Source organism: Astyanax mexicanus, chromosome 7 (assembly GCF_023375975.1).
Source record: "Astyanax mexicanus isolate ESR-SI-001 chromosome 7, AstMex3_surface, whole genome shotgun sequence".
Lineage (NCBI taxonomy): Eukaryota > Metazoa > Chordata > Actinopteri > Characiformes > Acestrorhamphidae > Astyanax > Astyanax mexicanus.
The window spans coordinates 32,267,667-32,397,318 of record NC_064414.1 but is presented as its reverse complement, the minus strand read 5'-3'; the positions used below and the strand labels follow the sequence as shown (position 1 = coordinate 32,397,318).

The window sequence follows — 129,652 nt, the reverse complement described above, 5'->3', positions numbered from 1 at the left end:
TCTTTTTATTTAAATGATGTAAGATCACCACCATCTGCGGTCACTTTTAAAATGGTAAACATAGAAAACATCTGTTTTGAGTTGACACGGTCTGTTCTGTATTGTAGTGAATGGAAGGGTGCGTTTTGTCACCTTGCACTTATAAAACCCTGCAGGATCGGGGTATTTCACAGTACAAGCAGGGTGATTTTGGGGTGATTTAAGTATGTTCCAAAATGGAATCTCTCTCATTCTCTTCTTGACATTAAGCACCATTGTTGGCAAGAGGGGGAAGCAATATATTCTTATTTGAGAGGAAATGATATTGTCCTTGATCTGACAGTAAAGTATCCCATGCCAGGGCTGGAGGAGTTATGACTTTGGCAAGTCCAGGCTGCTTTCTGTTCTGTAGAATAATGGAGCATTAGCACTGGATCTGTTCTTCCTCCAGAATATTAGTTCAGAAGAACAGATTCACCTGCTGCTGGTCTAATGAAAAAACTTTCATCCTTCAGATGTTAGAATGGAAAACTCATTTGGCATTTCCATTGGCTAAAATGCACATATTCAGTGTATAGAAATGGTTATTAGTAATCCCAGCTTTGAAAACAGCTTTGATGTGATGGGAGCAGAGCAAAACAAGTCTGTTTTACACATATATCAATATAGTGTGCCTTTTGTGACCGCAGTATAGTTACAATTCATACAAACACTGTGTAACAATACATTTTTTAAAATATTTTCAGGGAATAAACACATCAGAACAAATGTCACTCTTCACTTTAAAGTACTTTTGAATATTTTATACCATTTTCTTTGATTTGGGTATGTGTTTTTAATGTGCCATAATTATTTTTAATGGTTAAATAACAATTTTCACAACAAGTTAATGATTTATCCATTTCCTTAAAGCTCTCATCAATTTATTTAATCATGTCCAAGATTCTCTGTCCACACGGTTATCTGGGACAATTTCACCCCTTTAAGAAAGTAACCTTGGTGATGTGTATCTTTATCTGTGTTCTTATATCCCTAAGCATATGCTCTACAGCAATATAATATTATATTATAATATAATAGCAAAATAATTCAGCTGTTTTATAGTTCTCTCTGTAAAAACTATATCTGCATATATAATTATGCATGAATATGCAAGATCTCATGGGTCCCGCTGTCTGGCAGTGCAGCCGCATACGTATCTGGTGGAATCCCGGGGTAAGAAAACTGGAGTTTGGGTAGTTTTGGCTTGTTACGATAGCCAGTCCCCGGCCCCTATAAGTAGAGTCAGAAGGTAAGATAAAAGTGTTAAAATTCAGAAGATTTGGCTTTGGAGGGTTCAGAAAATTCATCATAATATAGAATTGAAGTGCAGGGTTTTTTATAGGATGTTAGATTGGAAGAGGGAGGTGCTTTAGTAATGTTCCTCCTCCCAAAGCTTAATTATAAAATAACAAATTCAGTTTGTTCAGTTTAGTACTTTGTATCTGTTTGTTTTTGCTCTGTTTAGTTGCTGTTTATTATTAAACTTTACTTGCATTTATGTCCACCCTCTTATCTCTCTACAAATATGGCACTTTAACATCAGTGACATCACGGACCTTCAGTGTTTTATTTTCTAAATGACTGGAGACACTTGCTGCATGTTCAGCAAAAAATAATCTTAATTTCACTAGATATTGCTCTTATTCTCTCAATACTTAGCTGTGGTAAAGCTTAAGTTCTCCACCCAGTCGAGCCGGTTGAATATCAAAGTAATTAAAAATCATGTTTGAAAATTAAAATGTATCTTTGCAACAATATTGCAGGTTATCATAACTGGATGGGTGCATGAATGATGGGGAATATAAAAAAGGTGAACAAAAGTGATAAAGCGGGGAAAATATGAGTTGTGTCTAGTCGTATAGTCATATAAATATAATTAGTTTGAATTGTCTTTTTTTAAGTTAAACATGATAAGTTTTTTTATACATGAAAATGCACAGTATTCTGATAGATGGACTGTAAATAAAGCTAAGACAGAGTTCTGTTGTCCTTTGCTATTGTCAGACTGGAAGAAAGTGAAAATGCAAAGCAACACATCAGTCAGAGCCCTCTCATAAAGGCTGTGCAGATAAGCCTGGGCCAGGTTCTTAGGCTCCTGGGTTTGTGTAGCCCTAAAGAAACAGAGCTGAGTAACTGTCTGTTAAGAACAGCACACCTGTAAGGAAAGGTCAGCGGTGGATCTTAGGACATCTGACAAGAGCTTCCAGTCTCTTTACTCTGGTGACACACAACGCCGGGTCTGTTCAGAAGATGAAAGGCTTCTCTTCTCTACCTGTCCAGGCCTGTTTCTCTCTGATGTCTAAATAAACCTGAAATGTAGTGAATCTTCTGGAACAGATATGCATGTATATCATTCAATTGTAAATGAAATGCCCAATCACATGCTGTAGAAAGCAGCAAATGTACCAAAACAAGTTCCTGCTTTTTGATCACTGAGTTTTTGGCTGAGAACTTTATCAGCTTTTGTGGCATAAAATTAAGGCATTATATAAAAATATTTAGTGTAAAAAAAACTCCTAGATTACACTGAAGACCACCCACAGCACACACCCGAGAGCCATGTGAGTATATGGGCATATTCACTTAAAGGAACAATCAGTGATAAATGCAAGCGAGTGTGTGAAATGGCTCTAGAAGTCCAATTTTTAAACAGTGGATAGAGTTTTCTGCCTCTCCTGCTGCTCCTCCCTAGATGCAAAGCTCAGCTGTTTGCCAGAATGACACACAATGGCAAAAGAAAACGAGTCTTACTCTAGCTGATCAGTGAGTGAGTGTTAAAACCCTCTGGAATATAATCAAGAAGAAGATGGATGATCACAAACGGTCAAACCAAGCTGAACTGCTTGTATTTTTGCACCAGGAGTGGCATATAGTTATCCAAAAGCAGTGTGTAAGACTGGTGGAGGAGAACATGCCAAGATGCATGAAAACTGTGATTAAAAACCAGGGTTATTCCACCAAATATTGATTTCTGAATTTTATGAATATGTACTTGTTTTCTTTGCAATATTTGAGGTCTGAAAGCTCTGCATCTTTTTTGCTATTTTAGCTATTTCACATTTTTTTGCAAATGGTGTTCATAATTTATAGAATAAAACAACAATGTTCATTTTACTCAAACATACATCTATAAATATCAAAATCAGAGAAACTGATTCAGAAACTAAAGTGGTCTCAATTTTTTCCAGAGCTATATATATATATACTATATATATACAGGTTTATATATATATATATATTACTGAAACTCAGTGATTATCTGTTCAGCAGAAAAATAGCCAGCTCGCCCATATCCAATGTTTGCATGCTGTTGTCTACACCTCGCAACCCTGAGTGATATAATGGGACTGGGGTAACGTCGGTGGGCAGATTTCTGTGACGTACCTCACAGTTCAAATAAGAAAATACTGTCTAAAGCTCTGCTGACACCAGTTTATGTCTAATTCATGGTCTAGTTCATGGTGACCCTGATCTGTTCTAAAAGATACATTTTGATATGCTAATATTATTTTAATATTTTAATTATCTTGATATTTTACAATGACTGAGTAGTTTGGGAGGGGTACTGGGTCATGTATGAGTGAGGCACAGGGGAGAGCTGCCTCTGATAGCGCCATCCTTGCCTATAGCACAGATGAACCTGCAAAAAAATAAATGCAGTATTGGTATATTTTATTACTTCAAGGGAACACATTTTAGCTATTAATGAAAAAAATATGGTTTAGTTTTAAGCTTTACCTCGGCTAAGTTCAGAGACAATATCAGAACAATTATTAGTATTATTATAATTATTATTTATGTTATTAATTGCTAAGCATGTGGCAAGAGGCTTTAGTACTTTGAAAATAAAACAGAATAAAGGTTGTGAAATAATTAGTGTCATAACCTCTAGTTAAAAAATCCCAATCCCAGAATACACTGAGTTTTACAGTTTAATTCCCTTTCCCTTAACGTTTCCTCACTAGCCTCAGAAAATCCAGGGTTAATCACCTTGAATAAAAAAATCATTATAACAATAAAAATATGCTTTTCTTCAGTAACCACTGTGTATTTATTACAGGACTAGGCTGTTTTCGCATTTGGCATCGGTAGGAGTGATAATTGTAGCACTCCTTAGTGCTGTAAGGCCTGTACAGGAGAGAATTTTATTAGTATTGAGTTTCTTGGTGTTTCTTGGTGTTCTGCTCTTAGCTCTGTGCCAGTGTCTGCTCTCTATCTCTATGCAAACCACCCAGCGGCACAACGCTCACACTAATGAATGTCTATAATTCCGTCCAGCTCGTGTCAGACTAGCTGTAATAATTCAGTTAGGAGCATCAAGACTGGCTGGAGAATGCTTGAAATTCTGAAATATTTAAATTGGCCACCAGACAATGGACCAGTAAATATGCACTGACTGCAGCTTAAGAAAGGACGCCAAAACCCTGAAAAAGCTGATGGAGTGTGGAACAAATGAAAGGAATAAGGTGAAATCATGTGGCTACAAGGCAAAAATGGCTGCATGTACTACAATAAATATGTCAAATAATGTTAACATTAAAGACACTGAGACATACAACTTTATCAGAATCAGAAAACTGTGCCTTTTGGCCCTAAAAACTTTAATTCCTTTGACAATCATATTTTTATAATGAATGAATAAAGTTACACATAGATATTGCCTTTCTAGACACCAAAGGATGCTTTACAATCAGGTTTAACACAACCATTTACACTCAGCATTAATCCACAGACAGGTGAAAAGCGCCAGCCAATCACACACACCATACTCTCAACCGGAAACAACTGTCCACCTAGAGACTTGCATCAGGCGGTTAGGATTTGACCCAGCAAAGATTGTGGATGCATATATGGGCATATACACACATACATACTGTGCTAATACTTAAACACACCAGGACAATTTAGAGAGTTTAAGTTTTCTGGGAAATGTAGAGTATCCAATTAACATCATCTCCATAGTTTTGCAGGGTGGAAACAGAGTCCTTAGAACACAAACAAGAGTAGGGCATGAAAACTAAGCCACTAAGCCACCATGCCGGCCCATAATCAAACTGCCCAATTTATATTAAAGTGCCCAATTATTTTAGACTTCACAGAAATAATATTTTACCAGCTTAATCACTTTAAATTTTTACTTTTTTTATTTCCTGTGATGCATTCGTTTATCCTATCAGGGCAAGCCGCACAACAAAGTGAACAATTGGCATATAATAAAAACATGAATGACCTATAATAGCAGACTTTTTTGACGAGGGCTTTGATCTGTTTTAAAGATACAGTTTGATTTTTTAGAACTATTTTAGTTACTTTTATTTTATCATGCTTTACCTCAGCTAAATATGGATAAAATATGAGGGAATGTGAAGTGAAATTAACATTAATGCCTAACATTCAGCAAGTGTCTTCAGTTCTTTGAAACAGGATGAAGGTTACTGATGTTAAAGGTTCCTTTCTTAAAGTATCGGTTATTCCAAGACGACAAAACGGACATAACTTAACCTAGCAGAAACCTCCTCCCTACATAAAAAAACTATATAAAAATGTACAAACTACTATAAAAACTAGATTCCAACTACATTCCTCTATATTTGCAATGTGTTCATTCACAGTAAATCTTGAAAAATGTATGTTATTGTTAAACAACTATGCTATGGGCATTATAAGGCATATAAAGGCATATAAAAATGGCTTTTCCTACGAATAACCTTCCTTTTTACACATTTACTCTGATGACTCAGTCAAGTACACTCTGGATCTGTGAAACTAGATCATCTCTGCTTATTGTGAAACATCAAGTCCTCTCTATTTAACCATTACTGAAACAGAACAGATCGATTTAATGGTCATAACAGAACAGTGTAGTGCACTCGGCCATAAACACAGGCCTTTAACATCCACAAACTTTCAGACACTCTTAGAAAGAGGAGCCTCTATTCATACATTTCTGGTTGCACACTTCATTGAGATCAAGTGGGCACTCACCAAACTCATCAGTTAGAAAAGTATCTCATTCATAATTTCAACAAGCAGTGCTTATCCATTATTTAAACACTCTAATTTGGGTTTATGGCCACAGAGCACACTTTTGCAGACACTGAGATGAATACAATCTCCCTGCCTTCCTCCACAGAGTCCGGCTACATTCAGAACCCATCATTTATTATGGTTTGCCTGCTCTTGGAAACGCCTCCAAATTCACTTTTCCCCCAGAAGGCCTGCCATGTTAGCTTTGGCTAAGGCTGTTTAACCTCAAATACTGACACAGGTTCTGTTGCGTCTTTTACTGAACATCCAGCATACACAAAAGCCCCTAAATATACAAGATGGCAGTGCGCTTTGTTGTCAGATATGTTTAGTGCAGCTCAGTGTTATGGCATGCTGATGGGAGATCCAGGGAAAAGACTGATCCTTTCATAACCTGCATCATATTCTTCCATATCCAAAAATAATCAGTGGACCACACACTGAGGGAACAAACTACCACTCAGACCCGATTCTTTGAGTTGCTGCTAAAACATTCCTTTAGTTAATTTCAATGACAAGCTGGACTGCTGTAATTGAAAACGTAGGAATTATTAGTTCCTGTTAAACGAGCATATATTCCACATTAGTCTTTACCTTTTACTGACCACTAATTATTCAAGCAGCTACAGACGGAGCTGCAAAAGGATTGCTTTAATGCAAGATTGGTAACAAATCCAGGTCCAGAAAGTTCAAATCTACCCCAAGATTTTGTTCCAACTGCCTGGATTGCTCTGCTGCTTCCAAGCTATTAACAAACCTGGATCAAAATCTCCTGGACCTGGATTTTCCACCTTTGGATACCAGCACTTGTGTATTGTTACTAGTAACAAAGACACATACCAACTTCTGTTATCTGATTAGTTCCATTATTGCCATTTATTGTAATTCTTAAGATGAAATGGAACTTGGAAAAATTTATTTGTTTGTTTATTGACATTCTGCTAGACAAATTATTCCATTCCATCAGTCAACCTTCTGGTAAAACATTAGACTCTGCCCTTTAGTTTTAATAGTAGAGGAACGGACATCGAGCAGTCCAGCGGTCTAAAGCGCTGCCATTATAATCAAATCCCAATCATACAGCTTTTCTTGAGCTGCCAGAGCCCTGGATGATGCTCTTTCCCTTCATCATTGCTAGAGTGATGTCGATCAGCACAAGGCATCTGTGAGCTGATATATCGGAACCAAGTCACTGTGCTTTCCTCTGAGCGTGCTGGCAATGCTGCATCAGCAGCAGTTCAAAAAGAGACTGTGGCTGACGTTACTTGTGTCGGAAGAGGCACGTGCTAGTCTTTACTCTTCTTGTGTTGTGGCATCACTAGTAATGGGGTATATACTGCTGAGGAGCAGCTAAATTGGGGGAAACCAGGGGAAAAAACTAAAATAAAGTTAATTTCCCGCTCATCAGGGCTACAAGCATTGACCAAAACATTAGGCAATGTTAGATTTAATCATTCCCATGGCTGCACAGTGACAAAGCTGGTAAAATACAACCTACAGCTTTATTTAACTGCATTTTGAATTTAAATACTCTATTCTGCCTTAAATAGTACAGTAGATCATGCTTTATCTAAATGGTTGACATAATCCTGTCTCAAACCAGTATACCCTACATACACATTTACAGTGCTGTAAAAGTACTTGGCCCTAACAGAATTTTTTTGACTTTGCTTTTTTCCTACTTACATTTTTCATATCAAATTTATATACAATTTTCATATCCTGTTACAATATCACTTTTTATCTAGGGGCTGTGGGATGAGCAACATGGCATTTTGTACATAAAATCAAAGTAAACAAGGCAAAGGTAAAAGCTTTATTTTACGACAGTTACTAAAACACTTTGGAATATCACATTATAAAATGTGGGTAGGGGTGTCGAACAGTGATTTGAGAATCACTGGTAAGATGGCGGAGCCAGCGACCAAAAAAAAAACAAACAAAAAAAAACACAAATGCAAGGATGTTTCTTGCTAAAAGTTACAATTTGCACTTTATTACCATAGTTTAAAGTGTAGTTTCAATGTTTTATGGCTGAATTCTTGATAAGCATTAAAAAAAAGATTGCTAGTAATTTGTCTCAGTGGGTAGCTAGCTAGCCAACTTTACTGTTCCACCTAAAATGGTGCAGCAGACAGCAGGGGCTGCAGCAGTTAAGGGTTACACTGAAAAAGAAGGGGTAGGGGTAAGGGGTAAGGGGTAAAATTGCGATTGGGCCCAAACTGGAAAGCAAAAAAAGAATCAGAACAAATCATAACCACAATTCCATACTCTTAGTTACGAAAGAGCTAGCTAGAACATGAACCAAACACAAGCTAACTACACTATATTTCCCTGGCTAATAACCAGAATACATTGTAGTGCTACTGCCCTCCAACCCAGCCTAGAGAGACTAAACAAAGTTGAGACTAAAAAAAATACATTTCTTACCTGCCAGAAACACCAGTTGGCACAAATAAACAATCTCTTATAAAACAAAATGAGAAACTATGGGTTAATACATTAAACCAAAACATCCCTGAAAACAAAGAGCAGAAACCTTACAGAACTGCTGGTAACATAAGCAATTTAAACCCACAGCACATGGTGTAACAACAGTCAAAACTCTCTGGCAGCCATCTTGGACTTAAAAGTTTGTCTCCTCCCCCCAATACCCCAGCCAGGTCTCCCATTGGTCAGCAGTGTCACAGTCTCTCTCTGGTTATTGTTTCTCCAGCTGTAAACAGGAGCAAGTGGAACTTGTAGCTAGAGCTGACTACCCACATTTACTTACCTGGTTGAGTTCCCCAGTACTTATTTTATTTTTTAACTGTTATAAGCATTCAAAAATAAATGTAGCTATCATTGACAAAACAGAGAGGACCAAATAAAGCTGCATTTCTTAGGTGCTACACCAGACAAAGCTATTACAAAGCAGAGGCCCCTTCTTATACAAGAAATGCTACCTACTGTATGTTTGGAGCAGTTTCAAGAATGTCAATTTTAGATATGAGCTTCCTTGTGCACAAAGGAGGGAAAAAAACAATACTCTATCATGACAACTGGGTTAAAATGGTAGAACATGAAGGCTCCAGAGCAAGACAGTCTAAGACAGTCACATTATAAGGTTGAAACCAGAGACTGTAAAAAAAGATGGACACTGTGTCGTCGCTCCCATTCATTCAAAGAAAATGAAGCCAAAATCTTGCGCCATGTTGACGATCCTGAAACCCGAGTCTGCACAGTAGAGACCAGAGGAGTGAGAAAGACTGTGGGGCTGCCTCCACAGAGCTCACACAGTCATTGGTCCCACCCCAGTGTAACCCTGCCCTTTTACAATAACCACACCTTTTTGAATAGAACTGAATAACGTTAAAAAAAAATGAATTCTGTGGGGATAAAAAAATTGACAATATAAGCAGAGGTTACACTAGCTGTTGCATTTAAATAATGGAGGTGGAATTACAGTATATTTGTTAAAAAAAAACGTGATTGAAAGTTGTCTGTTTTGCCATTGAAACCTATGGGGATGGGTGGGGTTACACAGCTTTCTGCAACCAACCAGCTGGGGGCGCCCGACCTGTGGTGCCTTCACTTTTGAGAAACGATGCTCCGTCCAGCTATACACAGTATATGGTTGAAACTAACTGTGGTATAATAAATAATCGTAAAAAAAAGTTGAGTATGAAAAACATGATGTTAAAGAACAGTCCCTTCAAGCCAGTGATCATCCATGATTCTGCTGGAGATAATTTTCGGGGGTTTCACTTACGTCATGATCTCCAACACTTCATTCAGCTACTCATAGACAGTAAGGTGATAAGGTGTTGTCAGTACTAAAGTCTGCACAAACATACAGTAGATCTCCAAGAGCGTGTTTGGTAGGTAGCCACTGCTTTAAAGCATAACCCTTTTAAAATAATCAATTCTGAAGACCTTTAATCCAGACAATATGTTTGTATTTGTCTCAGAAATATGAGATTGAGCCGCAGTGGCTGAATGTTCTGTTGCGTTGAGTCCGCGTGTTTGTAAGGACTCCAGTGCTGAAGCTTGTGTGAAGAGCCTCTCTGGCTCAGGTCTGCTGTGCTGCAGGACGAATGCCAGAAGCAGTGAAAGGCAGTGAGCGCGAGAGTACAGCATGCCTCCCAGACTGAGGCTTATCCTTCAATCCAGCAGCAGTGATGCTATCAGCTACAACCGCTTCCCTGTAGATCTTTCTAGCGTGATCTTAGGCACGCTATCTTTGAGTGCATTTCATGCGCTTTCATCATGACAGACACCGATTCAATCATTTCCTTATCACGTCTGCAGCAATTGCATTATGCCATTCATGTAGCAGAAGGCTGTGTCCATTCTGAGTACTTTTGTATGGCTGAATATTCTAGCAAACGGTTGCCTTCTTTCTACACTAAAAACCCTAAAATCATTTGTGTTTCGTCCCAAATTGTATACTAAATACTAATACTATAAGGTATGTACCAGAGACTGTAAAAAAGATGGACGCCGTGTCGCCATTCCCATGAAAATGAAGCCAAAATCTTGCGCCATGTTGGCGATCCTGAAACCCGAGTCTTCGCAGTAATGACCAGAGAAGCGAGAAAGACTGTGGAGAGACAGCCTACTCATTTAAATAAACTCGCCCCTGAGGGCTGCCTCCACAGAGCTATACACAGTCTATGGTCCCACCCATACAGTCATTGGTCCCACTCCGGCTAGGTGTAACCCAGCCCTTTTACAATAACCCCACCTTTTTGAATAAACTGAATAACATTTTAAAATATGAATTCTGTGGGAATATAAAAATGTGACAGTATAAGCAGAGGTTACACTAGCTGTTGCATTTAAATAATGGAGGTAGGATTACACTATACCGGGAAAAAATGTGATGGAAAGTTTTCTGTTTTGCCATTGAAACCTATGGGGATGGATGGGGTTACACAGCTTTCTGTGGTGGATTCACTTTTGAGAGACGATGCTCCATCCAGCTATATGGTATGTACTTGTATGGTATAGTAATTATACTAACTATACTATACTAACAGCAAGTGATAAAGCATGAAACATTCTCTAGAAGTTTCTTTTTATTTATTCTCATATTATTTTTTTTCCACATCATTACTACACTCAAAAACTGACCAGGGAGTATTCTACAAAGCAAGTTAACTCAATAAACTGGGCTTTTTGAGACAGGTCTGGCTCATTTTGTTTTTTCTCAAACAAGGCTAAACTAAATCCTGGCTCAGTTACTACGGCAACATATGCATTTGAAGAAATCTGCTCTGTACCAGGATAGAGTTAAACCTGCTCCATACCAGAATAAAGTTACAGTAAATCTGCTGTGTACTAGAATAGAGTTAAACATGCTCTTTATCAGGCAAGAGTTACATCTGTTTTGTACCAGTACCATTTTCTCTTGGCAGTTAATCTGTACTAAAGTCAGACTTAAATGATGCACTGAGAGTACAAAGTACAAAAAATTATTTTACTTTTTTTTATTACTTTATTTGCATATTTATCCTGTGCACAAAATATTTGTTTTTGTATCATGAAATTATTGAATTTGTTTTTGTCTGCCTCTCTCTCTCTCTCTCTCTCTCTCTGAGATAGTCCTAATCACATGTCCTAATTAGCTGGAATCCAATGCCAATCATAGTTGGAGTAAATGGGGGAGGAGCCAAACCCTTTAAAATGCAGGATCCAAGATGGCTGCCAAAGAGAAGGGAGTGCTGTTACATGCTGTGGGTTTGATGTAGCGTGTTTTAATTGCTTATTTCAGAACTGTTGATTTTTTTTTTTAAAGCACACTTTCTTTTTATTTTGTTAGAGATGTGTTTTACCCATAGTTATATTTTGTATGTTTATGCCTCCTGGGGTTTTACACAGGTAAGAAAGAAGTGTTTCTATGGTTTTCCCTATAGGCCTCTGCTCTGATTAGTTTTCTTGGCTAGAGGTACTTAGGAGTACAATTTGGCAAACCCATGGTAAAGGTGGATTTTTAATATTTTTTTTCTTCTCTCTCCCCCTTTCTCTTCCTCTCAGTCATTGCAATCAAATAATTCATGTAGCTGAACATTGTGTGCTTTATGTAACTGTTGTATCAAACAATAGGCTTATATACCCTCTAAGCTACTAAATATTTGTTAAAAAAAAAGAGTAAAGCGAGTGTAAGCCATGGGCTGCAACAATGTGCCAAATATTACTGGTTGTCCTATGATGACTGGCTGATAATAATGAGCCCAAATTGTACCAAGAAAACTTCTCCATGCAGTTACACCACCTTAACCTGTCTGGAGTATTTAGAGTGTGGGGGTAGTTTTCTTGTGACTGTTGTTCACTGTCCTGGTGTTTGGTTAGAGGGTGAATAAGAGCTTCCACCAATAAAGCCATTATTTAATGTGAATCACTGCTCAGTTCATTGTTCATGCTTTCTCCTGTTCTAAATAAAGTTGCTCAATGGGACTACGGTCTGGCCTCATTACTCTGCCCCTGGTGATGCTACTATATTTTATTTGGGTTAAGGTTATTCTACACTGCTCTGTTGTGAATATGCATGCTATTTTTAAAATGTGTACATTTGCATGTGAAGGGGAACGCACACTTCCTATTGTGGTGTTTATTTATATATTATACATTTTGATTTACCATATAAGGCAGCACTTATTTTATCTAAATGCACACAGGACAATTATTTTCACATATGGTCATAAAATATAACTTTTATAGTAAATGTGGAAACAAAGTATAGGCTTCACGATATGCTCATGCCTCTAACTTTAGTGCTTGGGCACTGCACTTCTCCTTTAGCTTGCTGGGTAATTGCCCAGTAGTTGGCCAGAGGACAGCACCTGGGTAAACGGGTACGTCAGTGGTTTGAGCTGTGTTCCACTTGCTGTGAGCCATGGTCCAGTGAGTTCTCCCTGCTCCCCTAAAAGCAGCAGCCCTTTAAAGAGCTTAACCCTTCCTTAGGAATCTAATGTTGCATTTAAAGGACAAACTGACACTGACATCACATGTCCAGCCCTGTCTAGCTCTTCTAAGAGATGTAATCTTTCTCAATCCTACTCACATTCAAGTTACACACAGCATTAAACATGCATAGGAAAAGCTCACTTCACAATTTTCTCTGAATTTAATAAATCTAAAATGCTAGTCAGTGCTTATCTATGCTGGAAATATGGAAATATTCAGTCAGAAAGAGAGAGCGTGTTCAGTCAGAAACTTCACTTCTTTGTTTCTTTGGTTTTACTATGAGTGAATGAGCTACTGAGCTCTGAGTTTCCCCTTCTGAAGTCTCCAATGCTCCACCAGCCGCTTGCATTCAGTAAACCTGAGCCAGATCCTCTTTCAGAGGCTGTACATGTGAAATAAGTACGTAAAGATGCATGACGTGGCTAGAAGAACTCCTGCGAAAACTGACCCAACACCCCAGTTTTTAGAATACGTATATTAGGCTTAGCGGGGATGGTCGTTCCAGCACACTGATACCATTAAACACAATATTTTGTCTCTTTTCCACTCAAAAATGCTTCTGCTGTCAGTTTAGAAACTAAATAATAAGGACTGCCACTTTAACCACGAAGAATTATTCAACTTTTCAAAACCCACTTCCCCATGTCAAAGAGAACTGTATGAAGTGTGTAAAAACTATTCCTTAATATTTGTAATGTGTACATTTAGAGTAAATCTTGATGAAAAAATAATTGTTGCACAGTGTATCAAATTTAACCAACTATGCTGTGGACACAAAATACAATATGTTGATTTTGATAGGAAATAGAGTAAATATATTCTTAAAGAACTTCACATCAAGTCAATACAAGCAAGAAAAGATTTCAGATTTTATTTATACAGGGAAATCTTCATCAACATTTCATTCTGGAAAAAAAAAAAACAGACATTTGTCCAACACATCTGAAAGATATGAACGTAGCCTGGATCTGTTTACAGGTCAACGCACTCGACTGTTCTCTCCAGAACACAGGCTTGCCTGCTTTCTCCATTTACTTCCACTTTAGGAGCCTCACCATGGGGAGCTTCTCATTCCACAGGCCGACCTCAACATGTCATTCGGGACGATAATGACCCTTACTGTTCCGGCGAAGAATATCAGGGGAACATTTCCAGAACATATTTGCATATTCAATAAAAACATGTTTTTATCGATTTTGCGATTTGTTTTATTATATTATTTCATCACTATTTGCTTCTGGGAGACGAGGGGTGAAATCATCAGCTTTTTCATCAGCTAGGTCACCAGTACATTATTATTTCAATTGCTTGGTGTTTACGCCACATCTGTCAGCTATTGCTACACTAGATGCTTTTCTTGAAGGCTTATGCCCCATGTTTGGTTTAGAATGCTGAATATAGTGACAACCATTATATGCAGATTTCTAGAATGTGAAATAGAAAAGAAAAAAAAAACACATTGCCCTACTGTCAGTCAATTTTGTAAAAATACCAGGTTATAGCTGCCCAAACCTGTATGTCACTGAATGTGATAATAATAGGCATAACATGAAATAGGCATCATCATGAACAGATTAAAACGACTAGTCTGAATAATGGTTATATACAATGTGCAGTTAATGCAGACCTAATAAAGAAAAAGTTACTTATTCATGTGTATCTCTTTATTTTAAATAGACAAGTTAAAATACTATTTTGAACATTTTCGCTGTGGTTTCTTTGGAGCTGCTGTAGCAGAAAGATAAAGAAAACTGTATATATCTAACAAACAGGACGCCTTAATTTAAAGATAAAATCTAGTGCTAGACCCAGACACCCAAAATATCAGGAAATAAAATTTGATAGCTCTGTATAGTAATGTTTACAACTAGGAAATTATGTAGGATGTAATGAAAATGAATGTCATGGCAAAATTAGACACAAAATTAGTCACACTTTCAGGTTTCTCCTCTGTCACTGCTCACTCTTTGAACTCCATTTCCCATAATCCACCCCACCCCCCAATCACGTGACTTTGTACAATCCAGTTCACTTGTTCCCTTTTATAAGTCTTTGTATAAATATCTATCAGTTGGGTCACCGTGGTGTTTAGTATAAGTCTCAGTATGATTGTATTGGATTTTTTTTAGTTGCAAGGATCTGAGTGGGCAGGTTAAGCACTGTCACTATGAGCAGGAGATTGCTGCTTCGAATCCTGTTCAGGTAGCTTGCCATCAGCTACCGGAGCCCTGAGAGAGCACAATTGGCTTTGCTCCCTCCAGGTGGGTAGATGGCGCTCTTTTCCCACATAACTCCAAAGGGGGATGTCGTGCAGCACAAGGCATCTGTGAGCTAATCTGTGAGTAATACAACAAGAACTTGGTTTTATTACTTTATTTTTTTTTATTAAATATATAAAAAGGGGAAGCATAATATTTTGTGATGAATCAGAATTCTGGTTTGGAATCTGGTATAGTCCAATACATTTGTCCATCAATTCACAAACCAGAACTCTGGGGAGGTACTACCAAAGGTTTACTGTTGACCCACTTTATCCGTTCCACACTTAATCAAGTTTTGGTGACTTTTAAAACTAATTAAATACTTGTTTTAGCATTAAATATAGATGCTTTAAACGTATTCGGATCTGAAAACAGAACAGTTCAAAGAAAAACAGGAAAGACCAATATTGCCATGACATTCATGTGGAGTTTATATAAACTTCTGACCTCAGCTGTACATTTGTAACTCCTTTTGTATCTTCATTAAAAAAAAAAAAGAAAAAAGATCCGACACCATAGGGCCATGTGATGCTAATATATCATCTTATGATGACGTGCTTTATTTCTTTACTTAATGAAGAGGGATTTTAGCTTAAATGTATATTACTGTATCTGTGAAATGCATCACTGAATAAGGTCAGATTTAGGAAAACTGAAAAGCTGGAATCTGAGCGATATGTCGGCACAGTAATCGGTACAAAATTTCAGAAGCAAATTTCTTCACAGGTTTGACGGTCCTGTTTGTTGCTGCATGTATTTTGAGCTATATACTGTGTGTCCTCTGCACCGACGCACTGAATAAATGTTAAACTGATTTCTAAATGATTACATCAGAGCTAGTAACCTTTTTCCTGGAGCTGATGCCAGCCCATCTCTTTTGTGTACTGAGTTTGGGTCAGAGCAAGAATATGTAGTGATGACACTTGTGCATGTTTTATTCAGTGTTTACGGACTGTAACCTTGGATAAAGCAGATGGTTGGGCATATGTTCCCCATCTCCAACGGTTTCTCTACAAGTCTCACTCGGAGGCTTTAAAAGCTGCAGTCGCAGACTGAACACGGCCAATAGGAGCTAAATGCTTTTCAGCAACAAGCAGCAAGCAGAACTAAATCCATGACCACTTTCACTTTAAAGTAGGGCTGCAGTGTAAATGAAAATTCTTGGCTCAAATCAAAGCCTAACACTGATATCACTTTTTTACGATTGAATAAATAATATAGAATATTTTTTTTCTCCAAAATCAATTTTACAGTAGTGACTCAACACTGCTTCAGAATTTAATGAGCATTTCCAAATTCTATAGGGGACTTTTAAATTGAAACAAATTCAGACACAGCTGCCAGCTTCATTGGAAAGCTTTGGCCACAATGCTAACAGCTAGGTTGAAGCTGTGAAGCTAACACAGCAATCTGCCTCAGCTGGACTGGAGTAGTTTAGCCACAAAGCTAACTTTTTTTTTCAGAGCTTATTAAATCAACTGATAGCATCACTTGTTGGTAGTTGTGGCTATAAAGAGCCATCCTTTCTATTGATAGCTTTAAGCCAAAGCTTACATGCTAAAACAAATCAAAAAGAGCAAATACTGCAATATAAAAACTCTAAATAAATAAATATTTGGCTCATCCTTATTTCAAACATTATTTCAGTTGATTCCAAACCTTTCAGGACACTTTTTAATACAATTTCAGTCCCACTAGTGTTCGGTCCTGGATAAAACACTTTGGTTAACACAAAAAGCTGATTGGGATCTCATAAGGACATTTACAAAAATGTGGCAACAAAGGCTTCAAGCAAGTAAAAGATCATCCATAGAAACAGTGAACAGCATGATTCCAATTTCAGGTTCATTTTTTAACTTTGCAACATAGATACACACATGGTTTAGACTGAATCAACACCAGCAGCTTGGCCATTGACTGAATTATTATATTAAATATTAATCTGCAATTATCATTCAAGTTGATCCTGTGACTTTGCACATATTTTCATCTATTTTTTTTTTCATCTCATAAAAGAAAAAACAGCATGTAAAAAGGATACACCATGTGGCGTGGCAGGAACTGATGAACTGTCTGTTCCACATTTCGTCTGATTGATTCCTTTCCACATGCGATGGCTTTCTCACTTCACCAGCCTGACTGATGTGACTGTAATGTTTTTCTTTTTCTTTTTTTTTTACAAGTATCTCCTGTAGGTTCCTGTGGGCATGCTCAGTGTCTATTCTACAGGTCTGTGAGGCGCGAGAGCTGAAAATGAGATGCAGCAGGGGCCACAGTGGGAGTGAGTAAAGAGTTCCACAGAGAGTTTCAGTCTTAGTCGACTCCCAAAGCACAGAAGAGAGAATGCACAGGAGAGGGGGAGTAACAGTGAGAGGGTAGAGGAGAGGAATCAAGCCGTCAAGCCTCCAGGCAGGCGGAGAGAACAGCCAGCAGAGTTAGAGAGAGTGACCAGAGGTGAGGAGCCCACAGTCTGAAAGCAGAAGACCTGTTTCCACCAAAGTACGCTACCTGAGCTGCAGACAGAAGAGAGGGAGGATATCACTGATATAACTGGCTCCATGTTTGTGATGAAAACACAATCGCAAAGGCGAAAATAAGATGCAAGCTCACAGTGCTGGCATCTGTAGGTGTGGAAAACATATTCTTGGTTGTTTTATATCCAGTTCATATCTAAGTTTTTTGTTTAGTCTATTTTGGCCAAGCCGGCACATCAATCAATAAAATTAATCAAACAATTAATCAACCTTTATTTTTACTCAGAAATACATTAAGCATAACTCTTATTTTTAATGCAGCTGAGCTGATAAAAAAACAACTAAATAAAATAAAATTCAAGTGTTTAATCAGATTAAGATAAAATAAGAAACTTCATAAACAAATTAAATGACAAAAGCATTAGAAAAACAATCATGATTTAATTAAGAAGCGATAAAATAATAAGTGTTTAAAGCAGTCAATTAAAGAGATAAATAATTAAAATAATAAAAAAAATAATAGAAGAAGTAGCTAAAAATATCACTAAAATTAAATCTAAAAAATAAAATAAAAATAAATAAATGGACAAAATTAGTCAAATAGTTAAAAAGGTAAAAGGAAGAAACTCAACTTAAATTGTTACAGGCTGTCTGCAGGTGCTTAGAAATTAAAAGTTTAAAATGATTTAGTGACAAATTATATCCATGTTAGCTCGTTAGCTTTGTGAAATTTAATTAAACTACAGACTGTAGTCCTTCTGTCCTTTGGTATACCTGATTATCCTGCTTTCATCCCCTTTTTTAACGGCCAGGACCTCACAAGACCACCAGAGAGCAGATATTAGGTTGTGAGAGGTGGATCATTCCCAGCACTGTTAGTGGATCAGAGACAGCAGTGCTGCTGGAGGTTTTAAACATTGTGCTCAGACAGAAGTTCTGAATCAGTTGCTGCATAGTTGTGCTGTTTCTGTGTAGTTCATCCTCTAGTCCTCTATTTATCAGTGGTTACAGGATGCTTCTGGTTGGTTCATTCTATTCTCAGTCCAGCAGTGACACTAAGGGCAATTTTAACACTAGCCTTTTTTTTCAGGTCCGGGTGTGCTTTCCTACGGTGGCCGAGAAAGCCCAACGCAGTGCAAATTGGAAAGCGCTGCAAAAGCACAAAACACATCCATCAAAATTACAACACAGGCGCAGCAAATAGAAAAACGCGCTGCAACTAGACAAACGCGCTGCAAATAGAAAAACGCGCTGCAAATAGAACCACAACACAACGGAAGTGAGTCACAACACAACAGATTTTTCCCGGGGGACCTTAAAAGATACTGTACCAGCTAAGCTGCGTCTTCAGTAACGTCTCGGACTTCACTATGTGTACAAAGGACAATACGTGGCAAACAAGGCGTTTTGTGAAGCAGAACTTTTAATAAACATAACTTACTTTTCAGAAGCTTGTTTGCCACTTATTGTCCTTTGTATACAGCTGGTACAGCATCTTTTAAGGTCCCCCGGGAAAATTCCGTTGTGTTGTGACTCACTTCCGTTGTGTTGTGGTTCTATTTGCAGCGCGTTTTTCTTTTTGCAGCGCGTTTTTCTATTTGCTGCGCCTGTGTTGTAATTTTGATGGATGTGTTTTGTGCTTTTGCAGCGCTTTTCAATTTGCACTGCGCTGGGCTTTCTCGGCCATCGTACTTTCCCCAAAAGTTTGGTAGGTATGGTCGAGTGTGAAAGCTGCTTTTCACTTTCAACTTTCACATGATTTCCCTCTCCATCAATTTATAATACTCAATACCTAATAAATCCACACCCTAATAAGACAGGAGTGAGTAAACCAGTGATAATGAGTTTCACCCCCAAACCAGCCTAGAATCAGTCCTAAGCAGAGGTGGAAAGTAACTAATTACATTTACTCACATTACTGTAATTGAGTAGATTTTATGAGTAATTTGTAATTTTTAAAGTAGTTTTTAAATTAGTTAATTTTACTTTTACTCAAGTTAATTCTGACACAAGTAATTTACTTCTCTACTTTGGAAAACTCCCCGTTACTGAGTAAAAAAATGAAATGCTGGGAAAAAACTTGTTTGAAAAAAAAAAAATGCGGCTCTGGGGAACCGGTGTTCTGTCGAGTTATGCTACCGATCGATATGTGCTTTACGGCACTGCACATTCGCCGACAAACATTTTTTTGTATGATTTCATGTTTTTAATGATATTTCCTTAAGTTTTTACTGGGAACATTAAACAATCTGTTTGAATGTTAAAAAAACATGTAAAAAGCATAGCAATGGCAAGTTAAAAAAATAATAATGAATTGTAAAACTATAAAAATACGGTTATAGTCACCTATATGACCATAACTTTTTAACAGTAAAGAAAAATATGGATCATAGAAACCTATGCCACTTGTTCTTAAAAAATGTTTTATGGGGTGGTCTGAACAAATCTGCCTGAAAGGTGCAAATTATTGAATTTAATAATTATTTAATTTATGATTTGTACTTTTTTACATCAAATAATTAAAAGTAACTATGTAACTTTTACTTTTATTTTTTATATTAAATTGAGTACTTATTTAATTTTACTCAAGTAGATCTTTAGATGGGTACTTTTACTTTTACTTGAAAAGAATTTTAGCAAAATAAAGGTACTTTTACTTAATTAAAATTTTTCAGTACTTTTTCCACCTCTGGTCCTAAGTGGGACTTATTAATTCAGGACAAGCGTAAAAACCACTTAAAGTGTTTAAAAACTAATAAGATGGACAGTAAATGTGGAAACAAGGAGGAGGATATGATATTGTAACTTGACTGTGATTTAAATAATGCACCCTTTACATGGCTGCACTGTAAACATTTTTCCCATTATATTATTCTGACCTTGTGTCTCTGCTCAAGAGACAGTTATGCAACATAGTGACGCAATTATATACTCGATATACTCAGTATACCACTAAACCAGTGTATTTCTAATCTTAGATGTCCTGTTGCACTCTTTCACCCATGTCACCAACATAGCAACCAAGAATAAAAAATGAGAATAAATTGGTTTATGCTCAACCAAATTACCAATATGGCAGGAGTGCTTGCATCTGCACAAAAATAGAGCCCACTGTTTTCATTTCAGTGATTCAAGACCTCGAAATGTGGCAGAAACCACAGGTCCAAGAGAGGACAAGGAATACAGACAGTTATAAAGCATAAACAGCCTTGTGGGAATGCTGGGAAGTGATATAGGGCTGTAAATGAGGCATAAATGGTTTAAAAAGAGCAGTGAATTTACTTTAGTCAAATGTTTATATTTTCACATGAATCAAATGTTGCATTAAGCCAATTTTGCTTTTCTTCTGCTTACCTTTGGCATTAATTGAGCGCTTTCAACAAATAACTATATATCAACCATTTCTCCCTTTTGTGAGAAATCAGTTATTTGCTTTACTAGTAAAATTACTGTAAGTTATTTTATTTTAAGTGCCTTCATAAATGAAGAAATATGTATCTAAATAAAACATTTTTATTTTGTAAAATGTTGAGAAAAAGGGAGAAATTGGCGTATTTTTGTGTATATTGAATAGGTTTTATTTATGTGGAGATAATATGCACATTTAAATCATTTAAGTGAATTAATGTTATTTTATTTAAGTGCAAAACAATCCAGCCAAGCTAAAAGCAACCAGGCAGCTGGAAGACCTGGTTTCCAGCTCTTTACTCACCCACACAGGCGGTACCCTCATCATTGGGCTCATATCCCTGGTTACACCTCTTGTTGGCACGGCACTTGAAGCTACCGTAGGTATTGGTACAGACAGGACGCTCAGTGGGACAGACAGAGGGGAACTGCGTGCATTCATCCTGATCTGGGGGGGTACAGGGTAGTACATTGACACAGTTGGAAAAAAGGGATGAACATGGACATCAGAAGAACTGGACAAGGGTTAGGAACGTTTGACTGGTACAGGGGTGGGTACAGGGGTAGAAAGGTTACAGGGGTAGAGAAACCCTAAGGAATATATGAGCCTTACCTGTGCAACGACCATTTTCATTGACAATAAATCCATGTCCACACTATAAAAGAATAAGAACTTTCATTACATTTTATGCAGAAGGAAAATGCTTTTGTTAAAATGAACAGATTAAATAATTCAACAATGGTAATATTTAGGCATTAAATATAAGAGAAAGTTGCCAATCTTGAGAGCTGGTTAGATCATACTTTATGATCCATATTTTGAAATACAGTAGCTCTGAGCAAGATCACAAGATGCAACAGTTCCTTATTCAAACTCTAGATGAAAATATGGAACTCACCTATGGCTGCAAAACCCATAAACATTTTTGTTTTAACAATACATTACCCATACTTATACATGTATTCACCTAATGTGTTTCAGAGGGGTAGCAAAGAACAGTAAAAAAGTGGTAGCACCACTAAGTAAAGCATCACAAAATAAAAACACCACTAACCGGATACCCCTCTTAAGGGTACATTACTTCTTGTACAGTCCCGTACAAGAAGTGTATCAGCAGAGCACGCAAAACATCAATAATGTAATTGTGGGCTAAACAATGCAGTTCACAGACTCTCGCAGCCAGTGCTTGGAGTTCGACAACATTTTTAAACATGGTTATTTAATCTAAAAGCATGATACAAGAACATTGCAGAATCCCTGTATGATGAAGCATAACCAAGTTTGTCTGGAAATATTCATGTAGCATCTAGCTCCACCTTTAATCTGTAAAAGAACTGTATGGTTTATCTTGTTGTCTTTGAGCTTTACAGTACTGAAAGGCCTATATGACACCCAAACTAACCATACTGACATTATATCTGTAATATATAATTAACATCAGCAGATCCAATTAGGAATATGCGGCTAGGGTTTGTGCACACCTCAATCTCCACCGCTGGAGTTTCTTCCTCCTCAGCCACTGGATAGAGGATCTCCATGACAGTGTTCAGGTCACTGAGCTCCAATGGCCTGGCCACGGAGCGTCCATCTGGCCAGTACACCTCCACATTGGTGGCCACGTCTTTCCCTGTTGGTGAGGAACACAGTGAGGTTGGGGGGAGTGCTCTCAGCAGTTTGAGAACAGTCTGCCTTTGTAACATCCCCTCAGGGCTGGGAGACACAATGAATGATTTCTTCTCTTTATGCACAGCTCTCAATGGAAAAATTCCACTCAGGAGAAAAGGCCTCCCAAGAAGCTCTTCGGCAAGAGCCAGGTTGGAGCAGGCTGGGGTTTGGCACCAGAGTCGCAGGCTCTTAACAAATGCGCAAGAATGTGCTCAGCTGCAGCTGTGCAGAGCACCGTGAGCACTAAGGCCTGGACATGTCTCAGATGGTGCCTGAGTCTCATTTGATACAGTGGGAGCGGGTCTCTCATGGCTAACGGCGTATGAGAGAGGATCATGGGTTTGAGCCCACTGGCATAGCGGGGAACATTCCATGGAGTTGCTCAACTACTAGATTAGACTGGAGACTCCTGTGTTGCATGTTTCAGATGAATAAATGGACAGTAAGGCCCAATTCTATACTGTCCATTGTCTCTACCACTTAACCCTATTCCTCTGTTCTGCAAGATACCTCAGAGTAGGGTGTCCTGGTTCTTGTTGGAACAGAGGGGCAGGGTGAAATGTTAGGGCTACCATGGTCCTCCAAACAGAGGGATAAGAAAAATCACAGCAAGATAGTTGTGAAAACAGACAAAGAAACTCACAAATTTAGTATTTTCTTTGTTAACAATAACAACTACCATTGCATTACCTTATAGGTATATGGTTTATATACATTATAAGCATTTTCTTCATAATAAAAATAACTAATTGCTAGTAGTACATCAGGGCAGCTAGCTTTCCTCGATTTTCTATTCCACCATAAATCAACAAGATCTCTATAAAACTGTACACAAAGTTCCAGTCAAAAGTTTGAACACACCTTATTCAGTGTTTTTCATTTTTCTGCATTGTAGATTATTCTAAAGTCATCCAAATTATAAAGAAGGAAGCATATGGAAGGATTTAGTAAAGAAAAAGGGATAAACAGAATATGTTTAATATTTTAGACTCTTCACCTCTTGTTTAGATGCCAGCTGTGCACATCTTGGCTGGATTTTCTCAGTCAGCTTCATGAGGTAGAGTCACCTGAAATATCTTTCAGTTAAAAGCTGTGCTAAACTTGTTGAGAGTTACTTAAATTACTTCAATTTCTGGCCTGTGAGTTTGTTTGAGAGCATCAGTTGTGTAGTAAAGAGGTAGAGTTTTGTATACAGTGAACAGTCATATTTGAGTAATGTTCTAATACATATTATAGCAAGATTCTGAAACATATCAAAATCCTCAAATAGTAAGACTTTCACATTCTATTACAGATATATTACGTTTTATGTTTAGGTTTAGCCTACAGTTAAGATTAGGATTAGGTTTAGGGTGTGTTTTAGGTTGTGGTTAAGTTTGGGTTAGGTTTACATTATGGATATGGTTAGGATAAGGGTTATATTAAAGTTTAGTTTTAGATGTTTTAGATGTGTATTTTAGATTTTCGGGGTAGGTTCAGGTAATAAAATTACACTTGTCATTATCATTTGATTTTCTCTTGTGTGGGTAGCGTCAGTAATTTGTGTACTAAAAAAGCTTCAGTCATATGCACATTCATTATAATTATGTGAAGGTTATGAATTGGTAGCATGTGTAAGAATTTTTCTTGAGACAGACTGCATTCTACATTCTATCATCTGAGGGTTCTGCTTCTAAGATGGAAACTTAAGATAGAAATTTGATCAAGAAGGAAGTGAATAGCTAATTCAGCTCTATATCAGTGTAATTAGGGGTGATAATAATAAATAATAGTTGCATCAAGCCTCCAATTGAAGATATGATGTTACTGAAATTTACAGCTCCTCTGCTATAAGAACAGACAGGCTACAGAGCACCTCTAGAAATGTGCCTGGTTAGGAAACAGTACTTTATATTTATTTATTTCGAAGATATATCAGGTTCTTAAAGGTTTGTCCCATTTTGTAGAAAGAAGAATTCAACTACCTCCTCTTGTAAATTAGTTCCAAAGGTAATGATTTTAGATTTTTTTGTTTTTTTTTTAAGAAGTCTCAAACATTTACCAATACTCTTTTTGCAAATATCCACCAATGCATGTCCTCTACAATACAGTTGCTGCAGGCAATGCCACCAAGAAATGATGGCTAGCTGGTTCAGCAGCCGGCATGGGAACATCCAAGACTTTGGCAGTGTATTGTGATCACCACAGAGACAGTCCAGAAGAAACACAGCAGAAGAGGGATGCAGAACCGCGAAGGGCCAGAGATGAGAAGAAGGGGCGCAAGGAGCTCCACTTTCCTTCCATTCCACTATTTAGTCAAGCATGGAAAGACACTTTGAGGGCCTTCCCGATCTTTAATTAAAGCACCATTTCTTAGGTAAACAGATCCGCAGGCGCTCCCGCCAAAACTCCACAGGTGCCTTTGAGGAGAGGAGGGCTGACATTTCACCTGCAGTGGCTGGGAGAGGATTACTCTGCAGAATGCTGCGTTTCATACATTATTTAATATTACATATAAGGACTAACTAGTTTATTAGACGCACTTATATTGTACTAGTAATAGGTCATTTTTCAGATTCTGCTACAATGCATAGTGCCATGTACAGTACTGAGCCCCCTCACCTTCATAACATTCATCTGATTATTAATGACTAGGTTTAAGATTTCCATGGTTTTATAACCATACAGTATACAGTATTTACAATTACCATAATGCATAAACAGAATAATAGTATTAAATAGAATTAGAAATATGATGGATCACAAACTAATACACATGCATACTGGATTTAAACTGGGATTTAACCCGTTCTGAGCTGTATTTCTCTTTGTTCCTTTAAGTATACATACAGCTCTAGAAAAAAAAGAGACCACTTCAGTTTCTGAATCAGTTTCTCTGATTTTGCTATTTATAGGTATATGTTTGAGTAAAATGAACATTGTTTTTTTTTATTCTATAAACTACTGACGACGTGTCTCCCAAATTACAAATAAAAATAGATTTAGAGCATTTATTTGCAGAAAATGAGAAATCAATATTGGTTTTTAAATCACAGTTTTCATGCATCTTGGCATGTTCTCCTCCATGTCTTACACACTGCTTTTGGATAACTTTATGCCACTCCTGGTGCAAAAATTCAAGCAGTTCAGCTTGGTTTGATGGCTCGTGATCTTCCATCATCCATCATTTCAATTTGGTAAGAAACTCATCATCATCATCAAGTGGTTTAATTTTTTTTTTCCAGAGCTCTCTCTCTCTCTCTCTCTCTCTCTTTACATACTGTTTATAAAGCATGTTTTGCATGTTCAAATTGATTGGGTGACACTTGTACATAACAATTTACAAGCAGTGCTACAGATTCTCTGATACTTCACTTTTCAGATAGTGTTTGCTGAAGGATTAACAGTGTTGGTTTTGTACCACACACCGTGCTTTCAATTTGTTGGGGAAAATGTTTTTCTTCACCAATGGCTTCTTTCTATTGGAAACCAGTATGCAGAGCTCTTGATATTATTGACTGGTGCACAGTCACTGAACTCTTCAGCTCCTTCAGTGTGATTGTTGGCCTCTTTTTGATTTCTTCTACAACTCTCCTTCGTGCTCTAATGCTGTGCTTTGAGGAAAGGCCTCATCCAGGATGTGTGATGCTTGTGTGATTGTGACAGTGCAGTGTCTACATAGAATTGTCAGTGTGAACAGACTAGTATCTCTACAAGAAATCAAATCCACATTCAATGCAGGAAGCCCAAAAATCATATCCTGCATCTTTATTGAAAACAAAAAAATGTCCTGTTTGAAGGCACTACTTGTGCTCTGTGTATGGACATAATAACTGACTACCCCTTTTTGCAATATAATCAAAATCAAATCATCTTTACTCAAGCTCTACCCTGTCCATCAATAGAAGAATGCACCATAGGACCACTGTTGACAAGATAATATTTGGATGGTGGACAACTCTCAGTGGTGCACCTCAAAAGCACATCAGTACTAAATATACATGTCTGGCTGTACCAACAGACACACTTACATATCTTCATGCTCTCGGGGTGATCGTGTAACCATTGATGAAGAGCATTTTGTTTTTCACAGCATATTTAGAACATTTGCGGCTTCCAACTGGCTCTCTAGAGCTGCTACAAATCTGCCTGATGGCTCCCTGATGAGCTGCTGAAGCCATGCTCCACGGAGCATCTGTAAGCGAGACGTGCAGAGGGAGCAGAGTCCTGCGCTGACCACCAGCTGCTGCACCTGTACATCCACATCCGCCTCGCCACAGACTTTTAATCAGCCAGGAAATTAAAAAAGCTAACCTCTGCACGCAGGCTTATATTACTGCACTGTGAGCATGCATCACACAAGTATCCCCATAGATCAGGAGTTATATCATAGCAGCAATCAGCAGAGTGCATGTTCCTTTCCCTACTGCGTACTTACATTTCAACACTGTCAGAACAAATCCATGTACTGCATCTCCATTTTTATTTTATTTTTATATATATATATATATATATATATATATATATATATATATATATATATATATATATATATATATATATATATATTTTACATATTTTGAAAACAACAGCTGCTTTTCACACTGTGTGAAAATTGCATGATGAATGGACCAACAGAAATGCTGCTAGGAATGTTTTAGCTTTCCTGTTAAATTACTTTCATTTGGTTTGGCTGGTAAATTTCAAATATTGTGCCAATTCAAAAAGTTTTAAAAATGCTAATATTATGATAATATTAATACACTGCAGGTAAAGTTGCCCAAATCAGACTTTTTTTCCTTCATATGTGACACAGATGTGTTTGACAGGGAGAACAGCTAAAAACATACTGAATCTGACACTCTCAATTACAATGTTAAGAGCTGATATAGATTTGATACACAGCAATCTGAACACCCAGAATAAAATGTATGTGACGTCAGTCCAACTCTGCATTCAATGAGGAGAAGGTGGGGGGGTCAGCTAACTAAGTTAAGTAAAGCTAAGCTAAGTAAACACAATTGTAATTAAAAAAAAGACTAAAAAGACTTTCTATTAAAGTAAAACAAGCGCTGGATTATTAACCTACACAGATTTCTCTCCTGAAAACTGTTTATCTGTTTATTACTTAGGCGGGAGCATTAGCATTAGTAGATAACCGCTAGTGGTTAGCAGCTAATGCCACTCGACAGCGCTAAGCTGCGGAATCCTTAGTGTTACAGTAAGCCGGGGCGATATTAGCTCGCGTTTCACATAGCTTGTTTTAACACGGTAAACGCGAAGACTACAGTCCAATATATTCACCTCTGAACGGAAAAAGAGCTAGCCCGGTTAGTGGCTAATGCTAATGATGCTCCAGCAGTGCTAGCTGGGGTTAGCAGTAGACTACTGGCTGATAACACTCACCTCTAAACAGCTAAAGAGCTAGCGCTTAGCGCAGTTAGCGGGTAATTCTAATGATGCTCCATCAGTGCTAGCTGGGGTTAGCAGTAAACTACTGGCTGATAATACTCACCTCTGAACAGCTAAAGAGCTAGCGTTAAGCACAGTTAGGAGGTAATTCTAATGCTGCTCCAGCAGTGCTAGCCGGGGTTAGCAGCAGGCTACAGGCCGATAATACTCACCTCTGAAAGAGAAAATAGCAGTTAGCATCTAATGCTAATACTGCTCCAGTCTTGAGCTGGAGAACTAAATTGAAACTCCTGTATAATGCTGTACTTCAGCGGAGTGGCTTTACTGCTTCTTATAACCTGACTGGTAAAATTCATACATAAAGTGCACTGAATTAAAAGGCACACTGATGTTTTTTGGGAAAAATTAAAGGATTTTAGTGTGAAAAATACAGTACTATACTACTGTGCATGCACGCTGAACTGTAGTTCTCTGTGCAGGACAGTGAGCTAGCTGTAGCATACTTAGCCTCCGGTCTGATGTGCCGATCCTAAGTTATCTGGACAGTATGATGGAGATTTTGTGCCATTAAATATCTTTTCTACTCTGCTTGGACTGTGTCCTGTATGTCTGCCTTCACAGATGCCAGGGACCTTCCTAGCTCCTCCACCACATGCTTTTTCACCATTACAAGTGTCAAAGGAAAGTATAAAGAGCTTAAAAGGGGAGAAACCAAGGAACATAAACTAAAGAAGTGCCTAACGCTGATTAATTGCCTTCTTTATATCTAGCTTGAATGCTTTCCAGGGATAAGTTGACAACTGTCTGCCAGTGGAACTTCTTGATATGTCCTGTGATGCTGGCAAAGATGAAAGTGAAACACTTTAGTTTACAATGTCAGATATAGGTCACATTAAAATGCCTAAAGTGCTTAAACCTCAGATTTGCCAAAGAAATTGGATGCAGGCTTTCTTAGCTTTAATAAAAATCACTGCCAAAGATTTTTATTTCAAATAATTTTGGAGCATTTCTATTGGTCTATTCATTGTAACCGTTTGACACAGTGTAAAGAATAACTGCCAGATTCTCATTATGTTAAAAACTAAAAAGAGACTAAACATTTTGGGATTTTAAGAGCTTTTAAATGGGTAATATAATGCAAATGCCAATGAACCAAATACACTTCTAAGGACTGAGCTTGTCCAGAAGCTTAGAGAACTGCCAACCTGCCAGTGTGACAATATTCTGACTGTCAACCAAACGAACACAACCTGTGTCTGTGCAGCTGGTAATCATCATGAAAAATTATGGGTGCATATGATAATGATTAACATATCCATCTACATTATTTCGACTATCATGCGGCTCTTTTCTAAAAAATAAAATACAGCACATACCAAGCCCAAAGTGTGCTACAGGCTCCATCTCACACAGGTATCCAGAGCCTCCATCAATGATACGCGTGTGAGCCCCATTTCTCTTAGTGTAGACCACCACTTTGGCCCCTCGTGCAAAAGCCCCAAATTGTGTACGTGGAATCACACGCAGCCATCTGTTAGATGATCCCTGTGTGGAGAGAAAAAAAAAAAAAAACACCATGAGAAAATCCAGAGAGACTCTCTGCATCCATAAGCATATTGATTTGATTGAGGAAATGGATCATACACAAAACCATAAAAAACAGCTTTGCAAATTGATTACTCAATTGTTATTCTTTTGCATCATTTATATGAGCACCTGAACCACATTTAAAATTCATCAGCAAGCTGCCCATCATTAGCAGCTGTTCTATGAGCTGTGACGGACTCAGGCAGCAGCTCACCTGGCTGACTTTGTACACAGAGATGGGCTGGGCGGCACTCTCTCCATGCGTTACCAGCAGTTCTAACTGTCCATCCCCGTCAAAATCAGTCACGACAGCTCCTAACAAGACAAACGCAAAAGCTAAAACTTCTGAAACAGGTTCAAGTGTCTTGTCATTGAAAAGGGAGATTTTGTCCTGTCTATGTTCTCAGTGTGCTTAATAAATCAGAAGTGTAATTAGTAGGGGTGGAAGTCAACATAGATATATCAAAACATTGAAATATTATGTTTTTCCATATAATACTAATCCTCAAACTCACAGAATTGTTTTGTGCTGAAATCCCAACCACTAGATAGCAATGTTGTAAATAAAAAATGCATTTTATTATATTGTATCTTGTGTTACAGTTTCACATTAATGACACTGACTGTCAAATAATTAAAAAATAGGTAGAGTAACCCAGATTTTTTATCACAGCTTTCGTGTGTCTCGGTATGCTCTCCACCAGTCTCTCCCACTGCTTTTGGGTGACCTTATGCCACTCCTGGTGCACAAATTTAAGCAGATTAAGCAGATAAATTTTCAGCCTTGTTGGATGGCTTGTGACCATACATCTTCCTCTTGATTATATTCCATAGGTTTTCAGTGGGTTCAGGGCTAGAGATTTTGCTGGCCATGACACTGTCTTGATCTGGTGGTCCTTTATCCACACCTTTATTTATCTAGCTGTGTGGAATTGTGCATTTAACCTTGTATGTGGCTTAATTCATGCGTCATTCGCAAAGACCAAACTTTTCAATTCCAGCCTTGCTGATGCTTTACCAGTTAATAACTGATCTTCCACCAAATTTCACAGTGGGTGCATTTGACACTTAGATGGAGACCTGGAGAGGCATACAAGCCTAAACATTTGATGGCCAGGTGTTGAGCAAAGCTAAAAACTGGACTCATAAAAGAACATGATCTTACTCCAGTCCTGTATAGTCCTTCAGCCTAGCTCTTCTTTGTTTTTCATCAAAGAAGGTCCTTTCTCTAGCTCGAGTCCTGTCTCCAAGAGATTATTTTGAACTGTTCTTTCCATGCACTTCACCCCAGCTGCCATTTGCCATTCTTTTTATAGGTCATTTGATATCATCCTGCAGTTGCTGACTGATATTCAAATAAGTTGACAGCCAATCTCCAGACCTGAACTTCTGAATGTAAATCATGTAAGATGTAAGTTGTTCACAAGTCATTAAACATCAAGGTAAACTGCTTGAATATTTGTACCAGGAGTGAAATAAGGTCACCCAAAAGCAGTGTGTAAGACTGGTGGAGGAGAACATGCTAAGATGCATGAAAGCTGTGATTAAAAATCAGGGTATTTCCACCAAATAATGATTTCTAAATCTCTGAAAACATTAGCATTGTTGTTTCTGAATGAATATCAACTTGTTTTCTTTGCATTATTAAGGTTTGAAAGCAGTGTACATTTTTTCATGATTTTGATCATTTCCCATTTTCTGCAATAAATGCTCTAAATGACAATATTTGTATTTGTAACTTGGGAGAAATGTTGCCAGTGGTTTATAGAATAAAACCACAATGTTCATTTTACTCAAATATAAATATAAATCAGAGAAACTGATTTAAAGAGGTCTCTTGTTTTTTCCCCAGAGCTGATTATAAAAATCATGTATTATTATAATATCTGTATTTTTATATATAGCAGGTCATGGTCATTCAGTGGGGTTTGTGTGATTATATGCACTTAAGAGGGACATGTTCGTTCACTAATCCTAATATCTGAATATTTCACATATCAGGTATCACTCCTACTTCAAATTCACAGAGTAGATAATGGAGGCTATTCTCACAGACCCACTCTAACACTCTATCTGATATAGGATTGATTAGGATAGACTGAATTTCAGTCAAAAATACCTCATTTTACCTGATGGTGACCCTTCATGATGATCATCATCATCCCTATTATAACTGAACTAAAGGCACACCGTATGCGTGCAAACTGAGTTGCGGCATTGAACAGCACTAAGACCAACAAGCAGAACTCTAATGCCACCCAGTGGTAAAGAGAGAACATGTAATGTGTCTGAGCTCACGTGGATGCTGGTGGATTTTAGCTGCTTAAAAAAATATATATCAACCTCTATTTACATATATTGCATAGATTTACTCATGAACCCACGTCAACTGCTATTTATATACAGTAGCTTATACCATTATAGCCATGAAAGGTCATCAGGTCAGGCAAAACCTCTCTCAATTCAACCATTTCAAAGATTACATAACGCAATATGTAATTAGATGGGTACATGTTTTAAATCATGGTCATGTCCAAGAACAGCAGAGTGTAATTGTAGAACAAATATTCCAGTTGTTGTCCAGCCAAAAGCACATACCTGTTCCCCTCCCCTCTGGCTCAGCGGCCTCCCCGACATTGAGTTCCTCTATCTGTGGGTCTCCGTGTTCTCTTCGGGAAACCCTGCCAGAGCACTTAGCGATTACAGGAACTGTCATTTTGCTTCAAACATTTCTACACCACAAAGCATTAGTTGTATGTGTTCACATTAAATGCACTCAAATTTAATTGAAGATATTTCAAACATAATTAATTTTCTCTTTTTTTTCTAAATTCCATGTTACATAACAGGTCTCACTGGTGGTATACCTTTCCTGTCCTGCCACCGGTAAATGAATCCTGCTATCCTGATTCGATTAATGAGCCTTAAAGACAGACTATGTATTTGTATGCCAGATAGTCTTTTTCAGTAATCCAATTATGTCCGTGGTTGCATTAATTCGATTTAGTGAACTGCTCCTTGTGCATGTGTATAGCATAGCAGAGGTCATTCAGAGGGGTTTGTGTGTTTGCATGGAATTGAGAGAGAAAGGGCTGAGAGTTCCACTTAAGTAGAGATCAGAGCTCTGTAGGGCTGAGCGTCTGTGGCCTGGCTGCTGGGCCTTTTATTTAACTGGCCTGTCTAGCCTTACTAAAAATCTCCAACAATAGAAGCCATTTAACCTTTTAGATTCTGTATTTAAGTACAAACATTCACTTTCATAATTACTTTACTGTCACAATCAACATCAATTTCATAGGTCCTAAAATAGAGCCATGTGGCACTCCATTAGATATGCTAAATCAAAGAGTTACCAAATAATTCCCAATATAGTTTCTACACTAGGATTCACAAATTAATGAATGACTAATTAATAAGACTAAAGTCCAAAAAGTTAGATTCTGCGCTTTTTGACTAAATGGTTTGTCTAGGTTTATTTAAAAAAAATCTCCAACATGAGAAGGTGTTTAATCTTTAGATCCTGTATGTAAATTCACACATATGAACTTTCGTAACTACTTTACTGTTACAATTAGCATACATTTAATAGGTCTTAAAATAGAGCCCTGTGGGACTTTGTGAGATATGCCAAATCTTTTCTCATCCATGACTATAGCAGAGGTCATTTAGTAGAGTCTGTGGGGTTCTATGGACTTAAAAGAGAATTTCTCCTTGACTAGACCCAACATCTTTATACAAGCAGGGGAAATGGGCATAGAAAATTAGATTCTGGGCTTCTTTTGGCTAACTGGCTTGTCTAAGTTTATAAAAAATCCCCAAAAAGAGAAGGTGTTTAATCCTTAGGTCCTGTATGTAAACTCACACACATTAACTTTTATAACTACTTTACTGTCACAAATAGCATAAATTTAATAGGTCTTAAAATAGAGCCCTGCAGGACTCCTTGAGATATGCTAAATAAATAGTTAAGTTACAAATAATTAAGAATATTGTTTCTACACTAAATAATAATCCAAAAGTCCAAAAGAATAAACAAATCTCTCCTAAGACATGACTATATCTGAGGTCATTCAGCAGGTTCTGTTGGGTTCTATGGACTTGTTCCTTGAAGGAATAGGAGAGGGAAATGTTCCTTGACTAGACCCAATATCTTTATACGAGCAGGGAAATTGACATAGAATATACGATGAACCTGAGAAGGAATATTTTTTAAGTAAAACCACTATCTTTCTCACAAGAAAGGTAAAAAAGGGCACAGAACACGTGAAACAGGGAAATGGGGGGGGGGGGTTCTGATCAAGTAACTGTCAGAGTGCTGAATGACTAAGAATCTGTGGCCTGGCTGCTGGACCTTTTGGCTAACTATTTCCTACTATGTGTCCTTCCCTACACATAAATCCCAACAAGACAAGGCATTTAGGGGTTTCCACCATAGTTTTCTGCCTTAACTCTTGTGACCTTGTATGAAAATGCACAAATACCTTTCATAACTACTATACTGTCATAGGTAACATTTATTTTATTGGTCTTAAAATAGAGCCTTGAGGGACTCCATGATATGTCCTAAACTAACAAGATAGCAAATAATTCACAATTAAAATGTTTCTATAATATGAATGAAGAGGGTAAACAATCTCTGATTGGGCATGTGTATAGCACATATAGTGTATAGGTCATTTAAGAGGGTCTGTGTGTTTGTATGGACCTGGGAGGAACATTTGACTCAACCCAATATCAACCCAATATTTTTCTTATAAAACAGGAGAAAAATGGTATGGCACGTTGGAGAATAGGAAAAAAAGCTCAGGGGTTTTGATCTCATAGCTCTGCAGGTTGGAATAGTACATAATGGAATGGTGCTGGACTGAGCGTCTGTGGCCTGGCTGCTGGGTCTTTTGGCTCAACAGCTTGTCTAGTATTACTCATAAATTCCCAACAAGACAAGGTGTCTTCCATGCTTACTTGCTTCCATGATCTTGTTTTGTATGAAAGTCCACACATATATTAACTTTCAGAACTACCATACGGTCATAATTAACATCAGTTTCATTGGTCTTAACATAGAGCCATGTGGGACTTAACAAAATACGCTAAATCAATGAGTTACCAAATAATTCACAATGCAGTTTCTGCAGCTTATGACTCATAACTCAATAATGAAATCTACTGTGGGTTAAAGATGTTGGAGAATCATTTTGAGTTATATAATGTTTTGGGCCATGCTCTGCCTCGGTGTTCCTTTTGTTTTATCTTTTTTTTTTTATTACATAAGAAAAAGAAATCCTTAAATGGCATTTGCCCGCAGCAACTCTTAACATTTAAAACTAAATTCTGAGCTTCTCTGAATGAAATGCAATTAAGATACAATTAAGATACGATTCAAATGAAGAAATTTACCTAAACAGTCTGTTTGCTGATGCCCCTCTGTACGCAATGTTGTTGAAAAAGACCTCGAGCTCGTTGTCATTGTCGAAGTCTGCTGCGATGACGGTGCGCACAGGAGACGGCATGGAAAACTTCTGCGAGGCGATGTCCTGAGACACACACACAAGGATATCAGCACATCAAAGCCTGCACACACACTTTTATCACACTTTCATCTACCTGCTGCGAAAGGAGCAAGAATGAGGTCATAGCAGATAGTAGAAAAAAACTACTACTCAAGTCTCCCTGCCTTCAGACTCTAAACACAACTCAGGAATAACCCTGCACTTTACTTCAACATGTTTACATTGCAGCCGTCACTTTACTGTTAATCTTTTTTTAATATATATAGTTAATGTCCATAACTGCATTATTTCGCACTTGCACTTTTTTTTATACATTTCTTTGCTTAAGTAACTTTTATTTTTTTTATGTCTTTGACAATTTGTTTAATATTTATAACCTTATTGTATTTTTTTGCACTTTTTCTATCTTCTATTTGGCATTCTTGGTGAAGAGCAAAGAAAGAATTTCATTGTACACTGAAAACCGTTTCTGTACTGTACATATGACAATAAACTCTTTGAATCTTGAATCTTTCCCTGGAACAAAAATCCAGCTGGATAGGTCCATAATTAATGCATGATGTCACTGCTAAGTGTGCAAGTGTGTGTGAGTGTAAGAGAGAGATTGAGGAGGTAAATCTATAGGTAGATCTCACAGGCCAGAGACCTGGCTACAGCAGGAAGTAACCGATATGTCCATGGTTCAGTGGAGCAGCAATAAGTCCAGGAAGAGTTATAGAGCAGCCCTGTACTCCCTCAAGTATTTACCCCTCATTTTAATTATAAGGCTCATAAAGTCTGCTCAAGGAGTCCCACACAGTGACCTTGTCCTGTGTGGGTGAAGGAGAGGCGATGGACAGCTCTGGACAAGGTGGGGATGAATAAAAGTGAAATTAGCGTGAAGTTTTTTTTTTCAGATTCAGTCCTTTTTGTACCATCCCTCCCATCCCTCTCATATGCCAAACAGAGCATTAAGCTGCTACATGTACAATTTATTATAACAAAATTTAATCTGATTTGTTTATATATATATATATATATATATATATATATATATATATATATATATATATATATATATATATATATATATATATATATATATATATATATATATATATATATATATATATATATATATATATATATATATACACAGTTGAGGACGATATTATTAGCCCCCTTACAAAATAGTCCTTGTTTTCTAAGGATTTTCCAAGTGATATTAACCAGAGCAAAATAAACTAAACACAGCTTTTTTAGACATCGTAGTTTTATTTTGGATGCTTACACTATATTATATTCCACTCAGAAATGAAGATATTACACAAAACACAAAAACTATCAGGGTCAAAATTATTAGCCCCCCACATCCTAATAGTTAATTGTGTATCCTTTTTGCTGGATTACTGCCTGTAGACGTTTGTTGTAGTTTACAACAAGTCTCTCACACTTCATTTGAGGAATCCTGGCCCATTCTTCTTTGGCAAATCTCTCAAGTTCCTCTAGATTCGATGGTTGTCTTGCATGGACATTTTTCTTTAGGTCACCCCACAGATTTTCTATTGGATTTAAGTCAGGGCTTTGTGCAGGCCATTCAATGACATTCACTTTGGTCATCTGGAGATAGTTCTTCACCAGGAGGGATGTGTGTTTAGGATCATTGTCATGTTGGAAAATGAAGTGACGTCTCAGACCCAGTTTCACAGCTGACTGCTTAAGGTTCTCTTTCAAAATAGTCACATATTTTTCTTTATTCATGATTCCATCCACCTTGACAAGATTTCCAGTTCCAGATGCACTGAAGCATCCCCATAGCATAATACTCCCACCACCATGCTTCACTGTGGGGATGGTGTTCTTTGGGTTGAATGCCTGTCCTTTTTTTCTCCAAACATAAGCAGTGTCCCTGTGGCCAAAGAGCTCTAGTTTAGTCTCATCAGACCATAAGACACGCTTCCAGTATGAATAATTTTTCTCCAGGTTGTCCCGAGCATACTTAAGTCTTGCTTGAAGGTGCCTCTTCCTCAAAAGTGGAGTTTTTCTTGGTCTGCACGCTCGCAGGTCATTCCTGTGCAGAGTTCTAGTGATGGTCTTCTTAGAGACTATGATTCCTGATGTGGCCAAGTCATTTGCCAGTGCCTTGGAAGTTAATCTGGGGTCTCTAGACACATTTCTCACTAGTATTCTTTCCAGTCTCTCTGAAATCTTTCTCTTTCTACCTCTGCCAGGCTTGTTCTGCACTGTGTTGCTGTCTTTGAATCTCTGAATGATGCCTCTCACTCCAGTTCTTGACACTTGGATATCTTTGTATATGCCTCTCCTGCTTTGTGTGCATCAGTTATTCTTTTTCTCAGGTCCAAACTGATTTCCTTTGTTTTTGGCATGTTGCTTCCTCAACTGCCAGCTCCATAATGTGGCTTTTATACCATGTTTTAACTTAAATGAGTTAATTAACTTAACTTAATTGAGTGCAATCATCTGTTTCACCTGATCACCTTTATGCACTTCACCTGAGAAGGTAAAGCACATCACTGCACAAAAGTGGCTTGTGTGATGACTTAATAAATGTTAATTTCTTAAAGGGGGCTAATAATAATGTCCCTGGTCATTTTAGCTTATTCTTACATAATAATATTTTGGTGCACAAATATAAATATTTTGGTCCTTCTAATGAAAAATTGTATGTTCAGAAATGCTCTGTTAGAACTGCCTTGCTCTGCTAAAAGGGATCTTGCCAGAATCTTGAGGAGACTTAAAATTTCATAGGGGGGCTAATAATATCGTCCTTAACTGTATATATATATATATATATTTTTTTTTTTTTTATCATGAGAAAGCAACACCTAATACTTCAGCCTTATCCTTAGAGTCCTCAGAGTCAGAAAAGTCAGAGTTATGACCAGTACATTATATAATTAAATCAAATAATGATAATTAAGCAATGATAGGAGAAAATACAAAAACTGTTTGGTTATAAACACACAACAAGTAAAAATACTTCCACAGTTCCATTATCACTGTTTATTAAAAGCTTTTGAATTAAAGAGGATGAGAAAAAAATAAGATCTGTTTGGTTATAAACACTCCGTAGCTGCACTCTTTGTAAGTGCTGCATTGTTGCTGGGTTACCTGTATGTGGCGGAGTAATACATGGAGAGCTTCGGTTACAGTGCATTACAGATTAATAATGTCATTCATAAAACGCCTCTCAGCCAATCACATTGCAGGGCCGGAACTAACTGCGGTATAATATGGGATACTGTGCAATCATTCTATGAACGTTTTTTTTTTATGTGTAGTTTGCTTAGTTTAAAAAGAAGCAGTATTAATATTTTATAAATAATAATTCATATTAATTCATTTTTAAAAATATGTATTTTTTTCACTCCCTCCTCTTTTGTCCCACTTAACTACAATCCCCATAACCCAACTTCTGGAACTGGTTCAACATTCAGAGGGATGATCTGATGCACCTGTGCCTAATTATCTTGGTGTATAAATACCTGTCTCTTTGTTGTGTTTGTTTTTGCGAAGTATTGCCAACCCTCTGTCAGCCTGGTTATCAATCTATTGTCAGTTTAATGATTCTGTCTTTAGATTGCAGTGTCTGTGCTAACTGCCTATATACTAGAGCTCTCCTTAACCCCTATTACACCTCAATTTACCCTTGTTATTATCTGCAAGCATATTGGACCCTGATATTATGTTATTATTTTATTACGATGTATGTAATTATAATTATATAATGTAATGTGCAACACAAACTACTGAGATAAATGGTTTTAGGTGGCTAAAACATCTGAACAAATCTGTTCATTATTATATTATTTTTTATATTTTAATAAGTTGATGATAAATTCTAACTTTCTTTTAAACCTTTTTGTCAATACCACATTAATGTTAGCATAAAAAATATTAGTTTACAGAAATTACTGTTGCATGTAGATAAGAACATTTCAATACTAAATGTAATTTGCATGTACTTCATTATGTAACTCTAACATTATGTAAGTATTTAATTGTGTAATTACATCGTTACAGCAAAGTAAAGTGACAGTAATAACTCCAGACAGCCAGACGTCTAAAGGTTTATGTGGGAAACTGGCCTGTAGTGCCCAGTAACTTTCTTGTGCCTAAGTGGGCCACGGTTGCTTGTTCAGATTTAATTAGCAATTCACTGAAGTGACAACATCTTAATTACAGATGGCAGAGGTCACAGGAGCCAGCAGTGCATTTCAGCCGCACACGTCTTTCTACAAGTGCTCCCACAGGACATTAACCCAGCACCTGACCCCCATAAAACACATCCCCACTGACATTTATCTATCTGGACAAAAAATAATAATAATGCTGCCGGTGACGAGAACATCAGAAAGATGGCAGGACAGCTGCAGTCACAGCAGGTCTGAACTCCGCTCTACACAAAACCCTGCTTCACTTAATTAATTACTACTGACTTCAAACAGTCAGTCTGAATCTAATGCATGTGCTGCTGAATTAAAGATCACACAGATTTACGACTCGTGTTTGACAATGAATTCACACATCAGATTGAAGTACTGCGTAATATTCATTTTTAATTTCATATCCCCAACAGTCATTTCTGCACTGTGCCCTAGCCATTGATTTTGTCACACACTAAAATGATTTACCCAGTCTATTGGAATGTGTTCGCAGATTATTCTTATGGCTATATCGATGTAGACACGTCTAACCCTCAGCCTTATATTGTGGCTATTTAGCTAAATATTGACAATATAGTTATAGAGAAAGAGCCGGACTTCAAGCAGAAGTTATAAGCAATGTACAGCGATAAAAAGACTGCAGATAGCATCAGTTACCCAAGAATTAACTTATGATATGTCTATTTTATAGAATTCCTATAAAATTCTTTTCGAGTTCAACCCTTCCCCTTTACACAGAGTTGAAAAAGGTGACATCCTCCCCCTTAAATTTGGGATAACGTCATCAGGAGCAATAAAGTTCAGTAACTTTAGGGAACTGTATGTCTTCAGAAACGGGGGAGGTAGTGCAGAAAATAATTGTTATTGTTCAGTCCTTAATTCCTCTCTGATGTACAGCAGAAACTAGCTTTGATTAGCTTTTATTTTATTTTTCTGTCGCACCTTAAATGCTGCAGCTTCTGCTGTCTGTTGCATAATTTAAGGTGGAACGGGAAAGTTAGCTAGCTAGCTAGCTACTGAGAAAAACTACTACCAATCTTGTTTATGCTTGTTAAGAAGAATTCGACCATAAAACATTGAATCTACACAATAAACTGTGGTAAAATAGTGCTAAGCATCATTTTGTGTTGCCATCTTACCAGTGATTCTTATACACCTCGGTTTGAAGTGTGTCTCTGAAAAATCTCAGTTTGAAAGGCTAACAAGCCCTATCCTTTCCCCTAACCTAACCCTCCAGCCTAACAAGAATCGGAACACCCCTAGCCCTTGGTGCGCAAAACAGAGAGTGAGGGGTAAAATGGGATTGAGACTAAAAGGATCATTAATTATTTAATTAATTTGGTTTCTAATTTTTACCAGAATTTAGTCTACCTCGGTCTGACACAGAATTCATTTGTTATCTAGAGAACAAGCAGTATATACAGTGTAGTTGTATGCAAAGCTTATACATAAAATATATAGTATATCATATAATATAACAAAATATACAACAACAAAAAAAATCTATGGTTTAAACACCTCACAGGGGGTAGGTAAAAAAAATTACAGAATCCCTTGGTAACCTTCAGATTTCATTAAGCCTTCCAGAAGCAGCAAAACAACCTCCGAAACATATTTGAACCCTCACTATATTTGGCTGTAAATACTGTGTTATTTTCTTTGTAGGCCTCATTCTGTTTTTGGTAAAAAGTAGAATGATGTGTTTTACCAAAAGATCTATCTTGGCCTCATCTTTCTATTAGACGTTTTACCAGGATTTTGGCTTACTCACACTCACATTTTGGAAAACGACTGTCTAGCTTTTTTATGTCTTTGTTTCAGCAGTGGATTCCTCCAGGGTGTTCTGCCATAACGTTTAATTTCATTCAAATGTCAACACACAGTTTGTGCTGACACTGATGCACCCTGAGCCTGCAGGACAGCTTGAATTTCTTTGGAACTTGAGTGGGGCTGCTCATCCACCATTATCTCCACATTGATTTAACTTTATGTTGTTTGTGCACTGTGGACAGAAAACAAATATCCACATCTCTGGAGATGGACTTGTAACCTTAAGAGATTGATGATGTCTGTTCACAATTTTGGTTCTCAAGTCCTCAGACAGTTCTCTTCTTCTCTTTCTGCTCTCCATGCTCAGTGTGGCACACACAGAAACACAATGGTTTCAGGTGTGATTTTTATATTGTGCACACCTGTTCCTTTTTTAAACAAGCATCACATGCTTAAAAGAAAATGTTTTATCCACAATTTTAAAAAGGTGCCAATAATTTTGTCCAGGCCATTGTGTGTGAAATTATATTCATTTTGCCTTTTTTCTCTGTTTGTGTGTTGTTACAATACACACAAAGGTAATAAGCAACATGTGGATAACAAAGCATGCATAATTGCAGTAGTTTGGGAGTAGTCTGGGAGAAATATTTAATATAATATAATATAATTTTTAATATAATTTTGTGGTATATTTTGGATCATTACTTTGTTTTATAAAGCATAGTATTTTCAGCTTCAGCTCTTCCACAGATGGTTTGACAGCTGCATTCAAGATTTGCTGTTATTTTTAGGAGTGCTTTCTTACCTCCACTCCGGCAAAAATTGCAGATGCCACTGGCAGCAACAAAGCACTAATGTACATTTTTTGTATGAAATTTAGTTGCTTTTTTTTCTTGCAAATGTATCTTTGCTGCTTGTGTCCTAATCTGACTATCAATCTACACCACTTTTTTCCAAATCTCCTCTGGCTTTTCTATATCGTCGCTGTACAATGAAAAACAAGTGAGAAGAAAGAGAAAAGCCTTTAATCTTTCAATGTAAGTCAATGTAAAAGGAGTTTTTAGGTCGTTTTAAAGTATGTTAGGTCTGTTAATTAAGAACATCATGCTGTACTGCCCTATGCAGTCCTCCAGGTGGACGGTCGTTTCCGGTTGAGAGTACGCTGTGCACTATTGGCTGGCGCTTCTTACCGGTATGTGGATGAGTGTTGAGTATGAATGGCTGTGTGTATTATGTGTAAAATTGTAAAATGTCCTTGGGTTTCTAGAAAGGCGCTAAGTAAGTTAAACTTCATTCATTCATTCATTCATTCAAGAAATGTTTGTACAGTGTAAAGGACAGTTTGTGTGTTCAAATTATGTAATAAACTAAAAATCAGACAAAAATGGAGATACTTGTTCTTCATTGGACAGTGACAATATGGTCTCACAAAACCTAGTGCTTGACATATGCTGCAGAAGGTCACAGATGAGCAATACTTATTTTTCTTTCATGAAGATTGCACTGGTGCAAACAATGTTGCACAGTTGAACAAGTAACTATTATGTAATTTACCAAAACAAACTGTGTGGATCATTAAAAGGTCTCCTTCCACCAAAATCCATGTTTTCTTGTTCTTTGTGAAATACTATAGGTCAACTATGCTGCACATGCCTCTCTTGTCTGCAGTAGGTAGTAAAAGATAATCCTCAGAAATACGTGTTGAACAGAGACACGTTAGGGTGTCTACGTCAACCAGTGACTTCATGGCCTCGCCCACCTCGGCTCAGGACTGCCACAGATAGCACTGAACTTGGGATGGAGGTAGGCAGGTAGGCGTTCACTACTTCAGTGCTGTCAGCCAATCAGAGGCGATATGTGTGCATGTATAAATATTCATGAGCAAGAGCCCAAAACCTGTCGTTTTCAAAAACCAGTAATTCAGTGATCTAAAGCAGGACTATACAGAAACACTGGAGCACTTTTTTCACAAAAAACGGCTCACATGGCATTCATTCATCATACTAGAGACCACAACTAGACTTTTTTTTAAATGAATTTAAAACAATGGAATGAGACCTTTAATAAGAAATAATGCACTGGTGAGCTCATTAATCACAAAGGGACTGGTAGGCCAAGGAAGCCCTGTACTGCTGATGGTAGAAGAATTCTACTAATCATCATATTAACATTCACGTGTTTCACAAATCACATTTCTCAGCTCCAACATATCTCAAACAGCTTTAAGAGGTGGGTGTGTATTCATCAGAGATTACTATTCACAAAATACTTCATTAACAGTAAGACAGCGACTGTACTGCACAATGCAAACCAATAAATGATCTAGAATGGCCAAAAAACAGTTTGCAAAAAAAATTAAAATAAGTATTTAAATGTGCCTGCAGAATTCTAAAAAAGCTCTTGTGGACAGAAGAGACTATGATTAACATGAATAAAAGTGATATTAAGAACAAAGTATGGACTGTTCACAGTAAAAAGCCTACACTTCATTGTGAAACATGGTAATGGGGCGTCATAGCTTGACGCTATGAATGGCTACCACAGGTACTTCCACACTTTTCCTCACTGATAATGGCTGAAAGCACTATGTGTTCTGAGATGTATAGGGACATCTGCTAAAGCTCCAGTAAATGCCCCCAAAGTCCAATTGGGCGTAAAAAAGGGAATTATTGTGAGTTCACCGATTAAAATTTAATTGAGCATGGTGTTCCATATGCTTAAAAGGATCCCCCAAAACAAGAAAGACGTGAGGATGACTGCATTAGAGACTTGGCAAAGCATCGTCAGGAATGATACTCAGCACCTGGTGATGTCTATGAATTGCCGATTTAAGCAGTTGCTGCATGCAAGAGATAGAAATGCAAGAGAAGTAATAAACATCTGCTTTATTGTGCTTTTAATTGCTACAGTATGTCCCAAATATAATGATGCCCTGAAATGAGATGAACTGTGTAAAAAAATAAGTGTTGTAATTTCAACACTATGGAATCAAACTCTATGCCAATGCATTTAAATTGAAGTCTGAAATGTGCACTTTAATTATGTCTGATTTCATTTGAAATTTCAGCTTTTCATTTTAGGCAAATAACATAAGAATTTAAAACAGTTCTAGGAAGAAGTTAAAAAAAAATCACTCATGAAGTGGAAATTTAAATAATTAAACACAAGATAAACAATAAAAAATAAAAAATAAATAGACTAATATTATTAGGTAAAATGTGCACATATGTTCATAAATCTGTTTTGCTATGTATATTTTAGTATATATGTATATGTATACATGACCATACACATTTTTGTTTTCTTTCAGGTTTCTTTCACCTCTCAGTTTTTATCTTTCCTTCACCTTTTTCTGCATCCCACTCCCCAGTTAGTCCAACTCTGAACCACCAACTGTATATGCATGGAAAAAAATGCTGAACTACAAATGATCGTTGTAAAGAAATACATAATAAATAATTAATAGTCCTACTAAGAGGGGGTGGTGGCAGCCCCCAAGAAAGAATGTGGAATTGTTCAAAGAAAAATGCAAGTATAAAGTTTAATAAACAAAAAAACAACAACAACTCACCTTAAATCTTTGTTTGCGATTATTGCTTAACTGCAGGAACAGACGATGTGGCCCATTCCAGTTTCCGTACACAATGTCTGTCCTTCCATCTCGATTAAAGTCTGCTAGAGCTACCCCACGCCCATGCTGCATTGGATCCTCAACCCCTGTATAAAAAATAAAATAAATAAATAACTCACTAAATATTTCACAAAAAAAAATAAATCAAGGTGACAAAGTACCTAAAGAACATATATTGCTGTAGTTGCACCCAGACAAAGGTGTTGGATTGCATAATCATAAGGAAGGTAAGGGTTACCAGGAACCAGTAAATTATATGAATAACTTTTGGTTATATATATTAGGTATGTGTAGAGGTTGTAGAGGTTCCTAATGGTGTCCTGTGGTAATCCATCCCATGCAAATTGAATATTTATTCAGTTTCTTGCAATTTTGTGGTAGGAGTGGAGTTATGCACTTTTAAATCCCAAAGGCAGACAGTACATGACTCAAACTGTAATGATAGATAAGGTCAGTCCATAATGTGAAATGCTGTTCTTTAAGTTCATGACGACAATGGCATTAAAGTTACATGAATCAAATTAAAAAAATAATCCTGGAAACAGGGTGAAGCCAAATGTGATTGCATTATGGGATAAAAAAATCTTTGTTATCACAAACTTCATGTGACCTGGTGGTGTTAGAGTGACACACTCTGCTTATTTTAAACTTAACAGGTTCATAATGTCACTTTGCCTTGAAACAAACTAATGACACTTACTGTACATTATTTAAAATGAGAATTTAAATTACTGCAGACATCAGTTGGAACTTATCTCAACAAATATTAAATATTGGTATTTATGTAGGTGACCCATGATTTCCATGCTGTGCTATCAAACACCAGAACTGTTCATGGTTAATTTTATTTCAATAATAAAAAATTGTCTTCTATTCGTTTTCTCAGCTCACCTGACTGCGAAGCCACATCTGTGAACGTCCCATCTCCGTTGTTTCGGAACAGGAAGTTGGAACTGTATTCGTTGTCGCAGAATATGTCAGGGAGGGTGTGGCTGAGGATGGGTCCCACCACAACTCCCCGCCCCCCTACAGCACACAGCAGAGACAGCACCATCACCAAAAGCAATGGGCAATCATTACTGCCTTTCCAGCCCATTTCTCTGTGAAGGCATTGCACTGTTTCTGCTGACACACACACTGCCTGCCTACAATCACATTACATTAGAGCGTGAACACATGCAGTTACAGCATCTACGCAAGCCTGCCAGCACACAGCTCACTCCACTGCTCCAGAACCTCACACCTGGCTGAGGTTCTGAATGTGTAAAACACACTTTTATGCATGTCAGAAAATAATCACCATTAAATACCTTTAAATACTAAAATATTTCCTCTATGACAAGTCCAACATACTTTATTTTAAATAAGCTGCTCAGGATTTCAAATGTAAAACTTTAAGTTAATGTAACAAGGTGGGGCAGGATGCAAATGCAGGTCTCGTTTATTTTCCATATTTTAAATAATAAACAAAGAATAAACACTAGGGAAGTAATACAAACACTAAGGATACTTAAAGAAATATTATAAAACAAAGGTTTAATAATAAGACTAATAAACAAACAAGCAGAATAATCAAACAAAGAAGCATAACCTATGTAAAAAACAAACCAGAAAGTAAACTTACACAAAACAGCAGGATAAAGGATCAAACAAAGAGAAATCAAACAAAAGACTAGGTCTACTAACACAAGGAACAAACACAGAGACTAGAGCTTACATCAAGACAGAGGGTCACACACACAAAAAGCACAACGGCGCACATGAGGTATTTATGAACAGGCACAGATAAGAGACACTTGTGAAGGTAACGAGAAGGGAGGGGTTACAAATGAGACAGGAGGGATTACAGATGACAGGGCGGGGCTAAGGTGTACACAAGACCAAACACAAAACAGAGCCATGCGAAGCACAGAGCACATGGCGAGGCAACAAAACAACAGATCAGAGGACAGAGGACAGGAGCAGGAAGTGTTTTACTTCACTGTGGAGCATTTTTGCCCCCAGCTGTCCCTGAATTTTGTATTACAGTGTGATGACAAGAATACATGCTTCTATTAATAATGGCCCAGGCCCTACAGAAGCAAAGCGTCCCCACTACCACCACAATGTTTGACTGATGGTATGTAACAGAACCTATGTGTTCTGTCCAAAATGTTCTGTTTTGACTCATTAGGTCAAATCATTATCTCAAGCAATTGAGACTGTTGGGACAATGTGGCATAATTCTAACCCTTTTAGCTTGCACTGGTCTAAGAAGGAGATTGAGGCCTGCAGAAACTAGGATTTTCTTTCTGGGTTCTTTTGTGACCTCCTGGATGTGCTGCTTGAGGAATTTTGTGGGCTGGCTATTCTGGAATGATTCACTGCTGTTCCTTTTGTTCATTTGGAGACGGTGTCTCTCTCTGTTCACTGCAGTTCCAGAGCCTCCTAAAATCCTCTTTCATATTTATATTATTGATATATATTTTAACAACTTTAACAACTTCACGTCATCGTGTCCTGCTTGTTAAAATCTTTTAAATTGTGTCACAATCCTGGAAATAGTAAGATTTAAGGGTTTGGCTTTTATTTGTTCATGTTAACAGTCAATTGTGGATGAATTTTACATGGATTGACTATTTTAACTATACAATAACATTGTCTTCAGGTTTACCAGTCTGTAATGTAAAGTAGCAGCTGTTTCTTGACAAAAGCATAGCAGTCTGTATGAATACCAGCATAAGAACATATTATCATTAGTACTATATAATAAATACAACTCTGGAAAAAAATAAGACATCACTTCAGTTTCTGAATCAGTTTGTCTGGTTTTGCAATTTATAGGTATGTGTTTGAGTAAAATGAACATTGTTGTTTTATTCTGTAAACTACAGACAACATTTCTCCCAAATTCCAAATAAAAATACTGTAATTTGGAGCATTTATTTGCAGAAAATGAGAAATAGCTGACATAACAAAAAGATGCAGAGCTATTAGATCTCGAATAATGCATAGAAAATAAGTTCATATTCATAAAGTTTAAAGAGTTCAGAAATCAATATTTGGTGGAATAACCCTGGTTTGTAATCACAGTTTTCATGCATCTTGGCATGTTCTCCTCCACCAGTCTTACACACTGCTTTTGGATAACTTTATGCTTTTACTCCTGGTGCACAAATTCAAGCAGTTCAGCTTGGTTTGATGGTTTGTGATCATCCATCTTCCTCTTGATTATATTCAATTAGGTTTTCAATTTGATAAAATTAAAAAACTGGCTACCCATTGAGCTCCACTGGCTACCAGTTGATGCTCGCATCAAATTCAAAACTCTTACAATCGCCTACAAGGTGATGAGAGAACAGCTCCTTCCTACCTGCACTCGCTCCTGAAGGCTTACGCTACCTCCCGGCCGCTGCGCTCCTCCAATGAACGTCGCCTCGCTTTGCCAAACAAACATTCACACAAAGGAATCCAGACTGTTCTCATACAGAGTTCCCCAATGGTGGAACAAACTACCTTCCACTACCAGAGCAGGATCTTTAAGAGACTCCTGAAGACAGAGCTCTTCAAAGAGCACTTACTCTCCTAACACCTCTAACACACTAACTACTTCTAACCCCATTTCCTTCTTCCCCTCCTTCACTTCTCTATCCCTTTATTTCCCTTCGACCTCCTTTGAGCCCTATCTAAAATGGTTTATCTTAATTCCTATTACTTTTGTACTTCATTATTGTAAGTCGCTTTGGACAAAAGCATCTGCCAAATGTAATATAATGTAATGTAATATAATGTAATGATGTTGCTTGAAAAAAAAATAAAAATATTTTTAAGTGGTGAGCATAGCAGTCTCTATGCAGCATAAGAACATATCATAGTACCATATCATATAGTCCTAAAATTATTATTAATTCATTTTAGAATTGGACTATTTGTTTCTGACAATAAAAAACAGAGTTCAAATATTAGAAGACTTAAAAAAAAAACTTTAAAGCTTTTTAAGATACAAAACAATACATCTGAATTATATCTAAATATCACCAGCATCAGAAACCAAATAATACATCTCATGCCTATTGATTGATGTGCTGTAAAACATTTAAAACAATCCTCCCTGTGAAGGGAATTCCAGGATTTCATCCTTTCTGACCTTCTTTTAACAACACTCTCTACTCCACTTCCTCTCGCCCCAGCGCACAGCCTTCCACAAGTGTGCTTCCCCTGAAAGAGCGCTGAATAGAGGATCAAAGCCCACTTCACAGTCTACACTGATTAATGGAATGTTTGGCCCATTGAGCAAGTCAGGGCTGAAATATGGCTCTGTCGTCCTTGTGCCTCCCTATGACTTTCAACGTAGTAAACAGCTGAGTGGGCCAAAAGCTGCCTCTCTCCTGCGGCAGCGCTTCCTCTCTGGCCCCCTGCTCTCTCTATTAGGGCTGCTTTAGCCGATAAACACTGTCCATAACTCAGTGACTCGCAGCTGATATGAGCTCTGGGCTCCGGTGTAAATCAGCCGCTGGGCAAAGCGCACTGCAACCGCAGCCAGCTGCTTTTAGAGGGTCTTCAGTAATGGATAACCCTCTCTTTCTCTCTCTCTCTCTCACACACACACACACACACACACACACACACACACACTAGGGCTGTCCCTAACGATTATTTTTTAAACGATTATTCTAACGATTATTTTTTTCGATTAGTCGACTAATCTATTCATTGAGAAACATATTTAAATAATTCTTTTACGTTTTAAAGCAAACGATAAATTACTATATTTATATATAACAACAACAACAACAACAACAACACAAGCCTACTAAACCAAACCCCACACTTATAATCACTTAGATGTACAGCACGTTGTTTAGATCTTTAACGCTAAAAATGGATAAGCTCCCATACACCACAACCGTGTGTTGCACTGTTTTCTGTGACCGCTAGATTTTGTGACCACTGGCAAGTAGTTCTCAGCAGACCGGTGCACTGGCCGATTCGAAACGTGTTCGTTTCTAATGTTTACCCCGACTGGCCAAAACGGTTCAGTTTAGGGCTGAGGGTAAGGTGTAGGTATTGAAAGCTTCCGTTTTGCCAATGAACGCTCATAACCGTGAGCACTGGTCACAAAATTCCGACGGTGACAGAAAACGGTGTGACACCGCAGCGCCGACGGCGCTAGCTAAAATAACTTAAGGCAGCTAGCTTAGCTAAACACCTGAACTTATGAATAATGCTACTGTTTCTGGAAACTGCGAAATGCCATGCACAAATATAAACCAAAAATGTATAATTTCTGCCTGTGGCAGGTTTAAAACCTTTGGTAGACAGCCTTAAGTCTTTTTAAGGACACCCGCGGAGACCCTGATGTAAACGGTAACTTACTGTGTGACCCTGTTGACATAGTGCTCCTGGATGTTTGCGCTTCAAGTGCTCCTTTTGCACGTATGGCAGAGGACCACATTGTTGCCCTTTTGCGTGAAATGCTCCCAAACTTTAGATGCCCGCTGGCGTTTTTTTGTAGCTGGAGATTGCTCTCCGGAGTCGAAGCTCTCTAGAGCTTAGATTCTCTGCCCGAAGCCGACATGACCCGAGGCCCGCCCGTAAATCCGACCCGGGCTCCAGAAAATAGTCCGAGATGTAGGCGTCTGTTTTTTAATTATATTTTTATTTAAAAAAAAAATAACGAAAACTGAAAGTGAAACTAAACTAATTTATTTATAAGCGCTGTTTTCACTACCGCAGTTCTACAGCGGGGGTGTTGTGCCGATTCTGTCCGCGAAGCGGGAGTCAGATTCAGCAGAGAGTCGGATTCGGCACAAACGCGGCGGCACCTCGCGGTCCGCGGTGTCAGTTGTAAGCGCTCGCGCTAGCCGCAAAATACGGCAGAAAACACTGAGGGAGCTGCAGAATTATGAATGGGACTAGAATATGAGCACGAGGAGATCAAAGAGAACCTTCACCTGTGAGTAGCTCTCTCTCTCTCTCTCTCTCTCTCTCTCTCTCTCTCTCTCTCTCTGTGTCTCTCGCACGTGAACTCCTCCGCGTTTGACTTGCAGAACTGTGTTTAGCTGTTCTTAAAAATCATTTTAATTAAATAATAGTTCTATGCTTCTATGTTACCGTGTTAATTAACATAATTCTGATCACATTTCGCTCATTAAAACAGCCCGAAAACAGCCAGTTGGAATTTTTGGGCCCGATCTAACCTCTAATGCTCTCCACAGGCGCCGCCATGTTTACGACGCGCCGACGCACGTTATGCAAATCGATGTATTTTTGTAATCGATGACGTCGATTATGTCGACGCGTCGCCCCAGCCCTAACACACACACACACACACACAAACAGACACACACACAAACACAAACACACACAAACACACACAAACACACACAAACACACACAAACACACACAAACACACACAAACACACACAAACACACACAAACAAACACACACAAACAAACACACACAAACAAACACACACAAACAAACACACACAAACAAACACACACACACAAACACACACACACACACACACACACACACACACACACACACACACACACACACACACACACACACACACACACACACACACACACACACACACACACACACACACACACACACACACACACACACACACACACACACACACAAACACAAACACAAACACAAACCTGTAAATTTGTTGACCCCGGCCTGCTCCGCCACGTTGGAAAGGGCAATGATCCCGTTGGACGTGTCACTGGCACTCTCATCCATTTCAATCAGAGCGTGCGGTCCCACGCTGCCACTGGCATAGTTGGCAATGTAGATGGCATAATGTCCTGTTCCCTGAGAAAGATGAGCACACAATAGGGCCAAATCAGAAAGCAGATAAGAAAAGAATCAGGCACATTCAGAAATCAGTAATTTTAACTTTTTTACATCCTTTAAAACCAGAATTAACATTATATAAAAGAGATAGCTAAGATGCACATCCTTTCATTTTCACTTTCATTTATAAAAAGCTTTTGCTTTCCATTTTCGAGGTATGAACAGCGACAAATAAAGACCTTTAATACATACAAAATATTATTTAAAAGCATTTGTAAATTTTCTAAATGAATTCATGAATAAGCAGATAAATAGAACCCTAATTCCAAAACATGTGGGACATTTATAAACCCAAAGCGCATTTAAAATTGACTGATGCAAAATGGAAAACTATTTTTCTATTTTTTTCTGTTTTTAATGCTGTGCCACCTGAGGGCCCGAAGATCACCAGCATCCAGAACTGACCATCAGTTTTATGTCTCGTTTACAGAGATTTCTCCAGATTCTCTTAATCGCTATTGTTATGATGTAATGGTGGGATATCAAAAGTTTACAATTGAGTTCACATTGAGGCACATTTTCAGACCGTTTTTCACAGGTTGGTGAAATTTTGCCTACATTTACTTCTGAAAGACTTTACCTTTCCACAATGCTCTTTCTATACCCAATCATATGAGTTTTAAATTGTTCCTGCTACAGCACTTTTTTATTAGTACCACTTTTCTAGCCTTTTATTTAAATAAATAAATGCTACAGACTTTGCCAGGTTTTGTTTTATTTGTGTGAATAAGTAAATATGTATAGTAATAAACTGCAATTGTGCTTTAGAAAATGCGTTATTGTGTTCTGTGTAGACAATATCTATGAAACTTATTTTTTATTTTTTGAAACTTATTACTTAGGATAAATCAATAAAACATGTATTTTAGAAAAAATAGTCAGAAATGCTTTTTTGCCAAGAATGTATAGGTTTTAAATGTCGTCTATGATTATATACACAGTTGCATCATGTGTCAACTAGAGCCAAAAAAATCAGGCTCTGAGTGGTCCGGCGGGCTAAGCGCTGTCACTAAGATAAGGAGATCGCCGGTTTGAATCCTGTACATATAGCTTCAAATTGGCTACCAGAGCCCAGAGAGAGCACAATTGCCTTTGGCATGCTCTCTCTGGGTGGGTAGATGACACTCTCTTCCCACATCACTCCTAGGGAAATTTTAATCATCACAAGTCATCTTTAAAGTGATATATTGGAACTGAGTTGCTGCGCTTTCCTCCGAGTACGCTGTGATTTAAAAAAAAACTCAGCAGTTTTAAAAAAAAAAAAAGAAAAAGAAAAAAAAGAGGCAGTGGCTGACTTCACATGTATCGGAGGAGGCATGTGCTAGTCTTTACCCTCCTGGTGTTGGGGCACCACTATTGACAGGGAGAGTCCTAATGAGTGGGTTGGATAAATGCCCATGTAAATTGGGGAGAAAATGGGAAAAAAAAAGAAAAAAAGTCAAGAGGCATAAAGAACAGTTTTATCATCTATTGTTAACATGAATCTTTGCGATATTTAAATTACATTTAAGTAGATATAAATATAAGTAGATATAAATATAGCAAATAATATTGCAAAAATTACAAGCCAGTATCAAAAAAAGAATTTAAGTACACAGAGACGTATGTAAAAACACCAGATAAATCTGCAGACCAGTCGAACCAGTAAAGATTAAATTAAATAATAAACAAGCATACTAAATGTATTTAAACAAAAAAATATCTGGCAAATCAAAATATATGGCAAATGTATTTAATGGGCACCGACCGTGTTAACGGCTCCTCTCTTCACAAACACAAAACACATGATTGTGCTGTTACCAAACGCAGCATGTTTATGTCCATTTCCGAATATTAACTAGCACCCCCTCCCTCCTCTCTCCCCGCACTTTGTAGCACCCACCCCGTGGATATTAATTTCACACCCCATTATCAGATAGAGTCCCTGTGGGCATGAACTCAGTGAAGGAGCCACCTAAATGAACTTACGCACACAATTTCAATAAAGTCCCCCGCGATCCCTGCGTTCCCACACAGGCACATGATGAAATAAAGAAATGTGTTCATAAGTATATAAATACCACCACCTAGTGCCTGCAATCCTAATGAGGCGTAAGAATGTAAATGTCAAGCACATAACGCTGCTCTCTGCACTCCACTGAAACGTCAACCCAGGTCAAGACAAACAGCTAAGAACAAGGGGTTAAAGTTATATGTTATATTATTTGTGCCTTTTAACTATTCAGGTTTACACTTTAAACAACAAATAAAGAAAGAAACATTAAAGATTAAAAAGTATAAATTACTGACAGGATTTCAGGACCAGTCATATGCTCAAAGATGTAAAAACAAGTTGGTTTAATGAAAAAAGATGCAGTTAACACAGGAGAGTTCAGCCAACAGTAGGTAGTAGGTAGAAACCGCAAGACAGAAGCAAGACCGTGAACTGCTAAACAATCAGCATTGCAAAGGCAAAGAGAGAGTAAACCAGGAAACAAACACATCCTACACAGAATAGCAAACAGAAAAGAAAACGCTGGTACAAAAAAATGAGGTGTGTTGGCAATACCTTGCTATAAGCAGTGATGACATAGTTGCTTTGATTACTCATTACTATAAGTATTATCCCTTTGAAAAGTAACTTAATTACTTCAAGGATTACTTGATTTTAAAACTAAGTAATTAAGTTAGAAGCTGCTTTATTAGTTACATTCAGCAGCTGCCGACAACACCCCAACTAATCTCAATATTGTCATCTTTAGCTGATACAAACTCAGAATAGAGAGGGGGGCTCACTGTGTGTGTGAGGTGGAGAGCAAGGGGGGCTCACTGTGTGAGTGTGTGTGAGGAGAAGATGGAGGGGGTGGGTGCTGTGTGAGTGTGTGTGAGGTAGAGAGAGGGAGGGGCGCTCTGTGAGAGTGTGTGGTAGAGAGAGAAGGGGGAGTGTGTGTGTTCAGCCAGAGTGCTAGTTTTAGCCTGTTAGCTTGTTAGCGCGCTAGCCTGTTGTTATTTTGGCATGGTTACGGCCAGGAACAACCATTGGAAGTTCTAGCAATAAACCGACGACTGTAGACACCTTTCTCGTTTACCCTTTCAACACATCCAGCTGAATCCAGCTGAATCTTTTTACTAACGAAAACGACAAATATAGCAACACAGTAACTGCCAAAATAACAACAGGCTAGCGAGCTAACAAGCTAACACAGTGACTTGGATAAGTAACTTTAATCTGATTACTGGATTAGAAATAGAAACCCGTTGGATTTCTTGTTACTGACAAAATGGTCAGATTAGAGTAATACGTTATGTACGGACATAACTGGCTATGAGTCACTGAAAAAAAGTGGTATATATGCATAAGAAGAAGACACAGGTAAACACAATGATTAGTAATCAGGTAACAGAGAATGTTGGAACTCTTTTTAAGTGGGTGATGTAGAGTGAGGTGCATTTTGGGAGTTGCTTTTGTTGCTCCTGCATTTGCTTTATGTAGCTATCTACCGTGTTACAAACTGAAGCTAATAGAACATGACTGGAGGTGAACAGTAACTGTCACTATTGCTGCATTAGCTATTAGATGCTTTCACTGGCTAACCACACTGACAGAGTGACCTTGGGAGAGAGACTTAAAAGACTAATTGTGCACTTTTAACAAATACCTACAGAATATACACCATTTCCTCATTTTGGAGAAATCAGTAATCCCTTATTTTACTATATTCTCATTTTAAGACAACTGTCATTTTTCCTTCCTGAATCCAGTTATGAGAGTGGGGTGACTGGGTTCCTACGAAAAAGCAGAAGCTGCCTGAACTACAGCCCAAAAAGATTTCTCTCCCCTGTCCTCTGTCTCATCACAAATAATCACAACCTAATAGCATGTTCCAAACTAGCAAAGTGAAAGAAAATAACTGTTGCCTGCAGTTCAAGAAAGACATGGTTACTATTGTACATGGTTATTCATAGAAAGAACTCCATTATGCTCTTTTGAGCTGCTGGCAACAGACAGCTGTAGCATCACCAGTATCCAACAGCTGAGCTCCCAGTGATAGGACCAATGCTCATACAGAGCATCATTTACTAAGTAAAGTAGTAAAGTAGAAATATCCCATGCTGTCCATTCCATGCATTGCCCTGCTCGAGTTTACTGTAAGTACATCTGCAACTCAGTTTATTAAGTACTGCAGTGCACCGGCCTGAAGGGGTTCCTCCATCTCCTCAAGGCCAGAAAACGGCCGAGTACTTTTTACCTCTATACTTTATTACATTGCCATTAAGTCTGAAAAAAGCTAGCACTCTGCCAGTTAAACACTGCTACTTTGCTCTAATGTGTCCTGCTTCTGTTGGGAAAGGTTCCAGAGGCGGCCATAAGCCCTCGGATAATTACCAGCGCATGCAGATAGAAGTGAGCGAGAGCCAATCTATCTCGCCTCCAGGAGCAGGTCAATACATCTCCCTGTCCACCTTTAAGAGACAAATGACAGCGCTTCATTTTCAAGGAGAAGCCAATATTAAAAAAGGCATTTGAACATTAGCCGTCCCTCACGGTGATGGGAATCTATGGATAAATAGGACAGGACCTCTATGAGCTTCAGCACATAATCTCTCCGTCGTTCTCCTTTCAGGCTGTGACCTTGCATGACTGTAACCTCAAAAACGAGACAGGAAAACATTTTTTGTACATTAGAAGTTAATTTCAATTTCCAAGCATATCTCTGTAATGGGCTGTAAAGCTAAAAAAAGATTAAATATTTTTTTCTCCACTTCATTTAAAGCCAGACCTGCACATTTATGTTTTGTTTCACTTCAACACCATCGCCCGGCCAGGCTAAAAATCACTCTCACCGGGCTGTAGAGCAGCATCTTCTTATTGCTCAGTCAAATGAAGCTGCAGTCAAAAAATCTATTTCAATCCCTCGCTTGCTGCTCCGTGGGATAAGTGGACATCGTTCATTGCTGACTGCAGTGGCGAGGAGTCGGGAAGCCAGAAATATGCTGTGCAGGTTCAGCTTATAGTATTTTGGCTATCATCCAAAACCTTTCCATGATGGCCAATCCATCATGTCCTCTCTCATTAGGTATCAGTGCGGCTCTGAAGCTGGCATGTGCGCTCGTGATAATGCACCTGCGCAGAGGCAAATTGGGGCAATATGTCCCTCCTCGCATGTCTTCCTACCAAAACAAATGAGGCCTTGCTTTTTCTAATTATCATGCCACATGATGCGCTGTCAGAGACAAATATCATAGCTCTCCACAAATGGACTGTCATCCAGGCTGGCTGGCAGGGGTGGGACTCAACAGGCCTGTTGAGTTATAGCTAGTGAAACCTGCGAGCTCCTCTGCGTGAAACATGAAGACAGTAATGGAGTGTAAAATGTCATCCAGCAGTCTGCCCAACTCACTCCCACTCGGACGCAACACCCAGGACTGGCCTTTTGCCTGTCCAGCTACAGATCAATATGCACATTTGGCTCCACTACACCAGCTTCAGTACAGAACAGAGAGTCTTAAAGTTTCAAAGCTTCTCTTGTTTCACTACTACTGTAACACACATGCTAAAATGTAAAAGTTTTGCTGCTGTAAAGGGATTTAAAGGACTTTTCAGATTGGCTAGGAACAAGATCCTTTAAGAGAGATCTTGAGATCTCTTAAGATGCTCTTACCTTTCTGTCAATGCATGCTACTGATCGACCTGCCATGCGATTGGCCACGTCTCTGTGTTCATTTATTTCATCATTCAGCAGATCCTCAAAGCGCCCATTCCGGAACTTGAACAGCTTATCTGTGTACGTTGCCCGACCTGGTCAAGAAAAGGAGAAAAAAAAAATCAGGAATTATCAGACTAGTCTAGACTGGACTGGAGTCGTGCACCCATGTTTTTGACAGTGGAACACTGGGCTATCTGGGCAATTTGACAATATTTTATTATAATGGGATACATTTGTTATTGTCACCTCTGTTCTTGTATTTAAATCAGTGCTAAAAAAAATAATAATAAAAAAAAAAACTGACCAAGTGCACAATTGATTACAGAAAGCGTAAATAGTCCTGTTTATACAAAAAACCCCGGAAATGACTACTTAAAGTATATAATAAGCATTTTTAAGAATCAGCTGTTCTAATCCATTTTTTCTGTGTGACAATATTCTAAATATAATGGTGTTATATACATATAATAATTCTAAATATAATGTGATTTTAACTTATGATCTTCTCAAACTTGTTGGAAAGTTTTTCTACAAACATTACTCTTCCGTTTTCGGGCTTTCTTAGTTAAAAATTATTAACATGGTTTAAAGCAAGTGTCTAACTGCCTGCTTATCCAGATACAGGAGATCATAAGTTTGATTCCTATCAGCTTCACATGGTCATAAATCTCAGAATGGGAAACGCTCCACTCCACATGATCTGTGAGTTTTAACCTGCAAATGGGAATAAACATTAAACAAAATAAGAGGAAGAAACATTGAAGAAATTAAAAATCTTGAGTATTTAAACAAATTCAACAGGAGCTCATTTACTAATATTTTGATTCATCTCTACTCAATATATACTGTATTTCAGAGCTAACTAATTTGAGATGCGGAACAAAATATGAGTTAGCAGAACCTTTGACAAAACTCAGTTAACTCAAAAAACATAATTGGTTTGACTTTTCATTTTTGCAGATTAAAGTTTTTATTTCTTGAAATGAGTTTTTTTTGTTGTAAATACCTGAGAAGGCATTATTGGTGTTCAGAACATAGATCTCCTCTCTTCCGTCACCATCAATGTCACATGCGGTCACTCCAATTGCATTTCCCTGCCGATCTCTGAGTGCGTAGAACGGGGAACTGCGGTTGTCAACTGCAATATTTACCAGCCTCTTCTTCATCTTATCATACTTCAGCACCAGGTTTGGCCCATTGTACCTGATGAATAGGACAATTAATTATGATTATATTATATATTAAGTACAGTCATACTTGTTAATTTATTTAGTTGCTTTAAACTGGCTCTAGCAAATAGTCAACAAAATACTTGACCAACAAGATTGGTCTGGATTGTGGATTGTGTAACTTCCCACCAAACTAACAAATGTACACTGGAAAAAGCTGTAGTTACTTGAACCAGTAAATTCAGTTTCTGTATTCTCAGTATAATGCAGGCCCCAGCCCCCACCCCATCTATTAAACACAAAAAGAGATTTCATAACAACTAGCATTCATTCCCCTTACAAAAATCACAATGAATCAATTTACAATCATAAATGATCCCCCCTCCTCTTCTGTACCACTGTACTAAATTTACTCCATCACATTATTTAATCAAACTATAAAAGCATGTTTTTAATGATGTGGCCTTCTGCATGCTGGCCTCCGTAGCTGCAGTGTATCATAAGAAAAGCCTGAGGGCTCTATCAGACTCTGTCCATTTCACCGCAACAATGCCTAAACAAGGAAGCGCTGTCCAATTACCTCCATTTTCATCAACACAGATCCACTACGGTCTGAATCTTTCACAAAACCACATTCCCTGATCGTTCAGTATCTGAAGAAATATCACTTTCAAATCACAAATTGGAGTAATTGCATCCTCCTGGCAAACCGTGCTCCTGGCTGCTATCTGTGTGGCTTCAGTATTAAAACAGTGTTCTTTTAATTAAACAGCACTGAAACCCTGTTTAGCTTACAAAATGAAATGTCAGGTAGTTTTTTTTTTGCAAGGCACACTGAATAATATTAGAACTGCATGATATATCATAAACTAACACTGCAATATTATGTTGTTCTGTGATAACATCTTGAAAGAAATAACTGCATCCAGAAGTAAGTGTTCTTTTGCAGTGCTAAGATAAAAGCTACCTGGAACAACAAATGATGGGAAACTTAAACTGATATGTTCAACTTTTGGTCAAATTTATTGAGCTACACATAACAACACAATAACACTGTGTAATGAATGTGTATCACAACATGCCAAATGTCTCAGCATGGAAATTTAGGCTATGTTCAAAATAAAAGCCACATTGCTCAAATCCGATTTTTTGCTCAGATTGGATTTGGCTTGGTGGTTCACATTCACAAATGTAAGTCGCTTACTGTGCGTAAGGTGAATAAATCTGTCCCTAAAACACCTCACATGCGCATATTGATAAGTGTATAAACGTTGCCTACTTCACAAACGTAGGTACGAGAGAGAAGCAAATAATGCAAAAGCAAAAGCAAAAAGACGCATTAACTTCAATTTGACTGTTCACATTCATGTCGCATGTCCATGAATTGAACACATATCTGATTTAGGGCCACATATGAAAATGACTAAAATATGATCTGAAAAAATTGGATTTGGCACATTCACACAGTCAAGAAAAAATCGGAGTCATATGGAGCAAAAAATAAAAATCGGATTTTAGTCACTTCAGCCTGGTAATAGTAACAGTAAGAGGTCCATAATGGTGTCCAGTGGTAATCCATCCCATGCAACCTGTCTGCAATCTTCTCACGCAGTTCTTGATGGGCTGGTGTGTTGAATAGAGTGTGTTTAATAGTATTCCACACATTTTCAATAGGAAATAAGTTTAGCAATGCAGCTGGATGGCAGCAGTATACGGACGAGCATTGTCTTGTTGGAATAGTGCATCGGAGTGTGTATTCAGAAAAGTAGGGCCACTAACTGAACTTGGGGGACCTCATTTATGTAATGTTGGGCTGCCAAAAAGTCTAAAGGGAATCTGGTATCATAAAAAATTGCACCAACACCATCAAACCAGGCCTTTTGGGTGTGTGATGCATGATAAAAACTGTTTAAATAGTGGCACAGACCACAGTGCCTCCATCCATGCATTTATTCACCCGTCTTCATCCACACAAAAAAGGGGCTCCTTACTAAAGAGATGATCAGCTGCCATTCTAAGTCACTTCATCACAGTCTAGCACCACTCCTATTCCTATTGGTTGATTGCCTGTGGTTGTAATTATTTACTATTTTTTGAGGATGAACAATGTTATAATATTAATAAAAGCACCTTAGGCATCCAAGACTGAAGTAAAATAAACAACACTGAGTAGATATAATCTGCCTCTGGTAGATATGTAATGAAAAATGAGAAAAAACATTTATCTAGCACCAAAAAAGTTAATCTTTCAATGTGACTACTGCTTATGGACAGACTGCCATAATGATGCTAAAGCAATATACAGTACAGACCTATAATACATTTTAGAATAAGTCCAGTGATTGATCTTTTGAAATTTCAACACATGATGTATTTTTTAACCCATGTTTTTAAGAATAAAGCCCTCAAATGAAATCAACACTCACCCAGCCACAAATATCTCCAGATCTCCATCACCATCCACATCCGTAACGGCAACACCGTAGTTGAGCTGAGTGGGGTTGTTCTCATAGTCAGGGGGAAGAACACTCTGAGTGACCGCTGCAAACATGGGCTCTGAGCGCTGGGCCCAGGACTGACCCACCACGCCCAGGACCAGCGTTATCGTCCACGCAGACATGGTCACCTGCTGAAGCCATACATAATGTTAGTTCCTTATATACACATATGTGTGACCTTATGTAAGCCTCTGTTAACTGGTGCTCAGTGAAACGAGACAGTCACCTCCTTTATGTAACATAACACTATGTAACATTTTCACCTTAAAATAACAGCATCACAATCACTTTGATGCTCCACTGACCTGTAATAGGGAAAACAGGACTGCCATTACTGCTATTCTGGGCTCAGCATGTAACTGGCATAACCTGAGTTGTGCAAAATGTGTTGTAAAATCCTGTAATATTAATCCATGTATCTTTTTCACTTTCAGCGATGGTTCTGTACTTCCCAGCAAAAACGTGTCCATCCTTTAGTGGTCACTCAAAAATAAATACTAGGATCATAACAACAGTTATTAAGTGGATGCTGTGCTATTAAATTTCAGTACTACACGAACATATATGGGTTGATTTTCACCTTGTGACTACTGTGAATATGCTTGTCACAATAACTTTTTTTGGACATTGTTGGGATATTTTCCCAGCAATAACTATTGCAGTTAATAACAATATTTTCATTTAAAGACCACTTTATGCCACTATAACAATAAAATACACAATTATGTAATTACACCCTTTAAAAAGAAGTGTTCTTTCTCCCCAATTTACACAGCCAATTACCCAACCCACCCATTAGGACTCCCCCTTTTACTAGTGATGCCCCAACACCAGGAGGGTGAAGACTAGCACATGCCTCCTCCAACACATGTGAAGTCAGCTACCGCCCATTTTTAAACTGCTGCTCGGATGAAAGCGCAATCTACCCACCCAGAGAGAGCAAGGTCAATTGCGCTCTCTCAGGGCTCCAGTAGCCGATGGCAAGCTACATGAACAGGATTCGAACCGGCGATCTCCAAATCACAGTGGCAGCGCCTTTCTGCTGGACCAAAAATAAAAAAAATATATATTGTCTTATTAAATTGTGTCATTACACAATATTCCTTGAGTTTTTAAGACTTCTTTGGTGAGAATGTGATTTCACGATTTATTTCTTAATTTTGGTCGATACAATTCCAATATCGACATGAACAGTATAAAAGCCACCACCCTTGGTGTAAATACTCACGCACTTATAGATCTGGGTAATATGGTAAAAATATATCACAATATTTTCCCCTTCTTCCCTCCTCTATCCCACTATTTTCCTTTGGCCTCCTTTAGGCCCTGTCTATGTTTTCTTTTTTTTTTTACCTTGAACTTCTATGTCTTCTATTACTAAATGTCCATCATTATTGTAAGTCGCTTTGCACAAATGCATCTGACAAATGCAATATAATTTAATGTTATTAACGCATTTTCATGATGCACGGTATTTAGCATAAAAAAAATGCAGCAGCACTGGCAGGCTCTGCTAACTTGCTATCAAAATGCCCCCTTATGCAGAGTGCAGTGATTCTTATTTTTGCTGCACATTATCCAGATAGACAGGTTATTTTATATTCTCTGTAATGAAATGTACAATTGGGTCACTGTTCTTTAAGCACTGATTATGTCCTCAACATGCTTGTCAATATGATAAGAAAATAATTCACAGTGCAATAAAATAGTAAAATATTGTACAGCTCTATGGTTTGGCCTGCTTTCAGAAGGTATAAATCTGGTGCTCTAACAAAGTGTAATTAGCAAAGTTCAACCAAATTAAATGCAGCATGTTTTGGAATAAAATAGTTTTTAAGAATCTTCCACTACAGTGCATTTTTTCTGTATGAAAATGGTCTCATTAAAATGTAGATATTGTAATATATTATTTTTACTACACAGCCCATCATGATATTGACTAATGAGGTTTAATGAGTATTTTCCAATACAAATAACTGGTTAAACGCTCTTCCACTAACTCTTATGAATGGAGTGCCCTAACAGATCATGCATACATTACTGTAAAATCTTAGGGTTAATATTGAAGTAGTATAAAAACTGCACAGTACGCTTTCTTTTAATACAGAAGAATAAAAGCAATATACTTCACTGAAGTGTGAAGCACATTACTTACCAAATGTATCTGAGATTGTTATAGGCCAACTGCATCAAAAGAGGAAAAGTGATGTGCTTCACTCTAGTGCAATAAACCACCCATGTAGCAGCAATATACTGTACTCTATACAATAAGACCACCCTCCCCCAGCTTTCTCATTCAGTGTGCTCACAGCTAGCTATAATCTCATCTTTGTGAGCAAGACTGCACACAACAATACAGTACAACACTGGAAACAGGACGGTCCTTTAACTGGCTTTAAGAGGTGTAAATGGCTCTTTCTGTTAAGAGAAAATGACCTAGTCAACAGTCCACTTACAGGGCAAGGTCATAAATCGCAGGACTGAGGACAGGTGAAAGGGTCCAAATTAAGACCTGAGAGAACAGGCAGTGTCACAGCACACCAGACAGACACTTCAGACAGAAAAATCTATACGTGATGGAGGGATTGAGGGATATTGTTAGAGGATGAGAATCTTGAGCTTAACTGTCTGGATGGCTTCAAATAACAAAGTGTTTCAAGTTGAATACAGAACTATTTATCTAAAAAGGCTGTAGTAGAAGATGGGAGTGTGATAAGGAAGCAAAGTACAACACAGCCAGCAGTTGTCTTAAGATATATTGCAAAACATAATACTATGATACTTTGATTCTTCGTTTCTCTTACACAAAAACTTCTAATCTCCAAAATGGCAACATTCTAGGAGAAAAAAAAAACATCCGAAAAACTTTTTTTTTTAATTTCGCATCATTTTAGAGGATTTTTTTTGGTCCATTGATCACGAAATTTTGACACAGTAAAAAGAGCAACAATAACATATATATATACGTATATATACAGATCTGGAAGAAAATAAGAGATCTGGAAGAAAATAAAATGAGTTTCTTTGAATTAACCAAATTGAAAACCTCTGGAATATAAAACAAGAGGAAAATGGATGATCCCAGGTCATCACACCTGATGAACTGCTTGAATTTTTCCACCAGGAGTGACAAAGTTATCCAAAAGCAGTGTGTAAGACTGGTGGAGGAGAGCATGCCAATATGCATGAAAACAGTGATTAAAACCAGGGTTATTCCACCCAATATTGATTTCATGAACTTTTAAAACTTTATTAATCTGAACTTTTTTTCTTTTTTTTGCATTATTTGAGGTCTGTAAGCTCTGCATCTTTTTTGATATTTCAGGCATTTCTAATTTTCTACATATAAATTACAATATTTGTATTTGGAATTTGGGAGAAATGTTGTCCATAGTTTACAGAATAAAACACACCAATGCTCATTTTACTCAAACATATACCTACAAATAGCAAAAACAGAGAAACTTTCTCTTAATTTTTGCATTTCTTTTTTTTTTGTTCCATTTTCTCCCCAACTTACGAGGTCAATTACCAACCTACTCATTAGGACTCACCCTATCACTAGTGATGCCCCAACACCAGGAGGGCGAAGACTAGCTCATGACTCCTCCAACACATGTGAAGTCAGCCTCTGCCTCTTTTTTCGAACTGCTGCTGATGCATAATTTCCGAGTAGAGAGCGCGTTCGGAGGAAAGCGCAGCGACTCGATTCCGATACATCAGCTCTCAGACCCCTTGTGCTGCAGACATCACCCTTTGGAGTGATGTGGGGAGAGAACGCCATCTACCCAGCCAGAGAGAGCAAGGCCAATTGTGCTCTCTCAGGGCTCCGGCAGCTGATGGCCAGCTACATGAACGGGACTCGAACCAGCAATCCCGTATGCATTTCTTAAGTCAATTAAGATAAAAGCGACATAATGTGCCAACCATAAACATATGCTGACATACCTATAATAAACAATACTGCCAAAAGTATTGGGACATGTGCTCATTCATTATTTCTAATGAAAGCAAGCGTATTAAATCAAAAATTCATTTAGCTTTTTTTTTGGCGAGCTGTCTCTACAGTCCAGGGATGACTTTCTGCCAGATTTTCAAGGAGCATAGCCATGGGTATTTGATGGCATTCAATGACAAGAGCATTAGAGAGGTCAGGATGTTGGATGATCACCACCGCACCTCACCTCCAACTCCCCAGCTCATCTCAAAAGCATTAGATGGAGCACCATCCATCATTCTGAAGAACATAGTCCCAGTGCTCTACAGCTCAATGCTGGGGGCCTTTAAACCCTTCTAGCCCACACCTGGCATTAGGCAGCATTGTGCCAATATGTTCATGTTTTTCTTTTTCAAAGTGTCCTAATCTTTTGGTAATACTTCTTTACAAGGAAACAGACAAGTTGTCTGTGTTTGCACATCTGTGTGATAGTAATGGGTGCAACTTGTACAAGCTGAATGCCTTTACTGAAAGGGTGACTACAAATACTTGGACATATAGGGTGTCTTTCCCGCACTGGGATTAGGTCTGGTTGCTAAAACAGCAACATGATTCTGACCACTAAAATATATAATGAATTCACAGTAGGAGTAAATAAAAAGGTGAAAACAGAGGGGATGGCAAAGACGACCAACTGAAAGTGAGTAAAAAGGAGGCAGCACAGATATATGTGCAGCAAGATTACATGAGCCTTTACAAGATGACAGGATTTATGAAGAGAGTGCCTTTATTAATCCAGTACACTGCAATGGCCTCAAATCATCAAATCGCATTCACTTTACTAGAGTCCTGAACTCTGCAGCTGCAGGACCGAAGTGATGAGTTTTGGATTTAAATCCTTACAGTACACGCCCACAGTCATCTGCACTCTGAATTACAACCTCAGAAAGTTCAAACATTGTAACACTCTAATGAAATACCAGTACATGATCACGTGTGATAGACCTTAAAGTAGGCAAACTACTCAATCTACAGCAAACACAGAAATACTGAAATAGCTAGTAGGAATAATTAAGTGAGAGCCAGGCTGGATAAAAATTATATGACCCTAAAATTTCACAATATTTTAAGAAATTTTAAGGACTGTTACAATATTCTTGAAAATATGAGAAAACACTAAAATAATAACTAGGGGTGTAAAATAAATATTGATATTGAGACACAGTATTGATTTTTCATTTTTGTTTCCATGTAAAAATTGGTGGCAGACAGTGGTCCATTTAGGTTTTTTTTTTTTTTTTTTAACTCCGACCACCAGACAGTAATGGTGTATTCTGTCGTTCTGATAAGGTGAGTGAATTTTTCTTTTACTCGGGTTTTAGAAATGTGATAGTCTGTTTCTTGTCCTATAAACTTTTCTTGAAATTTGATTTTAATAATTGCAATATATCAACTTGCACACATTATTGCAATATGCAGTCATATATTAAATCGTAAACCCTTTATAGTGACATGTATCATATCAGCAAATTGTTGTCAACACTCAGCCCTATTCATTTAAAGAATATGCTACAGCTACAAAAATAAATGTTAACATTTTTTGTATTATTATTAAAACATTCAATCGTTCAGTAGAAACTAAACTTTTGTCTATTGTGTGAACAGTAACATACCAAGCCTCCAATTTTGTATAAAATAATGACAATGTAACAAAATCAATAATGTAACAAAAAAATAATGTGCAGACAATGTAGTGCATACTAAAACAGTTATACAAAAATACCCTTTAGGCTTCACAGTAAAAAAGAAAACAAATACAAAATACACGGTTTACAACAAAAAATGCCACTATTATCACAAATTATGATAATTCTATATTTTTTTAACGTTTCAAAAATTAGAAGAATATTATTTTGCACAGTATGATGCGGCACATCCCATTTAGATTTATTACTACAATCTTCAAAATTAAACGCTTCCATATCTATTACAATTATGGGTTATTATGGAACCAAAAGTGTTTCTGACTGATGAAGAGAATCTTATATTTGGGTAGGGGTAGAGATTTTACAGTGCCATATTCTGGTTCATCTGTTCCAAATATAGGGCATATTACCAATCACTGCTTACAGCCAAGGACAGAGCCCAGCTAAGATGACCCCTGCATCTGATGCTTGTGTTGAAGAGGCACTGGAGAGGCATGGCTCTTCATCTTACTGCAGCTGCAGTCACTATCTGCGTTATCAGTGGAAATACATAACTGTAAAATCATACAAACTGTAAACAGTGCCATACAATTAAAATACAATTAATTTACTCTGTGTTAAACTGACACTAAAAGTGTACTGAGAAAATTTACTGTGTAAAATTGTAATCTCATGTGGAGTCTACTTGAAACATGTCAGTGACTTTAAACAGACCTCATTAAGCTCAAACCTAGACTATAAAATTAAAAAGGCTTGTCAGAGGTTAATCACCCTATATATAAATGTTTTAATCACATATTACTAGGCTTAGTCCAAGCATAGGAAAACAACTTAGGTCAATATTAAATGTTTGATCTTGTCCAATGAAAGACATGTATTTGCAAAATTGTAGCTTTAGAGGAGAGGGAACAAAATGTTCTGTTTCAATGGAAGTTAATGTACAATAAGGGAGCATTTCTATTTTAATTCAGAACAGTGATAATGAAGAAAATAGATTGGCCTTTGTGTGTGTTGGTGCTTTTTTTTTTAGAAGTATTGTTGAGCTATTGACACTTGCCTTAGGTCTGTTATAACCTGCACAAGTACTACAGATGAAGTCCTAGAGATGAATCTGATTAACTGATTAACAATGCAGTGAAAAGTAAAAGGTTGATGAGTGTACACTGTCCCTGTTAAATAAATAAATATATAAATAATAAAAAAAAATGATAATGTGGTGTTTGAAACATTCATGGATGAAAAAAATTCTGTACTGGTTTCTGGTTAAATCTACTGATTGTTTGTTCTTTTTTTATTATTATTGTATTTAACTAAATTTCTAATGCAGACTCTGAAGTTACAGCAGTGTACATTCATTTAAGCACTGCTGGCAACATTTGTCTTCAGTTGAAAAAAATGGGGTGTAACATGCAAAAATCTGAACCCTACCTAGTTCATCTAAAGTCTTTAGGAACATGTTCATCTTGTACCTCAAAGATTATGAGCATGTTGCTCATTACAGAGCACTTACAGTGTGCTAGACATGATATGACTCACTTGCCCTCCTCATCTTGCGCAAGCTATATTATCCTGCGTCCTCACATCTTGATAGGACTGCGACAAAGCCCAGCATCTTCAGTTTCTGAACACGAAGCCAGGAGGATGAAGGACATCAGCAGCTGACCACATTCTCACAGCCACACTGCAATTGGAATAAACTTGAAGAACACTGGAGCTGTCTGTCTATAGAGTAAGGCAGTATGGCAGTATGTCCTTCTGCTCTTGGTTCTCATTTTTACCAAGTTCTTTAAGTAGCTAAATCAAGCAAAGCTAGATTACTTATAGCTAACTACATCAACTGGAATCACTACTCAAACCACAGCTATCGCTACTACTGCTACTACTACTACTACAAAATATCACAATACCCAAAATATAATACAGCCAACTATAAAGAACTAAAGCAAAAAAAAATAGTGCTCCCCTTTTTTTAAACTCTGCTACCACAGTGTATAAATGCACACAGATTTTAACTTAAAAGAGAACAAAGGTTGTCTCTGGGGCTGTAACTTATATTGAGGTACAATAGAGTACTTTTCAGTTAAAGTCTTTTTTGGACCCATGTTTTTTTTTGTACCAGTAAAGATTATAAAGATTATAAAACATTATCAACCGAAAATAAGTCAAGAAGTTAATGATCCAAAATTGTCTGGCTGAAAAATATATAGTTAAAATATGTATTGTTTATTAGTACAATGATACAGAATACTGATTGTACCTTTTGGCTGGTTAAATGGTACAAATCTGTATTTTCTGCTGTTAGGAAATACTTTTTACATATTATACCAATATTATACCTTTGAGGGTACAATTATGAAAAGTGTACCTTTAAGTACAAGAAAGTACTCTGTTTTTTAGTGTATAAAACAATGTTCTAAAAAAGCAGCATATGTGAGGAGAATTAGCTTTCTGTATTTTCTTTTCCATTAGAATTGCAATTTAAACTTTTTAACACACAAATAAATTATAATTTTAAACTTATTTTGCAGTTAGAGTGAATAATTTACTAGAGAAAAAAATAGAATCTTACTTAAAAACGTAAAAAATAAAAAAATAAGTAAAAGTGGATCAGCGCACGCGCATTGCCGACAAGTAGCACATATCGTCAAACACGACATAAAACCCGGCAAAAAAGAAGCACAAAATTTACACAACCAGCTGACGAAGGTTGTCCAAACACTTCTTAACAAGTTAAAAACAAAAACTTTAACTATAGGCTACTAGACAATGCCGTAAAATATTAATCCGCCTCCGTTCAGAACCAGCAGCTAACTCTAGTCTCTAATTAGCATAGTTATTACCCGCACGCGGCGCGAGCATTTACGCAATGCTACAACTTTCCGAGCAGCCCTTAGTCTGTCTATCAGTCTATCACTCCAACCAACCCGCAGCAGCGGAGCAGAAGCAGCAGCAGCAGCACCTACATGAGGAAAGATGATGGGCAGAGGTGGGCAGCTCTCCCTGGACTCGCCGGTCGTCTCTGGGGTCCTGTAACAATAGTCCTTTTCCACAACTTCACAAGAAATTGCTTTATGAAATCAGCTGTGAACGAATCCAGCAAATAGCAAGAGCTTTCTCTGAATATTTCAGAAAAACAGCCAATAGCGCACAGGAGGGCGGAGCTAAAGCTGCCCTCTTCGCCTCTGATCGGAGATCAGCCTCCTTCTATACTTTGTAGGATTAAAGACCAGGATGTAAGTGTGAGAAGCTGAACTCTTATCAGCAACCAGGAGCGTCAGCTACCTGCAGCTCAGAGGCAAGCTTCTGCCCCACCTGAGCTCCTCTGCTCATTAATCTAGGAACAGGAATCTGCCACAGAATACTAAAGAGCAGAAAAAACGTTTTAATGATTAACTATTTAAGTATTGTGGTAAAAAAAAATACAAGGAAGCTACAATCAAAAATGCATTTTATTTAGTTTTTTGTTTATCACATGTTACTACAGTGGACATTGGGTCTTCACTGACGAAAAAAAACAGTATGTTTTTGGGCATTTTCACGCCTAAAGTTCATTTCTATGGTCCGAATCAGTTCAGGGGTTTGTTTACTTGGAGCGTTTCTCCCCCAAAATGCGAACCAATAAACCGTGGGAGCACATCGTCTCCTCTGATTGGTCAGAGCTGACTGACGTGGGAGCAAGAAAGTAAACATAGCAAGAAAATTCTGTGTTCCAGTGCATATATCTGTGCAGTGTAAAGTATGCTGAAAAATTGACGCTGTGCTTTCAAACACAGTGTTTTTTGGGATGTGCAGCGCAGATGTACACGTTGTAAACAGAGTCGCTTGGCTGCGAGCAGTGTACGTTCCTCATATCACACATGTAATCAGCATGAAGGGACAGAGACATCAATTGTTTATAGCTGTGGTAATTAGCATTATTTGGCTAATATATCAGATTAAACTTTGCCTAATCAGCAGTTTAGCTCAAATAAAAGGAGTATATTTGATAGCTGGGTCAATTCAACGTTCTTAACACAAGTTCGTTTGAGCGGTTTGATTGTGCAGGTGTGAAAAAAGTAGTGCAAGTGCTATTACTGTTTTTACACCTGCTCAATCGAACTGCACTACGGGTACAGACGAACCAGAGACCGTTTGAACTGGACCAAATAATGCTGGTGTGAAAACGCACATAATTTGTATTTGGTTATTTAGCTGGTCTATTATAATGAACCTGCTGATCAGGCTAGATAGCTAATATAACTAAGCATGACTACACTGTCCTCTGCTTACCTGTGCTCTGTAGGCCACACTCCCACAACTCAGGTCTTACTAGAAACCCATGATGTTCTCTTGACAGCCTAGTAGAATTCAAACTGATTTCATAAATAGAGCTTGACTTAGATGCCCCAGTATATGTTCACAACTGTGGATGAAACAATTTGCCAGCTCCCACAAAGACATGTTTAGGATATCTCCATTACCTCATATGCTTCAGGAAAAAAAAACGTGAGTCTGAGGAGCTGATTCCTTATCATACAGGATCAGTTACCTGCAGCTCAGAGGCAAGCTTCTGCCCCACCTGAGCTCTTCTGTTCATTAATCTAGCAGCAGGAATCTGTCACAGAATACTAAAGAACATATCCTTCTGAGACACAGAAATCATTGTAGTATTAACTTTTTAATTTACAAAAAGTAACTATAATTGAAAGAAACACGTTGCAGTAAAGCAACAATCAAGCAAATGTATTTTATTTATTGTTTATTATTTATATGTTCCTTGTAGTGGACATTGGGTCTTCCCTGCTGGAAAAAAAAAAACACACAAGGGTATGTTGTAATTAGAATTTTATAATATAGCTGGTCTATAGGCTTGATCAAGCTGACCAGGCTAGACAACCAGTAAGCATGACTACACTGGTCTACCATCGGTAGGTCTTACTAGAAACCCCCTGATGTTCTCTTGACAGTCTTGTAGAATTCAAACTGATTGCATAAATAGAGCTTGACTTAAGATGCCCCAGGCTATGTTCACAACCATGGATGAAAATTAGTCGCCAGCTCTCACAAGGACATGTTTAGGCTACCTCGTTTACCTTTACCTCATATGCTTGAAGACCAGGATGTGAGTGTGAGGAGCTGATACCTTATCATACAGGAGCATCAGTTACCTGCAGCTCAGAGGCAAGCTTCTGCCCCACCTGAGCTCTTCTGCCCATTAATCTAGGAGCAGGAATCTGCCACAGAATACTAAAGAATACATCTTCCTGTGACATAGAGAAAAACAGTTTTAATATTTAGTTTTTATATAAAAAAAATCAAAAGCAATTCAGTATTATGGTTAAAAGTAACAGTGAATTACAGTGTTACAGTAAATAAAAATAAAACATATATATTATATGTTTCTTATAGTGGACATTGTTTCTTCCATTCTGAAAAACAGCATGTATAACTGCTAGGCTGCTTGACCAGCTTAAATTTGGGCAATAATGAAGGATATGTTTTAACCTGAGTTTGATGGTTTGGCTGGTCTACAAGTATGATTAACCTGACCACAGGCACTTTTTGTGCAAGGTGATTGATTCAGTTGTCTGTCAGTCAAAAGCATAAGTAGTGGGCAGGACAAGGAGCTGCATTGGGAGCAGCAGTGAGGAGAGAGAGAGAGAGAGAGAGAGAGAGAGAGAGAGAGAGAGAGAGAGAGAGAGAAAGAAAGAAAGAAAGAAAGAAAGAAAGAAAGAAACTTGTGGCTAACGGACAATTAAACCAACTCTCACACTTTAAAGCATCTTTGATGAGGTATATTCTCATTTCATACTGTGCATATGTGTACAGTATAATGTGTAGCTGCTTGTGTGTTGAATGTGTGTAAATACATGGACTGCGTTTCTAGAGAGCCCAGGGAGCTGCACAGAGCTAGAGCTGATGATAAGGGAGCTGTGTCTGACTCTAAAAAAGTAAAAATCAGGTGATTAACAACTAAAATACACCAGAATGCAGGAAATGGCATCTAATTTAATAAACATTTTAGTATAACTAAGAATGACTACACTTGTCAACTAGCTTGACCAGCAAGACAAAGCTTTAACATGGTACATTAAATAAACAATCATCATGAATCATTCATATTTATTAATTTATTAAACAAATTTGTTATTGGTAACAGATAAATAATATCTGCAAAAATGAATTACTTGCCCCTTTTGTTGCCCCCCCAAAAAATCAGACTAGATATATATAGTATTTACAGCATCTGACTGATGTTCATTACAGGGAGCTATTTTTTTACATTTTAATTGAATGCAATAAACTGAATTTAATTAATCAATGCATCACAGAACATGTAAATAATTTAATTGTTTTTTTTGTACTGATGTGACAGCATTCATTCATACAAATCTAATTGTAATCCCATTTTATGTCACTTCCAATGTGGATTGAATCCAATTAGCAAAAATCAGTTTTCATGGGGTCTCTGGTTGTGCAGACTAAAAAAAACAATCTGGATGCAACCTAAACATGACAAAAATCAGATTTGGGCTCTCAGTCTGAACAAAACAGGTCTAATAGCTTTTATTGTCTGAGGCCATTTAGTCTGATAACTTATTGTTCAAGAATTGTCCAATTTTAGCTTCCACAGGAGGCCTAATATCTCACATCATTGCTGAAGCACAAATCATTTTAAGAGCAGTGTTTATGAGGCTACACAACACCGACATAAGGATTTCATGGCAAGACATAAACCCACACACTGGTAAAAGCTGACTCCAGCTCCTGTCAGCTGTCATTAAGGTTGCTGTGTCACTTCTGATGTCAAGTAAGATTTATATGAATACAAACAGCAATGGCATAATATGTAATGACAGAACCATGGCAGTTTTTCTGTCCTGTTTACATAATTCCCTATGGTGATCGTATGACTCTCTTATCTCTCCGAGTTATGCAAATTGAAATCAGAGGAGATGTCAGATGTTAAGGTTAATGTTCACATTAGCTGGTGTATTGTTTTGCAGGACAGTTAGTTATTGCTGAGTGCAGCTTCTTCAACTGTGTATCAAATAGGATATCATCTCAGCAATGTTATGCACACTTAATTACTGGTAATTAGGCCTCAATATCCTGGCTATTATTACCTTGCCTGGAAAAGAGCCCATAGAGAGAATGAAGGGCAATTTGAGTTTGAAATGGAAACCAGATTTAAACTCTTAAATATGTTAAAGGAGATAGATAAAATGGCCTTTTGACTGTAACTGCAGGAAGAAAACCAATTAACATGATTACTGCAGGACTGATTCACACTGATGTGGATATGAGAGTTGATATAGTTTAATATTACAGGTATAAATAAGAAAGCATTTTCAGTCCTAATATGTAATTTACTGAAAAGTAATTTGCCGTATTTGTTTATAGCACACAACTGATTTCCTGTCTTCCAGCGCTACAAAATAATAACAATAATTTGTATTAACAGTAGCTGTGTATTTCTGCTGGTCTTTCTTCACCCTGCGCTGAAGGAGAACACATATGCTTGAATGTTGGTTTATTAGCTGGCCCGTACATCATCTAAGCCTGACAGCACACTAAAATGTCCTTGGCAGATTCTCTCTTCCTCTTGCTCCATGTGCCTGCCTGCCTACCTGCTGATGGATGCTGCCATATTTCTCCCATACACCTCAAATGCACCCATCATCACTGCTCCTCATAATGCATGACATAATCCTGTATGGATGCTCGTAGTTCTTATAGAATGAATTAGGCCTTTTCGGGTAAGCAAAACATATTGAATATTGCGAAAACTTGAACGTACTGTATCAATGAGTCAGCTACACTTATCATAAAAGAAAGATTTATAGTAATAGTTGCATGGAGAAGGAAGTGTTGGATTGCAGTGCTATTCAGAAACACATAAAGAAGATAAAGTTTACCAGGAACAATAAATGATTACAAATGTAGACTAATAAGAGCAATAGTTCTGGAGCTACACATACATACAGCTCTGGTGATAATTAAGAGACCACTTCAGTTTCCCTGATTTTGCTATTTATAGGTATATGTTTGAGTAAAATGAACATTGTTGTTTTATTCTATAAAAAATATGGATAATGTTTCTCTCAAATTCCAAATAAAAGTATTCTCATTTAGACCATTTATTTGCATGAAAAATGGCTGAAATAACCTTAAGATCTTAAAAAATGCAAAGAAAACAAGTTTATATTCATAACGTTTTAAGAGTTCAGAAATCAATATTTGGTGAAATTAACCCTGGTTTTTAATCACAGTTTTCATGCATCTAGGCATGTTCTCCTCCACCAGTCTTACACACTGCTTTTGAATAACTTTAACTCCTGGTGCAAAAAACTCAAGCAGTTCAGCTTGACTTGATGGCTTGTTATCATACATCTTCCTCTTGATTATATTCCAGAGGTTTGAATTTGATAAAATAAAATAAAAACTTGTCATTTTTATGTGGTCTCTTATTTTTCCCATAATTGTAAGTAGTGGGAATTGCATGTGTGAAGCTCTTGATGTGGCAGCAGTGGATGAGCATTGTTCTGTTGAAACAGAGTGATCATATGTGATTATATGAGTCTTCCATTACTCCAAACAACTTACCATGTAATTCAAAAAGAACAAGGAAATTGCAAGAAAAAAAACAAGAAGGAAGAACATCTTTCCAAAATCTATCTGCGTCCCAATCTAACTTGTGTTAACAACACTCTTTTTAAACCTCCTTTCTCAACTCACCATCTGTCACTCTTTAATTTAATGTATGAATATATGATTTATTCCTCAGTGGCAGAGACATAAATCTGTTTTGGGTGAGGGTGGGATAACAGCAGTGATGTTCCCTCATTCCTTCTATTGATTGGCCAGCTTAATAGTGTTTGTCCTTTATAGCTGATCTCAGGAAATAAAGGAAATAAATAGTTTAGAATGAGCTTTCACAGTGGCCATCAGAAGACTAGAGGTCTGACTGAGCAGCACTTTCACTTATATAAAACACAAAAAAATGTTTTATATCCATTTATATAAATCATAGAGTTAAGTTTTAAAGGATCTGGTATGTTTTTATTTTTCATTTTTATGTTAAAATTATACAGCTCTGAAAAAAGAATAAGAAATCACTTAAAAATTAGTTTCTTTGATTTTATCAAATTAAAACCTCTGGAATATAATCAAGAGGAAGATGGATGATCACAAGCCGTCAAACCAAGCTGAACTGCTTGAATTTTTTGCACCAGGAGTGACATACATTTATCCAAAAGCAGTGAGTAAGACTGGTGGAGGAGAACATGCCAAGATACATGACAACTGTGATTAAAAGCCAGGGTTATTTTACCAAATACTGATTTTTGAATTTCTAAAACTTGAATATGGACTTGTTTTCTTTGCATCATTGGAGGTCTGAAAGCTCTGCATCTTTTTGTTATTTCAGCCATTTCTCATTTTCTGCAAATAAATGCTCTAAATAACAATATTTTTATGTGTAATTTGAGAGAAATGTTGCCTGTAGTTTATAGAATAAAACAACAATGTTTATTTTACTTAAACATATACCTATAAATAGCAAAATCAGAGAAACTGCAGTGGTCTCTTAAAACTTTCATTTTTTAATAAAATCATGGCAACATTTAAATTGTTCTAAAATGGTAAAAAGGGGCTTTGGAAAATGTGTTTAGAGTTTTCAAATGTTCAACAAATTACTCTGTTTTAGGTGTTTCTGCTAATAATATACTATATGCTACAGAGACATTGATTTTATTAATTATTTATCACATTTGTTACTATAAACACTGTGTCTTTCAAATAAAAGTGCAATTCCAGTCCAGTCCCGTGCAAATGACTTTATTTACCCATTTTCAAGTCAGTGGTTGTTATAGCCTCTTGCATGTTTATCATCATGAGCTAATAAGTTGCTACATTTAAGATATATTTAATTATTTGCAGCACTGCTTTAAAACGTTTCATTTTATATTTATGTTTAGCCTGAAACCAATCTGTCAGAACATCTCTCTATCATTCATTTTGACACCGGACTTTTGTGTCCTCAGGATTTGTCAAATCAATAAGAGAAATCAAACACTGAACTGTAACAGTTCCAGCTTGTACAAGCGTTCGAGGAGAGTGGTGACAAATGGACACGTCTCAAATGTCTTAACACATCAGTGTCACGTAGCCAGTCAAGAGTGTGCTCAGAAGAATGTTGCCCAGACTCTACAGTGTGCTCGTTCTCTGAAAGGAAGAATGCGTGTCTAAGTAATACAAGGTTAATTTGAAATAATCTATGCTTGAATACTTGCTCTGCTACATACCCTGTACAGAATGAGGAGGAGAAGCAGAGATAAATCAGCACAATTACCCTGAGGATTCAAATTGACAGTTCACGCCTTCGGCTAAAACAAACAAAAGTTGCTTGGCTGAGATAAAGCAGCCTGTCAGCATGCAGTCGTTTAACGCTCTCCTCTGTCATCCTTCTCATGATCTTCTCAAATTAATTACAGATCGATTTGGAGGGCTCATATAATGGAGTTGAGCGGATCTGTCTATCTCCAGTGATGGGCGTGTGGAGCGCAGGAACAGGAAACGCTGCTGTCCGGATGCAGGCATGGATGAGTTCTGAAGGCACTGTTTCCTGAGAGCAATTAATATTTGCTAGAGTCTCTCACTAGAATTCAAATGCTTTCAGGATTTACAGGAACAAGTTCTTCTAGAACTGTGGGAACTTCATGTCACAGTACACAATCCATTTAGAATATTATTACCATCTCCTTGTTTTATAGGAATCATCTATTTTTTGGAGTACAATAATTATAGTCTCATTATTAGAGAAAAGAAAATACTCAGAAAACAAGTCGATCAGGAAAAACAGATGGGTCTGCGTCAACCCGTGAAATAGTGTTCATGGCCTTGCCCACCTCGGCTCGGGACCGCCAACAGCCAGAGCTGAACCCGGGCTGCAGCAGAGCCGCTAAAGAGCTTACAGCTCTGTTTACACCAGTTTGTTAGCAATAGCTATCTTGTGTAAGTAAGTATAAGTTTAAATCGGATCTCCGGTGGATTCCGCGTTTTATCGAGACTGTAATTATACACTAGCAAAGCAGGGTTTGACAAGGTAGCACAACTCGACAGAACACCGGTCAAAGCGGGATACAGAGAGGACTCTGGGGCTTCAATGTGGTGAAACTGTGCAAGCACTGAATCACCAAGTCTGAGGTAAAAGTTTAGTGTCGTTAGTTTAGCTAAAATAAATGTTATCAACGCCGCGGGGAGAGCGGCATCGCTCGGATGGAGGTGGGGGGGGGGGGGGCAAGCTAAGCTGCTCTCCATGCGGCATTGGAAACAGTTATTTTTCAGTGACACTAAGAGTCTGGCATTAAACTTAGTTTTAGGGTTAACTTTACCTAGCACTCAGTGATATCTTTACAATTAAGGCTGTATCTCTGAAAACATTTTGTCCTCTGAGTTTTAGAGCTGTAAAATTTACTGGGAGGAAAGGCAGGTAGGCATTCTCTGCTGCAGTGCTGTTAGCCAATCAGAGGCGATATGTTTGCTTATATGAATATTCATTAGCAAGCGCCGAGATCCTGTCTTTCTTAAGAGACCACTAATGTAGTGAACTAAATCAGGGCTATCCAGAAACACCAGAGCACTTCTTTCATAAAATATGGCTCATGTGGTATTCATTCATATTAGAGACCGTAACTAGACATTTTTAAATGAATTTAAAAAATGATGGAATGAGACATGTATATCTACAAAGTGGACCAGCTAGGAGTAGATTGAGTGACCACAGTGTTTAAAAACGGTGTTTACTGTCTGATCAACTTGTACCAGAGAAACACAGACACATACCACCATCAAAGCAGTGCTGACACACCACGCAAAAATAATAGCTGCCCTATGGTGTTGCTGTGGATTACTGTTGCGGTCCTTTTACCATTGAAGGACAAATAATAGGAGGGTAATAAAGTATGCAGAGAGACAACAGAACTATTGTGTAATTGTAGAACTAGACAATGCTACTGTATGGCCATTGGAGCAAATCAAATTGACAAGGAGTATAGCAACAAGGAGGTAAGGAATGCATTTCTATAGTACAGTAACTGATATGTTGGTTAGAAGATCATAGTTAGGGGACATATGTTTGATTGCTAATTTCCATGTTCACATCAGCCACTAAATGGATTTGTATGGATTTGTTTAGTTCCAACAGCAGCTCACATGATTTAGCTTAGTGAAAAACTGATTTGCACTATTGTAGTGGTGGCTCAGCTGTTTATTGATGACAGGTTATTGATGACAGGGTTGTGGGTTCAATAGCACTGTTGGGTTTTTAACCCTTAACCTTCAATGCTCTCCGAGTTAGTTAGTATAAAAATGTATGGTAATAAAATTCTATAAACATTGTGTGTCAGTAAGATTTAGGCTAGAATATACTGGTCTGTTTTTAAGATCTGAAGAAGTCAAATTAAAATGATTTAGAGTAGATAAATTGCAGCTTTCTATTCCCTGTAGAGAAGTACTGCCAGTAGAATAGGAGTCTCTGCAGCAGATATAATCCTACTGAGAACATGTCTAATGCCAGATGTAGTCTAGAGGGGTATATAGCTCAAAAAAGCATTGAGCTGTGGAGCTGTGCTCTCTGGAGAGATAGTGCTCTATCCAGTACTCTTGTGATTGGGAGTTAGGGAAAAGGTGGGTGACGATCCAACATTCTGACTTTATTACTGCTCTTCTATTGGACTAAATGCAATCAAATCCTCAACACAATGCTCAAAAATCTATACGGTTTGAAAGCAAACTCTGGACAGTAGAGACTGGTGCTTTCACACCTGAAAGTCCGGACCGTGGTCCGAACCAAGGTTCATATGTTTGCTACATTGTATTTATTTGGTCCGCTTATTTTTGTTTTTACACTGCAGTTTAGGGAGCGCACCAAAAACATTTGTGTGATACTCCTACATCCTTTTTATCATCACTTACGTATCGATACTTTTTCCTTAACTTGACGCTGATTGGTTTTAGAAGGACATGCGTCTGACGTTGGCGTGTTGAGGATTCAGCGAGTGGTTCATTCGGCTGGAAGCCTTTCCAGGATAAGGATAAAATGAATGAACAGATTCATTTCGTCTCCATAGTAGTGCTGCTATTATGGTTTTTATACCAGCAGCAGCAATTTCAGGCACAGTACCCTAGGTTAGTTTAAATTCGCCAAACGAACGTGCTTGTGCTGAAGCAACTGTATCCACGGCTCATTTTTCCTGCTTTTCCGGTTATTTTGAGAGGGTACTGACTGCAGCCTGCAGGAAGGCGGAGTTGGACGTCCAGTGCGTCCGGCTCCACCCACTTTGTTAGCGTCATGCCGTCCAGCCCCGCCCGCTTTGTCAGCATCATGTCTTAGCTCCGCCTCTAAACGGAAGTAAACAATGTACAGGGCAGTTAGCGGACTTTAAATATAATGTGCCGCGTCGTCCGGCTTAAATACTGTTTATACACTACAAGCTGGCGAGGCTGACAAGGCGTACCGTGGATAAAATGGGTGAGACTGGACGCGCTGGACGTTTAACTCCACCTTCCCGCAGGCTGCAGTCAGTAGTAGTTGTTTATTTTTCTTCTTCTGCTGCCGTTGTTGAGGAACGCCTGCTCAGCTTCCTGTAATTGGTCCGAAAGTTCGAACCATCCAGAAAAGCACTTTCACGCTGTAGGCAACCAAAATCTGGTTCTTTGACCCGGACCGAGGTTCACGGCCCCTTTCACACCTGCTACTTTGGGTCGGACCAAACTGAAAAGTCCGAAAGTTCGGAACAAACGAGGCAGGTGTGAAAGCACCCTGACAGTTATTCATTCAACAAAAGCACGGTTAACTTTCCTTTTAACCCTATAAAGTTCTGCATGAAAGCTTTAACTAAAGTGGACTTGAGTGGTGCTCTGATTTTAAGTGCAAAATTCTCAAACTTGTTGTAGAGGTGTACACTTCAAAAACTGTGGTGTCTTTAAAAAATGTAAAAAAAAAAAAAAGTGCATATTTTCCTCAAATCAGAAAAAGTTGGAAAGGTATGGGAAATGCTAATAGAATAAAAATGCTCTTTTTATACCCAGTCACGAGTTGGTTGCAATTTGCTATTTTTTATTAGTGCCACATACTTTTCTAGTCTTTTTTGCCTCGTCCCACAATTTTTTTCGGCTGCAGGAATGGATGTACGTTCATAAATATAATGAACTTGACAAAACAAAACATGAAATATCTTGGTTGATACTCTTTACAACAGATAAAAATTGTAGGATCAGGATCATTTAGAAAAAAGGATCAGGGTATTTATATATATATATATATATATATATATATATATATATATATATATATATATATATATATATATATATATGATCTTTATATGATGTAAAATATAATAAATATAACAACACACAAACTTTTATGCACAGAGAACAGGTGTGTTACTTTCATTTTAAATATCTTTTCAAGTCAAGAGGCTTTTATTGTCATTACATCTGAGTACAGGTACACAGTGTGATGAAATTACGTTCCTCCGGAACCATGGTGCAACATAGAACAACAAGCAATAGACAACATAAAGTGCAGGAGTGACGACAGTGCAACATAAAATTATAAAATTATAACACTAAATAACAATAAATACAATAAATACAAAAGACGAGACAATTTTAAGACAGGACAGTGCAGTACCGATACGGTATAATAAAGTGTATAGTGGGCATAAGGTGCAGAGATGTGTGACATACTGTAACATATATAATCACAGCAGTTACTGAGGTAGAGTTTATAGTTTTTAAGAGTGCAGCTAATAAAGTCATGTCAGCCTCTGTGTGCTGACTGGGTGTGTGTGTGGGTGAAGTTCAGTTCTTTGTGAGTGTAAAGGGGGGGGCTGTACAGTTTAGTTTTGTGTGAGTGTGTTGGGTGAGTGGTGGGTGGGGTGGGAGTTCAGTTCTGTCTCTGTGCGTTGAGAAGTCTGACTGCCTGGTGGATGAAGCTGTTGCAGAGTCTAGTAGTGGAGGCTCGGATGCTCCTGTATCTTCTGCCGGACGGCATCAGAGCAAAGAGTCCGTGTGAGGGATGGGTGGGGTCGTCCACAATGCTGGTGGCTTTGCGGATGCAGCGTGTGGTGTAGATCTCGGTGATGGAGGGAAGAGGGACTCCGATGATTTTCTCAGCTTGCGGTCTGAGGTGTTGCAATTCCCAAACCAGACGGTAATGCAGGTGCTCAGGATGCTTTCTACAGTCCCTCTGTAGAACATGGTGAGGATGGGGGGTGGGAGATGTGCTTTCCTCAGTCTCCGCAGGAAGTAGAGGCGCTGCTGGGCTTTCTTGGTTATGGAGCTGGTGTTGAGGGACCAGGTGAGGTTCTCTGCAATGTGAACAACGAGGAACTTGGTGTTATCCACAATTTCCACAGCAGAGCCGTTGATGTTCAGCGGGTGGTGGACACCTGGAGCTCTCCTGAAGTCAACAACCATCTCCTTGGTTTTATCCACGTTAAGAGATAGGTTGTTGGTTCTGCACCAGTCCGTCAGCCACTGCACCTCCTCTCTGTATGCTGACTCGTCGTTCTTGCTGATGAGGCCAACTACAGTTGTGTCATCAGCGAACTTGATGATGTGGTTTGAGCTGTACTTTGCAGTACAGTCATGAGTCAGCAGAGTGAACAGCAGTGGGCTGAGCACACAGCCCTGGGGGGCGCCGGTGCTCAGTATGGTGGTGCTGGAGGTGTTGTTTCCAATCCTGACTGATTGTGGTCTCTCAGTCAGGAAGTCTAAAACACAGTTGCAGAGGGAGGAGTTCAGGCCCAGCAAGCTCAGTTTTCCGATCAGATGCTGAGGGATGATGGTGTTGAATGCTGAACTGAAGTCGATGAACAGCATTCGAACATAGCAGTCTTTGTTGTCCAGGTGGGTGAGAGCCAGGTGGAGCGCAGTAGAGATGGCATCGTCTGTTGATCTGTTTGGACGATACGCAAACTGCAGAGGGTCCAGTGAGGATGGGAGCTGGTTTTTGATGTGCCTCATGACCAGCTTCTCAAAGCACTTCATGATGATGGGAGTAAGTGCAATGGGACGGTAGTCATTAAGGCAGGACACTTGAGACTTCTTCGGCACAGGGACGATGGTGGTCGTCTTGAAGCACGTCGGCACGATTGCAGTACTCAGAGAGATGTTGAAAATGTCCGTGAGAACATCGGTGAGTTGTTCTGCACATCCTCTGAGCACTCTGCCAGGAATGCTGTCTGGTCCTGGGGCTTTCCGTGGGTTGACTCTGAGTAGAGTTTTCCGCACATCAGCTGAGGACAGGCACAGTACCTGGTCGTTTGGAGGAGGTGTAGTCTTCCTTGCTGTCGTGTAGTTCTGTGCTTCGAACCTTGCGTAGAAGGAGTTCAGTGCATCTGGAAGGGAGGCATCACTGTTACAAGCAGGGGAGGGTGACTTGTATTTGGTGATGGTCTGGATGCCCTGCCACATGCGCCGAGTGTCAGTAGTGTCCTGGAAGTGGGCGTGGATTTTCTTTGCGTAGGTGCGCTTTGCCTCTCTGATCCTCCGGGAGAGCTTGGCTCTAGCTGTTCGGAGGCCAGCCCTGTCCCCTGACTTAAAGGCCTTGTCTCGGGATCTCAGCAGCGCACGCACCTCTGCAGTCATCCACGGCTTCTGGTTGGGCCGGGATGTGATGGTTTTGGAGACAGTAACATCCTCAATGCACTTGCTGATGTAGCCAGTCACTGAGTCTGTGTACTCCTCCAGGTTGATGGAGTCATCAGAAGTAGCAGCTTCTCTGAACATGTCCCAGTCAGTGTGCTCAAAACAGTCCTCAAGAGCAGAGATGGCTCCTGGAGGCCAGGTTGTAACTTGCTTCTTCTCTGATTTGGCACGTCTGATGAGCTGTCTGTATGCTGGGATGAGCATGACAGTGATATGATCAGAGTAGCCGTAGTGGGGGCGGGGCTCTGCTCTGTATGAACCGGGAATGTTAGTATACACACAATCGAGCAGGTTAGCTCCACGGGTTGGAAAATCCACATGTTGGTGAAAGCTGGGCAGCAGAGCCTTCAGATTACTGTGATTGAAATCACCAGCAACAATAAACAGTCCGTCGGGGTGTGAGTTCTGGAGTTTGGAGATAACAGTGTACAGTTCTTGCAGAGCGTTAGCATTAGCACCGTTAGCATTAGCACTGGGTGCTACATACACTGCTATTATGTACACGCTGCTAAGCTCTCTGGGCAGGTAGAATGGCCTGGCTCTGACTACAGCAAACTCCACCAGCGGCGAGCAGTAGCTGGAGATCAGCGCAGCGTTGTTACACCATGCTGTGTTGATGTAAACACACACCCCACCTCCACGTACTTTGCCCGAGAGGCCGGCGTCGCGGTCCGCGCGGTAGCATAGCATGCCGCTCACCTCAATCGCGGAGTCCGGGATGGAGTCCGTTAACCACGTCTCCGTGAAAACGAACACACAGCAGTCTCTGAACTCCGCTGGAGCCGGAGATAGTCAATCTTGTTCGGCAGGGAGCAAATGTTGGAGAGAAGGAGAGATGGAACCGCTGGCCGGCTGGAGTTAGCCATTAGCTTAGCGCAGACTCCGGCTCTCTTACCGCGCTTTCGGCTCCTCGCGCAACGCTTGCGGAGAGACCTCTTCCGGCTAGCAGGCTCAGGAAACGCCGCGGATCTTAGCAGGCCTAGCGCGCGTAGCTCCGCTCGTAGACCGTCTGTAAGTACAGATTTTTGTTGATTTTGCAGGTCTAGCAGGGTCTGTCGGTCGTAAGTTGTTCCCATAGCGAACTTTTGCATGATTGCGAGTTCAGATCGGATTATTTACACAGAAAAACAAACAAAAGCACCGTGTTTTGCTTCCGGAGTGGCCGCTGCGACTGATCGCGCCGCCGACAGGAAGCATAAATTCAAACAATAATTGACTGATTGTCAGCCTGCAGCAATAGACTACCAAATGGAAAAAGTGTCAGACAATAACAGCATGAATTAGTACTGTTTAGTTTTTTGTTTGCTTGTGTGATCAGTGCACGGCACAGTGGAGAGAAAGCAGATCTTATCATTTGTGTGGCAAGTTGTGACTGCGATGCTTTCATACTTGAATTCTGTTTAATAAATTACTTTCTAAGATTTTAACATTTTTAGCTTACCAGATACAAACTTTTACAGTTTTTACTTTTATGGGGGTGGGATTTGTTTTAGGGGTGCTTTAGCAACTACACCAATGGTCAGCATAAACATGAGAAATGTTGCATTTTTATTTTATTAGCATTTTTTTCATACTGTCCTAACTTTTTTCTAATTTGGTGTTATAAAAAAACTATTGCTTTTTTCTTGGTAAGGACATTAAATGGTTAATTCCCTGGATTTTGGGCGAAACATTAAATGAAAGTGTCGCAGTATACTGTATATACAATGAACATGATATGTGAACACAGCAAATTCCACCCACTTACATCAGCATGTTTTCCTGCTTCCAGACTTTAACTGGAGTTCATTAAAGGCCTTAAATGCTTACCCATGCATCCTTACCGCTCTTACTGAATGCAAAGCCATGCCGACTCACGTGATGAAAGATTGTCTCACATGGAAGCTTAACACAAAAGATAAAGCTGATGTTATACCCAAACTAATAGACTATTGATTTGAGGGAAGTGGTTCAGTAGGATCTCACAGATAGATCTTTAGCCTCAGCACAGTGGGACCGACTGCTTTATGTACCTCAACCTAACCAGCTTAACTGGTAAAATACACTGTTAGGTCAGCTGGATTCTGTTAGAAGCTCTGTGTGCACTTAGGGGCTCGTACATAAGGATCAATATCAACATAATGACTTTTTTTTTGTTTCATACAAACTCTGTGTAACAATACATTTATCAAGATTTACCATAAATAAACACATATTACAAATATAGAGGATTGTTAACCTTCACTTTAAATACATTTTGTAAATTCTGTTTTTCAGGTTTTTTTTGTGATGTGGGGATGGGTTTTTGCCATGTCCACAGTGCTGCCTGGTTTAAGTTTAACAGTTATTTTAAGAGGTTCAATGACACATTTTCTCAAATTATATTTTCCTAAAAGTTTGAGATGTCAACACTGTAGCTATCGCTAGTAATGACCCATAATACACAATATATGGATGAGGTGGATTTTAGAAGGATGTGTAATTGTGTATATTAAACTTTTAATTACCTTTACTATTGAACTATTCAAGATAAGGAATGCTATTCATATTCTGTACATGTATAAGGCCCAAAAATGCAAAACACGCCTGAACTAATGTCCATTTCTCTGACCTCAACATTGGCTCTACCTGCTGCTTAAAGTAATGATCAAAAGGCTCTCATGGCTCTTACCTCTGATCCCTGGCTGAAATTTATGGTAATCTGACAAGGTAACTCCTGCTGCCCAAGAGTGTGGCCAGCTGCGGAAATTCACTTTTTGCTTTAATTTCGGGAATATTGATCCCTAAGCTCTTTATTGCTGTATGACATCCATAATCACAACAACAGTATGACAGAGCAGATAAATAACAAAGCAGCGGGAAGGAGGGGGCACGCCACAGAGAGAGCCTGGGGCCATCTTTCATAGCGCCATATTAATTACACATTCCCTTGACCTTGATTGATTTCTCCACAACACCCATAAATTCCCTTTTTTCAAACTTCGCTGATTTCTGTTTGTTTAATGTCACTTCGGAAGATGGAAATTCAGTTCTGATTAATCCGAATACTGTTAGAAAACTGTAATTACAAACACCATCAGTACAGGATGATTACTATGTATATATATTTATATATATATATATATATATATATATATATATATATATATATATATATATATATAACATATATAGAGCGCATAATATATATCTCTATAACATCCGAAAATTAGACCGTTCTTGACGCAACAGGGCACCCAACTCCTGGTGCAAGCGGTCGTCATCTCACGCCTCGACTACTGCAATGCCCTGCTAACTGGCCTCCCGGCCGGTGTAGTAAAACCACTCCAGATTATCCAGAACGCAGCAACACGTCTGGTCTTCAACCAGCCAAAACGGGCACATGTCACCACGCTGCTCATTGAGCTCCATTGGCTACCAGTTGATGCTCGCATCAAATTCAAAGCTCTTACTATCGCCTACAAGGTGATGACAGAACAGGCTCCTTCCTACCTGCACTCGCTCCTGAAGGCTTACGCTACCTCCCGGCTGCTGCGCTCCTCCAGACTGTTCTCATACAGAGTTCCCCAATGGTGGAACAAACTACCTTCCACTACCAGATCAGGAGAATCTCTCGCTATCTTTAAGAATCTCCTGAAGACAGAGCTCTTCAAAGAGCACTTACTCTCTTAACACCTCTAACACACTAACTACTTCTAACCTCATTTCCTTCTTCCCCTCCTTCACTCCTCTATCCTATTATTCCCCTTTGACCTCCTTTTATCCCTATCCAAAGATGTTTTACCTTTAAACTTATTTTACATTGTACTTGACTATTGTAAGTCGCTTTGGACAAAAGCGTCTGCCAAATGTAATGTAATGTAATGTAATAAACAAACTGTAATTCTTTACAAACAAAAAAGTCAAACAAATGCTGGATGGTAATCTACACAGATTTCTCTCCTGAAAACTGTTTATTTGCGTGAGTAATGCACTTCTGTTTATTTACAGTAAGCTTAGCTTTTAGATTTCCTGGGTGTAGCAGCATTAGCATTAGCTAACTGCTAGCGCTAATGTCGCCCAACAGCGCAACACTGAGGAACCCTGAGTGTTCCGGATATTAGCTAGCAGTTCTTCACACGTAGCTTGTCTTAACACGGTAATCACGCAGACTACAGTCTGATAAAACTCACCTCTGCATGCCGAAAGAGCTAGCGCTTAGCATGATTAGTGGCTACTGCTAATGCTGCTTCAGCAGTGCTAGCTGGGGTTAGCAGCAGGCTACAGGCTGATAATACTTACCTTTGATCAGCAAAAAAGCTAGCACTTAGTGCAGTTAGTGGCTAATGCTAATACTGCTCCAGTCTTGGTGCTGAAGAACTAAACTGACTAGAACTTTATAACGCTGCGCTTCAGCAGAGTGGTAAACAGTAAAGTAGTACATTGCTGTTTCAGAAGAACCTACACATACAGAAGAAGCACATGTGTAATGCAACATTTCAGACATCTTGGAATTAAGTTGTAGAGGTTTTTAATGGTACCATGCGATTATCTATCCCATGCAGCTTGAATCCACACACAAATTCACTGATGTTCTTCACCAATACAAAAGTGTCACTATGATGACGAGTATAGGGACTAGTTTAGAAAGACTATTTTATTAATCCTATAAATCATATATGATAACTTCTGTGTTGCTTTTCCCAAAAATAGTTCTGAGTTCAGTGATGTGAGGCTGCATAAAATCTCTCAGAGAACTAAAATATAATTTGAGCACATTTATCTATTGTATTAGAGTGTTATATAGTGAGCAAATTCCTAAAGGGCTTGTTGTGGGCAAGAATTATTTGTTATGCAGTAAAACCAAGCGACACCAAGCGATGTGTCACTTTGTTCAGCTTTGCATACAGCTCGGCCTTATCTACACTGAGGTGAATAGAGACGGAGACCTGAGCTGGTTTATCTTGGTAGGCAGGGAACTTTTCTCCTTGAAAAAATAAAAAGATATGGTGATGTGCCTATCTAATAACAGTTTCCAGAACCTTTATGATCTAGTTATACCTTTTATATTAAACACAACCTGCGATTCTGGCCTGTGACTATAAAATAAAAGGATAAGCTCTGCATTGGTTGGCTGGTTTACAGCACAGAAGTGTTTACACTGTAAAACTGTAATCTAAACTGGACAGTGGTGCTGTACTTTCATTGTGTCCTCTCAGAGTTATTTGCCAAACAAATTGTAGCATTGTTAGCATTTTGCATTGCCCCCTCTTGTTTCAGTGGGTTTGACTTTCTTGAGTTTTACTAGTTAAAATATATAAGCTGCTACTTTTTCTTCTGATATGTGGTTAGCTCCAAGTACAGAAGATTAGAAAAGCAGATAGAAAAGATAGAAAACATAGCTAGCATTAGCTTTTAGCCTCTGACACATCCTCTTTTGCCTCTTTGGATTTCACTTTGTAAAGTGCTGAGTTTATCTGTTCAAACTCACTATCACTAGTCCTGGTTTGTGTAGTAACCCATATTCCTCGAACTAGCGAGTCTGGAGGTGATGTGCTGCTCTCCAGTATCAACAACTTATTATTCTCCCAAAGTTGCCATTGTGTTTTACTGTTTCTGCAGTTTTGACTGGTGTTTTTGCTAGTGGGTTGAGTGTATACAATATTATGTCCAGACATCAGAAAATTTGGATTTGTTCCTCAGAATAGATAACTGTGCACAATTTTATTAGTCAGACCGTCATTTAGGAGCCACACACATTCCCCACTCTAGATTTGATGAGATTTGTCATGTTGTGAGTGACGTAAAGGACACAATGGAATCCAAGAAGAATTTTAGGAATTTGAGTCTCTGATTGTCTGATTGTAATCGAACAACCTGGTTTGGATCTGATTTGCAAAAATAAGATTTCATGTAGTTTCTGACTGTTCAGGCTATCAAAAATGCAATTTAAATATGCCAAAATGTGGATTTGAGCTTGCAGTCTGGGCATAGTCTAACTGTTGAGGGTGTCTATATAGCTAATATATGATTTACCATCCCTTGATTGGTTGCTTTTCTTTTTTTTTAGGTTTATGTCAAGGAAAACAGTTTTACTTGCTAGGGCCTCTTAAGTAGGTAAGTTGCCATTAAAGTCTAGTTAATAAAGCGTTTTAAGCATTAGGGTTTATAGTAGGATGTCGTTGGCATGTCTTATTTGTGAGGTGTGGAGGGGTGTGTGTGTGTGTGTGTATGTATGTACACTCTTATGTGTATGAGGCAGCCCCTGACTACAATCATAGTGAACTCGTGGGTCATCATTATGTCTCATTAATAAAATATAGGTAAGACTGAGCCACTCTCGTGCCAGGAGTCGTAAAATAACTCTGGGTATTTATATACGCTGATTGATGACTGGGTGGAAATGTGTAAGCCAAGGAGAACTTTTTCGACATCGTTTATGATCTGTTTACTGGATCTTTAAAACGGTTCCTTAACTTTTAACAATCTGATGATTTCAGAGATCCTGGCTAGATTTCCGTTCTTATCATTCCCAGACCAATGACTCTTTATCGACGCTACCTGTTAAGGGCAGCATACTTTTTTTAATGTGCCCTTGAAATAATTTGCCATTGATATGCCATCTTGGCTATATCTTCATGCAAAGGCGCTTTCAATTATGCAAGCCAGTGGAGTGAGACCAAGTGTGGCATTTCCAAGCATAAGACCAGCCTATAGTTAATGTCTTCGTAGTGCTCTTACCCACAGGGAACAGTTTCACACATGAGAGGTGGTTAAGGGGAAATCTCTCCACTGCCTCTGTTTCCATTAACTTTGCGTGGAGCACAAAGACGGGGCAGATTGTGGAGTTGGAGAGGAGCTACATGTGGTGCAATGACTTGCATTATATTTAATGCTTGCGCTGTTGCATCGGCATGAAGGGTTATGATCATAATCTAAATTCATGTTCTGTATGCTATGTTTCCATTTCTGCGTAAACAAATACCCAAATGTGCCCAGATGACTTGAACACTCAGGCCTGATAGGTTTAGTTAGGTCAGATTGGGTTTGTCAGTATTTGTCATGTATATGTAGTGTAATAACATTCTGTAAACATACTAAAGCAGTAATTGAGTAAACTCTTAATCGTCTAGGATATTGCTTTATATTGGTTTATTATGGTCTTTTGTCCTCTTCAACAAATTGTTCCACATCACCACTAGATGGAGACACATTAGTAATGATCCTTTACAGTCTTGCTTGTAGGCCATTTCAAGAAATGGAGCATATTTCAGCATAGTTGAATGGACACTGTATAATTTGCTGTTTATAAAATGTCGCCAATTACACAAGTCGTACAGACATGCCTAAAAAAGCTAACGAGAATGCTAGAAGGAAAAATGTGCAAATGTATGAGCACTAAAATACAGCCACAACATAGTTTACACTGATCTGAGGCTTTTCTTTCCTTTTCTTTATCATCCAGTATTTTTTTATCCATTATTTTATGTCTACATTCTACAACTGTCTGTATGTTACAAACACAAAAAAAAGCTTAATCCTTCGTTCCTGTCTTCCCCATGTGAAAAGACAAGAAATAATAAATCAGACCGTAGAGATCGACAGTGTTAATTGCTATGTCTGGTTGGTTAATGTATTGCTTTCGCTAAAAAGCTAAATCAATCAGATTTAGTGAACATACATCTCTGCTCCCTTGTGCCAGCAGACCGGAGACTTGCTTTATAGTGTGAGACTGGAAGCTTTTTTAACTTCCTGACCTGCTAAATCCTTCCCTTTGCCATGGGCAGAGGACTGGCTCGGTCCCTATTCCACCCTATAATCAACCCTTTTAACAGCTCTCATTTTCTCCAGTATATATAGCTGTAATTGACGGGACGTCCTACCAGAGCAAAATGCATACGTACTGGAAGAGCTGCTAGCAGCCGGTTTCAGAAAGCTGAGCTATAACGAGCAAATCTCCCTCTTTCTCTCTCTCTCTCTCTCTCTCTCTCTCTCTCTCTCTCTCTCTCACACACAGACACACACACACAAAACCACATACTATCCCCTATGCATTATATACTTTCACTTATGTACATATGTTTAAAGATATAGTCACCTGTTCCTTGAGGAAATTTAACAAAAAAACTGTGGACAAACTTTTAAGCTTTTTTTAAAGGTTCCCCAAAGCATTCCTACACAGTTTCAAAATAAAGAAGGCTGGTCTAAGGCTGTGTGTCTTGAAACTAAGTTTATAATGAATTGTATAATTTTATAATGAACGGATTGAAAATGCTCTAAAGTTAGGGATGCACTGAATATTCTGCAAGCAGAATAATCCAGCCAAATTATTTATACCAAACAATAAATAAATTATGTCACAATGTGTTTTGTTGGTATGTTAGCTGGGATTTTAAAATTAGTGTTTGTTCTGATTGCAACCAAAGGTTTCTTTTTCTTCTGTTTTGGACAAAAAATAATAATTTTACTTAGGATTTGTTCACATTACAAGCCACATTGCTCAAATCAGATTTTTTGCTCAGATCTTGAAGGTTTACATTCACAAATGTAAGTGACCTGTATCTGTGTATAATGTAAACAAATCTGTCCCTGAAACGTCTCGCATGCGCACATTGATACCTGTATAAACTTTGCCTTTACCAACTACAAAAAACATCATATTTGAGAGACGAATCTTAGCTTTATAAAGGTGAAATTAATGCGTTAGCAGCAAACAGCTGGTCTGAAGTACATGCTCAGGTCCAGGAGGTGAGAAAAGGCCAGACGGCTTGCTTTTGCTGTTTTTACAGCTATAGCTGCACAGCTGCACCAAGAGATGTGTGGGTACAAGAGAGAAGCATGTAGCACATGTATAAAAGCAAAAAGATGCATGAATTCCAATTTGACTGTTCACATTCACAGTATATCGCATGTTCATGGATTGAATGCGTATCCGATTTTGGACCACATATATATGTGACTTAAATCTGATTTGGCACGTTCACAGAGCCATGAAAAAAAATCTGATCTGAGCCATATTGAGCAGAAAATCTGATTTGAGTCACGCCAGCCTGGTAATGTGAACTTAACCTTTAGATTTAGACTTGGACTTTATTTTATTGTCCCTCTTAGCCACCTGAAACTGCATCCCTTAGACATAGACCAGTACAACCACTTAACATGTTCCGCAGATGTATACAACATAATACAACATAAAACCCTGACAGTCAACACATTAAATAATGAGTCAGTAATGCAAAAAATGTTTTTTCATTTATTAATAACGCACAACAACCTTGCATCCCTATTCAGAATAGTTTAAAATATTTGTTTTACACTGACACTAAAATGTTAAGAACATTAGGAAGAATATTAAAGTTGCCATTTTGGAGATGAAGATTTTTGTTTTTCTGTTTGTGCATTTGTGTGCGAACCTGTGTAAGACAGTGACAATATAAAACATTTTCTTCTGCTAGAATAGAAAAGAAGAGAAGACATGTTGACACCATTATTTCACAGAAAGAATCAGGCACTGGTAGTTTGATGATGATTCATAAACTGAGTCTGTGTGGAGTCACAATCCCCTTCAGCTTTTAAAGAACTCTGCTTATGTACTTAAGAAAAATAACTCATATACTGTGCTGCTTTTATCCCACTGCTACTGCAGTGCAGAATTTATAGTAGCATGTTATTTTTGATTGTGTGGGTAATGCTAGCCGGCCCCAGAGTAAACGTATAAATCGTAGTGCTAAGCAGAACGCCCCGCTCCATATGCTGGATGCACTATATGCATCATTTCAGGAATGAGTTGTTGCTGCACTGCTGCCCGTAACAATGAAAATGTCAGACTTGACTCCGTTACAGATTAGCGGCAGGCATGACTCAGTCACGCCCTGTAAAATAACATTTTTTTCATAAACAAGTTTAAATAAGAATAACACTTGAGAGTAGGGCCGCTGTTATTTGTGTGCCTCATGCTCGGCTTGTTCCATCGCTTCCCGCAGAAATGCCGTAGCGCTGCCTCAGTGCTCACAGGAGGCCATTACTGAGAGAAGCCTGTAAAGCCGTCAGTGCCTCCGTAAAATATCACCCTTCTGCTGAACGAATAGCGTGTGTCAGTCCAGCCGTGCCATGTTTGGAATAGAGATGTGTGCAGTAAAAGAGCGCTCGGCACTGTAAGTGTGTAATGTTTTAGGCTAGAACGACACACTGGAGCACATTCAATGTACAGTGTCCTTCATTTAGAGGTTATACCATACTGTTAGAGAAGAACCAGCAATTTCATTTGACAGAGATTAGGGGAAATGGCTATAGAGAGTGTATGTAGAAGAACTGCTGTCCATATTGGCAGGGTCAGAACTTGAGCTTGAAAATCCAGCTCAAGACCAGAAAAAAATACCCTATACCGTATGCAAATAGGCTAGCCTGTTAACTAGCTCTTGATCAGCATAGGGTATACGTATGTTTTCTCAGGATGACCAGCTGGTCTTGAGATTTTTTAGCAGGGATGTAGGGATTTATTGAATATTCGGCAACCAAATGAAGATTTTTTTTTTTTTTTGGAATAACTCATTAAGCGAAAAGACCAAATAATTAATACCAGAACTGATTTGTTTTATTTTAAGTAATACTGCAGTGTGTCCTTGTAAGGGCTGGTGCCCAATCAAGGCATCATTTGGGACATCGGAGGGCGTGCCAGGCCAGCGCCGAGGGTTAATTTGGTTAATTACTAACACCTGCTATCAACACCTTTTAAGCAACGCCAACCAGCCACTCGGCCCTGGATCTTTAAAGCTCACATACCTGTCAAGTCTCCCGTTTTGGCCGGGAAACTATCGTGTTTTACTCCTCTTTGCCGCCATCCTACCGTATTAGTATTTTCCCATAAATTTCCTGTATTATATTAAAATTAAAAAAACTTTATTATTGAGGAGACAGGCCACTGACAGCTGTGTGTCTCTTAACCAATCGTGGTGCCGGTTTAAGGAGAAAGTCCTTTCAGGAGAAACAGCCAATCAGCTTGCTGGTTTTGTTGCGCAGATGAGGGTCGGTCTGGGGAAGCCCCCGCTCGCTGTGAGTTCAGGCAGCTAGTCGGAGCAGCTGAAGTTTAAACATATCTGGATATACTGAGATTTTACTAAAAGAAAGGTAACTAACCATGTAAACTGTGATGAGATTGTTTCACTTGTCTCTGAATCAAAACACAAAGATTAAACTAAATAAAATGCAGCATGTGAGTCAGTTAGCTTAACTTTAGAATTAGCTAGATAGATGGTCAAGGTTTGAGAAAAATCTATGACGTTATATATAATGTTTAACCTGCCCTGATGTGCCTGATCAGCCAATAACTAGTTCATTTTTTCATTATTTTATTTTTTCAGTGGCGCACCTGTGTTTTCAGCTGCTAAGATAGCAATATGCCAAAAATTTACCTTAACATACCTCACTTCCAGTTGGTGGGGTGTAAGACTGGGCCCTTAAACTGACAATAGTTCCATTTTGTTTGGTTCCACTTTCTTCCGAAATGTTTAAATTCAGTGCACCCCTAGTATGAATACCTGATGGCTTTTTGCTAAGTATGCATTATAGTGTATCTTAGGGTGACTATATTTTGTTTTTCAAAAAAAAAAAAAAAATAATAACACTGGAGGCTCACAAGTATCCACTGTGGTTAGGACATTGTGTGAAATCTTGGTCAGACAACAAGACGATTTCCAGAACCCCAAAGGTCAGGGCATGTCCTGAAAAAAGAGCGAGCCCTAACATATCTGTACTTGTGAAAGGGAAGCCTGTTAGAAAGTTACGTCACAGTTTAGAGAACTTGCCTTCACGTACCTGTGAGTTTGCTTTGTCTGTGGACATGGCATCTGCACTCTTAATCCTTGTAGGTCTTTATCTCTCAGCCGGGTGGAGGGGAGAATGTGACATTCCATACAAAATCATGTGTTTGGAAACAGGGTGTACTCAGGGGTTGGCATGGGCAAAATGAAAATATAGTGGCGGTCTGTTGGCAAATGAGGCAGCAACTCTACAGGCCTGTGCTCTGATGCTGCCTGATAAGCTCCAAAAAAGTGAGTGGCCCAGGTGCTTTCTCTCAAACCCACCCGCTTATTAAAACGTTTTCTCAGCTGCGAACTTTAAGTAAACTCACCGCCCTAAAATGACCACATTAGTGAGGCCAGCATTTTTTCCCTCAATGAAGGAACAGTTGTATAAAAATGAGCAAAATTGCTAAATTAATGTAGCATATAAATGTACATATACATAGATTATACATGCCCAACTATCCATTCATTTAGTAAAAATCAAAATAGACATTCTAATAATATTAGGGTGGATTAAGCTTAATGTGGGACACTTTTGCATCTCAGACTTATGGAATATATTGCAATGAGAAGTGAATACAGTAAAATACCAATGTGTTCTAGTGCAGTCCATTCCAATCCACTCTTTTTTGTGTGTGTGATGTACTTTAAGAATAACTTTACATTAGACTAATCATACCATCCCTTTATTTAGGTAGATAATGTTTGTGGACACTCCTTGTAATGAAGCTATTCAGCTACTTTAAGTTGCACTCATTAGTATCACAGATGTGCAAATGTCTACCAGTAGAGAAGTATTGCCAACACAAAGGGACTCTTTGGAGCAGACAAATACAAGTTTATCAGATATTGGAAATTGTTATTGTTTTTTTCCCTACAATATAAGATAATTTGCCTCTGGTCAATAAGCCATGGAAAATTAGTGAATCATGGTAATTTTCTCAAAAATGCAAAACATTTCTTTTTGTATCAAGCAGCAAAAAAAATGTTTGCGTCTGTTTGAAAGAAATTAACTTTTTTCAAGGCAATACAAATTATAGAAATTTTGAAAGTTTTTTGCTTGTTTTAGGAATAATTATCTTAATTTATCTTAAGTAATGTGAACTCAAAATAAGCACAAAGTCACTCGTCGATTTATTCTGACTCATGTCCAAATTTAAACCAAAAGATCAGTGATTTTAGCTTTAATTAAGTCATAACTTTATTTTGAGATTTTCTGATTGCTTTTAATCTTATTAAGAAAAATTGCTTACCCCAATGGCAGATTGTTTGCTTAATATGCTGTATTTTTTTACACTATAAGGTGCACTACCAGTGACAGTCTATTTTCTGGTCTGTTTTTATACCCAAGGCGCACTGGATTATACGGCGCATTTTAAGAGACACTATAAGGAACTATAAGTTATTAGTTACTAATTTAAGTAAAGCTAAGATAAGTAAACAAAACTGTGATAAAAAAGACTTTCTTTTAAAGCTAAACAAGCGCTGGATGTTAATCTACACAGATTTCTCTCCTGAAAACTGTTTATTTGGGTGAGTAAGGCACTTTTATCTATTTACAGTAAGCTTAGATTCACAAATTTCTCAAGCACTAGGCTGGAGCATTAGCATTAGTGGATAACTGCTGTAGCAGTGCTAGCTGGGGTTAGGAACAGACTACAGGCTGGTAATTTCCCTTCTAAATGGGGAAATTGCGAGCACAGTTAGCGGGTAATGCTAATTCTACTCCAACAGTGCTAGTCGGGGTTAGGAGCAGACTACAGTCCGATAATACTCCCCTCTGAGCGCGGAACTAGCAAGCACGGTTAGCGGGTAATGCTCCCCTCTGAACGGGGAAATAGCGGTTAGCGGGTATGGCTAATGCTACCCCACCCCTCCACCCCTCTGTACTTTAGTGGAGTGGCTTTACTGCTCCTTTCAACCTAACCGGTAAAATTCATACTTAAGGTGCACTGGATTAAAAGGCGCACTGTAGATTTTTAGGAAAATTAAAGGATTTTAAGTGCGCCTTATAGTGCAAAAATACCATCTCAGTTTACATATTTTTTTTGTCTATGCTACAAATAACACTGATTAAAAACATCATAATGCTCAGCAAGAACAGTTCTTTACAATATACAACACCAACTTACAAACTGTATCCTTTGACCAAACAGACTCAGTATTTAATGATGATTTATTTATAGTGTCCAAACAGAAAGCAAAGAAACTGGAACAGATTTGTTGGCTTAAAATTGATCAGTTATATCCATTCACATTAGAGTCGACCCATCATAAGTGCAAAGACTGCTGACCAGCGAGTGGCCACCTAATGACTGACAAACTGACCAAAATAATTACGGTACGACAGCACCCCGGATCTCTGAAAGGGCTTATGTAGAAGATCTTCAATCTTTTTAATGTGACCACAAACATGTGGAATATAATGAACAAACCTGGGGGCACACACGGTTCATCCCTGAGAGCACAACATGTGGGACAGAAGAGCTACAGTTTAGACTCTCAGCTGATTAAAGAGTTTCAGGAAAGTTTATAGTTAGCACCAAGTAATACACCAATTCACACAGCTTCTACATAGATTCCATAGAGTATGGACTAACGGGTTGTGATGATTTCGCTGATTAATATCAGCTGTAATAATAATTAAAAAAAATCATTAATTTAGAGTACATAAAAAAGCACATACACTTAACATCAAGAAAATGAAACCTCCAGCACTAGAGACCACTGTAAATAGTACAGCAAGAAAATAAGTTATCTCACATCATACTGTAGAAGAAACTTGTAAAACATGAAAACTGCTTTTAAATATCACACTTAAAAATAAAGGTTTTTCAAACTATGCCACAGAAGATCCACTTTAAGTTCCATTAAAACCCTGTAATAAAAATGCACCTTTAAAAAGATTCCTTATATTCTCGTCTTAATGGAACCAAAGGTTTTTTGTCCATGGCATCACTCAAAAAGCCATTCAAAGCACCTTTATTTTGCAGTGTAGCTGCTGCATGTTATGGTATTGCATGGCTACTTTTTTGCAGTTGGATTTTGTTGCTAAGGAAATAGGGTGGGCACATTATAGAGGTGTTGTCACAGATTTTGATTAAAACAAGCTGGTAATAACTGGTGCATAAAGTTAAATCAACTGCAAATCCCTGGATACCTGTCTTTAAGGCCACTTTAAAATGTTGTTGAAATGACAATTGCATGTTATAATTAAAGAAAAAAAAGGGTTCCACAGTTAGTGGCTGCAGTTAAAAGACCATAAAAGAAAAGCAACAAAAAAGCCAAGGATTCATAGTAGAAAAAAAATACAGGTCAACTCATATAATGCACATGAATTGCTGTTACAGCCATGATGTACAGTGAATAAAGTACCTAAATTGATACATTATAGCGCTATGAGACAAGAATACAGTACTCATCAATACAGAATAAAGCTATTGCTAACAAAATTAAAAATAAATATTTTTCCCTTCCACCAAGTTGTCTTTCATTAAGGTCAAACTTGCGGTCTTTGTTACAGGCCAGAGTCAGGCTTTAGCTGCTGCTCTTCTGAGCCTCAGCAAATCCAGACGCACTTTGTTGTCCTCCATCCAGGCCTCTCCTCTTTAATACAGAGTTGCCGGCAGTATAGTTGTATGCAGATCCCATAATTAAAGTTTTTATTCTGTTTCTAGCATTGCTGTAACTGGTTCTTTTACAAGTGGGACTGTTTTTCACCAGCTAAAAACAAAGCTGCTGCCTGAGTTAAAGCTCCCCAAAAAGTCAAGATGCTTTAGAATTAAAACACCAGCTGTTTATTATATATGCTAACTTAATTCAAAGATTACTATTAATATAACCTTTCCTCCATTTAAAAATAACATTAGTTTAATAAAGTTTAAAATAAATTAATCTCTAGCATGTACTGTACAATGTATACTGTAATCTATAACCACTTCAGGAACAGGTTTTAAACTGCAGGATATAAGTTACCACAATGAAAGGAAGAACTATAAGGGGATAAATACTGAATACTGAATAAGACAAAAAAGAAAGAAATAAAGGTTTCCCAAACTGATCCCTGGTGATAGTTAGGTAATTTCAAGGGATGCACCAAATATTTGTGCTGCTGAGTTAAATGTATGATTATAATAGCACTGCTGAGGTAAATGTTTGTTGTCATTTGTTGGTATCTCTACTGGCATATTAAAATGTTAAGGGCAAATATACATTAGGCTATTTATTTTATTTATTGGTGAAAAAAGTGGAAGAAATTTAATTTCAGTGCATCCCTAGTAATATCCAAGAGAATACTGATGGTCCATAAAGTGCATCACTCAAAGTACAAAACTGAATCTATGCTAATAAAAAAATGTCTGAGCTGGAAAGTCTGTAAAGTAAACATATTTGGAAAATAATATGTAAATAAGTGGGGTTAGTAAAGATTTTGTTGAACTGTTTAAACAAAAAAATAAAAATAAAAATTCACATTTCATGCAGAGGTACAATTACTTGCACTCAATGTTTCAACCAAAAATAAATAAATCTAATAATTGGCCTAATGGCATTAATACTTTTAACTTTTAGTCAGACAGTAAGGTGCCTATGTAGCTCCTACATCTCATGCCATTTTCTTTTCTCTGTCTGTCCACTCACTAGTAGAGTTTGGTCCTGTTCCATTTCTGTTTTAAACATGCTCTCACTGACACTGCTGCCAGTTTGAGGGCAGTTCTACTCCTTTATCAGCTCTGTTGATGTTTCTTATATGACCGTTTGGAGGATTAGATTTAGTCAACATCACTATAGTGTACAGCAACAACTTTCCCAAAACGCACTGAAATTTGATGACTGGCGCAGATGTTTAAAAGAAACAATAGCAACAAAGCAGCTTAACATGTCATTAATTTGCTTTCCATTTTATGCTGCTTTGCTTATTTGCGTTATTAAATCTGTGTGCTCTCTGAAAACTGTCCTCCCTCACTGTAACTTCCTCACCCTTTCTTGAAGTAGCCATCAGCGTGATATTGGTCATGAGCACCTCTGAGTCATAAGTGGAAGTCTATGAGGGCGTGTTGGAAACAGTAATGAAACACAGCCTCGTCTCCTGTAAGTTTCCTCCTCCGTTTCTGTTTGTTCTGAGTTCTGTTGTCCAGTTGATAGTTGGTTTGTGGCCAGTAAAGAGGAGATTCTCCTCAAAGTCCATAGTGTTGGTGGCCATGTTTCCAGGAACCACCCCAGTACATGCTGTTCTCACTCCTCACTCAAGATAAAGCTCAGATAAAGTTGTTGGTGATCTGCCGTTGGTGCTCAAACAAATCTTCAACCTCTGCACTGTAGGCATCTCCTGTGCACAGGAAAAACACAACAATATTTAAGTGAGGAGTATTCTAAATAATGCTGTAAACGGTTTGTCTCTGTGGGTGTTGAATGATAGGGCCCCTACCTGTGTGACAGCCATACATGAAGACTCTGTGGCCATCGTATCTGCATCTACAGCGCATTACATTATTCAGAAAATCAGACTCAGCCATGTCCAATGAAGGGTTTACTTCAACCTGTAATAAAAAAGTGGTAAAAGGAATTTTAGTCAAATATCTGTTCATAAGGAGAGAATGTAAAACAGTGGCTAGTTAATTGTTAGCAATACAAAACAATATGTGTCTCTCCAAAGCAGAAGGCAAGAATGTATGGAAATGTAACGATTTTCTCACCCAAGTACATTTGGCCCATTTAATAATACTAACAATTATTATATCAGCAACGGCAATCTGTGGGTTCAAACAAGATGATGAACTGACAGGATGATGCCTACTAGTATGCGTAGGTGTTTAATCGAAAGTTGTTTGGATTGATGTTATTAATCAAAAGAAAACAAATAATATTTTAACACTGTTGCAAACTCTATGCACACAAAACTGCATCAGCCTACTAAGCTTAGTATATCTATAGTCTTGTGGAAAAAACACCTTAACAAGAGCAATAAGGTTTTATGCACTGTGTACTTGAACTCTAATATCAAAATATCAAAATTTATGAATTTACAACAGATTTAATTTTGCAATGTGTGGGGTAATCAACAAAAGTTTGTGCTCGTAAAAAGTGAAAAAGCATAACAATTTGGATGTTAATGAAATTAAATCAAATTTTATATTTAACTTTATTTAATAGCTGCTACAGTTCTGTTGTTTATAATAGCTAGGGAACACGATTTAACAGCTCTCATAAAGGCACCTACACCCATTTTAAATATGGGTTGCACCAGTTCAAAAATAACAGAAAAAAAAACTAAAGGTATGGTCGTGTGAACCAGAGTTTTTCGCTTTGTCAAATTATAGCAAATGCCTTTCAATTTTCACTGTGAAACTGGTCTTTGCTGGCATTGGAATGTGTCTCAGAGTAAAAAAAAAAAGTGTAGAGTAAACTCCACTGTGCCCAGTTAACTCTGTCTAATAGAGTGTTTTCTGCTCGCCCAATAGGTAATGTTTAGGTTTGCTTATTTTTGGAATTTAGCTATGTAATTAAAACAAGTGGTTCGAGGAAAAAGTTCACCAGAGTTTCCTAGAGATTCAGGCATGAATCATCTGCACCCTCTAAGCTCTACTGAACCCACAGTTTGCTGCCACAGCAGATGAGTCTGCAGTGTCTTTGTTTGGATTGGTTGGTATTGGTCCCTATATAGATGCATACGATCATATGGGATCCCTGACTTTTAAGCATTACCACAACACCGTGTGGTAATCACCACGAATAGCTACAGCATGATGCCGGTTTGTAATTAGTATATGAAAAACATGCCTAAAATATATGTGCTCTATCATGGAGACTTTTCAAGAAAATAAATCTGTAAAATGGTCAAGGCATGTAGGTAAGTACACTGTAATTAAAACATAGCTCCCCATTAACCCATCTTTTACAGCTGGGAAGCCTAAAAAAATCTGGCCCAAGGTGGCTCTTTGAGATTTCATAGTGCATCGAATGAGGCCTATTAAGAGTAAAACAGACCTAAGCTTGAAAGTGCTGACTTTGATGGGGTGCCCACAATGATTTGCATGATTAACATGTAACTAAGTTAATGACAGAGCGACAGTGTTTAAAATTCCTGCTGTGATGGCACCATGAGAGGAGGAGGTCTACTTTCACAGGCTCTACAATCATCACTGAATTTTAACTCTGGAGTTGTGAAACCCTTATTCTCCTGAAAATAGCTTGAATGCTGTTTTTGGAAAATTAGAAACCTTGTTTACTTCAAACAGCTCTGCACAAAAAAAACAGCAAAGAATACACCGTACTGTAAATATATTCTCTACACTGTAAATCAAGCAAACCTACCTGAAATATATAATCTCCTGGTCTAATATCCGTGATATCGACCCACTGGCAGTCAATATCATGACGATAAGTGTCCCAGCAACCAACAGAAATTCCCTGATCTCCATAGTTGTAACAGGAGAAGCGTTTATGAAGTCCTAAAAAAACAAATCAAGACAGAAGAAACAGTGGTTGATCTTGTCAGCGCTGAAATATGATTCCCGCATCACTGTTTCTCTGTTACACAAGACAAATTCTTAACCAGCTTTTACCTTCAGGGCAGTATGTGTCCTCCAGACAGAAGCTGGCTTTGTGTCCCTCTGCCACTCTGGTTCCATTCAGCGTGAGAAGGTCATAGTGTGTGAACACTTCAATGCTGTGGTAGTGCCTGTGAATACACAATCAAATCAATCTTTGTCACTAAGGATTACTGCACAATATGTCCTCCCTTATTGTATGTCAAGTAACAGATTTAATTTAACCTCTTTAACACCTAGGACTTGTGGGCGCTTCAGATGTTTATTCTTCTTTCTTTTAACCCCAAAACTTGCAGTACATATACATTTATACCAATTAATTTATGGAACACTGCAGGAAATCCAAAAGTATCCAAAATATATGCAAATTGAGACTTATATTAAGCGAACAAACCAGCCAAGGGGGTAAGCAATTTTTTCTTAAAATAAGTAATCTCAAAATCCTAAAATTAATTAGCAATACTTGAAGCAAAAATCACATAACCATAATTAGGAACCATAATTACCTGACTGGTGATTTTTTTTGCTAATTCTGAGTTTAAACTGCTTAACATAAGTTGAAAATTCTAAGTAAGACTGATTAAGATCATTATTCCAAAAATAAGCTAAATAATCTTACACTCACAATGCTTGATAAGACAAAATGTCTCTTATCGGAGAGAAAATAAGATTTATTTCCTTGAAATTTTTATAATAATAATTTTAAAATGCACTTGCTAAGATTTAGTTTTTTGTAGTGCAGAAATTAGTATAAACCGAAATGGACATTTTTGGCCAAAACCGAAACCAAACAAAATAAAACCTTTGGCCAAAGGCTGAATAATAAATAATACTAAATACTTTCTTTTTTTAATTACTTTTTAACACTTTTTCCACCATTGCATAAATTCTCTCGCCTAAAAATATTTTTTTGTCTTGCATGTCAAAGAAAACATCATTGCTTAGTATAATTTTAGTCAGCCTTTTCCCTATATTTATGCATGCCTAATAAAAATGTAATGTTAAGGTCACCTGAAGACTAAGCCTGCAGTTTAAGGGGTTAATGGATAAAGAAGTATAAAACACCTTAGCTTGCAGTTTAGTACATTTCTGTTGTGAATGAGGGGAGAACAGTGAGTTTCTATGACACGCCACTCAGTGACCTCACTGCTTCAGCATGAAGGTGTTGGCCTCCCCAGTAACAGCCCTTACAGAAAGCTGTTGCTGTCTGAGTGGGGTCATGTTTGCAATGCTGTTTATTTAGGTCTGAATGACCTGCTTTGAAATGCAAACCTTCATGCTGTTGATTTAAGAGACTAATGAAGAAAGTACAGCCCAGGACTCCACATTCTCCACAACAGTCTTCCTTGTTCCCACAGAATGTGTTTTTAGCAACTATTTTCAGTTGTTGGAGGGCGTAGATTTGGCCAAAGAATTCATCTTATTTTTGAAACAACAACTTCGCTTGCTCCCCATAACAGGTTTTTAAAAAGCCTTGCAACTTTGCAATTTTTTTTCAGGGCACAATGCGAGAAAAACATGTGACTGAGTTGGTATTAAACTTCATATTCCCAAACTTTGTGAGAGTGTTTCATATTTGGTACAATTAAGACTGGCAAGCTGCCTTCTCTGGTGTTCTATGAGTGACTCAAACACTCAGCAATGAGCATTTGTGGCCAACATGAATTAACAGGCTTAACCTTGTTTTACTAGTTCAGCTTTTATCATAATATTGTTCATGACATCCAGGGGCCTAACACAACATTGTGTAACACCCTCCAATTTAGCATCAAAAATTCATTACCTTAAAAATCCATGACCACATAAAGAAAACGAAAGCATTAAGCCATTTTTTAAGAGGCCCTCTAGGTGTGGTTGCGGTGACTCACCTGTGGCACTGGTGCCAGGTCCAGGACTCTCGTGTAGCACGTGGCCGGAAGTCAGCCCTTCCCATGTTCATGATACGGGAGGAGAAACGTAGGAGGCGGCGGTGGCCGTATGGCCAGTTCATGCGTCTGGCTGAGGAGGACAGGCAGTTCTCTTCATGAGCACAGGTGAGCAGGTGAAGTGGCCGATCTTCCAGATATGCCGTTTCCTGCACCAGCTGGGAGTCCACCACCAGATCAGGGGCAGCTAGAGCAGGGAGGGCAATGGACAAAGACAGTGAATATAAAATTGATATGATATTTTTTACTGTAAAAACATTAAAGATTTAATAAGAAAAAAAAATGTGAGATTGGGTTGCTGCCAAAAGAGGGTTCTGAGAGAGAATAACCCTTCTTACCCAAAACACAAAACAGCAGCAACATGAAATCATTATAAGTCAAAACCACAGATATAGCAATGCACATTTATGTTCATCTTTATGTACATCTTAAATAAACAGATCTAAATAAAAAAATATAGATTTTTAAAAGTTAAAATTTAGCATGCTTCTGAATCTGACGTAAAGAATTAAAAGAAGAAATCAGGTCAGACAACATGCAAACTGTTTTTTTTTTTTTTTCCAAATCAGACTGTCCGCACTGTTACATGTATGTGCAAGCGATTAGATCGGATTTGCCTCTCCAGACGTCACAACCAGCAATAGAAACTAATCTGATCCTTTTCTTGGTCCCCTTCACTATTATGGCTCATTGTAAGGGATATAAATGTCACGTTAAAATATAATTTGTACAGAGAGCTCAGACTGACACTTACAATGGCATTTTGATTACATTGGATCTGATTTGCAAAAATCTGTCTGTCTGAACTATTACAAATTTGTCTAGATAATAGGGGCCCAAGCATTTTTTTTTCTTCTAGAAAATGGTAGCAAAGACTATATGAAAGAAATCACTTAGAAAGACACTGTGTAACCAGCACTCACTCTCAGAACAGGTGACTCCAGCTGCTTTCGCTCCTCCTCCACGTGGGCAGTGGATATGGTTGTTGCGACGGCATTGCTGGATGGACAGTTCAGTTCCTACACAGTGAGATCCACTCAACAGCACCTCCTGAGCATTAGGATCTCCCTGCCAGTAATATGTGTCCTGTGTACAAGAAGGCACTGTGAGCATGCTTATAGATTATAGATAGCACTTATTAAAATTAATGAATGCTATTATTCAGTTACTACCAGTACTATGTATGTGTGTTTGGTACCGCATACTAGGGTTGTGCCATACTGTATAGTAAAATTATATTATATATAAGTTTTTCAAAAATCATCAGTGGGCCTTATAATCCGGTGCGCCTTATATATGAACTTTACCAGTCAGGTATTAAGAAGCAGTAAAGCCACTCTGCTAAAGTACAGCGTTATACAGGAGTTTAGTTTAGTTCTTCAGCAGAATTAGCTTTACCCAATAAATGCACTAAGCACAAGCCTGTTGCTAACCCTGCTTGAGCACTGCTGGAGCAGCATTAGCATTATCCGCTAACAGCAGTAAGTGCAAGCTTTTTGGCCGTTGAGAGGTGAGTATTATTAGCCTGTAGCCTGCTGCTAACCCCGGCTAGCACTGCTGAAGCAGCTTTACCATTACCTGCTAACCGCAGCGCAAGCTCTTTCAACATTCAGAGGTGAGTTTATCAGCCTTTAGCCTAACCGTTAGTGTCCAGCTTTATTTCAAATCTGAAACTCTAAGATTACTGTACATGAACAGAAGAGCTTTACTCACACAAACAAACAGTTTTCAGGAGAGCAATACAGGTCTGAAATGTTTTTTTTAAGAATTACAGTCTTGCTTACTTAGCTTTACATGACCTGCTGAATTAGCAGCAAAACAAAGCGACACCCCTGTTCCTTACTAGTGTCGCATAAAATGCGCTTTATAATCCGGTGTGCCTTATGTATAAAAATAGACCAGAAAATAGACATTTATTGACAGTGCGCCTTATAATAAGCGAAAATAGAGCGAAAAATACGGTAAATGTTTTCATGCACTATGCACAAAATGTATATATAATGCAAAAATATCCTTAAATATTCTGATATTATTTGAGGGCCAAATCACCCGCCCCTATGGCATAATTTTCTACGTAAAAGAGTTAAGTACTTTTGGGTCAGTGCCTAAAATTATATTTGGAAGGAATAGTCTAATTTGAAATTTAAATTTCCAATTCCATAATCTCATTATACAAACAGCTCTTCTTGGATGTATAAATTAACTAAGTGAAGTGTAATGTTTATAAAAACTTAAAGTATATAAATGCTCATGGTACATCAGGCACAGTTTTCCTGTAGTCTATATTTCCAAGCCTCTTCCCAAATACACATTTTATGTAATAAAAACACAATTTACCCGCAATCTACAGTATGTGCTCTAGTCCCACCCATACACCGTCAAAGAACAACTACTGTATAAAGTTTACGTGCTTAAAAGCAGCCTTCCTTCAAAACATGCACAGTGTGCATGCACACACACCCACACACACACAAACAACACACAGAACATACAGACTTAATTGCAGCAGTGTTTAGAGAAAATAGAACAAGTGACACATTCACTGAATAGTGGAAAGTGCTGCATTCTTAAACAGTGGCCTGTGCTAAGTGCAGTCTTACCTGATGGGCTCGTGCAGCGAAGCCAAAGCCCAGCTGTCTGCAGACCACCATGGCCTCGTTAATTCCCCAGTTCTCACTGCACACTGCTCCCCAACGTTTCCTGCCCCCCACATCCATCAGCACCTCCACACGACCTTCTCCTGCCTCCCTGCCCCCTGCTAACCTCACCTGCCACACACAGAAACACAAATCCATCATGGATTAAGATCAAACAATTACTGAAGCTAAATTAAATAATATATTACGTATTTTGTTTCCAATGCTACTACACTCTGCCTAAGTGGTTAATACATATATTTTTGGAACACTTTTGGCATTAACACACATTGATTGACATGCAATTAATATTATAAAATGTGTGTAACTGTTAATTTGAAGAACTCCAGTATGATATGGATTTGGGTTGTAGTGTGAAACATGATAACAAGTATGAAATTTTGTTTTAATAGCTCACCTCAGTTCGCCCCAGCCTTTGGGAATACAGTTTTTTTTTTCGGCTGATGCTCCCAACAGGCTTACAACGCTAGCGATAGGGGCAAAGCGTTACCCTTGCAAAGAAATTGCTATTTTCAGACCATTAACAATGGTGTAAAAATATGTTCCCCTATTCAACCTATTAATCTGTGCTTGTCAGTCGACTTAACATGACTTAATTTCAAGATGGCAGCACCCAGAAAACTACCTCAAGTTACTGTTTGTATAAACAGTCTTTTTTAATAAACTACCTGCACACTTTCAAAGTTTTCAGTGTCTCGTTTTAAATGTCAGGGCCCTCAGAATTCTACCAATGAAATGTGGAGCTACTTTGAGCTTCTTAATGGTGTAAATATAGCGTTTTCGTTGCAAGTATATATCTAGCATTGTAAGCCTGTTGGGAGCGTCTGCTAAAAGCGCTGTGTTTCAAAATGCTGCCGGTGAACAGAGGTAAGACTATTCAACAAATGTCCATACTCATTATCATGTTTCATTACACCACAAGTTCTTTTCACACTGGAGTTTTCCTTTAATAAAGCCTGATTCCTTATCCCAGTATGCACCAGTGGAAGCACATTTTAATTATAGTACCCCATTACACTGCTTTTCTGACTATTCCAAAAACAGCTGTGTCATTCATGGTAATATAATAATGTTTTTTAAAGCCACAGATTTCAGAATTTAAAAAATGGGCTAACCGTGGTCTCCACTCCTGTCTTGGGAATGTTACATTTGACAGAGGCATCTTGGGTGTGTTTGAATGTCCAGGGCTGGACCTCTTGGAAGAAGCAATCCAGGATAGAGCGCTCTGTTCCTGTGCACTGAACTGAGTTCATGTGAATCGGACCCGTTCCTGAAAAATATATAAAGATAGTTTGTAGTGTTTTTTTAGTCATTCCAAAAACTATTATTACTATTATTATAACTATAACACAGTGCTTTCACTACATATATTCTGAAAAATGAAATTGTATGCAACATAATGAAATCGTAATTCGAGGTTTTCCCTGTGTAGATTTCAACTCAAAGATTTGAGTAGCATTAAGTAAATGTATGTTTATAGAAGCACTTCTGAGAATATTATTGTATTACTAAAATAGCATTATTGATGTAGATTTGTGTAGAATAGCTATACTGAGGTAAATATATGGCTAACTAGCACTGCTGAAGTAAATTCATTATCAGAACAGTAGCACTGCTAAGGTAGATGCATTGTGCTTTGAAAGTATTAAAAATAAAAATATGTGCAATCAATATTTTAAACCTGTACTTTTGTAATTGTTTTTCCTTCAAAATATATATTATATTTAACATTGAAAAATGGAGAAAAGTGGCACAATTAATGAAAACATCTGTAAAACCAAGGCTAAATTTGCTCTGGGGGTTAACTGCAATGTGTGATCTAATTGGACTCTCAATCTCAAATCAGTTTAATTGTGTATCTTGTGCATTTATTTCCACAGATTGCTCCTTAAGAAAAGGTGGTGAGAAGTTTTGTAATACATGTAATTCAACATTCAAGTGCATTCCATGTGTAGCCAAGAGATGACACTGAGCCAGAGAGTTTAAATCCTGTGCTCAGACAGCCATTAGCCTAGCATTGAATTGAGAGCAGTGCTGCCAACAAGTGAAAAAGACAAAGATCAGTTTCTGTGCCGTGGCTCGTTTGCATAAAACGTGCTTGCCCCATCACAACTGCAGCTCACGGACAGCAGGTATCAGCTGGGTCTGTCTGCCAGCTCTGTGTAGATAAGGCCTACAACGTTCAAAGTGCAGTCACAGATCATTTCCTACTTTGTTTACTCGCAGCAAAAACGTGGCCAGACTCCCTTTCAGAGGACTGGGGCCAGCAAGGCATCACATGATTTCCAAGGTAAAAATCTCAGAGTGCTCTCAGAATGAGCATGAATAGCACAAATGTGAGAGAAGTCACACTGCGCACATTGCATATCTTTCAGTTCTACTCAGGCGATTCTGAGGAAAAGCTGTTCGGAGGTTGGAGGAGTGGCTGTGGACAAAAAGTGGTTGTCTTAAATTGCAGTGTGGCGTGTTTTGTTAAATTCTACAAGTCATCAAAAGGCCATTTTCGAACTGGCCACTGAAATCTTCACCGAGTGTTTAGTTACTGGGACAAACACGATAACCACATTATCTAAAGGAAGACCTGCCCAGCGCCCGGTTTCGCCAGAGTTCCGGGAAACCATTCCACTATTGAAGGAATCACATGAGATTGGTTTTAGGGTTGAGGCTTCATGGGGATGTATACCTCATAGAGTAAATTACATATAGGGACAGAAATATACCATTGGTTAAAACAGGCAATAGACACTCGGGCATTGTCCCTGTAATTTTGGCATCTGATGATGTGATCAAGAGAAGCAGCAGATATGCAATTTAACCTCAGTTTCCTCTCATCACATCTGAGCATCACCTTTTTAATGATAAAGAAAAGTAAGAAAGTCAAAGATGACGGTCATTGTGCTTAAAAAATCGGCAAGTGAAAGCAAACTGAATGAAACCATAGGTTTCAGAAGTGGCATTAAAAAAACAGCCAGTGGAAAGGGAGTGACTTTGGTCTTTGGTGACATACTGTACCGAACAGTTTCACAAGACTGTGGTTTTAGAAAAAAAAAATAGCTTTTCTCTCTCTTTCTAAAATTAAACAACATAAATTCAAATTGGTGGTTGTTTTTTTGCCATTAAAGGCTTGACTATATTAGTATTAAAAAAAACAGATTACATTACTATAGAAATCCTGTATGTCTGAGCCAAATGAAACAGATAAAAAGAAAGAATAATAGGAATTATAATAGGACAGCATAAAGACTATAACACCATAGATCTACATGCCAGGACCAATTTAAATGTACAGTGTTCTCTTTTATTCTAGGTAGAATGAGCAAATCCACGTGATCTTCTTTTTTTTTTTTTTTACATTTTAACAGTACACTTGGTCGAAGTGTCTGTTCCCTAAATGACCTCACAGATGTAAAACTAGTCAGCTGCCACAGCAAGTCATCTAAAGACACCATCAGAGATACTATCACTTTCATCCAGCTGGGAGTTCTGGCTTTAGGAAAGCTTTCTACAGAGTGTTGCTTTTTGGTGCCACTCAAAGACAAGCAGTATTATCATGCTCTGTGCAATCAGACATCAGATAGATGTAAGAATGTGATAGGCTTTACTGATCTTCAATGGCAGTTGTGACAGGAATTTGGCAGTTTTCAGACATGCATGCACGAAAGAACATGCCTGCCTAAGCACTCTCACTTCTGACCGGTTGGAACCCTGTTCTACAAGACACGCACGTGAACACAGACTCTGTATAACCTACACACCAACATTAAAAGCCATCTTTTCCCTCTGCTGACCACAGCCTGGGCTCTGGATCTCAGCTTGTTGGATTATAAGTGTCTCAAAGCGTATGGCCGTGTTCTATCATCTGAAAGCTAATTTATGCCCTGTTTTCACTCAGTATATGTTTTGTGGCCTAAGCTGCACTTGGAAAATTATACATGGCTATAAAATGTCTAAAGTGTGCTATGGTAAAATGGAAGAATGGAAATCGCTTTTGATCCCCAGTTCTTTAGCAAAGCTGCTGGGCTTAAAACTTCAGAAAGCGGAAACACAAACATAGCTGTAACAGCAAGGCCTACACTTAGCGACCAGACAGCAAAAGCCTTTTTTTAAAATGCCAGAAACATGGCATTTGTTTATTCAGGAGATAAATCAAAAGATCATTCTATGTTCATCAATGAGTTTAAACAGCCTTATTCTGAGATTAAGTTAGTCTTACATAATTATCACCTAATATGAACAGTTTGTACCTAATAAGACCACATATATAGATTTATGATAATGGTAATTATAATTATACATATATTATACTTGTTAACATCTTGTAAATTCCCATATTATCTAGGTTAATATAATCATGGTAGCTTTCCTATTAGTTAAGGCCTAATATGTTAAATTACCTACCAAAATAATTTGTATATGACAGGGAAAACTGTATGATCAGACCTTGATTTCCAGTCAATTAGACCAATTGAGAAAAACATCCCTCAGGCCTTCACTGATTGCAAAACATTTGGTAGCCTAACCAGGTTTCAGTCAGTTAAAATGGAAATAAAATACAACAGCAGAAGCTGTCTGTTAAACTCACAGCATCAGTGGGTCATGTGTAGGAGTGGAAGGTACTGCTCAATAAAGTTCTTAAGTAAAATAAATAATACTTCAAATATCTCACCTTGGCCCATGTATGCTCCAGGAAGAGCTTCTTTGGCCGTACCAAAGCCCAATTCTCTGCACACCACACTGGCTGAGACACGATCCCAAAGGTGGTCAACCACGGTTCCCCACTTTCCTTCACGCAGAACCTCTACCCTGCCCTCCCCCAGACGAGGACCTGCCTTTAGACGCACCACAGGCTGTAAAAGGAGAATTAAATGGTATAAGGTAAGCAAAATAAACAAAAATCGTCTCCCTTATGTTTAGTATATCATTAACATAAGAGAATCCCATCATATCTGGGGAAAAAAGTAAATTAAAAAGACCTTCTCTGTTTGAGAAAACTTATATTAGGTATACTATCTATACCTTGATAGGATGTGGGGCTTGAGGTCTTCCTGAGGACATGCGTGCAAACTGGGGTCCTGGTACACAGCGGGCCACTGCATGACGGCCACTCTTACAGGGTCCAGAGCTGCGGGGGATGGACAGCTGGGCATGACACTCTGTAATACTGAACTCTGTACCCAGGCAATGCACCTTCTCCATCCAGAAACTCTTCTTTTTGGCCATAAAACTCAACCTGTGGAAAGAGGGAAGTAAGCCGGTCAACACAACAGTATTTTATGGACAATATTTGTATATATAGTAGTAGTAATAATTGCGTTAAATGACATTACTAGATTTCACAACCATTTTAGTCCACTGACATTATGATAGTACTGTATAATTCCATAATAATGCAGTTACATAAATTGACTTTTCTTTAATAAAATTATTCGAACACTGGAATTGGAATACATTCTTTTAAATCAAAGTTAATAAAACTAATCAAATAAAACTGCTGTTTTTAAACAAAGTCAACATTGTGACTCATGACTCATTCATGTTCATACAGTCTCCTCGCCAAGAAAAACATAATTGTCAAAACTGAGTTAAGCATCAATTATTGAGGTCATACCCATGTATTGTACGATAAGTGAATAATGCTATTAATGTGACAATTCTAAGAAGGGTAGAAATCAAAGCAAGTGCCTGAATGTCCAGAGATTTTATATTTCAATTTTCCTTCAGTCTCCATTTCCAAAATCAACATACAGCAATAGCACTAAACAGGCCTTACCTGGTAGATGGATCTTTCACTTTTTCATCCCATATTTTTCTGAGGAAAAAAGAAAAAAAAAAACAAAGTATGTCATTGAAGGTATGTTAACATCGTTTGGATTTTTAAAAGAGGAAAAAGCAAAAATGTAACCAAAGAACAGAATTAAAAAATCAACAAACCAAAGATTCGACAATAGCTCAGTCAGCCGAGAGGAAACTTTTCCGAGATTACACTGTTTACTCAGATAAATATATGCCCAATATAAATATCTTCGAAGCAAAACAAGTCTAGGAACACATGTGGTTTTGTGGTAAACGGGCAGTTACAGTAGGAACTCATTGTTCCCACCTCGAAACCAAGTCAGGTCCAGTTACACTCTTTCATACAGGATATTTCTGGCGCACTTGGAATGTCCTGCATATGCATGCAAGGGTTTACAAGTGTGTAAGTCATTCACGATTGCAGTAACATTTGTGGCCATGTGACAGAACTGTGCCTCAAACCATTCCGAACACATAACATATTTTGAAGTTGAATTGGAACTTTAAAAAGGAAAAAATCTAAAAATCAAATCAAAGAAATCATCCATATTTTCCCCCTTTACTAGAACTAATGAACAGCACATTCATTTGCAAATGTGGGTGTTACTTCTAGGAAACACAAGTTCAACACAAACACACACACAGATATGTACACACATAGTAACTTCTAACAGCTCCAGGGATCCAAGAATGCTTTCAAAAAAGTAGATTTGAAAAACAGACATTTCCGGAAGCATGAGTGTTGGCATGCTGGAATGGGAGAGGCGAGGCTGCCCACAAAACAAACTGACCTCCAGAGAGCCCAGCTGACCAGCATCGCAGCTATGATCAAAAAGAGCACACATGAGAGGGACAGAGTAAGCAAGAGAGAGAGGGAGAGAGAGAGAGAGATAGGGAGAGTGAGAGTAAGGGGGTGGAGGGGAGTTGGAGGGTCTTCAAAGAGTGTCTGTGCTGCCTGGCAAGTTAAAACTACTCAACATACCTCGTATAGATTCCACTGGAATGTACTATTGCTTGTTATCATAAGCAAAGTTATCTTCCAATGAAATGAGAGCATTTCACTGCATGAAGTCACGTAAAAACATATTTTGAAGGTTTGAAAAATTTGGAAATATTCTTAGAATAATCTTCGAATTAGCATTATTAGATTTCTTATACTAAGGAGTGAAACTTCGTGGGTAGTAATGCCAGACTGTCATAGAATGTCAGCGTGTCATATTTAGTGATGAGTCCTGTTTTTGTCTTGGTGGACAAGACCAACAAATCAATAATGAAGGTGCTGTGACCAGCGCCAAGATCAATGATTTGTTGTCATAAGTCACACATCCAAAAGGGCCTGGTTTCATGATGTTGGAGGCAATTTTGTACAACCCTAGATCACCTTCAGTCTTCATTACAGACACTTTAACCACCCAAAGTAACATTAATGCGCAAAGTCTGCAGTTCCTCAAGCAGGGATTTGGATGAATTATTGATGGACACCATTAAGAACCTCTACAACTCCATGCCAAGACTGTTATAAGGAATGTTGTGTTACATGTGGTACACATGCTTTGCACACTACTTATGTATGTTTAGCTTAACAAATATTTAAGAGTTTGTCATATTATATCATATCATATATCATATCAAATTAGTCTAAATCTTGAATCAATTAATGCTCCTGGTAACCTTGACTAACATCTTTCTTCTGGACAGCAATGCAAACAAAATTCCCTTCTGCATGCAACTATTTCTGTAACTATTTCTTAGAGGATGAGTGTACATTTAAGATGATTTTCCTTGTCATAATACTGCTAGGGTGCCATTCACCCTGAAGACCCATAGCATGCTGTCATCACTGTTATCATAATCATTATATGCTCCAAGTAAAGGTCTCAAACTTTAACTTTTAAACCTGGTTTAAAAACAGAGTCAGCTGTGCTCTGTGATTACATCTACTGTCCAAACTAAGATTATATTCTATGCTTTTTTCTGTGTATAGTCTACACTACCCTTGACCTCTGATTTAAAAAACTCACTATGTTCAAATAAGTTAATTAGGGAGTTACACCAACAGCCTCAAAGGTTGTTACTGACTTAAGAATTGCTGAAGAACATCTACAGAGGTCCAGAGAATACCCTACTACTGGGTTTGCGGTTGATGATGACCAAGGCGCTATTCTCAGTTTAGTACTTGCTCTGTGGGGCTTCCAGTTTAATTAGCCCTATAAAATATTTTAGCTGTTTCCATCATGTGGCGCTTTGTACTAACGTGTTGTTTTCTAAGTCTAGACGCAGAGAAATCTCAGTACTCTTAGTGTTTATCTCAGATCAGAAAAACTTGAAATAACTGTATATAAAAGCTGCTAAATGCAATAATTTCATACAGAAGTAACGCGCAAATGAGAAAGAGAGTGATTAAAATGCTAAAATAGATCACATTCACATAAATAGTACACATTTAACATCAAACTTAAACAGAACAATGTAAAAATCTGGACATTTATGAAGAATTGAACCTATTGTGTCCCACGAGATTCCTGTCAGACAGTAGTGGTCTGTTTTTAATTTGTCATGACAGTCTTTGGCACGAAAATACCCACCTGCTCATGTAATTAGTCTCGGAGTTCCACCCTCGGTTTACTACTAAACCAGCAAAGCTTAATGATAGGGAGGGCTGGTCTGTTTTGACACCACAATCATGCTACTGTTTTAGGCATCATTCTGCACATATACTCTAAGACGGCCTGTATAGAAGCACAGTGTATAAAAGTTAAAATGTACAACTTGAGGAAAAACGTATTTCTAATTTAAATTTAAATTCTATTTTAGCAAAAATAAATTAAAGTTGCATTAAAATAAAAATATAAATATATATATTTTGCCACTTTTTTCACCATGGATAGTAGTGAAAAAAGCAAGCGAGTCTTGCTTAAAAAAATCATGACACATTTAGCTACCTCAGTAATCCCTACTGAGATAAATGTAGAGCAACTCAATTCACATGTGAGTGAAATTTACAAAGAGAAAGGCAGCTAGCTTAGCTAGTCTTTTGGTAAACAAACAAATGCTAAGGCTAAGTTAGCTCAGCTAACTTTACTTTGTTAGCACTGTACAGCTAATATCTTTTAGCTGCAATAGGCTACAGACAGTTTTTGAGAAATTAGATACTGAGCATGATAAGTGATACTGAATGCTTTAGTTACTTTATTTATTTAAGTTCATAGACTAGAAGCTAAAATGATCCCAAAACCGACATTTATTGTATATAAGCTCCCTGCCTGCTTCCTTACACACCGGCAAAGTAGCTAGCACTACAGCAGTGCTCTGATATATGCCACCAGGGAACAGGGGAGGGTGGGTGGAGTGTGGGATAGATAGATGTATAGATGGATTACCAAATGTGGTAAAGTGAAAGACAATAACAAAACACAAAAATAATAGCCTTACTGTTTTACACTAATCACCAGAAACATTTCACAGTAGTGTTTTTTTTTATATAGGTTAGCTAATTATAACTTATAAATTAAAGCTAAGTTGGCTAGTTATTTATAACTTATAAATGAAAGCTAGGCTAGCTAGTTATAACTTATAAATTAAAGCTAGGTTGGCTAGTTATTTAAAGCGTGCACATCACAAAATTTGTGAAAATTGTACTACTAATTATCTTATATTTCTTATAAATATCTTAAAATAATAGGTGTAAAAAAATTGGAAATAGTCATAGATAGATTTTTTTGTTCCCCAAAATAACATGTGAACTAACTGCACAGTATTATCTAAACATTTATTTTCACATGAAATTAACTGAATTAAAATAAAGTGGAATAAAATCACTCATCAGTCAAGTAAACAACTGTTCCATCGCTTAAAAAGTTTCTATTTCAGAGATAAAAGGTTTTATAACGACAGAGACAATATAATATAACTATTATCCAGCACTAGACCCACTAGACCATAGATTTGTTGCGTCATTGAGGGCTCGCCTTGGTAAGCCTCCTATAGTTATGTAATTGTTGCTTCAACTCACTCAACATTCAACAATTTGCTGATTGTAGTTTTCTGCTTCCATAGGTGACACTTACTTTACCTGACAAACAACACTCAGGGGTATATTTAGGCTGAGTGCTCCTGGGCTTAAAACCAAATTATAATTTGATTTAAGATATAGCCGACTTTCACAGGGGAAAATAAAACATAAACCTGTCAGTTGAAGCTCTTCTAAAACCATTTTAAGTGGACACAAAGCAGAAAAAAAAAAAAAAAACATTTTTCAACATCCTGTTGATTGCATTCAGACATCAATCATCAGCTTGAACTCCTGATGAGTTATAAACTCTTCAGGGTGAATCAAGGGCATTTGCAAATTTACAATGCATAAAAGGGACAGCCAATCAAACAAGCATGAAGCACCCACTGGCACGAACACTTACACAATAAAACAATTGCTCTGTAAAAAGTTAAAATACACCTAAATCTAAAATAAGTTAGGCAATGGGATAATTAAACCAAACTGCGGTCTAAGCCTTCAATTCTCCCTGGTGACACTCAGAGCGGCAGCAGCTGACACAGCAGCCCCGGGAGTTCAGCTATAATTGACTGCCCTTTTTCCTCTCACATGAGAACTTTAGAAATCCTCAGCTCCTCAACATGTAATTACAGCATCTTCTGTGGAGCATCCAGCAGAAGCAGCAATAGGGGTGGAGTTGCTCTGACTTTCTGAGACGCTGAGTGGGCAAATGAGAAATTTGTCTTGTCTGTCTCGGGCCAAGTCTAGAACTGTGTGGAGTGTCCCAACAGGCACGTACGGCATGGAGAGGTCAGGTGCTGGGTGAGCATGTTGTCTGGGCTGTGGAGCCAAACTGAGATTGCCTACAAGTTACTGCAATCACCATAAGCTCTAATTCTAGACAAAACACTACCTTTCCACAAAATTGGTTAACTTATGTTTAAGTAAGGTGTGTCAAAGTCTGTGTCAAACATAGATTAGCGTTTTTTCCACTTTTAAAACTCTTAGGACGTTTTCACACCTGAAATTCTGGGACAGAGTCTTAACCAATCTTTGGTTTGGATTCACATGGCAGGTTAGTGAAAACACTAAATAACTTTATTGATGCTTTCACCATCAACAATGTGGACTGTGTCTTCCGATACTTCCCAGATAGCATTAAGGAATTAGACCCAACACAGCTAATATATGGCAACATATGGCAACATCAGCCATGCAGAATTGAGCTGAATGCAGTTTATACTCAGCAATCAAGGTTTTGACACAAGCAGAAACAGACCTCTTCCAACATTTTACTTGGAAAACAGGGGTGATGGAACAAGCAGCATTTAAACCAGCATTTAAGGTCCAATGCAACTCAGACTCAGCGTGTGGAATTCAAACCCAGAAATGGTATGAGTGATTTTTGCTAACTTGGTTGACACTGATTGATTTGTAGAGTACTGTCAGGTCAGGGAGTAGCCTTTCTAGGTGTCGTACCAAATATGTTTCCTTCCTGGAGCATGCACATCATAGAGCAGGATGAGCATAACAGATTACCCTTGGATTCCTTTTTATTAATTAGCAAGGGTTAATCTACAATTACATCACCCATAGTGCTGCATGATGCCTGCATACTAAGGTGAGTCAGATTTCAAAACAATACTGTTTTTCTTCTTCAAGGGTTGACAATAGCCTGTCTTAGCTTGCTGTAATTGGTCTAAGGACTAAGTCCAAATCACCTAGAACAGTGTTTTCATGCTGCAGACAAATCGGACCATGGTTTAGTAGATCCAGACTGAAACCACCTATTTTGGTCAGATAGAATTTTGCTCCTTTGGTCCAGACCATGGTTTACATCACCTTTCATGTCTGCTATTTTGGTTCGGACCAAACGAAAAAGTCTAAAAGTCTGGATCAAACAGGGTAGGTGCAAAAAGCATTTTAAATTTACTCTTAAAGGCCTTGCCAAATAGCCCTTTTTTTGCTTGGCTCTGACTGTTGCAAAGAAAACAAACTGTGGAAACCACAAAAATATGAAATTAGAAGTGATGGTTTTGTGAAAAAGGAAAAGCAGAGGATGCTGAAATGATCACAGCAGACTGAGATGGTGCAAAAAGTACTTTTGGCATGCAAAAGTTTAGTTACACGGCTGTTCAAAAAGCTTTTAGCCACAAAATGCCTCCAAAAAGACAGAAAAATATGTTTTTTTATACTTTTTGGCAAAGCAGAACATGAAGAAAATATGTAGACCAAAGCCCATTTTTGCCTATTATTTGCTAAACTGTGTGATGAAACAAAGTGACTTAGTAATAGAGAGAGAGGGTGAGGGAGAGAGAGGAAGAGGGAACGGACCTCCTCAGCTGCACTGCTATCCTATATTTATGTTCTAGAAAAAGCATCATTCTAAAGCACTAAAAATATATTTCCTGCCCATGTGGCGCTGTGAGAACGTTCTGGGGCCACCACAGTCCCACAGATTGGCACTCAAGCTTTCACATATGCACATATGTATATATTTGCCATTTGGGAAGGCCCTAGAGCAGCAGCTCACTGGGAGGGAGCTAAGGTCTTGGCATTTTGTATAAAAAAAAATGAGGAAGAAAAAAAAGGATATGGGTTGGGGCAACTTTTAAACTGGATCTGATTTGCCACTTTGAATAGTTGTGGGAAAGCTAGTCGGGATATATATTTTCTATCCTTCTACACGCTCCACTGAAACTATATGCCTTCTTTTTTAGAAAGAAGCAGCTGAAGGACAAACGGAAAACATTTGCTATCGTAGGTGCAGTTTCTTTGAATAGGATGCAGTACATGCAGAAATTATGTCAGGTTACCCAATATCCAACAAGTATGACAACCAATAAATATCAGGTTTTATATAGAACCACATATATGGACACCATAAAAACAATGACAAGTGCAATCACTCCGATCTTATCGCAAACATATCGCTATCATAAAGAAGCCTGTCTATAAAATGTATCTGACTTTGGTAAACAACTTTATATTAATATAATGGCATGTTATTTTATGCTTTTTATAAGATAGATTTCTGTTTGTTTATTGCAAAATGTTAAGACAATGTAAATGATAGCAGGTGCTTTAAAATGTAATAAACAAGGCTTTGATCCGGTCATGAATATACACAACATCTAATACGCCTAGAGTAACCTCCTGTTGTCAGCATCACCTGAAACCACAGCACCACCAAGCTGTCATGAACTATCACTCCTGAAAGCAATGATTCTGCTCAGTAACACAAGAGATACTACTTTCATTTCACAAACACTGTGTGACGTATATGATGGTTCATCAGAAGGGAATATCTGAGCCATTCTACTGAAACCCACAATCATATGAAGAACATCTTAAATTATTCATTAAACTCCCTGTTTAGACGGCAGTTAGGTTAAAGGTTTGGAAAAGGTCTGGAGCCAAAACTTTGTAGAGAGAGTAGCTATGATACATTTCTGAAGAGTACAATAGGGATCTAGGGAGACATAACATATGACATCCAGTCACCCCTAGTAGTGATCTAAGGGACACTAATAGCTGAACAACTGGTGTAGGACATTCTAAGGCCACTTATATTGTCTCTCACGACAGGGTATCCAACTGACATTTTTCAGCAGGATAATGCTCACGCACACACAGAAAGGGTTTCCCAGGAGTGGAATTGTCTTGACCTGCCCAGTCACCAGATTTATAACCAATCAAGCATTTATGGGACCAGCTGCAATTCCAGCTTCCACAAACTGGGAATGTGTAGGATCTACAGGCTTAGCTGCATCATCTGAAGGCAAATGTGCTGCAGGATGCCATACAGAACCTGTATGCCTCCATGCTTAACTGGATCTCATGTTGTATCAAGACTAGAGGTGGTTCAACAGAGTCCTAAATCATTCTTTCAGTTGTACAATTTTTCTCAATATTTATTGAGGAACATTCACTGATATTTGTACATTCACTGAATATATCATAGTATTTCAGTTCCATTGGGTTCAGTTCTCACAAAACTCTGCAGGCGGTAAACACAGCAGACAAACCTTGAATGTAAGAAAGAGAGTCATGAGGGAGGCCTACCATAAAACCATTAGCTCAACAAACTAATGCTGTCACCACTAAAAGACTCTTTGCGGTTTCAGATTGATGCCGCTCTGCAAGAACAATCAACAGGGATATTAGACCTTTTAACAGAAACCTAAAGGCTTAAGCCAAACATTTCATCTCCAGAATTGGGCGTGCAGATACCATCAGTAAGTCTGCAGAGATCTTTTAATCATTGCCTGAGAGCTGAGCCTTGTAAAATGTGCCCGGAGGGAGGAGATAAGCCAAACAAAAGATTTGCTACAGCAAACAGAGAAGGTGACATAAGAGGGCATTATACTGTCTGCTCTCAGACTTTCCATTATGAGTACAGGACCAGAAGTGGTAGACGTCCACAATGTCAGATGTTCTAATAAACAAAATATTCCAGGGAATGCCATTTTTAGGGTCAGGAAATATTAACACTGAAAAGCACACTGCACGGAAATTCAATGGTCATACAGAATTTGTAGAACATCCAAATAATTGGAATTTCTTCTATAATTTACCTTTAAGTGTCATTAGGCATACTGACCAACATTTGCCCAGACAAATAACTCACAGCACTATAGTGCAAGCATTTAGCTTGAGCAAGAGGGGACCTACTTGTAAGTGTTCATGTTGGGCTGTGCTGCATCAGGGAATCCCAACATGCCGCACACCACTCTGCTGCTGTTCAGACTCCAGCCTTTATCGCAGACCTGCCTCCATCTCCCAGCATGCTTCACTTCCACCACTCCTTCTGTCACCATTGTACGCTTCTTGGTGACCATCAAAATCGGCCGCAGACGGACCTCCTCGATCTTCACCTTACTGCCGGACTGAGGAAAGAAAACAAGCACTGAAACAAGAGAGCCTGTTGTAAGATGTTTTACAGGAAGTTCATAGCAGACTATGAAACCAGAAATTAGTGAGCAGTGTTTATAAATAATTTTCATTTTCTAGCTGATGTACATATAGCAGCTTCATGTGTTAAAAACACTGTATGAAGTTTGGGTTTTACATGATGTTTAGCCCATGTCTTATTCTGTGAGATTATTGGCTGGTTTCAAACCAAAAATAAATTTATTGACCTTTCCATTATATGAATACCCAAGTTTATATAAATACATTGATCAGATTACTAAAAAACTGCATGTAAACAAACGCAATAAATAACGAATGCTGGAATGTTGGGCTTGTATGCTGGTTTGCTTGTCACCAGCAAGAAAAGCTGCTGTGCTAATCGTTAGACAAACCCACCTATGTGTTGTTGTGGATGATAACATGCTGATCAACCAGCAAGACTTTGCTGGGTACTTAGCTAAACCACTGTCAGACGAGCACAAACTAGCTTAGACGTAACTCATGCTTATCTAAGCTATTTGTTTTCTGTAAAGTGAAAACATTCATTAACACATACGCCTAAATATGTTCAAAAAAGATCCATCTCTGGCTCACCCTTAAGATAATGCTTGTGACACAGGTCACTAGACTTGCAGGGACTTGCCTGTCTCCCTGTCTGCTTACCGGATAATGTAACTGCTGTCTGGAGAACTGCTGTCTGGAGAAGTCTTGAGGGTGAGCATTCCCATGCCAACCAGCTGGAGACCTTGGACTGGAGTAGATGTCTTGCCACCGGTTTGAGGTGGTAATATTGGTTCTAAGAGAAATGGTATGGCCTCTTCTAGAGACACCAGGGTGCACCTGGTCCAGCCTCCTTTCAGGACTGCACACCACCCCCAGATCTTCTGAGTGCTTGCAGTCGTGGACTCCCCATCCATTTGACTTGCAGTCTTTCAGAGATTTCTCAGTACCTTCACAGCGCACATTATCCATCCAAATAGGACCTGTGGAATATTAGAAATGTACAAAGAAGATACAAAGAGTTAACATGCATGCCACCATAACTGTCTAATGTCAGTAATGTCTGAAGGCATGATGTCTTGATGTGCTGAAGGATAAGTCAGATGTGTCTACCATACATAAAGACTTAAAGTCAAGGAGGGCCCTCTGAGTGTTTGCTGGATGGGCTGAGTGAAGTCTTTTAATTTTAATGACAGTACTGTCTTGCCAAACAGTGTCACGCTTGCCTTGGTTTACTGAGGATCTTTACTGCTGTCTTAAATTTAAATTATAGTAAAGGGCAGGCCAATGTAAAGAACAGCAGACTTTTCTTTATCCATTTAAGCTGCATTGTAAGCTAATTGCTGTAATAAAATGTCTGACTAATTCCCCTTATTGAACAGTGTCAGGAATGTTTATTTCATCCCTAGGGTTAAAATAATAATAAAAACCACTGAATTTAAGGTGTGTCCAAACTAGTAATTTATATGAAGCTGTTGTACCTTTAGGGCATTGTATTACCTCAGAAAGGGGGTAGGTGGTGCAGCAATGAATTGTTATAAATTCCTCCTTAATTCCTCTGTGGTGGGGAGCTAAAATAAGCTTTTACTTTACTTTTTATTTTACCGTTCCACCTTAAATGTCGCAGCAGGCTGCAGCATTTAAGGTGGAATGGAAGAGTTAGCTAGCTAGCTGGTTAGCTACTGAGACCTGGCCCAACCACCTTCCATTTCCCTGCCCAAAAAAAAAATCATTTACACAACAAAGGATACCAAAGGCTAATAAAACAACACTGAGCACATTGAGGTGAGTTGATGTGACAAGAGACACAGGTGGAAAAAAAGTTTGTGTCCCCTACATGCGCATCTGTGGCTAGTAATAGATTCTGGGACATTTTATCATACTTTGGGGCATCAGGGAACAGATATTGATAAGCAGTAAGTTAGTCTTCCACGACTTCCGGGAGACGTGGGAAGTCTGCTACTGGTGATGTTTTTATACTTGTCATGAGGAAAATGGCCATAAAAACTATGGTAAACTATACTAATATAGTTGTTATTATAGTGTTTATCAAGGAAAGCACTAATTTATTGTTTTGTTTGGCTTAGTTTCAAGTGTTTCAAGTGCCATCATGCCAAAAATCCTCATAGCCCTCTGTTTTAAATAAGCCTCTAAGAAATCTCTGTTTGAATGTTCATGTAGCCCCAACACTCCTCTCCATTCTAACAAGAATTGGGACACCCCTACTCCTAGACGTGCACGCGCAAAAATGAATAGGGCTAAGTGGTAGGGCCAAGGGGTGAAATGGGACTGGGCCACAGCCTGTGCTCCTCTCCACTCACCCTCTCCCTCTCCATATCTGGCACTGTGCGCCCACGTGATCGCGCTCTGGAAGCCCAGTTCTCTGCAGACCACATTGGCCAGTTTAATGTCCACTTGGTCGTCGCACACGGTTCCCCACGTGCTGTTGTGCAGAACCTCCACGCGCCCTTCGTTCTCTCTGCGTCCGACTCCCGCCAGACGGACCTTAGCGGCGGAGGCGGCGGGAGCGCGCGCTGTTCTGCCGCCCGAGCGGGGGACCGCGTGAGCGCGCAGGAGGAGGAGAGACAGCAGACAGAGATAGATATAGAGGCCCAGCGCCATGCCTGCTCCGAGTTTGTCCTCTGAGGAGAGAAACGAGAGTGATTAGGACTGGGTAACATGTTCAGTACTGTCTGTGCTGCTTCTAGATTATCCTTCCATTTCTTTGTCTGGAGTATTAAAATGGTAAGGTCCTAAAATATGGTATAACGTGTTTGTTTTGCTTTAACTGTTTCACACTATCTCATTTAGAAGGCTCTGTGTATGGATGAAGGCCTCTGTAAATCCAAATACAGTGGGTTTACTGCTATATATCAGTGTTTAGCTGTGTTGTCAATATCTTTTAAGCATTTCCACCCAATAAAACAGAAAGCTAAATTACCTAATATTCATTTAGGCATGACTGTGTGCCTTTCTGCCTCAGAATCATGTCTTATTATCCGCATTTGTTATGTTTCAGACACAGAGCATATTGCACAGATATCTCCAATTATTTTAGTTTGAAATAATTTGACACAAAATGTCCCTTACGCTGTATCAAGTTTTATTGATGAACGAACAAATAGAAATTCTCCAAAATGTTATGAAATAAAATCTTTTTTTACATTGACTTCCATTAAAAAATATGCTGAGTTATCTCTCTCTTGTACAGTTGCTGTTTTGGAGATGCATGTTTTTCATTGGACAGCAGCGATAAGCAGTTGCTGAATAAAATACCTGAGAAAATGAAAGGAAATAAAATAAATGTAGATGAAAAAACTGTTTCCTCTAAAAAAAAACTCTAAAACCTCTAAAATATTATAACGAGGAAGATGAATGATCACAAGCTATTAAACCAAGCTGAACTTCTTGAATTTCTGCACCAGGACTGGCATAAAAGTATCCAAAAGCAATATGTAAGACTGGTGGAGGAGAACATGCCAAGATGCATAAAAAACTGTGATTAAAAACCAGGGTTATTCCACCAAATTTTGATTTAAACTCTTAAAACTTGAATATGAACTTTTTTTCTGAAGCTCGTGTTCATTTTACTCAAACGAATACCTATAAATAGCAAATTCAGAGAAACTGATTTAGAAACTAAAGTGGTCTCTTAATTTTTTTCCAGAGCTGTATATCATACAATAAAGGGTTGTGAAGGCCCTAGTAATACAGTTGTAGACAAAAAGAAAGACAGAAAGTAAGAGATGCTGAACATTAATACATTGACAGTAAAGAAGCAGTTTAAGCCAGTTTAAACCTTTAAACCCGATGCTGAGGTAACAGTTTTTCATTTTATGTCTATGAGGACAATTGTACTAGTTATCTTGTATTTCTTATAAATATCTAAATATTAGGTCAGAAATAGGAAATAGTCATAGCCACCATGTTGTTTATAAGACCCACATAACAAAGTTTAAACAAAATTAATTTATTAATTGTTTTTGAGTAATTATGTTTGAAAGAATAAGAAAAGAAGGTAACAAAACAATGCTGTGAGGTACCTTCTAAAACTTTACAAAAAAAGAAAAATATGACGAAAAAAAAAACCATAAATTGGTAAGCTTACTGGCCCTGATTTTTTAAAATACTTCTTTCAGCCTTAAATAGATCTTAAGTAAATGTAGTCTAATTTACCCATAAGTGAGGCTGAGTAGTCGAACGTTCAGTGAAAATTGCTATGCATTCACCCTTCATTATAATTTGAGAAAGCCTGTAATCTGTTTAGAAATAGGGGCTCATAGACTACCAGAAAAAATAGCAAACATGAGAAACATTTAGAAAAAAAGCACCCATAAAGGTTAAACCACAAAACCATCATGCATTTCACACATTCCAGGTGTAGACAGTATAATAAGCAACACAAATTTCTTCATATCCTCATAAATGTCCAGTAAAATTAGAAAAAAGTGTCTAAAAAAGCAAAAGTAAGTTTATTTTAGACTAGAAAGTAATAAGCAGGTGCTATAAGTGTTTCTAGATGTTGGATGCGCTGAACAAATGAACTAACTGATTTAAAATGGACAGGATTGTAAATCTTAGTTATCATTGTAAAGACACATTTGTATCTTATATTTAAATGAAAATAAGAGAAAATAAAAAAATATATAAATAATTAAATCAATCAATATTAATATTTTAAAGAACTCGATTACTGTTGAATTTAAGCTTTCTCTTCTCTAGTGCAGTAGACACACAGAGGTGAAGTTAGAGGCAAGGTTCACTCACCTGGCAGCTTGGAGTCACATAAGTCCCTGATGAGGGGAAAGTGAATGAAGGAAAGAGTGCAGCACTGAGATGAGGTCCTCACTCACTCTGTCCCTCGTTCTCCCTCCTCCCCTCCATCACTCTCTATCCCTCCCACATCTGCCCCTCTCTTCTGCTTCGAGTTCATTCACCAGCTTTCAACTGAAGGAATTCAGTGTACTTGGATTATTGTTATATAAAGAACCAGAAGTACAGCTGTAAAGAAGTGTAAAGAGAACAATATGAAACATAAAAGCAGACTGAATAATTCAGCAGTATATGAATTACTTTAAAAGTAATACCATAGATTAAGGTCAGGGGAGTAATGTAATCAAATAGTTGTTGCCAGATCAATAACATATCTTATATTAAAGTTGAGACTCGTAGATGAATAGTGAACTTATACTATTTCATGTCAGTATGTTTAAAATGTATATGTTGTCACTGTCACACTTAAACCATGTATTTAAAAAAAAATACTTTACAAGAGAGGAAAAAAAACTTTATTTTCAGTGGAAGTCAGTGTAAAAATATTTTATTTCAACTTATTTCAGAGCATTTTTTCAAACAGATACACATACAGATTTCATACACATCTGTGTAAGTTATGAGGTGTTGTCTTTTGAGTGAGACCGAACATTGGTGCTCATGGCAAGGCATTGTTAATTATTGGAGTTTGTGCAAGGCCTGATGGCGAGTGCCAGATGGTTAGGGCATTGCATTTCCAAAGTTGCGTCTTCATCCAGCTTTCATGTGTGAGACATGGCATGCAAAGGCCCCGTGCAACCTCTGTGTTTTTTTGTTTTCTCCACAATTGTTTCATATTGTTTGTGAACAAGTGAAAGTGAACAAGTGAAAGTTGTCGCAGCAGTAAGTATGCTGAAGCCTTTACAAGTGATGGGGGAGTCCTAGTGAGTGGGTGGGATAGTTGGTTCAGCTAAAGTTGATTGAAGTTGATTTAATGTTTATTTTTTATCATTTCACTAGTAATGCCTCCAACATTAGGAGGGTGAAGACAAGAACATGCCTCCTCTTGACACATGAAGTCAGCCACCATCTTTTATTGAACTAAGCTGATGTATCATTACTGGGTAGCCAGCATGCTCAGAGGAAAGTACAGCTACCCAAAAGCTAACAGACACCTGTGCTGACCAGAATCACCCTGGGAGAGCGTCATCTAACAATCCAGAGAGATCAAGGCTAGTTGTGCTCTCTCAGACTCCAGCTGCTGATAGCAAGTGCCAATACCCAGTATTCGAACCTGTTACTTGATACACACCCTAATATAAGTTTTTCGCAATTCTAGGATTTCTAAAATCATCAAACATCCTTTATAGGAAAAGCAAGGTTTCCTCGCACAATACCTCAATAGGATTCTTGGTCCGTATCGCAGCAAGATGTAAAGAACCACGCTCCATAACACCTCAACTATTTGGTCTATAAAAGCTTCAGCTTCTGCCAAACAGTCTCCAGTGGTTTCAGTTCACTAGCGAGGTTGGCTAGCAGGTTATTTACTGTCTTCTTAAGGACAAGACAGAAGTTGTTTTCTAGCAACAGATGTTTGGGAAAGTATTTGCACGTACATTTTGCAAATAGCTCAGGCAGTATAAGAGGAAAGTTTGTGGCTGAACGAGGACCATTGCCGCTGTTGATGAAGTGTAATTCAGGTTTAAAACAAACCTCAGAGCAACCGATTTAGCTGGACACGTTTATTCATAGCAGCCACGTTCCATCATGCCAGGTGGGTGTAGTAGTAAGATCAACAGCAGTTACTGTAAATCCTGCGTTTCTACTCGCAGGTACACACACCGGAGGAGAAGTGTGTGTGTGGGGGGGGGGAATCAAACAATTTGTAAATATATAAAATTATTTGTAATGCAGATTTGGAGCCTGTATAAGCTGTTAGTGTGGAACCAGCAATTTAGCTGTTTGCGAGCCGGTGTTTGTGTGACTGAGTGCTTGAGTGCTTCTCCCTCCCTTTTTGGGTAAACCAAGACAGGAAGACGGGGCTTCTATTAGAGGGCCCTAATCAAAGAGAAATCTCACTGGATGACCGGGGAGAGAGTGTGCACCAAAAATAAACAGCCAGGGGCCTCAGATTAACACTATGCCATGGCGTATTCACACATATACAGTAAATAACTCCATATAGATGCCCAAAGAGCAGATTATAGGATGTGCTTTCCTCAGGAAAGAGGCACAGTAGACATTACAGTGATTAAAGTTATAAGAGACTAGCAGGCGAACTGATGATGCGGTGCATCAGTTTGCATTACACGCATTACGTGCATTACGTGCATATTAACAGAGCAGTCGCTGCTGATTCAGTGTGTTCATGTGTGTATGTGTGAGGGGCGGGCGGAGTAAACTCCAGCCACAGACTGAGCTCTTAAGAGGCGCTGCTGTGGTGCACTGCTTGCCTCCACCTCTGTAATTACCCACCGAGGCCTGGATCTGCCCTTAGCCACAATTTGCGGTGCCATGAAATAAATACACGCTCTCCAACAATAAACAACTGCCTTTTTAAATTATAGCACCTCCTCCTGCTCACCCCCACCATCTGCCCTCTCTGTGCTGAACTGAACTATTTCATAACGCAGTTACGGAATAGCTCTGTATGAATGACCCATAAAGACAATCGGAACTGTGCTATCTCATATGCAGTCTGGCATTGCAGGCTGGCACTTGTCTCGTATTGCTAGTGATTACACCGGAACAGTAGGACAGACAGAGTCGTCTGTATTAGCTTTAGATGATTCAGCATTATGTCAGTGGTGCAATAACAGTGCTCCAGGAAATCTGCTGTCCTACAGTGCAGCTCCGTTGGTAATCTAGTTGAGCTCGCTCTATTGTTCAGATGCTTAAT

The 129,652-nt window shown here is 38.2% G+C and overlaps 2 protein-coding genes across 4 annotated transcripts; both read right to left on the bottom strand.

Moving 5' to 3' along the window:
* Window positions 1–13,843: 13,843 nt before the first annotated feature.
* crtac1b (cartilage acidic protein 1b) lies at window positions 13,844–69,772 on the bottom strand. 3 transcript variants are annotated; one of them, XM_007240381.4, is made up of 15 exons: window positions 69,675–69,772; window positions 60,997–61,196; window positions 58,408–58,604; window positions 57,357–57,493; window positions 51,516–51,672; window positions 45,752–45,886; window positions 44,801–44,946; window positions 35,181–35,317; window positions 32,382–32,464; window positions 29,998–30,098; window positions 29,573–29,741; window positions 22,622–22,767; window positions 21,753–21,795; window positions 21,444–21,587; window positions 13,844–17,770 (listed from the first exon to the last, which is right to left on the bottom strand). In XM_007240381.4, exons 2-15 carry the CDS (start codon window positions 61,188–61,190, stop codon window positions 17,655–17,657), a joined length of 1,905 nt encoding a protein of 634 aa, XP_007240443.3. In that variant the 5' UTR covers window positions 61,191–61,196; window positions 69,675–69,772; the 3' UTR covers window positions 13,844–17,654. The 3 variants fall into 3 exon arrangements, with proteins under 3 accessions (XP_007240443.3, XP_049337571.1, XP_022540525.2); XM_049481614.1 differs by having other exon boundaries at window positions 60,997–61,199; window positions 69,675–69,767; XM_022684804.2 differs by lacking the exon at window positions 13,844–17,770 and having other exon boundaries at window positions 21,294–21,587; window positions 60,997–61,199; window positions 69,675–69,767.
* A 28,671-nt stretch (window positions 69,773–98,443) lies between these two features.
* Window positions 98,444–127,055, bottom strand: loxl4 (lysyl oxidase-like 4). The gene is made up of 15 exons (XM_022684806.2): window positions 126,769–127,055; window positions 124,323–124,643; window positions 122,665–122,984; window positions 121,762–121,976; window positions 113,074–113,112; window positions 112,320–112,533; window positions 111,970–112,150; window positions 108,419–108,573; window positions 107,247–107,414; window positions 105,570–105,732; window positions 104,590–104,833; window positions 102,737–102,852; window positions 102,486–102,622; window positions 100,600–100,711; window positions 98,444–100,500 (listed from the first exon to the last, which is right to left on the bottom strand). The coding sequence occupies exons 2-15, from the start codon at window positions 124,621–124,623 to the stop codon at window positions 100,430–100,432; spliced, it is 2,436 nt and encodes an 811-aa protein (XP_022540527.1). The 5' UTR covers window positions 124,624–124,643; window positions 126,769–127,055; the 3' UTR covers window positions 98,444–100,429.
* Window positions 127,056–129,652: the final 2,597 nt, after the last annotated feature.

What these genes read in the sequence shown, in the direction of transcription:
- crtac1b (XM_007240381.4), bottom strand. Translation starts at nt 61,190, where the DNA reads ATGTCTGCGTGGACGATAACGCTGGTCCTGGGCGTGGTGGGTCAGTCC. An exon ending in CACCAATAATGCCTTCTCAG is followed by an intron (nt 57,494 to 58,407) that starts GTATTTACAACA and finishes TTTCTTGACCAG; the next exon opens with GTCGGGCAACGTACACAGAT. An exon ending in TGAGGGTACCGCCTGTGTGG is followed by an intron (nt 17,771 to 21,443) that starts GTGAGTAAAGAG and finishes TTCTGTCTGCAG; the next exon opens with CTCAGGTAGCGTACTTTGGT.
- loxl4 (XM_022684806.2), bottom strand. Translation starts at nt 124,623, where the DNA reads ATGGCGCTGGGCCTCTATATCTATCTCTGTCTGCTGTCTCTCCTCCTC. An exon ending in GTGAAAGATCCATCTACCAG is followed by an intron (nt 112,534 to 113,073) that starts GTAAGGCCTGTT and finishes CTCTTTCCACAG; the next exon opens with GTTGAGTTTTATGGCCAAAA. An exon ending in TGGAGTCACCTGTTCTGAGA is followed by an intron (nt 104,834 to 105,569) that starts GTGAGTGCTGGT and finishes TCCCTGCTCTAG; the next exon opens with CTGCCCCTGATCTGGTGGTG.